We start from the raw sequence: 127,697 nt of genomic DNA on the forward strand, positions 1-127,697 counted from the left end.
GCTGGTTTTTTGGAAAGATCAACAAAATAGACAGACCACTAGCCAGATTAATAAAAAAGAAAAGAGAGAATAACCAAATTGATGCAATAAAAAACGATAAAGGGGATATCACCACAGATTCCACAGAAATTCAAACCATCATCAGAGATTATTACAAACAACTCAATGCACATAAACTAGTAAACCTGGAAGAAATGGATAAATTCCTGGACACTTGCCTCCTCCCAAGCCTAAACCAGGAAGAAGCTGAAACCCTGAACAGACCCATAACAAGGTCTGAAGTTGAGGCAGCAATTAAGAGCTTACCACCCAAAAAAAGCCCAGGTCCAGACGAGTTCACAGCCGAATTCTACCAGACATACAAAGAGGAGCTGGTACCATTCCTTCTGAAACTACTCCAAAGAATACAAAAAGAGGGAATTCTTCCCAAATCATTTTATGAGACCAACATCATCCTGATTCCAAAACCTGGCAGAGACTCAACAAGAAAAGAAAACTTCAGGCCAATATCCATGATGAACATAGATGCAAAAATCTTCAATAAAATACTGACAAGCTGATTGCAACAGCACATCAAAAAGCTTATCCACCATGATCAAGTAGGCTTCATCCCGGGGATGCAAAGCTGGTTCAACATATGCAAGTCTATAAATGTAATTCACCACATAAACAGAACCAAAGACAAAAACCACATGATTATCTCAATTGATGCAGAGAAGGCCTTTGACAAAATTCCACAGCCCTTTATGCTAAAAATGCTCAATAAGCTAGGTATTTACGGAACGTATCTCAAAATAATAAAAGCAATTTACGACAAACCAACAGCCAATATCATACTGAATGGGCAAAAACTGGAAGCATTCCCCTTGAAATGTGGCACCAGACAAGGATGCCCTCTCTCACCACTCCTATTCAATATAGTACTAGAAGTTCTAGCCAGAGCAATCAGGCAAGAGAAAGAAATAAAGGGTATTCAAATAGGAAAGGAGGAAGTCAAATTGTCTCTATTTGCAGACGACATGATTGTATATCTAGAAGACCCCATCGTCTCAGCCCCAAATCTCCTGAAACTGATAAGCAAGTTCAGCAATGTCTCAGGATACAAAATCAATGTGCAAAAATCACATGCATTCCTATACCCCAATAACAGACTTAAAGAGAGCCAAATCAAGAACAAGCTTCCATTCACAATTGCCACAAAGAGAATAAAATACCTAGGAATACAACTAACAAGGAATGTAAAGGACCTCTTCAAGGAGAACTACAAGCCACTGCTCAACGAAATAAGAGAGGACACAAACGGATGGAGAAACATTCCATGTTCATGGTTAGGAAGAATCAATATCATGAAAATGGCCATACTGCCCAAAGTAATTTACAGATTCAATGCTATCCCCATCAAGCTACCAATGACCTTCTTCACAGAACTGGAAAAAAAACACCTTAAGCTTCATATGGAACCAAAAGAAAGCCCGCATAGCCAAGTCAATTCTAAGCAAAAAGAACAAAGCGGGAGGTATCACACTACTGGACTTCAAACTATACTACAAGGCTACAGTAATCAAAACAGCATGGTACTGGTACCAAAACACAGATATAGACCAATGGAACAGAACAGAGGTCTCGGACACAACGCAACATATCTACAACCATCTGATCTTTGACAAACCAGACAATAACAAGCAATGGGGAAAGGATTCCCTGTTTAATAAATGGTGTTGGCAAAACTGGCTAGCCATGGGAAGAAAGCAGAAACTGGACCCCTTCCTGACACCTTACACTAAAATTAACTCCAGATGGATTAAAGACTTAAACATAAGACCTAACACCATAAAAACCCTAGAAGAAAATCTAGGCAAAACCATTCAGGACATAGGTGTAGGCAAGGACTTCATGACCAAAACACCAAAAGCATTGACAACAAAAGCCAAAATAGACAAATGGAACCTAATCAAATTCCACAGCTTCTGCACAGCAAAAGAAACAGTCATTAGAGCGAATCGGCAACCAACAGAATGGGAAAAAATTTTTGCAGTTTACTCATCTGACAAAGGGCTGATATCCAGAATTTACAAAGAACTAAAACAGATTTACAAGAAAAAAACTAACAAGCCCATTCAAAAATGGGCAAAGGATATGAACAGATACTTTACAAAAGAAGACATACATGAGGCCAACAAACATATGAAAAAATGCTCATCATCACTGGTCATCAGAGAAATGCAAATCAAAGCAACATTGAGATACCATCTCACGCCAGTTAGAATGGTGATCATTAAAAAATCTGGAGACAACAGATGCTGGAGAGGATGTGGAGAAATAGGAACACTTTTACACTGTTGGTGGGAGTGTAAATTAGTTCAACCATCGTGGAAGACAGTGTGGCGATTCCTCAAGGACCTAGAAATAGAAATTCCATTTGACCCAGCAATCCCATTACTGGGTATATATCCAAAGGATTACAAATCGTTCTACTATAAGGACACGTGCCCACGAATGTTCATTGCAGCACCGTTTACAATAGCAAAGACCTGGAACCAACCCAAATGCCCATTGATGACAGATTGGACAGGGAAAATGTGGCACATATACACCATGGAATATTATGCAGCCATCAAAAACGATGAGTTTGGGTCCTTTGTAGGGACATGGATGAACCTGGAAACCATCATTCTCAGCAAACTGACAGAAGAGCAGAAGATCAAACACCACATGTTCTCACTCATAGGTGGGTGTTGAACAATGAGAACACATGGACACAGGGAGGAGAGCACTACACACTGGGGTCAGTTGGGGGGAAATAGGGGAGGGACGGTGGGGGTGGGGAGCTGGGGAGAGATAGCAAGGGGAGAGATGCCAGATGTAGGTGATGGGGAGGAAGGCAGCAAATCACACTGCCACGTGTGTACCTTTGCAACTATCTTGCATGCTCTTCACATGTACCCCAAAACCTAAAATGCAATATAATAAATAAATGGGAAAAAAAAACACTTAATAAAACACTAAAACTCCCTCAGCTTGTAAGATAACAAAACGGAATAAAGTAGAACCGATGTAACTGACTGTAGTTTGCACAGAACAAGCCTGCTGATTTCACAGCTTAAATTTCCACCACCTATTTCATACCAGCTCCTCCCAAATTTACATATGGGATTCATAAAGAGACATAAAGAGATAACTGTGCATGCCCGAGGATTTTCCGGACTTCCCTTTCCTTCCACCAATCACCTACTAATCCTAGAATCCACCCCTAAACCTTCCCTAATAAAATTAATGCCTTCAAGCCGACTTAGGAAAACAAATTTGAGCTAGTCTGCTGTCCCCTTGTGAGCTAACTTACAATGAAAAGCTTTTCTTTTCTCAAAAACCTGGCATCGAGTATTGGCTTCTAGCACATTGGCCAGTGAGCCCCTTTTGCTTGATAACACTGTAACCGCACAACAGTTTCTTCCTGCCTGCTGTGCAAATAAAGACCACAGCCTTGCAGTAAAGAAAATTTCATTGATGTGAGATCAGCTCTGCTACACTGGAGAATGGCTATTACTCAAATCAATCTCATCTCTGGCTCATAGGTTAGGGGTTTTTCAAAGGCAGGTTGGAAAAAGGGGTGGGGGTGGCCATGCAATGGGTGCTGCTGATTGATTGGGGAGGAGATGAAATCATAGGGGTCAAAGCTGTCTTCTTGAGCTGAGTTGCTTCTGGGTGGGGCCACAGGAGCAGGGTTGACAAATCCAGGGGGAGCCATGGGTATCAGACATGGAAAGAACCTGAAAAGTTATCTCAAAGGGCCAATTTTACACACTAAAATAGTGACGTTATTCGCAGGAATGACTGGCAATAATTTATGTCTATACCTTAGCAGAATTCAGGTTCCTCTCCTCCCGGCCCTTTGGTGGCCTTTCATTAACTTAACCACATTAATATTTTTATTTTTTGTTTTTTGAGACAGCATCTTGTTCTGTTACCCAAGAGTGCAATGGTGCAATCTTGGCTCACTGAACCCTTGCCTCCTGGGTTCAAGCAATTCTCCTGTCTCAGCCTCCTGAGTAGCTGGGACTACAGTCACCTGCCACCATGCCCAGCTAATTTTTGTATTTTTAGTAGAGATGGGGTTTCACAATTTTAGTCATGCCGGTCTTGAACTCCTGACCTCAGGTGATCCACTCACCTTGGCCACCCAAAGTGCTGGGATTACAGGCATGAGCCACTGCGCCCAGCCTACCACATTGATTGAGTTTTGGGGAAAGACTATTATTAAATAGGCCTTGATTATTTACCAATAAACTATGGGTTATTTAAACTGTAACCTAACTCAGTGGTCCCCAAACTTTTTGGCACCAGGGACTGGTTTCATAGAAGACATTTTTTCCATGGACCAGAAGGTGGAAGGGATAGTTGCAGGATGGTTCAAGTGCATTATATTTGTTGCATGCTTTATTTCTGTTATTATTATGTTGTAATACATAATGAAATAATTACACAGCTCACCATAATATGGAATCAGTGGGATCCTTAGCTTGTTTTCCTGCAACTAGATGGTCTCATCTAGGGGTGATGGGAGACAGTGACAGATCATCAGGCATTAGACTCTCATAAGGAGTGTGCAGCCTAGATCCCTTCCCTGCACAGTTCGTGATAGGGTTCACACGTCTATGAGAATCTAAAACCACAGCTGATCTGATGGGAGATGGAGCTCAGGCGGTAATAGGGAGTGGCTCTAAACACAGGTGAAGTTTTGCTTTCTCACCCATCTCTCACCTCCTGCTGTGCAACCTGGTTCCTAACAGGCCAGGCACTGGTGTGTGGTCCAGGGGTTGGGGACCCTTGACCTAAATGTCTTCCAAAGTTAGCTCAGTCTAAGGTCAGGAATAATTAAGGCAGCTTGAAAGCTAAAGGTAAGGGAGGAGTGAGTTAGATCAGATCTCTTTCACTGTCATAATTTTTTCATTGACACAATCTTTACAAAGGTGGTTTCTACAATGGGTATTAAACAAGTTGCAGTCTCTGTATGTTGGTTCTCTCCTTTCCAAGTGCAGGCTCAAACCAGAATCCACTGAATGCCCAAGCTTGCCAATTAGAAAACTTCAGCAGGTACAACCAGGTCAGCTTCCCTAGCACCTAACCCACCCCAGTGCCAAATACTAGACCTCCCAATCCTCTCCTGGTTAGACCCCTACTAAGTCCCACTGGTTTCCAGGATACAAGTGCAACTTTCTTGTAGCTATGATAAGAGAGACATTTTCTGGAAACTTCGGAGAAAGAGTGGAATTACATGTTCTCATGTTAATCATTATCAGTTTTGCTGAATTAGTTTTATCATGGAAAGACTATTATAATAGCTTTGTTCATGTACATAAAGTCAGAAGAGCTAGTACTTTTGAAAGGCTCTTGTACCAAATATTTATTGCTATTCTTTTCTGAAATCAGTAACTTTCCGAAAAGAATGGAACCACTGTGGCTTTCATTTTGGGTTTCGGAATGTGTGAGAGAAAAAGGAGATCCTGATAAAAATCCTAAACTCATGAAAATAAGCTATAATAAAGAAACAAAAACAGAATTTTAGAATGAATGGTTAATTATGACTTTTCATATGTAAAATTCTATGAGACAGAGTGCATAATGAAAACAATTGTGCGTGTTTAGTATTGTATTGCTGAATGATAATCTGCATTGATGGTGTCCTCACATTAACCAATTCAAGCAAACTTAATAATGAAAAGCTTGAAGAGGAAAATAGACTCTGGCTCAGTGGAATAATGATTAATTCACAACTGCAATTAACACCTCAGAAGGTCTCAATCGAGAAACTAGCTGGATGTGCAGCACTGATGTAATCAGACTGTTTACTGTCTAATTTGAACTGCATCAATGATATTGAGGGCAGGGTACAGACTTTATCTCCATTTTTAAAGAAATAGAAGACTTAGGTTTTCTGAACTAAGGTTTTTGCAATGATTCGTCTTTATAACGTATTTTAAAAGAAATTCTTATCTAAAAGTATGTAAGAATATGTAGTCCTTCAAACACACAAACACACATCATCTCTTTTCCAATTTCTTCAGGAAACTGACAAAAGAAACATGAAGATCATAAATTATAGTGTTGACTTCTGGCTCTCCCTCTTATCTTCTGCACAACTGAAGAACAATTCATGTAAATAACTTCGATGTCTGAATTAAAATTTGATTTTTAATTTGTGTTCAAAAGTCAAAAATGTGCAGGTGTTACTGAAACCACTGGTGTGTGACCAAAAGGTTTTCCCACACTAAGCACAAAGAAAGGACTGTTCTTTGGTTGGTGATTACAACAGCTATTTATAGAGCCTGCCTCTGCAGTTTTGCTTCTGGATATCAATAAGGAGACCAGCTCTCAGTCTTATTGCCTTTTACACCCTCAGTCACATTGCCTTTCACACATTGGATAAGCATCTGTCCCCAGGACAGGCCACAAAATCTCTACCTGAGCTATTCAGGCATTCACAGCAACCAAATCAGATTGCTACAAGGCAAGGTAATCAGTTGCTTAGCAGCTGGTTGCCGCAGTGGCAAACTCCACCAAATGATCAAGTTTTGGTTGATTTGGGTGAATGGCACTGGCAGAAGCGTCTTTGTTCTGGGAGGGGCAGTATGGGATGGTGGAATAGGAGTTACCAAACTGGATTCAATTTTTACTGAATCTGGATGGCTTTGAACCGTTTCTCGGCCTCTTTGAGTTTGAGTTTCCTTATCTGCAAAATGGAAAGACAGTAAAACCGACTTTGTAGATTGTTGCAATCATTTGGGATCACCTATGTAAAATACCATCATAGAGCCTGGCACACAGAGGCACTCGGAAAAAGGTAGCTATTTTCTAAAACTCCCTCCTCTTCCAATCTGTCATCTCACTGCTGTCAAATGATACCTTTCTCAAATGCTACTTCTATTTCGTTCTCTTCCATTGACAGTCCTACCTATCCTAATATACATGTCTAGTCCATTCATCATCATGCAAATTATTCAGGCTCCTCCATGCCTAGGCTTTTTACCTGGCCTGGAAAGTCCTCTTTTGCCTTCATCCATCCAACTCTGTCTCATGTTTATATGTTTTGTTTGTTTTCTGTTTTTTTATTTGAGATGGAGTCTCACTCTGTTGCCTGGACTGAAGTGCAGTGGTGCGATCTCAGCTCGCTGCAACCTCTGCCTCCCAGATTCAAGTGATTCTCCTGCCTCAACCTCCCTAGTAGCTGGGATTACAGGCACCTGCCACTACACTCAGCTAATTTTTTGTATTTTTAATAGAGACAGGGTTTCACCTTGTTGGCCAGGTTGGTCTCAAGCTCCTGACCTCGTGATCTGCCTGCCTCGGACTCCCAAAGTGCTGAGATTACAAGTGTGAGCCACTATGCTTGGCCTGTTTATATGTTGTTGTTGTTGTTTAACTCAGCCCAAGTCCTACTTCTTAAAGGGGAAGCCTTGTTCATTGACCTCCCTCTCCATTAGGTAATGCTACCTGGAATCCACACCTCACAGTTGATTATACCAAATTTCTTACGTGCTAATATTCTCACCAACAGATGGTAAATTCCCTGTTACAGTGGTAGTATCACAAACTATCTGTATCTACCACAGTGCTCAGTTTAATGCTGACTGTATAATAGACACTCATATTTTTATTTGCAGACTCATTCACACAGCATTATCACCTTCACATTGATTTTACTTGACAAGTAAGTGCCTGGAATATTCACACTTTCACTGGAGCCAGAACACAGCTTTGAATGAAATTAGAAGTCAAATCAGTTTTCAAATCTTTCTTAATAATTCAATGTAGAAGCAAAGAAACAACGTTTCATTTTTTATTTTTTGAGACAGGGTCTTGCTCTGTCACACAGGCTGGAGTGCAGTGGTGTGATCACAACTCACTGCAGCCTCAACCTCCTGTGGTCAAGCAATTCCTCCCACCTCAGCCTCCTGAGCAGCTGGGACCACAGAGGTGTACCACCATGCCTGGCTAATTTTTAAATTTTATATAGTGACAGGTCTCCCTGTGTTGCTGAGGCTGGTCTTTAACTTCCAGGCACAAGCAATCCTCCTGCCTTGGCCTTCCAAAGTGCTGCGATTACAGGCATGAGCCACCATACTGGGCCAGAAACACGATTTCAAAGCTGTAAGTATCCTGCAGAGTCATCTAAACCTGGTCCACTTTATTTTATCATTGAGAAAACAGAGAATCAAGGAGATTAAATGATTTGCCAATCACAGCCACGTTCATGTGAGATCCAAAAGGGAAACTTGGAACCCAGCACAGTGGCTCATATCTGTAATGCTAAATACCTGGGAGACTGAGGCAGGAGGATCACTGGAGCCCAGTAGCTCAAGGCCAGCCTGGGCAACATAGCAAGATCCCATCTCTTTTAAAAAGTTGTTATTATTATTAAGATATTTTCAGCTTTTCTGAGTGATTTGTTGTTTTCTTTGAGATAGAGTTTCTCTCTTGTTGCCCAGGTTGGAGTGCAATGGCGCCATCTCAGCTCACCACAACCTCCGCCTCCCAGATTCAAGCAATTCTACTGCCTCAGCTTCTTGAGTAACTGGGAGTACAGGCATGTGCCACCACATCCAGCTAATTTTGTATTTTTTAGTATAGAGACGGGGTTTCTCTGTGTTGGTCAGGCTGGTCGCAAACTCCCAACCTCAGGTGATCCGCCTGCCTCAGCCTCCCAAAGTTCTAGGATTTCAGGCTTGAGCCACTGCACCCGGCTTCTGAGTAATTTTTAAATGTCACAGAAAGACCACGCTTAAATGCTGATGGCTTCACAGGCTAGCATCTACAGGAGGGAATTTAGAAAACTGGCAGATGGATACTTTGCTGAGAAAGGATTTTGTAAAATAAATGTAGTTACTCCTAATTATGCAGCAACTGCAGTTTCTTTCAACTCCTAATAAATATCTAATTTGTAGGGCCAAAAAGTATTCTGGGAACTTGCTTGCTCCATTTATTTCTCTCCAACTGGAGCACCCTGAAACCATCTAAGGCCTAAAATAAACAAACAGAAAAACAACTAAAAATTGGTGGGAATTCAGAGCTTCTTGCCCGGAATAGACTTTTCTTATCCTAAGAAAGAAAAAATTAAGTAAATAGATTAACTTTTAGAAATGTCTGACAGTGAAGTGGTAGAGTTCCCTGACCACCCTTGAAGGATGTGCAACAGGGGTGTGGCTTGTCTCTTCAGCCCCACAACCGGGAGGGGGAGCATGAAGGCAGGAAGGTGTAGGAGATGGGGTGAGTGCCCCTGGTCTCTGACCCCATGACAGCATCCAGGGGTGGGAGCCTTTATCTCCCAAAGCCCAAGTAGGCATGTGATGGCTTTCTGTATTCTGAGCTCTTATCTGGCATCCAGGAAAAATCAGGTCACACACAGACTTGAAGGATGGATGTGGGTGTTTTATTCAGTGGGAGAGGTGACTCTCAACAGGATGGATGGGGAGCTGGAAGGGGGATGAGGTGGGAAAGTCATCTTCCCCTGGAGTTTGGCCATTCAGCAGCTGATCTCCTCTCTGACCATCCCCAACTGAACTCCTCTCAATGTTCAGATACTCCTCTTCTCTCCTTCTCTGTTACTCTTCTGTTCATCTGCTCATCTCCTTGTGGAGCCTGGGGTTTGGGGTTCATATGGGTACAGGATAGGGAGGCGTGGTGGGCCACAATGCAACTTTTGGGCATGAAAACAGAAATTCCTGTTCCCATTTAGGGCCACAAGTTTCCAGGCTTGAGGGTGAGGCCTTTGCCAGGGAGCTGCCCTTGTCTACCCAGTATTTCCCTGTCACCTGTTTATATCAACAGTAAGTCTTCTGCAAGGGTTTTGTTGTTTTAAAGGTATATTTCTACAGCAATTGTTTTTTTATCTAGTTTTTGATATTTTCGAGCATTTCCAAAATCTCCAAAAGAAATTAATTTTCATTTTCTTCATGGTTAAAAAAAAAATCTTTTGTTTTGGCAAAAGAGTATGATAGAAGGGTCTCAAAGTCAAACAACCCATTTGTTTAATTCCAGCAATACTAAAGATTGCAGATGTGTATTGGCTGAATAAAGTTATGTAATATGATGAATGCAGAACAGGACAAGAGAGAGCACCAGGCTGAAGGTGGGGTTCTTGGAAGCTAAGACAATATCTGTGGTTGATAAAAGTAAAGAGTAAGAGTTCCCTGGTTGTAAATAATCCATATTTGGCTGGAAAGCAGTTATCTATGGTCAGTAACTGCCACATGGTCTGGAATTCCGGGAATTAAGTAGCAAGAAAAAGTGCTATTTCTGGAGAAATGGATGATGGGACTCTGATCCCGGTGAGAAATATAGAGCCATGGCTTTCAATTCTGGCTGTACATTAGAATCATCTGGGAGTTGTTGTCTTTTTAATCATGCTATCAGGCCTTCAACCCAATAGACTCTGACTTAATTGGTCTAGGGTAGAGCCCATCACTCTATATATGAGTGTGTTGCTCTGTTTTGAAGTTTCTTAGGTGATTTTATTGTATAGCCAGCATTGAGAACCACTGGCCAATGTTAGTTGCAGCTCTTAAGAATCAACATGCTTTTTTTTCTCTTTCTAGAATTTGCTAGACAAATTCTAAAGGGGCTTTAACTCTGAGAATCAACATGCTTTACCTTCACAGCTAGGTTCATTTAACTGCGACAGTAGAGTCATTCTATTATCACCCAGGTTTATTCTGCTCACACACAGCAAGTCGATTACTAAGATAATGGGTTTTGCAAACAGAGAGTTTATTCAAGAGACAAGCCAGGAGGGAGAATAGGTCTCAAATCTGCCTCCCTAAAGATGTGGTTTAAGGACATTTGTTGGATTGAGGAGCAAAGTGGTCCAAGGCTGAAGAAAGCTTATTGGAGGAAAGAAAGGTGTTCAGTGATCTGTGCACATGTAGTCAAGCTTCATGATTCTTCATAGAATGCATGTTAAGAAAATGGTGGCTTTAGCACAATATGAGGGAGGAATTTTTGGCCGTCTGATGCCAAAGATCATCTTTGGGCACTTATGCAAGCCCATTTGAAGGGTGGGTGGTCTCAGCCAGCTAGAATTGGCCAAGAACTTCCCCCTACTTTCTGAAAAACAATTTTAAGCAACCATTACTATGAGTGGTTCCCAGTCAGAGATGTTATTCATAAGGAAGCTGGTGTGGGTTTATTTATATATTGTTTGGCTCTGTGACCTGCTAGTGGGAGTTTTAAGACCAACTAGAAGTAAATATTTAAAAGCAATTGTTAATCAAGTTTAGCCTAACACTGCCTCCTTACATATTTCGGTTTGGCCTAAGAGTTTTTTCTCTACACAGTGAACTATGACAAGTGGAGATGTAAACTGACCATAACCCACACCTGTGCCAATCACTGAGTTTTGGCCAATCAATTGTAGCCAACTGTTCAAACCATGTTCAAATCAGGCAAATAACAACCTGTAACCCATCCAGCTGTTTCTGTACCTCACTTTCAATTTCTGTATGTCATTTCCCTTTTTTTGTCTGTAAATCTTCTTCCACCACATGGCTGCTCTGGAGTCTCTCTGAATATTCTATGTTTCTGGGAGCTTCCCGATTTGCAAATGTTTGTTGTTCAATTAAACTCCTTTAAATTTAATTCAGCTGAAGTTTTTCTTTTAACAAAGCAAGGCAGCTTTGGCAGGCTTAATCAGGTTAGCCCTTGGTTTCAATTCCTTCTCTAGTCCAATCCCATTTCTAGATAGTTATTTAGCTAAGTAAGTCAATATCCAAGTGCTATTGATTTCACTCTGACCTATGGTAAGGACCATCCCTAGACACAGGCGAACAGGGCCCTAAAGGGGGGCTCCACATTTCCTTTCCCTTTGGAGAACCATCTTTAAAATTTTCTAGTCCCCATTTGGTGCTTGGGACCTAAGTCTGGACCAGAATCTGCAAGGGTCCTTGTTGCTGTTTTTCCTCTTTGGGGGTAATTTTCAAAACTGTGTCACACTCCCCACCAAACACTCCCCATCAAACTAGTTGGGGTCAACCAGATGTCCTAAAGCACTCTGGACCCTGTACCATTGGAATCATTCTCATAGATGTCCCCAGTTCCAGGAGGGAAGACTAGTGAGCAGTTAGCTTCACTGGTCAGCAGGGAATTTTTTCCACCATGAGATCATGTGATATAGAGCCCTCAAAATGGCGGTGACACTGATTTGGGGTAACTCAAATTGCTTATATAAAGAGGGACTGCAAACCCAAGGGTGTCCTGCTGAAGAGAATCTTAACTCATTCGCTTATTTTATCTGCCCAATTCTCCTACAGTTTCTCCTTTTCCCAGTTTCTTCTAAATAAAATGCTTTCTGGGACCTCCCCAGTAAAATGCTTTCTGGTTCCTCCCCTGGCTTTTGGGCCCTTGGAAGGTTACTGAAAATCACAGACATGAAGCAGATTGATTAATAGGAGGAAAGGCATACAAGTTTATTTCATATGTACACATAGGAGCCTTCAGAATGAAGACCCAACACCCCAGTGAGATACAGAATCTAATGTACCTACTTGAGATTGTAGAAAGAATGCAGACTCAGAGCATGGCCCAAACAGGTTATGTTGGTAAATCAGGTTTTAATGGCAAAACAGGTTATGAGTGGAAGGAAGGAAGAGGCTTGGCTAGCATAGAGGGCTCTCCTTGTGTAGATGAAACCTCATAAGTAGCAGCCTTCAGAGAGAATAAACGATGAATGTTTCTTTTCAGACTTTTAAAGGTATCAGTCTCTCAGTGCTTGGGACCTAGATACTGGAAAGGCCTAGAAAGGGAAGGCCAGCTACATTAATGGAGACTCTGTAGTTGCAAATTTCCCCCATGAAAAATAGTTTTGCAGGGCCATTTCAAAATATGTCAAATAAATATATTTTGGGTAAAATATTTTCATTTCCTTTGTGAAAGGAAAATAAATCTTGGGATCCCCAAATCACTAAGCTAAAGGGAAAGTCAAGCTGAGAACTGCTGAGGACAAACCTGCCTCCCATTCTATTCATGGTCATCCCTCTGCTCACTGAGATAAATGCATATCTGATTGCCTCCTTTGGAAAGGATAATTAGAATCTCAAAAAAATGCAATCATTTGTCTCTTACCTACCTAAGACCTGGAAGCCCCATCCCGGCTTGAGTTTTCTCGCCTTTTGGACAGAACCAATGTACATCTTATATATATTGATTGATGTTTCATGTCTCCCTAAAATGTATAAAACCAAGCTGTGCCCCAACCACCTTGGGCACATGTTATCAGGACCTCCTGAGGCTGTGTCATGTGTATGTATCCTCAACCTTGGCAAAATAATCTTTCTAGAGTAACTGAGACCTATCTCAGATATTCAGGGTTCACATTTTGGTAACCACAAAGGGATTCTGAGTAGAAGTGCCCCTGACCTTTGACAAATCTATTGGTGCTTGGTACCAGCTTGAATTATCATTACGGCTCAAACCAATAGGACAATTTGCTGAGGCCTGGAAGCACCCACTCCAGAGAATCCCTGGTCTCCCAAAATTTGGTTTAAATCTAAAGTTTAATTTGCTGTATGACTCCTTGTTTTGAAGTTTTACTTGCTTCCAACACGAGGAAAGCAAGTTTTTTCTGCTTCCATGATGATGGAAGGCTGGTAACTCCTTTATGGAGTTTGAGCTCACTTCCAACAGGAAAGATGAATTTGAGTTTTTTCCTGCTTCTAGGATGATAGAGAGCAGTCTTCAACCTGAGATCCATCCCTAGGTAAGTAGCTGAATTGGGGTTTGTCTTGGATAAAGTTAAAATTAACAACCATCTGGTCTTAATTTCTCCTTACCATTAGAGTGTTCAATACTTGTATAAGTTGTGCCATCATTATTTTGCTTTTTTTTTTTTTAATTGTTTGTTTCTGTTTTGTTGTTGTTATTTCAGTGTTTTTCCCATTGGGTTTGATCAAATCCGACTTGATGAAATCCAAAGGAAACTTCCAAATTATGGGGAACAAGGCCTCTAAAGTAGCTAAATTCCCACACACATGCACAAAAAGCTAGTGTGGTGGGGGAAGAAAAATGGCCACGAAAAGGGGGAAAAAGGAAAGTCTTTTGATTTTGACTACTTAAGGAGCTTTATTTACATAACAAGGCCACCTTTTTGCTAGTCAGTCAAACTGAAAGAGCAATTGCTGTTGCCCCATGTTGCAGTTCCATAGCTAAGTGTTCTGCCTTCTTTTTTTCTACCACAACAGCCTGGGTTTGGTTCCTAAATCAAGCCCTTTCTGGTTTGATACTTGGTACTTCTGAAATAGTAGCAATTTGTTCTAACTGAAATATAGTAATAAGATTTAAAAAGATTTTTTTAAAGAGCTCAATGTTAAAAGTCAACTTTACTAAAAGCTAACATCCAAGATGTGTATGTTTATGTGTGTGTGTTTGTATTTAAAAGGCCTTCATGTTTTTTATTTTTTATTTTTTCTCCTAGGACCTTGTCTTTTTTTTTTTTTTTTTTGAGCAAAAGTTTTTTTCTTCTCAGTTGATGGAATTCTGTTTTCTTCATTTACTTCTGATGTTTCTCCTTTCTCTTGAACCCTCTGCTGCATGAGGGATCTAAAATAGTTTATAGTAGCTTGGGGTTCCTTAAAGAAACTGGAGAAGGTGCCAGGCTCCCTTTTGGGGATAAGTCTCTGTTTTTCTTTATGGAAGCTCAAGAGTGTAAACAGAAAATCTCAGCTCTTAAACTGCTTGATTTTGTATTGTGTTATGTGATTTATTGGCTAAAATAGTTATTGCAACACAGGCTACTCTTGGGTTCTTAAGGAACAGTGTAGTTTAGACACTTAGAAATGTCTTCGTTTAAAAAAAATTGTGTTTTTACTTACACTGTAAAAGCATCACATGGTTTAGCCTTTTTGGACGCCCAAGATTGAGTATGGGCTCTGTCCAGTGCTCAGAGATTTAGTTAAAAGATAGGTGGTCCCTATCTAAACAAAATTGCTCTCCTCATACAATGCTATGATAGATTTCTATAATTTTATGTTTGATTTTGCATCTGTCTTTAATCTCCCACCAGACATTTTCTCTCTGTACCTTGAGATGCACATTTTGCTATCTGATTTTTCATCTAAGCATTGTTTCCTTCAATATGCAGATCTAAGGCTATTTAGCTGACAACTGCCAGGGGAATAAACCATGTTATCAAAAGTTCACAAGTCTAAGATTGGAAGAAAAAAAGGGAGGTCTTAGGAAACTATAAGATGTACTTCTATCAGTATGTTTTTATGTGTTGTGTACACGGCTTCACTACTAAAATATGTAAAATAGCTCTAATTAGTTGGCTTGAAGAAAAACAAAAGCACTTAAATCAAATACCTTAACACAAAAAGGTAAGACTACTCAACTGCTTTTTCAAGCTCATGGGATTTAAGTAAAATCTTTAATAAATAAGCTAGCTGTGAAATTATTGGTAAAGTAATATTAAAAATGTCTTAAGAATTCCCAGCATACATGTTTGCTTGCATTTATTGATCAAGCAATTGCATACTTATCCCGGCTAAATACTATAAGCTGTCAAAATTTGGCATAGGAGTTACAAATCTATAAACCCAACCCAAAACAGAATGATCTTTGCTTGTGTAATTCTTTTCTTTTCTTTTTCTTTATTTTTTTTTTGAGATGGAGTCTAGCATCACCCAGGCTAGAGTGCAATGGCATGATCTCAGTTCAACCAACCTCTGCCTCCTGAGCTCAAGCAACTCTCCTGCCTCAGCCTCCCGAGTAGCTTGGATTATAGGCATGTGCCACTGTACCCAGCTAATTTTTGTATTTTTTGTAGAGATGGGGTTTCACCATGTTGCCCAGGCTGGTCTTGAACTCCTGACCTCAGGTGATCCACCTACCTCAGCCTCCCAAAGTACTGGAATTACAGGTGTGAATCACTGTTCCTGGCCTGCTTGTGTACTTTTTTTTTTTTTGAGATGGAGTCTTGCTGTGTCACCCAGGATGGAATGCAATGGCATGAGCTCAGCTCACTGCAACCTCCAATTCCTGGGTTCAAGCAATTCTTCTGCCTCAGCCTCCCAAGTAGCTGGGACTACAGGCATGTGCCACCACACTCAGCTAACTTTTGTATTTTTAGTAGAGATGAAGTTTCACTATGTTGGCCAGGATGGTTTCCATCTCTTGATCTCATGTTCTGCCTGTCTCAGCCCTCCAAAGTGGTGGGATTACAGGTGTGAGCCACCATACCCAGCCCTGTGTAATTTTTAATAAGTAATAAATTGATATTGTTTAATAAGAATAGCTACATCTTGAATTATTTAGTAAAATTACCATAACTTCTAATCTTGTGGCTTTAGGCAATCTAGTCCACAGGCAGTAAGGAGGGTGTTTTGGGAAAGGACTGTTACTGTCTTTGTTTCAAAGCTAGATTACAAACTAAGTTCCTCCTAAAGTTAGTTTTGCCTACACCCAGGAAAGAACAAAAACAGCTTGGAGGTTAGAAGCAAGATGGAGTTAGTTAGGTTATCTCTTTTTCTCTGTCTCAGTTATAATTTTGCAATAATGAGTTTCATAATGTTAAATGACAGCTATCACAGTTTTCATAAATGATCTAGGTAAATGATTAAAACAGTTAGCTAAATGTAATGGGATGAATACTTGTAGACAAACTTGTCATAATTTAAAATATAAAGTTATATTCAATTAAATAATAGATATTTCATTATTTGGGTATTTTCCAATAAAAATATATTGTAGGAAAACATTTTTTCTAAAAGAAAGTATTCTTTTTAAAAAGATGAACAATTTTTGTCTAATTCAAAGTTTATTTAAAAACTGTATTGAAACAAGGTAAAAGGAACTAGGAAATAAGAGATATTAAAGAAAGTTATAAAAATAAAGAGAAATTTTATAGTAAGAAAGCTTAAAGAGAAATAATTTTATGTGAGAAAGAATCTTGTATGGTAAATTTAGTCCTAGAATAAAATGACTGGTTATTAAAGAGGGCTGTTCAAGACAAATCAGAAAGTCCAAGCATGTCATGAATGGTCTATGTAAGTCACCATAAAAGGATTTATTGGGGAAAAAAAACTTCTGCCCAGGCACAGTGGCTCACGCTTGTAATCCCAGCACTTTGTAAGACCGAGGTGGGTGGATCACCTGAGGTCGGGAATTTGAGACCAGCCTGACCAACATGGAGAAACCCTGTCTCTTCTAAAAATACAAAATTAGCCAGATGCGGTTGTGCATGCCTGTAATCCCAGCCAGTCAGGAGGCTGAGGCAGGAGAATCACTTGAACCCAGGAGGTGGAGGTTGCAGTGAGCCCAGATTGTGCCATTGCACTCCAGCCTGGGCATCAAGAGCAAAACTCCACCTCAAAAAAAATTTTTATATGCTCAAGCTGCTTATAATTAAAGGGAAATTATAATGCTCTTTCTAGAGATTTGCTTTGATGTTAAGAAAAACTTATACACTAAAGAACTGATTAGAACAATAAAATTTTCTTAAGGGATTGATTTACTTGTAATAAATTATGGGAGATACTAATTTTTTTTAACCCATAGTTCAACTTTTATTTCATCAAAACCATTTTTGGATTTCTCTCCCCTTTCAAAAGGTGTGAAATAGTAATGCTCTCCTTCAATTCATTTTCAGTCCACATAAGCTTTTTTTCCATCAAGTTCTGTTTGTTGGGGCCTGATGCTAACAATGTTTTTCTCAAAGGTCTAAAGAAGATGTTTTCTTCCAATATAATATTCTGTGCACTGCAGATGATTTTTTTCTTTTGTCTTTTGGTAAGTGGCTTAACAGATTTTATGTTTTATCAAAACAATTTCTATGTCATTGTTATTAAGTTTTGGTTTGCTTAGAAAAAAAAACTGAGATTTTAAAAAAATTCTTAAATTAAGGTTGTTACATTCACGTATCTTTCTATATGTGCTTTTAAAGTCCTTGTGACGTTGAGTCACAGGGCTCTTACTCTTGAGTCTAAAAAGGACACCAAGTCCTGCTAAATCTTAAATACTGACAACAATTAAAACCTCATCTTCAGGTCCAGTAGAAGATGTCAATCAAAATAAATGGCATTCCTGAGGCACAGGGCCATACATTAAAGGTATATAACTCCTCAAGGCCCAGGGATTATTGCAGAAGAGGAAGGCATGTGAGATTGTAAGGGTGGGTTTTGAGAGATAAAATAAGTTCAGTTTCTCTATAAATTAACCATTAATGTCAAAGGAACACCGATGTAAGACCAGTATATGGGCCCCCTGAGTCAGATTAACAAGGTTTTCTTGAAGCATTAACCTACTCCTTAATAAAGGCTATAAAGGTTACAAAAGGCTTATGGAAATTATATCTTATGGTCAAGATCAAAATTTTATAGATTATTTATAACCTTTTGGAAAAAAATTAATTGGCTTCATGGTGTTTTTATTAGGACTTATTGTTTGGAAAATTAAGTCTCCTCTCTCAAGGAATGAAAGTTTTCTTTTGAAGAATGAGGCCTTTTTTTGAATCCTTCCGTTATCATGTTAGTTAAATAAATGACTTATTTTACGATGACCTGTGACCCTATTTTGTAATATCAAGTGTTTTAAACCCCTGATATTTGATAAGCTTTCCAAAATCAAATTATAAATTATGTCTTTTTCCCACCTAATTAGTTCTTTAAGATATTAGCTTCCCTAAAGGCCAAAAATGACATGTTTGGTTTATTTGGTATAAAAATTATATATGAAGCATTGTTAAGTATGAAATGGTTTTTGGTTTTCTTTGGGCTGTATTTGCATAAACATGTTATTGTTGTATGTTCCAAAATTATGGGAAACTCCTATAATTCTGATACAACTTAGTTATCAGTAATAATTATCATTATTATGTTAAATTATTATGTGCCACAGAGGTAACACATTTCCTTGTCAATTGTGTCTTTAAATATGGCTATCTTAAAACTTTTTGTTATCCACGGACAATTGTTGTCTTATTTTGGTCCTCTTTGGAAGGTAGTTTTATAATCAGCTATAAAACTCTAACAGGTTCTCTTGAATGCGGGTTTCTGATAACTTTGTAGATTGTGACATCAGAATAGAGGAAAAACTTTCAGGTCTCATGAAGAGCTGAAATGTTCATGAATATCCAGCAGAAGAGGAATCAACTGCATGGACTGAACTAATAGAAGACTGAAGTAGTCTTTTTAACTTTCTGCCTAAAACATTGTTGATCCTTTGTTTTGTTTTTCAGAGTCAAGGTAACTTTTCTTTTGAGCTATCGACAACTTTTAATGATTAAGTATACTTCTATGAACAAAACTTGGAGCACCTTTGTTTCTCTCTACCCAGTTTCTCAGAATTTGGAAACTGGGTATTCTTAACTTATGACAATATAGTTATTTGCATTAGTGCAATAAGAATCTGTTTTCATTTATAACAGGACACAATTGGAAAAACTGGCTATTTTACAAGGGCTTTGACTAGAAATGTGTGTGCTTTCAGTTAAAGAATCAAACTTGCTTATAGAGCAATAAAAGCCTCTTGGGAAAACTGGCCTCATACCTTGTCTACACAATCCCTGTACAGGGTTTCTGACTTGTGGTGAGTAAAGAATGTCACTTCTGACAGGCCCAGGAGTCCCAAGCTATCTCAGTGTCTCGAGATGAGAAGAATTCATCCAACTCTTAGGTATTTGATGTTACAAATCCATGGCTGGGCTCGGCTTTAAAAAAGTCTTATCTGAGATTCCTTCTATGGAACAAAGTTCCATCAAAGTCATTTTTAAAAACCTATGTAAAAAATAATTATTCTTGTTGCACTTTATGCAAATAATCTGGCCAAGTATAATAAAGCAAATTGGTCCTACTGTGATTTGTCTTAAGTAAAAATGGGAAACTGAAGAGAGAAAAGTTATGTTTCAAAAACTATAGTACAACTATTGTGGATTCTAGTCTTTCCTAATGTTTTTTAATTTTTATTATTATCTATAATTTGGACTGAATTCCAATTTTTCCTAGCTATGAGTCTCCAAAATAATATTTTCATTTTTTTCTGCTTTCCTTTCCCCCGATTTTTTGTAATTTGAAATCACTGCAAACTAAGCTGTTCTTTCCCAAAGCCCTGTGAACTGAATCTAGACAACTTGAACTTCAGAAGAAAATAACAGCAACCTATTTACATACATAAGCCACTTTTGTACCTGCCTACTGATGTATGGATATATTGATATGTGACCTATATAGATTTTCCGGGATTGTTCTTTTGTTTGTTCTTGTTTTTCTCCCTTCCTCCCTCTATTTTCTCTTCATAGAATATAAGACTTCTCAACGTGCTAAAAAATGAGCTTTCCTAATAACTCAGGACCTACCTGTCCAGGAATAAACCATCCTATCCATGAGAGTTCAGACAAACCCTGAGACCAGAGACTCTTTCTTACAAAATGCTCTCTCCAAAAGACTTTTTAAAAGATTGCTTCTCGGCCTTTTGGCTAAGATCAAGTGTGAAGATTTTTTTTAAAAGAAAAAGGGGAAAATGTGAAAGGAAAATAAATCTTGGGGTCCCCATATCACTATGCTAAAGGGAAAAGTAAAGCTGGGAACTGCTTAGGACAAACCTGCCTCTCATCCTGTTCATTGTCATCCCTCTGCTCACTGAGATAAATGCATATCTGATTGCTTCCTTTGGAAAGGTTAATCAGAAACTCAAAAGAATGCAACCATTTGTCTTTCACCTACCTAAGACCTGGAAGCCCCTTCCCTGTTTGAGTTGTCCTGCCTTTTGGACAGAACCAATGTACATCTTATATATATTGATTGATGTCTCATGTGTCCCTAAAATATATAAAACCAAGCTATGCCCCAGCCGCCTTGGGCACATGTTATCAGGATCTCCTAAGGCTGTGTCACGTGTGTGTATCCTCAACTTTGGCAAAATAAACTTTCTAGAATAACTGAGACCTGTCTCAGATATTCAGTGTTCACACCTTCATCACTCTCTGTAGAGTCTGACTTTCTTGCTTCTAACTCCCATTGTCCTAGTTATTGAGATGCTAATCTCAGCTGATGAAGATCTTTTTGCTTTTTTTCCCTCCTCATGCCATCTTATATAGGAATGATGAATATTTTGAATGGCAGCTGCATACAAAGACCCTTCCATTGGGCCGGGCGCGGTGGCTCAAGCCTGTAATCCCAGCACTTTGGGAGGCCGAGGCGGGTGGATCACGAGGTCAAGAGATCGAGACCATCCTGGTCAACAGGGTGAAACCCCGTCTCTACTAAAAATACAAAAAATCAGCTGGGCATGGTGGCGCGTGCCTGTAATCCCAGCTACTCAGGAGGCTGAGGCAGGAGAATTGCCTGAACCCAGGAGGCAGAGGTTGCGGTGAGCCGAGATCGCACCATTGCACTCCAGCCTGGGAAAAAAAAGAAAAACCCCGTTTCAAAAAAAAAAAAAAAAAAAAAAAAGACCCTTCCATTTAAGTGATTAAAGTTTCTTTGGTTGCCTGTCTTGAGTCCTAGAAATCAAGGATCCTGGATTCAATATAAATATTTGTCTAGTGATATTTCCATATTCTTTTTTCCCTTCCCACTTATTTAACTTCTTTCTCCCATGTACACCCATGTCCCAAATTCAATCTTAAGTACTTATCCTCCTTCCTTGTTTCCATGTTCTAACTTGTAGACTTACCTGTGAATCTGCTTATGTTCTTATAACCTTCTCCAGTTTGCAATAATTGTCCCCATGTTTGCAAAGGCAGGTACTAGAAGAGCAATAGCTGGTTAAAAAACAATATAACTAATATCTGCTGAAGTTATGGCCAAAGATAATGATGACGGAATCTAACACCTTATTACACAGTGACTCGAAAATAATTTTTAACATTTAAACAAAATCTTAGTATTTACTAAGTGCTTACTATATTCCAAGCAAAATCACAATATAAACTGGGCATTTGCCGGGTGCGGTGGCTCAAGCCTGTAATCCCAGCACTTTGGGAGGCCGAGGCGGGTGGATCACGAGGTCAAGAGATCGAGACCATCCTGGTCAACATGGTGAAACCCCGTCTCTACTAAAACTGCAAAAAAATTAGCTGGGCATGGTGGCGCGTGCCTGTAGTCCCAGCTACTCAGGAGGCTGAGGTAGGAGAATTGCTTGAACCCAGGAGGCGGAGGTTGCGGTGAGCCGAGATCGCGCCATTGCACTCCAGCCTGGGTAACAAGAGCGAAACTCCATCTCCAAATAAATAAATAAATAAATAAACTGGGCATTTAATTATAATATCCATTTTTCAGATGAGTTAACTAAGGCACAGAGAGGCTAAGTAACTTGTCAACGGTCACACAGCTAGCAAATTGGTGGTAGAGCTGAAGTAGGACCAGGTCTGTCTGACATAGAGCCTTGTCTGTTAATTACCTTACAATTGAGTAACTGCCTCACTGCCTCCTGATGGGTTTTGCCTAAAAAAGCAACCACTTTTTTGAACACTTATAACAAATAAATTCTGAATATTTGAAGACTGACGTTATCCTTTGCTTCATAAGTATGCAAACCCCTAGGGTCAGTAAAGATTCTCAATCAGGAAAAAGTCAATACATATGAAAATATATACAGTACAGCAATATATATGTCAGAGGCATTTGAACCAGAGCAACTTAATCTTGAATAGGGGCTGGGTAAAATAAGGCTGAGACCTACTGGGCTGCATTCCCAGATGGTTAGGCATTCTAAGTCACAGGATGACATAGGAGGTCAGCACAAGACACAGGTCTTAAAGACCTTGCTGATGAAACAGGTTGCAGGAAAGAAGCTGGCCAAAACCCACCAAAACCAAGATGGTGACAAACGTAACCACTGGCTATCTTCACTGCTACACTCCCACCGGCGCCATGACAGTATACGGATGCCGTGGCAACATCAGGAAGTTACCCTATACATCTAAGAAAGGGGATGCATGAATAATCCATCCCTTGTTTAGCATATAATCAAGAAATAACTATTAAAATGGGCACCCAGCAGCCCTGGGGGCTGCTCTGTCTGTGGAATAGCCATTCTTTGTTCCTTTATTTTCTTAATAAAATTACTCTCACTTTACCATGTGGATTTGCCTAGAATTATATCTTGTGTGAGATCCAAAAACTCTCTCATGGGGTCTGGATCGGGACCTCCACTTCTGATAAAATATACAGAAAAAGTGAAAAAGAATTATGTATTTAACTAAGAAAATTTCTGATAAGCACTATTTCTTTTACTGTTATTTACTAATAAATTCATATTAATAATTATTTATTTTAAATATTAAATTCATTTGTATGTCAGATGTGTAGACAAAAAGAGTCAAACTCTAAAATATTTGAAGATACTTATTCGGAGTCAAATGTGAATGACCAACCCCAGGAGGTCCTGACAACATGTCCCCAAAGCAGTTGGGCTGCAGCGTGGTTTTTATACATCTTAGGGAGAGAGTTTGCCCTCAAGAGATCTGCCCACCTCAGTTTCCCAAAGTACTGGGATTACAGGCATGCCCCACCGCACCTGGCCTCAGGTTTGCTTTATGCCCTTGGCCAAGAGAAGGGGTCCATTTAGTTGGTTGGGGGGCCTAAGAAATTTATTTTTGGTTTACAAATATTTTATTGTCCTGGCAATTAACATCTGTTTAAAATGAGGTCCTAACTACTATGCTCATAGGCTTACTTTTGAGAAAGAAGCTCAGAATGATGTTCTAGTATATTCCTATTTTCTATTTCTACTCACTTACTCACATTACCCCCTCATTTGAGATTAATTCCAAGATTAATCAAAATTTATCTAAATTCTAAGATCAAGTAGCTGTTGATGAAAATAGTCAAACTCTGTAAAATATTTTTAGAGATTTATTCTGAACCAAATATGAGTGATCATGGCCCGTGACACAGCCCTCAAGAGCTCTTGAGAACATGTGCCCAAAGTGTTCAGGGTACAGCTTGGGTTTATATATTTTTGGAAGGCATGAGACATCAATCAAATACATTTAAGAAATACATTGGTTTGGTTCAGAAAGGCAGGACAACCCAAAGCTGGGGAGCAGGGCAGTGCTTCCAGGCTATAGGTAAATTTAAACATTTTCTCATTAAAAATTGGTTGAGTTTGTCTATAGACCTGGGATCAATTGAATAGAAATCTTCAGGTTAATATAAAAGATTGTGGAAGCCAAGGTTCTTTTGAAGTCTTATAGTGGCTGCCAGTAGAGACAATAGATGACAAATGTTTCCTGTTCAGATCTTTAAAAGGTGCAAGACTTTTAGTTAATCTCTTCAGGATTGGGAGGGCCTCGAAGAAAAAGATCTAGCTATGTTAATAGAGAATCTTTACAAGCGCACATTTTCCCCCGCAAAGGATGGCTTTGCAGGGCCATTTCAAGATATGGCAGAGAAACATGTTTTGGGGTAAAGTATTTTGATTTTCTTCCTTGTTTTGTCTGAGTCAGATTGGAAAGTAAGTCACGATATACATAGTTAAATAAAACACATCTGATGAGAATTTATGGTTTGTAGGGCATGATGCCCCAGACCCCTTAGACAGGAATTTGGTCTAGATTTGAAAAATCAGAGCTTAGTCCTCATAGCAATAGAAAAAAAGTGATGTTTCCAGGTCTGAAAACCTGATACTGACCTTCTGGCCTGTGGTAGCACATCCAGTTTAAGGCAAACTCCCTTCATGATTTATTCATGCAATTTAAGGATTCTTGGGAATTGCCATTACTGAGAAGTTAGGAGTTTCTGTTATTTTTTTCTATCTAAAAAATTCCATGGTGGAGTATTTATCAGGAGGAGATTTTCCCTAAAGAAGAACACTCGGTTTTAGATGATTTAGATTTAGATTTCAGATGATGTCATTTGTTTAGTAACATGAATCAGCACGAGAATCAGTCTGGACATTGTACAGAGAATAAGAAAATGAGCTGTTTTCCCCATATAGGAACATCATGCCAACAGGACCGCAATCTTTTCATGGTTGATATCTGATGGCTAAGCAAAGTGTCTAAAGGCATAGCCTGATTATTTCTAAATTAATATGGAATTTGTATTATTTTATGTTTCAAGGACTCTGATGGTTTTTTTCAAGTTGTTTTTGATTGATCTATCATTTGAGAAGGACAATTTTATACACTTCTGGGCTTCTGCCCAACATTTTGACAAGCTGACAATAATTCAAATTTGACTTTGGCATGGTAAGCAAGATTTTCCTTGCTCTAACTCCAAATGCACTCTATGTCTCTCACTGCCCTCTGTTGGCTGGAACAAGAGGTGCTGGCTCGGGTAGAATTGCTCTGTCAGTAACCTAAAATCTATTTCTAGTGGTAGATGTGCAAGACACTTCGCTCCTTGGAGGTTACCCTCCGGAATAGTTTGACCTTAAGTGTCTTAAATTTAATATCCATTTTAGAAGTTGTAAGAATAATTGGTATTCATCATATATAATAGTACGGTGGTGTGTAAGACTATAGATTTTGCAGGCAGACATCCTGTTACTTTATGATCTTGGGCAAGTGATAACATGTCCCTAACTCTTCCCTTACCCAGCTTGCCTGGGTCATTGCAGAAAGGAATGAAATAGTGTTTGCAAAGCACCTTACACAGTTTCTAGGAGAGATGTAGTGCTTAATAAATGTTGTTCTTCCTCTCTACCCTCACTCATGCTCCCTTATGCACCCACACAAATATTTCTAGGTGTATTAATTCATCTTGCATTGCTATAAAGGAATACTTTGAGACTGGGTAAATCATAAAGAAAAGTGGTTTATTTGGCTCATGGTTCTGCAGGCTGTACAAGCATGCCACCAGCATCTGGCAGGCTTCTGATGAGGTTTCATGAAGCTTTCACTTGCAGCAGAAGGCAAGGGGAACCAGTGTGTCACATGGTGAGAGAAGGAGCAAGAGTGAGAGGCGAAGTGGTGCCAGACTCTTCTCACATGAACTAATAGATCTTGCATGAACTGATAGAGTAAGAACTTGCTCATTGCCAGGGAGAGAGTTCCAAGCCATTCGTGAGTGATCTGTCCCTGTGATCCAAACACCTCCCACTAGGCCTAGCTTCCATCATGGGGGATCACCATTTCAACAGGAGACTTGAAGGGGACAAACATCCAAACTATGCCACTAGGGATGAGTCCATAGCAAAACTCCTGCAGATGCATTATTTCATCTTACAACAACCTCCTATCCTGGCAAATAAGTAGTGGAAAAGCTACACTCCGCACAATGTTGATTCACAATTTTGTTTGCTCACATCACACTGGTTCTTCTTCATAGAATTATAAAGTGTGATATCCTTCTACCACCACCATCATTTCTTCCACCTAACATTCTTTTTCATTTTCCTAGGTGCAAAGAACTGAATGTGTTGCAGTCCATTGAATGAATCCAAAATTCATATGTTGAATTTCTCACCTTCAGTGGGATGGTATGAGATGATGGGGCCCTTAGGAAGCAATTAGAGTGAAGCCCTCATGAATGGGATTAGTGATCTTCTAAAATGAACCTGAGAGAGCTCTTTCATCTTCTTTCTGCCACGTGAAGACACAAAAAGAAGATGACCATCTAGGAACCAGGCCCTCACCAGACACAAAGTAAGTCTCTGGCACCTTGATCCTGAATTTCTCAGTTTCCAGAGTAGTGAAAAATAAGTGTTGTTCAACAACCCAGTTCATGGTATTCTATTGTAGCAACCCAAATGGTCTAAGACACTTGGATTAAAAAAAAAAAAAATCTTTGTTAACTGCTTTTCTTTCGTCTTCTCTTTCTTTCTTCATTCTTTTCTTTTCTTTTTTCTTTCTTTCTTTCATTCTTTCTTTTCTTTCTTTCTTCTTCTTTCTCTCTCCCTCTCTCTCTTTCTTTTTTTGACAAAGTCTCACTCTGTCACCCAGGCTGGAGTACAATGGTGCAATCTCGCCTCACTGCAAACTCCACCTCCTGGGTTCAAGTGATTCTCCTGCCTCAGCCTCCTGAATAGCTGGATAACAGGAATGCGTTACCACTCCCGGCTAATTTTTGTATTTTTAGCAGAGATGGAGTTTCACCATGTTGATCAGGATGGTCTCGAACTCCTGACCTCATGATCTACTTGCCTTTGCCTCCCAAAGTGCTGGGATTACAGGTATGAGCCACCGTGCCCAGCCAACTGCTCATATTTCATAGTTGAATGTCATTAAACATTGTTTAACATGGATAAAATAACTTAGAAATAGAGGAGATTATGTAGAGATAACAATTAGGAAATAAAGACAGAAATAATCAAAAGTGGTTACCCAATGGGAGTGGTACTTGAAATGGGTGGAGAGGAAGGCAGAAGACTTTTACTTTGATTTTAGAGTTTTTCGTATTGTTTAATTTTTTTTTACATGTTCATGTATTGTTTATAATTATCTTTTGTGTGTGTGTGTGTGTGTGTGTGTGTGAGACAGAGTCTCGCTGTCACCTGGCTGGAGTGCAGTGGCATGATCTCAGCTCACTGCAACCTCCGCCTCCCGGGTTCAAGCAGTTCTCCTGCCTCAGCCTCCCGAGTAGCTGAGACTATAGGAGCATGCCACAATGCCCAGCTAATTTTTGTATTTTTAGTAGAGATGAGGTTTCACCATGTTGGTCAAGATGGTCTTGATCTCTTGACCTCATGATTTGTCTGCCTTGGCCTCCCAAAGTGCTGGCATTATAGGTGTGAGCCACCATGCCCAGCCTATAATTATCTTTGAAACTTTCAAATCTTTCCTAAATAGTATAGCTCAGAGATCCTTAAGGCTTAATGTCTGTGCCTGAGGAATGGTAAGGTGTTATGCTGGGTGTATTTGTTAAGGCAGGCTATTGCTATAAGAAATTAACCTCAAAATATATTATGTCTCAAACACCACACAAGTCTATTTGTTGCTCTCAGAAAAAGGCAGTTCCAAATGGGTGAGGTGGAGCTGGAGAAGTGGGAGGAGGAAAGGAGAGGATGACATGTTCCACACAATCATTCGAGGACCCAGGCTGGCAGAGGCTCTGCCATCTTCAGCATGTGGTTAAGGTCACCTGGGAATTAGCATCCAGCCAGCACAAGGGGAAGGAACATAAAGAAGTATGCCTAGAATTGTTATGCATCAGGCCTGGTAGTGCTGCACATTGCTCTGCTCATATTGCATTGATTGGAACTCAGTCCATTGGCCACACCTAATTGCAGGAGAGGCTGAGATACCCGGGAAGAAAAGAACATGGATTTTGGTTAGTAACTAGCAGATCTGTCACACAGGATCACAATATATCCTTTTAGGATCCCTACTTCGGAGGACCCATAGTCAAGTCTCATAATGCTAGGACAAAACCCTCACTCTAAAGATAGGATGTAAAAGATTCTTTTTGGCACAGCCCCTCAGCCCACCTCTAATTTCAGCTTTAATTGAATAGTTCCCAAGCTCACTGTCCAGTGACCCATACCTAGTGGAATTGAAACTGTCGGTTATTCGTTCTGTGTTTTTTTTCTGAAGCCGCAGGAGTTCCCTCAGCCCATATGCAGGACAACCCAAAAGTACAGGGAGAGTTAACACCATAGGAACAAACCTCAACCAAAGATGTATGGATAAGGCAGATAAGAGCAGGTCCATCACCGCTTTAGTCATATTAGCCAAAGTGGAAACAACCCAATGCCCATCAACAGAAGAATAGATACATTTGTCATGGTATATTCATAAAATAAAATACTACATGGCAATCAAATAGAACAAAATACTGAAATAAGCAACAATGTGGCTGACTCTCAGAGATATTAAGAGGGTGATATAAGCCAAATTTAAAAGAATACATGCTGTATGATTTCACTTATACATAGTTCAAAAATAGGCAAAACTACTCAATGATGATAGAAGTTGGAATAATGATTACTTTGCCGGGGGATTGGAATACAGACCCAGAAGAAGCAAGAGGAAACCTTTCTAGGTGATGGGAATTTTCTATATCTTGATTTGTGTGGTGATAACATAAGTGTACACACATACAATAATTCATGAAGCTATTAGGATTGGTGCTTTGGGTGTATGTATATTATCCCTCCATAAACGTTAAAAAAATACTGAGGGTTCTATTCCCAAGAAAAAAGCGATGAACAGTATTTGTGATATCCACTCCAAGGAGGGGCCTGAGAACTCAGGATCTTAGTCTTCCTATACTATCTACCTCCAGTGCCTGTCTCACTGACCCTTGGAAGGAGAAGGATCTGCAGAGCACGTTCTCAGGACAGTCACTCCTGAGGCTAGTGGGAATCGTGATTGCTACTTGAATTGGAATAATTGGAACAGACATGAAAAAGAAATGCAGACAGATCTCTTCAAATTTAAACCTACGACGTAAAATGCAATTTCATAGGCACTGTGGGAGGCCTGAGTTTTTACTGCTGGAGCCAATAGCGAAGATACATCTGGAAATGTGATTAGCTACGGTAAGCACAAACAATCACAGATTTCGACTGACAGCTTGGAGGCCTCCTTTCCTTCCCGCTATCATCATCCTAATACTACATTGAAATGTGTGGTTCCTAAGGTCTTCACTGGTTGGAACCCAGAAATATCTTCACCTGCATTTTATTTGGTAGCAGGCTTAATTTAATAAAGCAGCCAGTGAAGACTTTCTGCTGTCAAAATTATTCAAAGCTTCTTCTAAATGACTTCCTCCAAAATACAGTGTTTATCTGTTTGTTAAACACTTCATTTAAACTTAGTGTTTATTTCTCCCTAAAAATATGTCAGATTGAGGATTTCTGGGTCAGTAATTTATACAAGATTCGATAGAGTCACAAGTCCTGATACTTCATTATTTTCCAATGGAAAAATTTATCAGGAATAATATAATAGATTGTTAGTTGCCTCACTTTTTTTCTTGAAATTAAATGGGCAGAACTTTGAAAAACTTAAGAGAATTGTAGAGTTGGGTTTTCCTGTTTGTTTTTAACTTACCTCTTCTCTGCCTTTAACAAGAATGACTTTAGGTTAAGCTGCCTGAGCGCAGTATTAACTTCCAGTTATTGGTTCTTGGTTCTGTTTTTTTATTTTGAGACAGAGTCTTGCTCTGCCACCCAGGCTGGAGTGCTGTGGTGTGATCTCGGCTCACTGCAACCTCCCATGTTTAACCAATTATCAGCTATTCTCCTGCCTCAGCCTCTGGAGTCATTGGGATTACAAGCACCCACTACTGTGCCCAGCTAATTTTTGTATTTTTAGTAGAGTCGGGGTTTCAATGTGTTGGCCAGGCTAGTCTTGAACTCCCGACCTTAAGTGATCTGCTCCCCTCTGCCTCCCAAAGTGCTGCAATTACAGGCATGAGCCACCATGCCAGGCCTAATTCTTGTACAAAAGCAACATTTTAACATCTTAGCAATAGTCGATGTCTGCGTTCTTACAAATCTGCCTTCTGGTAAACCAGGTAGCTATATTGAGGGCCCTGAAGCAGGACTGTGAATTTGGCTCCCACATTTTCTTTTTCTGTTTGTTTGTTTGGGTTTTTTTTAATGGTTAAAAACACATAACATTAAATTTTCCATCTTAATCATTTTTAAGTGTACAGTTAAGTAGTGTTAAGTATATTCACATTGTTATGCCACACACGTCAGGAATGTTTTCATCTTGCAACACTGAAACTCTATACCCATTAGACACAAATTCCCCCTCCCCTCTCCAGCCCTTGGTAACTACCTTTCTACTGTCTGTTTCTATGATTTTGACTACTTTGTTTTGTTTTGTTTTGAGATGGGAGTCTTGATGTGTTGCCCAAGCTGGAGTGCAGTGGTGCAATCTCGGCTCACTGCAACCTCTGAATCCCGGGTTCAAGCAACTCTCCTGCCTCAGCCTCCTAAGTAGCCAGGATTACAGGTGTGAACCACTGCGCCTGGCCTTGATTTTGACTACTCTGGATACTTCATAAATTGAATCATACAATATTTGTCCTTTTGTGACTCGTTTATTTTGCTTAGCCTATGTCCTCAAGCTTTGTCCATGTCCCCACAGTTTCTTTTTCACCACTCTTTGGTAGAAAACCACTGGGTGACCTGGGTTCATTCCCCTCTGCTGGAGGCATGAACTAGGAGTCGTTTTAGTGTTGTTCACAATTGGACTTTTCACCGAAGCATTTTGCAGGTTTTTCTATCCCTGTCATGAGTGATTGATAAAAATTTCTTTGCAAATCTTCCCGTGCTAAGTCACCTCATTCACACTCTAGAATGAAAAACTAGGGGACTCTAATTTGTTCACTTATTGAAGGCCCAGACTAGGCCCTTAAGAATGATCATCCCTTGATTATAGGAACTCTCTCAGTGTACCTTTGAAATGAGGAGGGTATGGCAGATTGTATTTTACAAAAAATGGCTGCAACAGCATTTCTAGCCCTACATGCTCTTCTTAACCCTGCCAATTCCCCATCAACACTTGGAATTACATCACCTTTCCTTGAATCTGGGCAGACATTAGTGCTTGCCTCAATGAACACAATGTAGTATAAATGCATGACTGCCAAGGATAGGTCATAAAAGATAATATAACTTCTAGATGATTCTCTCTCTTTCTCTCCCTCTCTTTATCTCTCTTGGACATGAGCCTGTAGAGTCCCTAGCCACCTTGTAAGAAGTCCAGCTATCCTAAAGTCAGACTTCTGGAGAGACCATGTGCAAAGACTACATAGAAATGGAGTTGTCCAAGAAGCCAGTAGTTCCAGCCCCCAGCTGATTGAGTCTTTTTAGCCTGGCAGCAGACATGTGAGTGAGCAAGCCTTCAGATGACGCCAGCCCTAGCCATTGTCTGACTGTAATTGCATGAGAAAAGCTGAGCAAGAACTGCCTAGCAGAGCCCAGTCAACCCCCCCCCAACCATGAAAGATAATAATAATGACCCTTGTTGTTTAAGCTACTAGGTTTTAGGCAAGTGCCACCATGCCCAGCTTATCTTTTAATTTTCTGTAGAGATGGAGTCTCCCTGTGTTACCCAGCTGGTCTTGAACTCCTGGGCTCATGTGATCTTCCTGCCTCAGCCTCTTAAAGTGTTGGGATTACAGGCATGAACTACCATATAAATAAGTAAATTACCCTTGTGAGACCTCAGTAAATTATAGGCCTCCCACAGGTCTGATTTAATGATTCATTCATTTACTTTTAAATGTGGATTAAGGCTGGGTATGGCGGCTCACGCCTGTAATCCCAGCACTTTGGGAGGCCGAGGCGGGTGTATCCCCTGAGGTCAGGAGTTCGAGACCAGCTGGCCAACATGATGAAATCCTGTTTCTATTAAAAATACAAAAAAAATAGCTGGCCTGGTGGCAGGTGCCTATAATCCCAGCTACTCAGGAGGCTGAGGCAGGAGAATCACTTGAACCTGAGAGTCGGAGGTTGCAATGAGCTGAGATCAGGCCACTGTACTACAGCCTGGGCAGCAAGAGTGAAACTCCATCTCAAAAAAAATATATATATATACGGATTATACATCTACTTTCAACCAGGCATTATATTAGAAAATGTCACAGCTGAAAATATTTTTTTAAAACACACAGTTTTTGCCCTAAGGGAAACAATGTCTGAAGGTGGTCCAGAAATTTAGCGCTCAGTAGCAGCAGGTAATGATTTCAAATAGTGACATCTTTGAGGTCCCATAGACATCATAAAACCAAATCCCTTAATCCTTTTTATAAATAAGCTGGCGGAAGTAAGTGGGGAATGGATATTAGATGAATATGATCTTTAGGTTCCTGGCCAGAAACTTCCACAGGCTGCTATCAAATATTCTTTCCAGTTTTAGAGAAATTGTTGGCCTTGTGCCTTAGACCTGGATCGCCACTTCTACACTGACCAATTTGTTTATCTTCTGCGAGGCCAACACTTGTAACTCTCTGGTTTGTGACCTGGCTGCTAGTTCTACTTCCATATTGATTTTCTGATTCCTACACAGGTCTTCTGCAGTCTTAATTTGTCCCAGTTAGGTTAACTTTTACAAAGCCTGTCTCTTAGGACACACCAAGGTCCTCCAAACCTGGGAACTCTCAGCTTCTCCTCTTGCCAATGGTAACAATAAATCTAATCTTCCTTGTCAACCTTAAGCCTTGGAGTTCTGGCCCACATCATTATTGCTGACAGTGTTGCTGTGAAAGTTTCTACTGTCCTTTGGGTTCTGTTCTCTTGTCTTTTGGAGTTCTTCCTATTACTTAAGATATTTTTCCCTTTTTCGAAGAGAGCTTTCCTTACCCACTCTGCAACATTCCTAGAAAATATGTTTAAGTCCATTATTCTAAAATCTAGATTCTAAAGAATATGCTTGATTTGCTAATATTCATACTTTGTAATTAAATAAAAAATCCCTTTTGGCTTCTCTAAACGCTGGGTTCCAGGCACTTGTAACAAAATGCAAATAAGCCTGCTCTTCTGTAGGCCCTTGTCCGCAGAGTTTTAATAAACTATAGTACTATGAGCTAAATTTGCATAGATCTACACTGCTTTTTTGAAATGTTAATATGCTGTCTTCCATCGACCTAGTAAGACATATGTGACCTCAGCTAATTTCCCTGGTAAATCATTTGTCAAAAAGTATGAATATTCTTCCTGGCAAATAATCCTCATGCTATCATTTTTCTTAATGTGACATAAAAAGAGAAAGTGTTTCCCCTTCCCATATACAGGAAGATCTTTTAGGGGTGACTTTAGCAATCATTCTTTGACACACCCACATCACCTGCCACTGAGCATTCTGTGCTCAGTGATTGCTCGAAGTGTCAGTGCTGTAAAATGAAACCACATTCAGGTGATGATGGCCCCATGACTTCAACACAACCCCAAAGGTTTAGGATATTCCTCTTTAATGTGGTACCTTTCCTCTGCTCTAGCCTTTCATTAATACCATTCACCCTCCCTTCCCCTAACATTTTGTCAAAGAAATATCCACCTCTAAGAACTATCTAAATGACTTTCACTGCTGTTTTGAAGGGTACAGTTCAAAAACATAATTTGCATCTTCTTGTCGTCCTGGTTGGTGGTATTAAGTAAATCTTAGAGCAAAACCTCCATGCTGTGCTTCTGCAGAGAGTAATTAGGTCTATCCCTTAACCAAAGCAGATTTTATGTACAACTCCCTGCATTTCTTTAGTCGTAACACTCTCTTTCATAGAAACTGGTTCCACATCTGCTTTTTCCCCTATATCTTTAAGCGCCACTATTACCTCAGCAACTAGCCATTACCTGTAGAAGCCATATGTCATTAGAGAAAGCCTGCAGGAAATCCTCTGGTCAAAGAGCAATATGTGTTCATTGCTACTGAGCACTAAGAAAATATATTCAAGTGGGAAACATCATCTAGTTATTTTTCTTATGCAAACATATTACCCATGATAAAACTGAGATGACCAGCACTGGGGTTCCTCAAGATCTTAAAAAATATTGACTTCACGGCCTACTCTATCAGCCAGAACACTCTGAATTGCAAGTGACAGAAAATCATCTTTTTTTTTTTGAGAAAAGGTCTCACTCTGTCACCCAGACTGGACTATAGTGGCACAATCTCAGTTCACTGCAACCTCCACTTCCTGAGTTCAAGCAATTCTTATGCCTCAGCCTCCTGACTAGCTGGGATTACAGGCGCCCACCACTCCTGGCTAATTTTTATATTTTTAGTAGAGACAGGGTTTCACCATGTTGGCCAGGCTAGTCTCGAACTCCTGACCTCAAGTGATCTGCCCACTGCAGTCTCCCAAAGTGCTGGAATTACAGGCATGAGCCTGTAAAATCCATCTTTAAATTATTTAAATAACAAAGGCAAATTGTTGACTCCTGACTCATGAAACTCACAGGCCAAGAGTGAGAGCTGGCTCTAAAAAGAGGCTTGAGCCTGCAGTACAAACCATGTCACCAAGGGTCAGGTTTCTCTAGCTCTCTACTCAGTGTTGGCTTCATCCTCTGTCTCCACACCACAGCCCTGAAGTGGTTCTAGAACTCTCTTGACATCAAAATGGCTACAGCAGTTCCAGCACATTCCATCACAGCACACCATCCAGAGAGATGGAAGTAGTTTCTGAAGAACTGAGAGGCTTTCCTAGAAGCCCAAGCAGACTTCCTTGAGCCTTATCAGCTGTATTGAACATGACTATCCCTGAACAAATAGCTGGTACCTAGGAAATGAGGTTGGAGCTGAGGATAGTTATCCCCAAAGAACATCAAGATGAAGAATGAATTTGGGGCAGTGGAAACAATCTCTATCAAATCTTCCTACCCTGTATATATTTACCCCGTTTTCCACAATTCCCGGCTCTACCTGAGAAACTCTTGCTCATCTAAACTGATGTAATTTTGCCGGTTTTAACTCAGGGGACCACTTTCCCTAGGTTATCTCATCTACTGCCATGGCCTTAAATACCATCTATGTGACGATGCCTCTTAAAGAAGTCCTTTCAGTCCAGACCTTTCTCCTGAATGTTAAAAAGATGTGCTCAACCATCTACTAGATATCTGCATTTGTTTTTCTCCAAAGCATTTCAAACTATTGTGGGATTTTGTTTGTTAGTTTTCTTTTTGAGACAGAGTCTCACTCTTGCTGGAGTGCAATGGCATGATCTTGGCTCACTGCAGCCTCAGCCTCCTGGGCTCAAGTGATCCTCCCAGCTCAGCCTCCCAAGCAGCTGGGACTACAAGCACGTGCCACATTACCAGGTTAATTTTTGTTTTTTTTGGTTGAGGCAGGGTTTCACTATATTTTCCAGGCTGGTCTTGAACTCCCAGGCTCAAGCAATCTGCCTGCCTTGGCTTCCCCAAGTGCTGGGATTACAGGTGTCAGCCCCCACATCTGGCCACCAAACTATTGTTTTTAAAAAAGAAGCCTTATCTTTTAGAGGTACCTGGTAAAATCTTTACAGAAGAAATAATATGATATTTGGGATTTGCTTCAGAATATTTTAGTGGAAGGAGAGGGAGTGGTGTCAATATGGCTGAACCATTAGATGAATTGTTGAAGCTGAAGGTGAGTACACATGACATTATTATACTATTCTTTGCACTTTTGTGTATGTTTGATACTTTTCATTAAAAAGTTTTTTTTTTTTTTTTTTTGAGACAGAGTCTTGCTCTGTCACCAGGATGGAGTGCAGTGGCACGATCTTGGCTCACTGTAACCTCTGCCTCCCAGGTTCAAGTGATTCTTCTGCCTCAGCCTCCCAAGTAGCTGGGACTACGGGCATCTGCCAACACGCCCGGCTAATTTCTGTATTTTTAGTAGAGACGGGATTTCACCATGTTGGCCAGGATGGTCTCGATCTCTTGACCTCATGATCTACCTGCCTCAGCCTCCCAAAGTGCTGGGATTACAGGCGTGAGCCACCACTCCTGGCCCCATAAAAAACTTTTTTAAAGGCACTTTGAACTCAACAATTTTGTGAAAGTTAAGATATAGATTCAGCCACATGAATGGAGACCTAAAATAATACTACATAATTTTACAGGAGAAAAGATCTTTTTCTCTCATGTAAAAGTCTAGTATAGCACTCCCCAGTGTCAGGGGCCCAAGTTCCTTCTACCTTGTTTCTCCATTATTCCTTTGGTCTTTGTGGTCCCACATTGCTCAATATCATATCACATTTTGGCCAGCAAGAAGGAAAAGATGAAGCGGGTATGCCACTCTTTTTAAGAGCACACCCAGAAGTTGTAAACATCACTTCCACTCAGATCCTGTTGCCCAGAACTTAATCATGTGAATAATCTAGCTGCAATGAAGGCTGGAAAATATATTGTTTTTATATGTAGACAAATGCCAAGCTAAAGACCTCTAATACTAAGAAAGAAGAGAAGGGATATTGAGAGGCAACTAACAGTCTCAGCCTATTCTGCCCTTTTAGTCACCCAAATATACACGTGTACCTTCTTTCCACACATTTATTCCCTCTCTTGGGGCAGACACTGCCAAACCATCCAGTGTCTGCATCCAGCTCAAAGTTCACAGTCTCTGGTTAATTCTCTGTCCTCTTTAATGTCTGTATGCAATTCCTCATGGTTTGGTAGCCTATTAACTAAACATGAGTTACCTGCCTCACACGTTCCTTTTATAAATTGTGGAGTAGGACTGGAATATCTATTATTTAGAAAAAAATTATTGCTGGGTGCGGTGGCTCACGCCAGTCATCCTAGCACTTTGGGAGGCCAAGGTGGATGGATCACGAGGGTAGTTGTTTGAGACCAGCCTGCCCAATATGGTGAAACCCCCTCTCTACTAAACATACAAAAAATAGCTGGGTGTGGCGGTATACGCCTGTAATCCCAGCTACTCAGCAGGCTAAGGCAGGAGAATTGCTTGAACTCGGGAGGCAGAGGTTGCAGTGAGCCGAGATTGCACCATCGCACACCAGTCTGGGCAACAGAGCAAGACTCCCTCTCAAAAAAAAAAAAAAATTGAAAAAAAGAAGATTGGGAAACACAAAGCACCCTCAGGTTCATAGCAATCATCACACCCCACACAGCAGTAATTGCAAAAGACCTCCTGCCCTGGTAGCAGAGGAAGTCCCTAGATAATCCCACCTGGCACTTGTTCTCCCTGCTCCCTGGGGGTGGTAAATGGGGGAAGCTGGGACTTCTCTCATGAATCCTTGTCCCTTCCTTTTCATGGCCCCAGGATTGTCCTATGGGAGTTTCCTTTCCTCCATTCTTCTCTATGGCTGCATGTGAAGTATGCTTTGTAGAATATGCCCTACTTGGGGCTGCCCAGTTTTCAAAAGAGACTTCCATGGAACAGCTTTGGGGACCTTTGTGCAACTAATCACACAGCCAAAGGTTTTTTCTAAACATTTAAAAAACTTTTAAAAATTATTTTTTATTTTTGTGGGTACATAGGTGTACTACACATTTCTTTTTTTTTTTTTTTTTTTTTTTTTTGATAAGGGGTTTTCTTTTTTTTTCCCGACGGGAGGGTAAAGGCGCGGCCTCTGCGCCCCCCACCCCCCCCCCCCTGGGTTCAGGCAATTCTCCTGCCTCAGCCTCCTGAGTAGCTGGGATTACAGGCACGCGCCACCATGCCCAGCTGAATTTTTGTATTTTTTTTAGTAGAGACGGGGTTTCACCATGTTGACCAGGATGGTCTCGATCTCTTGACCTCGTGATCCACCCGCCTCGGCCTCCCAAAGTGCTGGGATACTACACATTTCTTAAGTCAGAAGGCTGAACTTTTATGGAAAAGGCATGGAAACAAATTCTCTGAAGGAATACAATCCTGCCAATTCCACGATTTTAGACCAGTGAGATCCATTTCAGACTTCTGATGTGCAGAAATGTATTAAGTTTGAGTTGTGTTAAGCCATTAGGTGGCCATGTGCAGTGGCTCATGCCTGTAATCCTAGCACTTTGGGAGGCCGAGGGAGGTGGATAGCTTGAGCTCAGGAGTTGGAGATCAGCGTTAGCAACATGGTGGAACCCCATCTCTACCAAAAATACAAAAAAATAGCTAGGCATAGTGCTACACATTTATGTTCCAGCTACTAGGGAGGCTGAGGTTGCAGTGAGCCAAGATTGCAATACTATACTCCAGCCTGAGCAACACAGTGAGTGCCCATCTCAAAAAAAAAAAAAAAAAGCCATTAGGCTTGTAATAATTTGTTACAGCAGTTATAGGAAACTGATACAAGAGTCTTCTATTAGTTAACACACAGAGCTGTGATACTACCATACCTGAAGAAGGAGGTGAGTTGGAGAGATGAGAAGAGGCATGTTTGCAACAGCTCTACCCTGGCTCTTTTTTTTTTTTTATGCTGGGTCTCGCTCTGTCTCCCAGGCTGGAGTGCAGTGGTGCAGTCACAGCTCACTGCAGCCTCAGCCTCCTGTATTCAAGCAATTCTTCCATCTCAGCCTCCTGAGTAGCAAGGATCACAAGTGTGTACCACCATGTCCGACTAATTTTGTTATTATTATGATTATTATTTGTAGAGATGGGATGTCACTATGTTGCTCAGGCTGATCTAGAACTCCTGGACTCAAATAACTTTCCTCCTCAGCCTCGTAAAGTGTTGGGATTGTAGGTGTGAGCTACCATGCCTGCCCTGCCTGGCTCTTTGAGCACACCTTCTTGTGCCATATAGAGACAAGCACAATAAATCCAGCAGTAACATCCTCCCACCAGGTACGATTTGGACAGGCCTAAACCTTGGACTCTTCACTGCATCCAGTGTGTGTGTGTGTGTGTGTGTGTGTGTGTGTGTGTGTGTGTGTGTGTGTGTTTTGAGACAGGGTCTCACTCTGTCACCCAGGCTGGAGTACAGTGGCATGACCATAGGTCACTGAATCCTGGATCTCCCAGGCTCAAGTGATCCTCCTGCCTCAGCCTCCTAAGTAGCTGAGACTACAGGTGTGTGCCACCACACCCAACTAAGTTTTTTTTGTTTTTTTTTTTTAAGACAGTGTTTCGCTATGTTGCTAGGGCTGGCCTTAAACTTCCAAGCTGAAGCAATCCTCCTGCCTTGGCCTCGCAGAGTGCTGGGATTATAGGTATGACCTACCATGCCCAGCCTGATTCCTGGCTTTTAAATTCCTAAAATAACTCTCTAATTTCTAATTTTTTTTTTAAGAGATGAGTGTCACTTTGGTGCACAGGATAAAGTGCAGTGCCACTACCACAGCTCACCACAGCTGCAAACTCCTGGGCTCAACTGATGCTCCTACCTCAGCCTCCTAAATACATGGGACTACAGGTGCACCCATGCACCCTCCTGACCTCAATCCATCCTCCCACCTCAGCCTCCCAAAGCCCTGGGATTATAGGTGTGAGCCACCGTAATATCTGCCGCTGCCACTTGCCCTCAGGCTGAAGATCCAGATTTCTCTTCTGCTCACTCAACTCAGCTCTCCATATAACTGTTTTTGGCATGCTCCCTTGATTTCTGTGACATTCACAGCTTCAGGCAACAGACCTTCTTCCTCACCAGCCTTGGTTCTACAGGACTCCCACCAGCCTGGCTGGTCCTTAGGACTAAAGGAAGCAGAGATTCAGGGGAAAATAATGTACTAATTGAGGGACTGTGTTGTCAAGGATTTAGCAGGAAAACAAACCCCACAGATTTGACCCATGAAATATCCAAAAAACATAGAAACAACTGTAAAAGTCTATGACAACTAAAAATTGTAATATGCTGCTCAAGCCTTATAAAAAATAAATAAATGCCTATCTGCATAGATTTTCTAAGACTGTACTATAAAGAATGTATCGAGTAGGGCATGGCTCACACCTGTAATCCCAGCATTTTGTGGGGCTGAGTTGGGAGGATTGCTTGAGCTCAGGAATTTGAGTCCAGCCTGGACAACATGGCAAAACCCCATTTCTTAGCTGGGTGTGGCGTTGAGCCTGTAGTCCCAGCTACTTGGGAGGCTGAGGTGGGAGGATCACTTGATCCCAGGAGGTTGAGGCTACAGTGAGCCGTGATCACACCACTGCCCTTAAACCTGAGTGACAGCATGCGATCCTATCTCAAAAAAAAAAAAAAAAAAAAAAGAATATAGTCATTGGGAGGCTGAGGCAGGAAGGTCACTTGAGATCAGGAGTTTGAGACCAACCTAGGCAATGTAGTGAGACCCATCTCTACAGATAAATTTAAAAATCAGCTGCACAATGGTGTCACATGCCTGTAGTCCCAGCTACTCTGAGGTGAGAGGATCACTTAAGCCCAGGAGATTGACACTGCAATGAGCCACGATCACACCACTACACTGCAGGTTAGGCAACAGCGCAAGACCCTGTCTCAAAAAAATGGATGTAATCAGCCCATTGAATTCAACATTACTAAGTCATAAATTTGGCTTATTCAAGGCAAATATGCTAATTATATAAATATTAATTACCAGTTAGACATTCAATTAATGCTTTGCTTGTGGCTTTCTTGTATTTAAAATAACTTTGAGAAAAATCTAGGGAATCCAAGTTTTGTTAAAAGTTATTCTCAAAAATAATTATTGTTGTAGTATCTGTTATGTCCCCACCAAAACTCATGTTGAAATTTGTCAATGTAAAGGTACTTGGAGGTGGGGCCCTTGACGGGCTCTGACCTCATGAAGAAATTAATGCCAGTATCCTTGGGAGTAGGTTAGTTGTTTTTGGATTGGGCTCCTGATAAAAGTATGGGTTCAGCCATGGGATGACCCTTGCCAGATGCCAGCATCCCATGCTTTGGACCCAGGCTGTGGTATTCTGTTATAACGGCAAAAAGCAAAGACAGCACCTATAAGTGAAAAATTGTGAACAACCTAAATATTCAACAATAGAACAATGGCTAAGAAAATTTGCATAGACATAAAATAATTATTTGATCATTCAAATTTATCTTTAGAAAAAAATCTTAATAACATAAAAAATGCTTGTCTTACATTAAATGAAGAAAGCAAGGTGGAAAATGATACACAGTATTATTTCAACTTTGAAAAATTATATATGGAGCATTAGACATTGTAGCTTGTGCCTGTAATTCCAACTACTCAGGAGGCTGAGGTGGGAGGTTTGCTTGAGGCCAGGAGCTCAAGACCAGTCTGAGCAACATAGACAGACCCTGTTTCTAATGAAAATTTAAACAAATTTAAATAAATTGTGGTTCATGCCTGTAATCCTAGCAGTAGTATCACTTAAGGCCAAAAGTTCAAGACTGCAGTGAGCTATGATGGCACCACTGCACTCCAGTTTGCAGGATGGACTGAGACTTTCTGTCTAAAAAAAATACATTGAGAAATATTAGGGTAAATCACAGAATGGATAATATGTATACATTAATATATGTATTAATATTTATATAATAAATATTTGTTGATGTAAGAAGATGTCTACATTGCATCACTGGGTCTGACTCCTGTTGCCTGGGCTGGAATGCAGTGACATTATGATGGCTCCCTATGGCCTTGACTTACGGGGCTCAGATGAGTCCCACGTCAGCCTCCAGAGCAGCTGAGACTACAGGTACATACCACCACACCCAGCTAATTTTTTGTATTTTTAGTAGAGACAGGGTTTGGCCACGTTGCCCAGGCTGGTGTGAGACTCCTGGGCTCAAGTGATCTACCTGCTGGGATTACAGGAGTGAGCCATGGCACCCAACCTTTGATGCTATTTTTAAAAAACAAAGTATATTTATACATGTGCATCAAAATATCTGGAAGGATATACATGAAACATTTATAGGATTATTTCTAGGCATAAGGCTAGTTTTTATTTCTTCCTTTTTGCTTTCAGCATTGTCTAAATTTCTTTTTAATTGTCACATATTAATAGATTAATTTTCTACAGAATTTAAAAAATATATAATTATTTGCAGTCAGGGTGAAAACAAAAGAAAATATTGAAAGGAAATATTCAACATGTTAACAGTAGTTGCCTCTATACAGTAATTTATTGTCTTTTACCTTATACTTTTATGTTATTCATGCCAACATTTCTTCTTTCCTTCTTTTCCTTCCTTCCTTCCTTCCTTCCTTCCTTCCCTCCCTCCCTCCCTCCCTCCCTCCTTCTTTTTCAGGAAGGGTCTTGCTCTGTTGCCTAGGCTGGAGGGCAGTGGTACAATCATGGCTCTACTTCCTGGGCTCAAGTGATCCTCTCACCTCAGCCTCCCAAATAGCTGGGACTAGAGGTGCACACCACCATGATGGGCTAATTTTTGTTTATTTTGTAGAGATGGGGTTTTCCATATTGCCCAGACTGATCTCAAACTCTTGGACTCAAATGATCTACCTACCTAGGCCTCCCAAAATGCTGGGATTACAGGTGTGAGCTACTGTGCCTGTCCAACATTTCTTTAAAGAAGATATATTTAGTCCTTCAATGTAAATATGGTTAAAAAGAGAGAGAGAGAGAGAAAGAGAGAGAGAAAGAAAAGAAACATTTTAATAAAATATATTTAAGATAACATTCAAGATAAAAATGTTATCTTATATTTTATTAATAGTATTTCCAATAATAATTAATATTAAATATATTTATTAAAATTTCCAATAATTAATATTAAATATATTTTATTAATATTTCCAATAATGTTAAATATATTTTATTAATATTTCAATAATATTATTATTAATAAAAATATATTTGGTCGGGCATGGTGGCTCACACCTGTAATCCCAGCACTTTGGGAGGCCAAGGCAGGCAGATCACAAAGTCAAGAGATCGAGACCATCCTGGCCAACATGGTGAAACGCCGTCTCTACTAAAAATGCAAAAAAATTAGCTGGGCGTGGTGGCACGTGCCTGTAGTCCCAGCTACTCAGGAGGCTGAGGCAGGAGAATTGCTTGAACCCGGGAGGCGGAGGTTGCAGTGAGCTGAGGTAGCGCCACTGCATTCCAGCCTGGTGCCTGGTGATGGAGTGAGACTCTGTCTCAAAAAAAAAAAAAAAAAAAAAAATATATATATATATATATATACACACACACATATATATGTATATAAACATACATATATATGAGATAATATTTTTAATCTCCAATATTATCTTAAATATATTTTTATTAATAATATTTACTCCTTAAATTTTAATTTATCTGACATTACTATGCCTACACCACTTTCATTTTGGCTGATATTTGCTTCCTACACCCTTTATTTTTAACCCCTCTGTGAGCTTTTGTTTAGGTATGTGTCATGTTATTTCAAGATCATATTGATTCTGATCATCTCTGTCTTTTAATTGGTGAATTTAGCTTGATATGCATTTATTATGTCCTGATGTTTTTGGACGTACTACCATCTTATTTTGTGTTTCCTATTCACTGTTTTGTTTTTCTTTCTTTTCTCCTTTCCTGGTTCCTGTTAGGTTAACAAAAAATTTCCATCAGCCTACTTTTTTTTTCCCCTCACTGATGTGAAAAGCTATAGATTATATGTCTGGTTTAGCACATTACCTTTAATTTTTAAAGAACATACATAACTTTATATTTTTAAATAATGTCTGACATTATTCGATAGTTCTGTCATACTCCAGAATAGAACCTTAGCACAGACTATTTCTATTTCACCTTCTTCAGCATGGTAGCTTTTGCCTATATGTTTATCGCCTAATAGTTACAATATGGAGGCCATAACTCCATTAGGTATCAAGTTTACATTCAAGGAAGAAAAAAGAAGAAGAAAAGATAAAAGTTATATCCATCCCATTGATTATGAAAGCAAAAATGTTCTCATATGCTGCAAATAGAATTCCAACTAGGTTACATTGATCAGAACCAAATCAAATGGCTACCTCAACTGCAAAGGAGGCTCGGAAAGGCAAGGCAATGAAAGTGTTTGCTGGTAGATTAGAAGTCCATTCCCATTGAGAAAAACTTGAAAATGGTGCATAAAGAGAGAACAAAATGTGTCCCTTCTAAGATCTTGCAGCAAGTCACATCCTTCATTGTAAAATTAACACATTGGATTAGATTATCTTTGCTGGTGATACATGCTAATGAGAGCCTGGATCAGAATAATAATAGAAGAATAGAACATATTTGAGAAATATGAAAAGGAAAATTCAACGTAAACTGAATGAGCCCAGGCTTTTCAATAATTTGTACTTTTTCTTTCCATTTTTTTCAACACTACCTACTCAATACCTGTATCTCAGTTCCAATTGCTTTTACCTGTATTCTAAGATTTGTGTGGTAGAAGCAGCAGTGCTTTAACATCAACCTTTTTAGAATTCAGTTTCCTCTTCCATAAAAAAAAAAAAGGGCCTTGGATTATATGTCCTTTTTAGATCTGAAATTTGTTGATTCTTTTTAACAATTCAATTCAGCCAGCGCTTATGAAATACTTCATACACCTAAGGCATTCTTCCAGATGCTATGGGTGTATGAAGATGGATAGGATATGTACTCTGACCTCAAGGAGTTTACAATATAATAAGTATGATTTAAAGATTTATCAGCATCATCATCATCACCTATGTTCAGACCTGCTCAATTCCAAAGTCTATCTGGACATTGTTAGAGCCTAGTAGACAGATAGTTTGTAACTTGACCCTAGCGATTTCCACTTCTGCCTCCATGTAATTGAGGTTAAGAGTTTTTTGGAAGAGGGGATACAGCATACAAAAAAGGAGTCACAGGATTGGCTTCATTGTGATAGAGCCCATGAAAATGCAATGGAATAGGGGATGCAATCGCCTGTTAGTTAGGACCCGTGCTTCACAATGGCTTACCAAGCTCTTGAGATGAAATGTTTCCTGATTTGGAGTGAAGAGGAGACTTTTTGTTTAAACTTGCATAAGTGCTCCCTATTGAACAATTTAATAACTACATAGGCCATGTTGAAGGTTTAACCAAAGTTGAATAAAACACTTTAATCTCATCACTCTTGAATTAGAATTTAGAACAGGGCAAGTACTGAAGTAAAGCCCAGCCTGAAATGATCCCTTCTCTGAAGTTCCTAGTCTCCAAAAGAGTGGATTCAAGCTCTTTGATCCCACAAGTGAACATACATGGGCAGTAACATTTTCTCATTTCTATTTTCTATGCCAGATACTCTGCTCTACCTCTTCAGATTCATTTCCCAAGCTTCTCCATCCTGCTCTCCGCCCTAGGGGGTGATCTTTATAAACTCTATCAATGGTTACCTGATCCCCTCTGACTTGGGTTCAATCAAGGGGAATGCCTACCGGGAGATCTAAGGTCAAGAGGAAGTAATATCAGGTATTTACCCCCAGGTTCCCCTGACTGTGGGCTTCTACCGAAGGCTGAGGTTGAGTCAGGCATCCCTCTCCTACAATTATAGTTCTCCCTCTGGTTTTCGGTGACTGATTGCTCCCTTTGTCCCTTTAGGCTCCCGGCTGTTGCTTGCCCTACAGAGCCTCATCCTCCCTTATTATTTTCTCTTAATCCTACCCCCATCCTCATAAATGGTTACTCCATCAAATTGTCCATTTTCCCTCTTCTGTGTGCCATCTGCCTTCTGCCAGACTCTGACTGATGCTGATATATTTTCCCAGGGAATTTCAAAGTAGCATCTGTGCTTCCAAGGATTACCAGCTCCCTCATCTCCCTCCCACACTGTACATAGAGTTTTTGAGTAGGTGCTTATGATGCACTTATCTCAGGGGCTGGTAGATATTACTATATACTTAATAATTGTTGCCTCCTTTCCATTCCTGTCATCCCCAACCTAATACACAATTTTGTGTATTTATTTATCTGTATTTTTAAATTTTTTGCAGAGATGGGGGTCTCACCATGTTGCCCAGACTGGTCTCTAACTCCTTGGCTCAAAGTGATCTTCCTGCCTCAGTCTCCCAAAGTGCTGGGATTAGAGGTGGGAACCATGGCACCTAGCTAAGGTAGTTATTATTATCCTGATTTGTTTTTAAACAGGTCCCACTCAGGTTAAGTAACTCTTGCCCAAAACGCACAGGAATAGAGTGACAGAGTTGGATCTCAAACCAAGATCTGTCACGAGGAACCTTATCACATCACTTCTCACCACATCATGATGGAATCTTATTTACATTTGTTTCCCTCAGCACTGCCTCTTACAGTGGACCCCCACAGAGTAGCGCATTAAAAATATTTGTTGAATCGTGGAATGAATACATTCTGTCATCACTTATACATTTATTTAGTTACTACATATGTTGAGGGAAAAATAAACAGTATGATTACTAGTTTTGAATCCCATTAGCTCATAAAAGGCAATTGTTGATGTTGAAAGATAGTCCCACTCCTATTGATGTTACTGTGTTTCCTGATGTCCAACCCTTCACTTGGACTTTACATTTCAATTTCACCTTCAGTAATTTCCAGAAACAAATCATTAAAACCACAAAGACAAATATAATTTTACAAAGCACAAAAAAGACCACTTGTAACAAGCCACGCACTTTAAAGTCATTTTAAGAACTGTTTATTTTTCAAACGCATGTTCATACAAGTGCTGAAAAAGTATCTTATGATAAAATACAGAGTAGTTTTCAGATGATTTTTTTTTTAAATCAGGTGTGTGACTTATTATGATAACAAGTTTCTAAATGCCAAGCTCCATCTTGAGTCCAAATGTATGGCTATAATGCATAATAACATATCAAGTCTATGCTTTTTTATTTTTAAAAAGTTACAAAATTTTTAAATTATAAAGTTAATAAACATATATTGTAACAATACTGAAAGCATAGAAATGTGTAAGCAAATAGAAAAATAAAGCCAGATATGGTGGCTCATGCCTGTAATCCCAGAACTTTGAGTGGCTGAGTTAGGAGATGCCTTGAGGTCAGGAGTTGGAGACCAGCCTGGGCAATATAGTGAGACCCTGTATTTACAAAAAATTAGCTAAGTGTGGTAGCAACAGCCTGTAGTTCCAGCTACTTGAGAGACTGAGGTGGAAGGATCCCTTGATCCCAGGAGTTTGAGGCTGCCCTGAGTTATGATCACATCACTGCACTCCAGCCTGGGTGACAGATCAAGAACTTTTCTCTAAAAAAAATTTAAATAATAAAAATAAGAAAATAAAATACCAATAATCACATTGCCCAAACCTAATACCGATATTTGGATGTATTTTCATTCAATATTTTCTTTATGAGATCAACTTTTCTGTTTGCCAGAAAACTTTTCTGATCACCCTGGTACTGTGTACAAGAGCATGTGATATGGGCTTAATGTGCAGCTTCCAACTTAGAATCTGGAGGGAATGTGTGAAAGAACCAAATTCAGAGTTATATGAAGTGACGACAGCTGTTAAACTTGCAGCAGTCTAACAGTGAGTGACCACAAGTGGTGAAGTACAATAAAGTGATCTCAAGAGTCTAGTGACATGATACAAGTAGTAGCTTTCTAAGCAGTTTATCTCTGTGGCATGATCTTGACTCTATTATGCCTCATTTAGCTTCTGCCTGTTTTCCAAGCTTGGTTCTCAAGGTGCTTAGTCAATTTTGTGAGTTCACTGATACTTTCACAATAAGTCACCTTACTGTTTATATCAATTTGAATCTTGTTTCTTTTACTTCAGCTGAATGCATGTTAAATGATATATCAGAGTAAACTTCTGGATTTGCCAATGTTAGACCATTTTTAGCTCTAAAAACTGCTTTCTCACATGGTTCAACCTAACAGAATTTGGTAACAGGAATATTAGTGCTTGATATTTGGGATTGACTGATTCAAGGAGGGACAGTAGAGCATGTGATACACTTCTCTGAGCTTAGAATATGTTTTTTTAATTTAGCCATAGTAAAATAATTGGCTTAATCAATTGTCTCTGAAGTAAGGTATACAAATCTATTCATCAGGATATTGAAAGTTATTCGATTATATACTTTTATATTTTTATTTTTAAAATTTAAAAAAGTAACATTTAATGTAGGAATTGACACTGATGTCCTCACTCAGTTTACATGTCAAATGGTTTCACATCACTAATGGATAAGGCAGACATGAATCTAGGTTTTATGGGGTCTAATATTTCTATCCTTAAGGGGCTTTCTTAAAGAAAAAGAATTTTTTTTAATGAATACAAAATAAGGTATGAACATAAATGGTTATTTCACAAGAAAAAAACAGAAATTTCGTGTGATTTTATCACAAATAGAAAAAGGTAATCATTTTATATGCTCCATTATTTAATGTACTCCCTCCACTAGAGATTTCCATTTTGACCGGCATTAATGAAAACCATATCTTCCACTTAGAATTTTGCATGTCTCATGCTTAAACTAATTTTCCACCTAATAGTATCTGGCTTTAGACATTTTAAACTGTTCCTCCTCCACTGTGCACATACTTCTAGAGTCTAGGATGGTTGGACATACTCAGATCACAATAGGACCTCTGGTCTTGTATCTTTGTATCACAGAGGCTGTGTGAGTCAGCACAGTGGCAGTAAAAATATTTCTGGGAATTATTACTATACCAAGATGGCTAACAATAACTTACACAGATATTTCCTATTAAACCCAAAGTAAATGTATCCCTTATTCAAATGTGACTTGATCCAAAAAGATGCTGCTGCCTCTCCAACTCTCCCCTACATGAGGGGATTTATGACAGAGAAGAAAGTAGAGTGAAAGGAAATAGCAGGCTTAAACAAATTGTGGAAGGTACCCATGAAAGTGAGGAGTTTTGAATCATCAACTTCTTTAGCTGCCCAGTAATCCCTCCTCTGGTATTTGCACAATTCCAAGGGAAGAGGAGAAGCTCCACAATACAGAGACTTCTAAGGAGATTCCCTCACACAGGCACATAATATACCTCACACACAGTGTAGTGTGATACACGGCAGGTTATGAAAGCCCACATACTTAGATTTAATGACCATATTTTCTAGATTACCTAAATTAACCATCACAAAGTGACCATGCCCAAGTATCTTATAAAGATTCCTTAAAAACCATGGTTCAAAGCTAATACCAATAATGAAAGAACAAGTGAAAGACAAAAAAATGGCACAACCAACACTTGTGCTATTTCTGGTATGAATTTTTATCATCTACCTAATGAGATGAAAATGATAATATAATCAGATTTAACAAGATTTGGTTCCAAAACACCAAAACTTTAAGACTATTTGATAGAGTGGCTGAATGTATTAAAAACCAGACCCATTGATCTGTTGCCTAAAAGAAACACACTTCACCTGTAAAGACACACATAGACTGAAAATAAAGAGATGGAAAAAGATATTCCATGTAAATGGAAACCAAAAAAGAGCAAGAGTAGCTATACATATATCAGACAAAATAGATTTTAAGAAGAAAACTATAAGAGACAAAAAAGTCACTATATATATTAGTCTGTTCTTGCACTGCTATAAAGAAATGCCTGAAACTGGATAATTTATAAGAAAAGAGGTTTAATTGGCTTATGGTTCTGCAGGCTGTACAAGCTTCTGCTTCTGGGGAGGCCTCAGGAAACTTACAATCATGGCAGAAGGCAAAGGGGAAGCAGGTATGTCTTACATGGCCAGAGGAGGAGGAAGAGAGTGAAGGGGGAGGTGCCACATACTTTTAAACAATCAGATCTCATGAGAACTCACTCATTATTATGATAACAGCAAGGGAGAAATCCACACCATGATCCAGTCACCTCATACCAGGCCCTACCTCCAACATTGGGGATTATAAGTCAACATGAGATTTAGGTGGGGAAACAAATCCCAATCATATCACTGTATAATGGGGCATATAACGAGGCACATTCAGTAAGAGGATGTACTCACTTAAAATGGATATGCATCCAATACTGGAGCACCAAGATATGTAAAACAAATATTATTAGCGTTAAAGAGAGAGATAGGCCTCGATATAATAATAGTTGGAAACTTCAACACCCCACTTTAGCATTGAACAGATATTCTAGACAAAAAATCCACAAAGAAACATTGAACTTAATCTGTGCTGGAGACCAAATGGATCTAATAAATACTTCCAGAATATTTCATCCAATAGCTGTAGAATACATATTCCTTTTCTTAGCATATGGATCATTTTCAAGAATAGGCCATATGTTAGGTACAAAACAAATATTAAAACATTCAACAATTCAAATAATATCTGAATTATCTAAAAAGCAGCTTCTCTGACCATAATGGAATAAAACTAGATTAATAACAAGAGGAATTTTGGAAACTATTCAAATACATAGAAATTAAACTATATCCTCCTGAAAGACCAGTGAGTCAATGAAGAAATTAAAAGGGAACTGAAAAATTTCTTGAAACAAATAACAAAAACACCACATACCAAAACATATGGGGTACAGCAAAACAGCAGTAGGAGGGACATTTACAGCTATAAGTGCCTACATCAAGAAAGAGGAAAAACTTCAAATAAACAATCTAACAATGTGTCTTGAAGAATTAGAAAAGCAAGAGGAAGCTAAACGCAAAATTAGTAGAAAAAAAGAAATAATAAAGATCAGAGCAGAAATAAAATTGAAATGAAAACAGTACAAAACGTCAATAAAACAAAAAGTTGACATTTTGAAAAGTTAAACAAAATTGAAAAACCCTTATTCAGAAAAAAATAGAGAAGATACAAATAAATAAAATCAAAAATGAAAAAGGAGATATTAGAACTGATACTGCAGAAATTCAAAGGATCATCAGTGGCTACTATGAGCAACTCTATGCCAATAAATTGGAAAATCTAGAAGAAATAGACAAATTCCTAAACACATACAACCTACCAACATTGAACCAGGAAGAACTGTAAAACCAGAACAGACCAATAACAAATAACAAGATTGAGGCTATGATAACAAGACTCCCAATAATGAAAAGCCCAAGACCTCGTGGTTTTATTGCTGAATTCTACCAAATATTTGAAGAAGAACTAACAACAATCTTACTCAAACTATTCAAAAAAATAGAGGAGGAGGGAATGATTCCAAACTCATTCTATGATGCCAATATTACCTTGATACCCAAATCAGGTAAACATCAAAAAAAAAAAAAAAAAAAAAAAAAACAACTATAGCCAATGTTTCTGATGAATATATATATATATATACCTGCACATGCTTATATGTATATATATACATATATATGTATATGTACATGTGTGTATATGTGTATATATATATATATACACACACACATATGTATATGAGGGAAATATATGTATGTGCATATATATATATATATATTTTTTTTTTTTTTTTTTTTTTCTCTGTTGCCCAGGCTGGAGTACAGTGGTGCAGTCTCAGCTTACTGCAACCTCCGCCTCCTGGGTTCAAGCAATTCTTCCTCAGCCTCCCAAGTAGCTGGGATTACAGACACCCACCACCATGCCTGGCTAATTTTTGTATTTTTCATAGAGATGGGGTTTTATAATGTTGGCCAGGCTTGTCTCAAACTCCTGACCTCAGGTGATCTGCCCACCTCAACCTCCCAAAGTGCTGGGATTACAGGCATGAGCCACCATGCCCAGCCTCTGATGAATATTGATGCAAAAATCTTCAACAAAATACTAGCAAATCAAATTCAATAACATACTAAAAAGAGCATTTATCATGACCAAGTGGGATTTATCCCTGTGATGGAAAGATGGTTCAACATACACAAATCAATTGATGTGATACATCATATCAACAGAATGAAGGACAAAAAACATAATGATTTCAATAGCTGCAGAAAAAGCATTTGATAAAATTCAACATTCCTTTACGATAAAAATCCTCAAAAAACTGGATGTAGAAGAAACATGCCTGAACATAATAAAAGCCATATATAACAGGCTCACAGCTAGTATTATATTAAGTGGAGAAAATATGAAAGCCTTTTCTCTAAGATCTGGGACACAACAAGGATGACTGCTTTCACCACTGTTATTCAACATAGTACTGGAAGTCCTGGCTAGAGCAATCAGTCAAAAGAAATAAAGGGCATCCAAATCGGCAAGGAAGAAGTCAAAGTATCCTTGTTTGCAGATTATATCATCTTATATTTGGAAAAATCTAAAGATTCCATCAAAAAAGTCTTAGAATTGACAAACAAAGTAAGTAAAGTTGCAGAATACAAAATTGACATGCAAAACTCCGTAGCAATTTCTTTATGCCAACACTGAACAATCTGAAAAAGATAAAAAAAAGTAATTCCATTTACAATAGCCAACCATAAAACATAGAAAGATCTCTATAGATCTTTCACCTCTTTGGTTAAGTTAATTCCTGGGTATTTAATTAAATGAAACTATAAAACACTGATAGAAAAAATTAAAGAGGACCCCCCAAAAACAGAAAAATATTTGCTGTCTATGGATTAGCCGAATAAATATTGTTAAAATGTCCATACTACCAACCAAGTGAGTTCACATGAGATCTGGTTGAAAGTGTGTGGCACTCCCCCGTTTATTCTCTTTCTCTCTCCTGCAGCTGTGTAATATGTGTCTTGCTTCCCCTTAATCTTTCCATCCTGAATGTAAGTTTTCTGAGCCCTTCCCAGCCATGTATCCTGTTTCAGGAATCATGCCATGGGAATCATGTGACCCATGATTCAATCACCTCCCAGTGGGCCCCTCTCCTGACACATGGAGATTACCATTTGAATGAAATTCGGGTGGGGAAATAGAGCCAAATTATATCAGAGGTGACTGGATCATGGGGGCAGATTTCCTCCTTGCTGTTCTTGTAGCTGTGAGCTTTCACAAGACCTGCTTGTTTAAAAATGTGTAGCACTTCCACCTTTACTCTTTTTCTCTCTTGCCACTATGTGAAGACACACTCACTTCCCCTTTGCCTTTCTGCCATGATGGTAAGTTTCCTAAGGCTTTCCCAGCATGCCTCCTGTACAGACTGCAGAACTGTGAGTCAACTGAACTTCTTTTCTTCATAAATTACTCAGTACCAGGTAGTTCTTTACAACAGTGTAAGAACAGACTAATATGGAAAATTGGTACCAGAGAAGCGGGGCATTGCTATAAAGATGCCTGAAAATATGGAAACAACTTTGGAACTGGGTGATGGGCAAAGGTTGGAACAGTTTGTATGGTTCAGAAGAAGATAGGAAGGTGAGGGAAAGTTTTTAACTTCCTAGAGACTTGTTAAATGGTTGTAGCTAAAATGCTGATAGTGATATGGACTATGGGGTTCAATCTGTGGAGGTCTCAGATAGAGATGAGTAATTTATTGGGAACTGGAGTAAAAGTTGCTTTTGCTATGCTTTAGCAAAGAGACTGATGACATTGTGCCTCTACCCTAGGGATCTGTTGAACTTTGAGCTTGAGAGAGATAATTTAGGATATCTGGTGGAAGAAATTTCTAAGCAACAAAGCATTCAAGGGGTCACCTGGCTGCTTCAAACAGCATATGCTCATATGTGTTCACAAAGGGATGGTCTGAAATTAGAACTTACATTTAAAGGGAGTAGAGCATAAAAGTTTGAAAAATTTGCAACCTGACCACATGGTAGAAAAAGAAAAAAACATTTTCTGGAGAAGAATTCAAGGCTGCAGATACAAGTAAAGAGAAGCCAAATTTTAATAGCCAAGACCAAGAGGGAAATGCTTCCAGGGCATTTCAGAGACCTTCACAGCAGCCTCTCCCCTCACAGGTCTGAAGGCCTAGGAGGGAAAAATGGTTTTGTGGGCAAGGCCCAGAGCCCCACTGCTCTGTGCTGTCTCAGGACATGGCACCCTGTGTCCCAGTTGCTCCAGCTCCAGCTGTGGCTAAGAGGGATCAAGATACAGCTCAGGCCATTGCTTCAGAGGGTGCAAGCCCCAAGCCTTGGCAGCTTCCATGTGGTGTTGGGATGTGGGTGCACAGATGCCAAGAGTCGAGGTTTAGGAGCCTCTGCCTAGATTTCAGAGGATATATAGAAATGCCTGGATGTTCAGGCAGAAGTCTGCTGGATGGGCAGAGCCCTCATGGAGAACCTCCACTAGGGCAGTGTGGAGGAGAAATATGGGATTGGAGCACCCACACAAAGTCCTTACTGGGCACTGCCTAATGGAGCTTTGAGAAGAGGGTCACTGTTCTCCAGTGCCCAGAATGGTAGATTCACCAATAGCTTGCACCATGAACCTGGAAAAGCTGTAGGCACTCAACACCAGCCCATGAAATCAGCCACAGGGAGAAGCTGCCCAAGGCCTTGGGAGACCACCTGTTGCATCCATGTGACCTGGATGTGAAACATGAAATCAAACAAAAGTATTTTAGAGCTTTAAGTTTTAATGACTGACCTGCTAGGTTTTGGACTTGCATGGGGCCCCTTTGTTTTGACCAATCTATCCCTTTTGGAATGGGAGCATTTACCTGATGCCTGTCCCATCTTTGTATATTGGAAGTAACCAACTTATTTTGATTTTACAGGTTCACAGGTGGAAGGGAGTTGCCTTGTCTCAGACAAGACTTTGGATTTGAATTTTGAGTTAATGCTTGAATAAGTCAAGACTCTGGGGGACTGTTGGGAAGGTATGGTTGGTTTTGAAATATGAGAAAAACATGAGATTTGGGAGGGCCCAGGGGAGGAATAAAATGGTTTGCGTCTGTGTCCCCACCCAAATCTCATGCTGAATTGTAATCCCCAATGTTGGGGAGGAACCTAATGGGAGGTACTGAATCATTGATGGGGGTGGACTTCCCCCTTCCTGTTGTCATGATAGTGAGGACTTCTCATAAGATCTGGTTGTTTAAAAATGTGGTAATTCCCCCTTCTCTTGTTCTCTCCTGCCACCATGTAAAGACCTGCTTGCTTTCCCTTTGCCTTTCTGCCATGAGTGTAAGTTTCCTGAGGCCTCCCCAGCAATGCCTTTTGTACATTCTGTGGAACTGTGGGTCAATTAAACCTCTTTCTTCACAAATTACCCAGTCTCAGGTAGTTCTTTATAGCAGTGTAAGAATGGACTAATACAACAACCCACAGAATGGGAGAAAATATTTGCAAACTACCCATCTTTATTATCCAAGTATTAATAAATAGAACATATAAGGAGCTCAAATAACTCCAAAGGAAAAAAATCTAATAATCTGATTAAAAATGGGCAAAAGGCCTGACTAGACATTTCTCAAAAGAAGACATACAAATGGCAAACAGTTATATGAAAAGTTGCTCAACATCACTGACCATCAGGAAAATGCAAATCAAAACTGCAATGAGACATCATCTCACCCCTGTTAAAGTGGTTTTATCCCAAGGACAGGAGATAACAAATGTTGGCAAGGATGTAGAGAAAAGGGAACACTTGTACACTTTTGGTAGGAATATAAATTAGTAGAACCACTATTGTCACCAGTTTGGAGGTTCCTCATAAAACTAGAAATTGAGCTATCAAATGATCCAACAATCCCATTGCTTGGTATATACCCCAAAGAAAGAAAATAATTTTGTTAAAGACATATCTGCACTCCTATATTTGTTACGGCACTATTTACAACGGCTAAAATTTAGAAGCAACCTAAGTGTCCATCAATAGATTAATGGATAAAGAAAATGTGATATGTATATACAATGAAGTACCACTCAGCTACACAAAAAAGAAAGAAAAATGAGATCCTTCATTTGCAACAACATAGATGGAACTGGAGATCATTATGTTAAGTGAAATAAGCCAGGCACAGAAAGACAGAAAGACAAACATTGCATGTTCTTATTTACTTGTGGGATCTAAAAAAACAATTGAACTCATGGACATACAGAATAGAAGGATGGTAGCCAGAGGCTGGGAAGGGTAATGAGGGTTTGGGGGTCAAAAGTGGATATAGTTAATGGGTACAAAAACACAGAAAGAATGAATAAGACCTACTATTTGATAGCATAGCAGAGTGACTATATAGTCAATAATAACTTAATTGCATATTTAAAAATAGCTAAAAGAATGTAATTGGATTGTTTTTAACACATAGGATAAATGCTTGAAGGAACAGATACCCATTCTCCATGATGTGATTATTTCACATTGCATGCCTGTATCGAAACATCTCATGTGCCCCATAAATATATATACCTACTATGTACACACAAAAATTAAAATGTTTTAAATTTTAAAAAATCAGAAAAGACTATTTGAAATATGGACTTAAATCCACTAATAGTAATGTAAGGCCTTTATGCATAGCAAGATATTTAAAAATCTTACTTCATGATTTAAAATTGTATATTTGTATTGTGTTCATGGTGTTAACATAAAAAATTTAAATAAAATAATGTTTCAATTTACATATATTATGGCTGAGTGTTTTCAAATGTTATATTGATAGAGGTATTTTAATTAAATATTTTTTTTAATTTTCTTTTTCTTTTTTTTTTTTTTAGAGAAGAGGTCTCAGTTTGCCGCCCAGGCTGGAGTGCAGTGTTGTAATCATAGCTCACTACAGCTGCTACAGCCTCAAACTCCTGGGTTCAAGAGATCCTCCTGTCTCAGCTTCCCGAGCAGCTGAGACTACAGGTACAAGCCACTGTGCCTGGCTAGAGTGAATATTTTTTAAAGTTTGGGGACCATTGGGCTAAACTATGGCCTGTAATATATTGGAACCCAAATCATGTTCCCATGGAGATTATGGTATTGACTTATGTAGAGTAAATTGGAATGATAGCAAGTGTAAAATACTTACAGATTTGCATTTGTCTTCCCTAACCATGATGACTTTATATGTTGTCATCTAATAAGTGGAATATGTTAGACATTCTTCGAGATGTCTGTCTAGCTCAAAGCAACCATCTTTCACTGAGTATTCTCTACCATTTCTTGACTTACAGGGTAGGCTGTGTCAGCCACATTTTTATTCTGGGCTCCATTCTCTTTAAAAAACTTGATTGGCATAGGAGTAGAATGTCATAACAGTTGGGTTAATCGGTTACTTTTTCCTTAGATGTTTTTTTTTCCAGCACTGAAAACCTTACTTTGGCATTTCTTAGATTTTATAAATGAAACTAAGACTGCTGAATATTTTCTTAAATGGTGGTTATTGAACCCTTGAACTTGCATTTAGGTTGCATTGTTGCATTGCCATGCGCATGGAAAAGGAAAGTTATTCTGTACAGAGAAAAAGCAGACATACAGAGATCCTTAGAACATTACCTGCTTTCCAATCTCTTTCCTACTCTTCTTAAATATTTGAGTTTATATTTTTTTGATTGCTGAAAGTGGTCCACAGCCAGAATATAACACATAACAGTCTCAGTGGAATCCCAGATACGGAAATTATCAGAGACCCCAGATTGTAAACCAGCGATGCCTACTATATTCAAAGAGATAAAAGCCAAGACTGACAATTTTGGCAAATAATTAGATGCCGTAAAAATAAACAAGAGATTTTTTAAAGAATCAAGTAGAAATTCTAGAATCTAAAATTACAAAAAAACACAAAATTAATATCTCGATAGATGAGCTTAATACCATAGGAGGGAGAATTATAATCTAGAAAATATACCAGAAAAAAGCTACCTACAATGAAGCATGGAGAGACAAAAAAAAAAAAAATGTAAAACTTTTAAAAAGAGGGTAAGAGAAATAGTGGATGGAATAAAAACATCTAACATATACACACATGTGTGTGTGTGTATATATATATTTTTTAAAGTATATATATATATATTTTAAAGTATATATATATATATATATTTTTTTTTTTTTTTTTGAGATGGAGTTTCACTCATGTTGTCCAGGCTGGAGTGCAATGGTATGATCTTAGCTCATGTTCCTATGGAGATTATGGCATTAACTTATTTGGAGTAAATTGGAATGATAGCAAGTGTAAAATATTTATAGATTTGCATTTGTCTTGGAGATGGGACCTAAGTCTACACGGGAATTCATTTATGTTTCACATATACCTTACACACATAGCCTGAAGATTATGTCATACAATATTTTTAGTTATCTTGTGCATGAAACAAAATTTTGGCTGCATTTTGACTGCGACCTGGCACATGAGATCAAGTGTGGAATTTTCCGCTTGTGACATGATGTCTATGTTCAAAAAGTTTCAGATTTGGGGCACTTCAAATTTTTGGATTAGAGATGCTCAACCTTACAGTTGCAACCTCCACCTTCTGGGTTTAAGCGATTCTCCTGCCCCAGCCTCCTGAGTGGCTGGGATTACAAGCATGTGCCACTATGCCCGGGTAATTTTGTATTTTTAGTAGAGATACAGTTTTGCCATGTTGGTCAGGCCGGTCTTGAACTCTTGACCTCAGGCAATCCACCCACCTCAGCCTCCCAAAGTGCTGGGATTATAGGCGTGAGCCACTGCACCTGACCACCCACATATATTTAATTTGAGTCACAGAAGGAGAGAAGAGAGTAGGGGCAGAAACAATATTTGAAGAGGTAATGGTTGAGAATTTTCCAAAACTCATAAAACACATCAATCTATATATTCAAGAGGTTCAGTGAATCCTGAGCATCACAAATAACAAGAAATACACTTCCAAGCACACATGGTAATAGAACACAAAACTAAAGTCTAAGAGAAAAATCTTAGCAACCAGAAAAAAAAAGGACCAATTAACTTCAAAGAGGCAATAGTCACATTGACAGCTGACTTTACAAACAACAGAAGTCAGAGCCTTGAAATAATTTTTTTTTTTTTTTGGGACAGGGTCTCACTCTGTCACCCAGGCTGGAGTGCAATGGTACAATTATGGCTCACTGTAGCCTCAACCTCCCAGGCTCAAGTGATCCTCCCACCTCAGCCTCCTGAGTATCTGGGACTACAGGTGCACACAACATTATGCCTGGCTAATTTTTTGATGTTTTTGTAGGGACAAGATATCCCTATGTTGCCCAGGCTGATCTCAAATTCCTGTGCTCAAGCAATTCTCCCTCCTCGGCCTCCCAAAGTTCTGAGATTACAGTCGCGAGCCACCGTGCTGGCTGGAACGGTTTTTAATTGTGTTGAAAGAAAATAAACTGCTTCTATCCTTGCATCTTCTCTGATTCTATTGCCTCCCTCTTTCACTTCTAAATGCCCTTGTGATTACTTCGAGCCTGCGGTGCAATCAAGGTCTCCCTATCCCTACCTCAAGATCCTTAACTTAATCATGTCTGCAAAGATAACATATTCACAGATTTCAAGGATAAGAATATGAACATCTATGGTAGGCCATTATTCTGCCTACCACACCACCAATCTAGAAAATGGTCTCACCTTTAAACTTCATTGTCTCTTTTCTTCAGTAATACCCCATGAAAGAAAGTGAATTCATATCTAAATACTGATTCTTAGAACAGGACAGGACACTTTACATATTAACTCATTTAAATTATCACCAGCCTTCAACTTGGTGAGATAGATATTATTGCCTGGATTTTAAAGATTCTGAGATTGAAGATGAGAGTTAAAACCTGACTGAGGTCATCTAGCTGATAAAATGTCTGATTAGAAATGGGTACCCAGATCACTAGACTGGTCTCCATAATGGCAAACAAGCTTTTTCCACCATATCAGGAGCAGATTGAGTCTTTTTATCCAAAATGCTTGAGACTAGAACTGTTTGGATTTCGGATTTTGGGGGATTTTGGAACATTTGCATATACATAAGATATCTTGGAGATGAGACCAAAGTCTAAATGAAATTCATTTATGTTTCACATATACCTTATATACATAGCCTGATGATTATTTCATACAATATTTTTAGTTATTTTGTGCATGAAACAAAGTTTTGACTGCATTTTGACTGTGACCTGCCACATAAGATCAGGTGTGGAATTTTCCACTTGTGGCATCATGTCAGTGCTCAAAAAGTTTTGGATTTTGGAGGATTTCAAATTTTTGGATTAGAGATGCTCAACCTTACAGATGTTGTTTGGCTTATCATTCTGTGAATGATTTCTGGCCAGTCTGTTTCTCAGGACACATGCTCTAATATGGTACATATATATATATATAATTTTTTCCCCATTTATTTATTTTACTGCATTTTAGGTTATGGGGTACATGTGAAGAACATGCAAGATTGTTGCATAGGTACACACGTGGCAGTGTGATTTGCTGCCTTCCTCCCCATCACCTACATCTGGCATCTCTCCCCTTGCTATCTCTCCCCAGCTCCCCACCCCCCACCGTCCCTCCCCTATTTCCCCCCAACTGACCCCAGTGTGTAGTGCTCCCCTCCCTGTGTCCATGTGTTCTCATTGTTCAACACCCGCCTATGAGTGAGAACATGTGGTGTTTGATCCTGTGCTCTTCTGTCAGTTTGCTGAGAATGATGGTTTCCAGGTTCATCCATGTCCCTACAAAGGACACAAACTCATCGTTTTTGATGGCTGCATAATATTCCATGGTGTATATGTGCCACATTTTACCTATTCAGTCTATCATCGGTGGGCATTTGGGTTGGTTCCAGGTCTTTGCTATTGTAAACAGTGCTGCAATGAACATTCGTGTGCACGTGTCCTTATAGTAGAACAATTTGTAATCCTTTGGATATATACCCAGTAATGGGATTGCTGGGTCAAATGGAATTTCTATTTCTAGGTCCTTGAGGAATCGCCACACTGTCTTCCACGATGGTTGAACTAATTTACACTCCCACCAACAGTGTAAAAGTGTTCCTATTTCTCCACATCCTCTCCAGCATCTGTTGTCTCCAGATTTTTTAATGATCGCCATTCTAACTGGCGTGAGATGGTATCTCAATGTTGCTTTGATTTGCATTTCTCTGATGACCAGTGATGATGAGCATTTTTTCATGTTTGTTGGCCTCACGTATGTCTTCTTTTGTAAAGTGTCTGTTCATATCCTTTGCCCATTTTTGAATGGGCTTGTTAGTTTTTTTCTTGTAAATCTGTTTTAGTTCTTTGTAAATTCTGGATATCAGCCCTTTGTCAGATGGGTAAACTGCAAAAATTTTTTCCCATCCTGTTGGTTGCTGATTTGCTCTAATGACTGTTTCTTTTGCTGTGCAGAAGCTGTGGAGTTTGATTAGGTCCCATTTGTCCATTTTGGCTTTTGTTGCCAATAGTTTTGGTGTTTTGGTCATGAAGTCCTTGCCTACACCTATGTCCTGAATGGTTTTGCCTAGATTTTCTTCTAGGGTTTTTATGGTGTTAGGTCTTATGTTTAAGTCTTTAATCCATCTGGAGTTAATTTTAGTGTAAGGTGTCAGGAAGGGGTCCAGTTTCTGCTTTCTGCACATGGCTAGCCAGCTTTCCCAACACCATTTATTGAATAGGGAATCCTTTCCCCATTGCTTGTTTTTGTCTGGTTTGTCAAAGATCAGATGGTTATAGATATGTTGTGTTGCCTCTGAGACCTCTGTTCTGTTCCATTGGTCTATATCTCTGTTTTGGTACCAGTACCATGCTGTTTTGATTACTGTAGCCTTGTAGTATAGTTTGAAGTCCGGTAGTGTGATGCCTCCTGCTTTGTTCTTTTTGCTTAGAATTGACTTGGCTATGCGGGCTTTCTTTTGGTTCCATATGAAGTTTAAGGTGGTTTTTTCCAGCTCTGCAAAGAAGGTCATTGGTAGCTTGATGGGAATAGCATTGAATCTGTAAATTACTTTGGGCAGTATGGCCATTTTCATGATATTGATTCTTCCTAACCATGAACATGGAATGTTTCTCCATCCATTTGTGTCCTCTCTTATTTCGTTGAGCAGTGGCTTGTAGTTCTCCTTGAAGAAGTCCTTTACATTCCTTGTTAGTTGTATTCCTAGGTATTTTATTCTCTTTGTGGCAATTGTGAATGGAAGCTTGTTCTTGATTTGGCTCTCTTTAAGTCTGTAATTGGCGTATAGGAATGCATGTGATTTTTGCACATTGATTTTGTATCCTGAGACTTTGCTGAACTTCCTTATCAGTTTCAGGAGATTTGGGGCTGAGACGATGGGGTCTTCTAGATATACAATCATGTCGTCTGCAAATAGAGACAATTTGACTTCCTCCTTTCCTATTTGAATGCCCTTTATTTTTTTTTTTCTTGCCTGATTGCTCTGTCTAGAACTTCTAGTACTATATTGAATAGGAGTGGTGATAGAGGGCATGCTTGTCTGGTGCCACATTTCAAAGGGAATGCTTCCAGTTTTTGCCCATTCAGTAGGATATTGGCTGTTGGTTTGTCATAAAGAGCTTTTATCATTTTGAGATACGTTCCGTCAATACTTAGCTTATTGAGGGTTTTTAGCATAAAGGGCTGTTGAATTTTGTCAAAGGCCTCTCTGCATCAATTGAGATAATCATGTGGTTTTTGTCTTTGGTTCTGTTTATGTGGTGAATTACACTTATAGGCTTGCGTATGTTGAACCAGCCTTGCATCCCTGGGATGAAGCCTACTTGATCATGGTGGATAAGCTTTTTGATGTGCTGTTGCAATCGGCTTGTCAGTATTTTATTGAAGATTTTTGCATCTGTGTTCATCATGGATATTGGCCTGAAGTTTTCTTTTCCTGTTGAGTCTCTGCCAGGTTTTGGAATCAGGATGATGTTGGTGTCGTAAAATGATTTGGGAAGAGTTCCCTCTTTTTGTATTGTTCGGAATAGTTTCAGAAGGAATGGTACCAGCTCCTCTTTGTATGTCTGGTAGAATTTGGCTGTGAACTCGTCTGGACCTGGGCTTTTTTTGGGTGGTAAGCTCTTAATTGCTGCCTCAACTTCAGACCTTGTTATGGGTCTGTTCAGGGTTTCAGCTTCTTCCTGGTTTAGGCTTGGGAGGAGGCAAGTGTCCAGGAATTTATCCATTTCTTCCAGGTTTACTAGTTTGTGTGCATAGAGTTGTTTGTAATAATCTCTGATGATGGTTTGAATTTCTGTGGAATCTGTGGTGATATCCCCTTTATCATTTTTTATTGCATCAATTTGGTTATTCTCTCTTTTCTTTTTTATTAATCTGGCTAGTGGTCTATTTTGTTGATCTTTTCAAAAAACCAGCTCCTGGATTTATTGATTTTTTGAAGGGTTTTTTGTGTCTCTATCTCCTTCAGTTCTGCTCTGATCTTGGCTATTGCTTGTCTTCTGCTAGACTTTGAGTTTTTTTTATCTTGCTCCTCTAGCTCTTTCAGTTTTGATGATAGGGTGTCAATTTTTGATCTCTCCTTGCTTCTCATGTGGGCACTTATTGCTATATATTTTCCTCTAGAGACTGCTTTAAATGTGTCCCAGAGATTCTGGTATGTTGTGTCTTCATTCTTGTTGGTTTCGAAGAACATCTTTATTTCTGTCTTCATTTCATTGTTTATCCAGTCAATATTCAAGAGCAAGTTGTTCAGTTTCCATGAAGCTGTGCATTTCTGGGTTAGTTTTTGAATTCTGAGTTCTAACTTGATCGCGCTGTGGTCTGAGAGACTGTTTGTTATGATTTCCGTTCTTTTGCATTTGCTGAGGAGTGATTTGCTCCCAATAATGTGGTCAATTTTAGAGTAGGTGCGATGTGATGCTGAGAAGAATGTATATTCTGTGGATTTGGGGTGATGAGTTCTATAAATGTCTATTAGGTTTGCTTGGTCCATGTCTGAGTTCAAGTCCTGGATATCCTTGTTAGTTTTCTGTCTGGTTGATCTGTCTAATATTGACAATGGGGTGTTAAAGTCTCCCACTATAATTGTGTGGGAGTCTAAGTCTCTTTGTAAGTCATTAAGAACTTGCCTTATGTATCTGGGTGCTCCTGTATTGGGTGCGTATATATTTAGGATCGTTAGCTCTTCTTGTTGCATTGATCCTTTTACCATTATGTAATGTCCTTCTTTGTCTCTTTTGATCTTTGTTGCTTTAAAGTCTAATTTATCAGAGATAAGAATTGCAACTCCTGCTTTTTTTTGCTCTCCATTTGCTTGGTAAATCTTCCTCCATCCCTTTATTTTGAGCCTTTGTGTATCCTTGCATGTGAGATGGGTTTCCTGGATACAGCACACCAATGGGTTTTGGCTTTTTATCCAATTTGCCAGTCTGTGTCTTTTGATTGGGGCATTTAGTCCATTTATATTTAGGGTTAATATTGTTATGTGTGAACTTGATACTGCCATTTTGGTGCTAGCTGGCTGTTTTGCTCATTAGTTGATGCAGATTCTTCATTGTGTTGATTCTCTTTACCATTTGGCATGTTTTTGGAGTGGCTGGTAATGGTTGTTCCTTTATATGTGTAGAGACTCTTTCAGGAGCTCTTGTAAACCTGACCTGGTGGTGACAAAATCTCTGAGTACTTGCATGTTCACAAAGGATTTTATTTTTCCTTCACTTATGAAGCTTAGTTTGGCTGGATAGGAGATTCTAGGTTGAAAGTTCTTTTCTTTAAGGATGTTGAATATTGGCCCCCACTCTCTTCTGGCTTGTAGGGTTTCTGCTGAGAGATCTGCTGTGAGTCTGATGGGCTTCCCTTTGTGGGTAACCCGACCTTTCTCTCTGCTGCACTTAGTATTTTCTCCTTCATTTCAACCCTGGTGAATGTGACGATTATGTGCCTTGGGGTTGCTCTTCTTGACGAATATCTTTGTGGTGTTCTCTGTATTTCCTGGACTTGAATGTTCGCCTGCCTTGCTAGGTTGTGGAAGTTTTCCTGGATAATATCCTGAAGCGTATTTTCCAGCTTGGATTCATTCTCTTTGTCGCATTCAGGTACGCCTATCAAACGTAGATTAGGTCTTTTCACATAGTCCCACATTTCTTGGAGACTTTGTTCATTCCTTTTTACCCTTTTTTCTCCAGTCTTGCTTTCCCGTTTTATTACATTGAGTTGATCTTCAACTTCTGATATCCTTTCTTCTGCTTGGTCAATTCGGCTGTTGATACTTATGCATGCTTCGCGAAGTTCTCGTGTTGCGTTTTTCAGTGCCATCAATTCACTTATATTCCTTTCTATTTTGTCCATTCTCGTTAGCATTTCGTCAAATCTTTTTTCAAGGTTCTTAGTTTCTTTGCATTTGGTTAGAACGTGTTCTTTAAGTTCACAGAAGTTTCTTACTACCCACCTTTTGAAGTCTGATTCTGTCATTTCATCATACTCGTTCTCCATCCAACCTTGTTCCCTTGCTGGTGAGGAGTTGTGATCCCTTGTAGGAGGAGAGGTTTTCTTGTTTCAGGTGTTTTCATCCTTTTTGCGCTGGTTTCTTCCCATCTTTATGGATTTATCCACCTGTCGACTTTGTAGTTGCTGGCTTTCAGATTGGGTCTCTGAGTGGACGTTCCATTTGTTGATGATGAGGTTATTTCTGTTTCTTGGTTTTCCTTCTGACAGTCTGGCCCCTCTGCTGTAGGTCTGCTGAGGTCCACTCCAGGCCCTGCTTGCCTGGGGTTCACCTGCAGCAGCTGCTGAACAGTAAGTTTTGTTGTTACCAGTTTTCTTCTTCTGCTATATTTGTCCCGGAAGGATACCCGCCAAGTGTCTATCTGATCTCTCCTTTATGAGGTGGTTCTTTGAATCTATAGGGGTCAGGAAGCTGCTTGAGGAGATGGTCTGTTCTTTATAGGAGCTCAAATGCTGAGCTGCGAGCTCCGTTGTTCATTCGGAGCTGCTGGGCAGGCACGTTTAGGTCTGCTGCAGCAGAACTCATAAACTGCTTTTTGTTCCCAGGTGCTCTGTCCCAGGGATTTAGGGCTTTATGAGTTTCGGTTATGCTGCTGCCTTCTTTTTTTTTTTTTTTCCCCCCTTCAGAGCTGCCCTGCCCAGCAAGGAGGCAGCCCAGTCACCATCTGCCTGTAGAGGCTTTGTTGAGCTTCTGTGGGCTGTGCCCAGCTGCCAAGTGAACTTCCCTGCAGTCCTGTTTATACGCGTGTAGTTAGAACCTCCTTGGCAATGGTGGCCCGCCTCTGTTGGGGCGGAGTCTCTCTGTATTGGCAGGTTGCCTTGTCAACGGCAGGCTGCCTCAGCAATGGTGGGTTGCCTTAGCAATGGCGGGCTGCCTCAGCATTGGCTGACTACCTCCGTAGCGGTGGGCTGTCTCGGTAATGGCGGACACCCCTCCCCCACAGAGCTGGACCGTCCCGGGTTCTGCTGCGCTTGCTGTGAAACTCTCAATCCAGAGAGTTTCTGATTACTGTTCTTTTGTGGGGGTGGGATCAGCCAAGCCTGGTCGCCTGGCTCCCTGCCTCAGAGCCTTTTTTTTTTTTTTTTTTTTTTAAGTTGGTGCTCCAGTCGCCTGTTGAAGAGGCGCTGCGGTGTGTGTTTTTTCCCGTGCGACAACTCACTGTGCTGGCTTAAATAGTGGCACTGAGATTCCTGGCGCTTTTTTTGCCCTGGAATCTACTGTCCTGGCTCCCTGCTCAGTCCCCTTTTTAAACAGACAAATGGGTGACTTCCCGTGGCTCCAATCGCCAGCCAAAAGGGCACCCAGACCGCTGTATTTTGTACAGAGAACCGCTGCTCTGGGGCGCCGACAAAGCAGCCGTGCAGGGCAAAGCAGATGCGCTGGCCGGCACAGCCGCGCTGGCTGAAACAGCCACCTGACGACCCCTGGAGCTCCTCCGCCTGGGAATTTCCTAGTCTGTGGGCAATAAAAATGCGGCGTCCACTCACCCTCTGCACTTTCACTAGGAGCTGCAATCCTGAGCTGTTCCTAAACGGCCACCTTGGATCTATCGTTATATATATATTTTTAATGAGTTAAAAATAAAGAATATAGGGGAAGGCTTCAAGCTGGAGAGACATCTTTGAATAAAGTATTGTGGCTAAATGTTCCGACCTTTACGGACCATGTGACCTGGTTAAATCGCTTATGTCCTATTAGGCCTCAGTCTTCTCTTCTGTAAAATGAGATGTTTGGACCTAAGGACACCTTTCCAGTTCCCTTCCCGTTGGGACATTCTATGATTCTGAGAGAGAAGCCCCTGGCCTCAAGATACCTCCACTGTCTTGGGTGGGTACTAGATGACTGCGTTCATGTTAGAAGCATCTGAACTATGCCAGAGACAACCTACTGCAGATCTGAGGAAAAAATGAAGGACAATGAATGCGAGAGGAAGGCGAGAGGAAAGAAACCCATGATGATTAGCGATGGAAATGGCAACATAAACAGCAGACAAATATAACCACTGATGGGTATCTAGCGGGTTTACGATGCAAATAAAACTCTGCTGGTCTCTGAGGATGCAGAATCAAGACACTGTTTTTGGTCTTAAGGCGCTCACAGAATCTCCAGGGGTTACATTTTGAATTTAAACATGGACATAAGACTTCCACCTTTAGAAGTCCTGGATTTGAGAAACATAAGAAAAAAGAAGAAATGAAAATATTAACAAAAACGTTGCCAGAGGCAACGTGAAAAGACGATGGGTGGAAACAGGTGGGACCCACTGGTAAGCTGAATGCGCGACTAGGACAAAGAAATGGTCCCCACTCCCGAGCTTCACCCAGACACAAAAGAAATGGCTTTTGCCCTCAGAGGCGCAGCTTTCCCTCAGCCATCAGAGCGGCTGGGCTGCAGAGTCCCCGCCCCCGGTCGGCCCCTGTCTCCCCCGCCTCCATCCCTCGGGCCTCGGAAGTGACGCAAGCGCCCCGCCCCCGCCGCTAGATCCGCTGCTGCTGCCGCGGCGGGCGGACCTGCAGGAGGTGGCGGCGACCGAGGCTGAGGGAAGATGGCGGACGGCGTGGACCACATAGACATTTACGCGGATGTGGGCGAAGAGTTCAACCAGGTACGTGAGAGCCCGGGTCCCCACCGCCGAAGTGGGCGGCGCTGCGGCCGGGACGCTGACCCGGGGCCCGCTGCGGGCGGCGAGCCGACGCGACTGCAGACTGTGCTCCCTTGCCGCCTCTGGGCCGCACCGTCGACCCCCGGCGTGGCGCCCGCCTCGCCCCTTGTTCTACCGCGTCGTTTCGCGGACCGCGGGTGCGGCGACCCGCCGCGGCGCCCGCAGCGCGGACGCAGGCCGTCGTGCAGCTGCCGTCGGCCCCTCCCTCGCCGCCGCTGTCTCGCTCCCCATTGTTGGCGGCACCCGGCTGGCGCTTCCCGCCGCGCTAGGCCCGGGGCAGTGGGGCCGCGTGTAAGCGCCGGGGAGAACTGGCCGCCGCCGCATCCCCTCCCCCGCCGCTGGCCGGAGGGGAAGCCCTAGCGGGGTGCGCGCCCGCCGCCGCCCCTTCCCTGCCGCTGCCACTGGGGCTCCGATTCCTCCCATCGCTCCATTTTGTCTCCCTGCCCGCGCACGGTCGCTTCTTGGAAGGCCGCATTCACGGCCCTTTGTATCCCGCGCGCCCAGTCCCCGGGGCTCTTCTGCTCGGGTTTACGACAGGTTTCGGCGTGGCGCCTTCCTCCTCCTCCCCTCACACTTTATGAAGGCAGCTGAGGTGCAGGCTCATTTGCAACAAGTCCTTTGACTTTTGGAGCCTCAGATCGTATTTAAAAGTCGGCGCGCTGGTCCTGCCTCATTAATCCAGGACTTGCAGTGCTTTTGAAGCCCAGTCGTTGTTGGCCTTTATGATGAAAATACCTGTGAAGATGTGTGGCCGGGACCAAAAGGAAGAATTGGAAACGCGGTGGTTGGATGGAACAAAAAAGATGGTAGCTCATCAAACAGATCTCATAGTGATTAAAATGAAAGAACGTTCTCCCCAAATCCTTACGGTGTGGCTTGAAAATTAAGAGTTGTAGATAAGACCCTATTTTCGAAAACAAAGAGTTAAATCTCCTCCCCCTCCCTCGCGTTACCTTTTGGAAGGTTGGGCGAAAGTGAGAATGCAAGGTTTCCTGAACGATGTTGCTTAGAGGTAACGTGGAGCTGTGATGTCTGACAATGGGCATCCTTGCAAAAGATGTCGTTTGTTGCTGGAGTAGTGACGTTTAAGGTCTGAACCTGCTGTTCCTATCTTTACTGCATTTAATGTAGTAACACATTTTAAAAAATTAAATTGTGCCTAACTTCGGCGTTCCTAAAAGCTTTATTATTATTATTTTTTGTATTTCCCAGGTCCTTATGAAAAGCTCAATAAAATTCTACTGGCTAATGTGTTTATTTCTCCTCCATTAACGATCATATTCGTGACTAGTTGCTCAGGCTTTTTGAAAACAAACTCAAGAGATCTTTGCTGTTCTATTTTTCAGGAATGATTTTGTGCCTCTGGTTTAAATACTAGAAAACAAAACTACCAGTTGGCTTTAAATGTTTGCGACTCCGTTGAAGATTGGATTTGTTTATAGATGTAATACGTTGTAATCAAAGGTTAAGTTTTTAAATCTTTGTGTTTTAAAAATTGTGCTTATGTTTTAAATATAAAGCTTGAGTTGTGTCAATTACAAATCAGACAGATTCCTCGAGTGCAACACAGATTCTAACGCTTACAGGTCTTACACGCCTGTAAGACCTCTAGGAAACTTTTTCCTTTTATTTCTCAAATGAATGTAATAGCGAGTTTAAAAGAGGGCCGTAACTGCAAGTAAAGGAACAATGATTAAGTGTTCAAGATTGCCTTTATTAGCTTTTCTTACAGAGAATACATTGCTTCACCTTTCAATGCGCAATAAAAGAAGAATTGGGACACAATTTTAGAAGTTAAGGCTTTTCAGTACCTCTTAATGAAATATTTTTAGGCTTTTGGAGACTTAATTTGAGAGGGACATCTCCCTTATTCAGATAGCTGGAGGGAGTGATAGCAAGTGCTGAGATTAGTTTTGTGGATCCAGTGAGGGACTCCTTTTAAATGTAACTTTTGCCGCATTATATCTAACACAGTTGTATAATTTTACCAGTAAAATTTTTGTGTTTGAATAGATTAATGGCCAGGTTAAATTGAGGCATTGTTTTTGTTATTTTGCATGTCATTGGTCAGTCAATAATTGATTTGTATATCCTTTTGCATACCACTGCTTGCTGTGGTAATTCTTGTACCCCCCCCAAAAAAAAGGTCACAAAAAGATAGTTTGTGACCCGCGCGCCCAGTCACAAACTTATCCTGTTTTTAAAAACATGTTTCTATCATTGCAATATTTTTCCAAAATCTTAGGGGCAACCACAAAATTATTTACAACTGATTTAATCTTTATTAGCTGGTGACCTTATTTCTACTAGTTATCGGAGGCTAGAACTCTTGTTTTATTGTAGTTGGGTAAAATACTAAGTATTAGCCAGTTTTAACTTATTTTGGCCTCAAAACTGTTGTAAACATTTTTTTAAAATCTTTGTTTTCCAGTGTGAACTGTAGTTCTAATTGGATTTATATACTTTGAAATTCGGTATAGTCTGTATTTCAGTTTTCTACTGGTTTTTTTTTTTTTTCCTGTATTCTGCTGAATATTCTGTTTTAAATGTCATACTTATAGCAAGCATTTCTGTATTTTGGTAAGGCACAGTATTATTTCAAAAAGTGATTTGCATTTATTGAAGTACAGAGAAAAAAGTTTGAGGCATTCAACAGTCTTAGCAGAAACTAATTTGTTTGGGGAAAGATTGTGAATGAGTTAGTGAAACTAATAGAGTTCCTTTCTTCACTAGGTGAATTAAGAATGGAGAATCAAGGGGGAGGAGACACAAGGCACTGGCTACTCCTATGGGTTCTCTTTAGTTCTTAAGTTAGAGGTCTTTGAATGTCACCAGGTTGAGAACATTTGGAAGGAGAATTTGAACATCTTCCAAACCTCCATACTACTTGAAGTTGAGGAGGAAGTGATTCTGTCTCACACTCAATAGTGTATCAATTCAGTTTGAACTGGGATTTATACTCAAGTGCAGTAATTACTAGCCCAATATTTAGTAATTGTAGATTTAAAAATTCTGGCCAAAACTAAATAATTTAAAAATTGAATTCAGGGCAGGTGTGGTGGCTCACACCTGAAATCCCAGCACTTTGGGAGGCCGAGGTGGACAGACTTGAAGTCAGGAGTTCCAGACCAGCCTGGCCAACATGGTGAAACCCCATCTCTATCAAATACAAAAATTGGCCGGCCATGGTGGTGCCTGCCTGTAATCCCAGCTCCTGGAGAAACTGAAGCAGAAGAATGGTTTAAACCCAGGAGGGAGAGGTTGCAGTGAGCCGAGATTGGGCCACTGCACTCCAGCCTGGGTGACTGAGTGAGTGAGACCCTTTCTCAAAAAAAAAAAATAATAATAATAATAATTGAATTACTCAAAATACATTTGTTGAGTGTCTAATATGTGCCAGCAACGAGGGATACAAAGATTAGATAGTCTCCACCCTTAGAGTACACTGCAGGGGAGCTTAGAGATACCTAGACACAGTAGTCCACCCTTATCCACAGTTCACTTTCTGTGTTTTCAGTTACCTGTGGTTCTGAGGTCTGAAAATATTACATACAGTAAGATACTTTGAGAGATACTATATTTAGGTAACTTTTATTACAGCAAATTGTTATACAGTCGTGTGTCGCTTCACGATGTGATATGTTCTGAGAAGTCCATGCTTAGGTGCTTTAATCATGTGATCATAGGGTGCTTTTACATTTCAAACCTAGATGGTGCAACCTACTACACATGTAGGCTATATTGTGTGGCCTGTTGCTCCTAGGCTATAAACTTGTACCGCATATTACTGTACTGAATACTTTAGGCACTTGTAACACAATGGTAAGTATTTGTGTATTTAATATATCTAAACATAGAAAAGGTAAGTGAAGATCTTGGTATAAAAGATAAAAAGTCAGGGTGTTCCTTGCTCTCATATATTAAACGTTACATCTTATAAGAAAAATAAGATAAAAAGTGGCATTCTTGTATAGGGCCCTCATGAAAGGAAGCTGCACGACTGGAAGTTGCTCTGGGAGAGTGAGTTAAGTGACTGGTGAGTGAATGTGAAGATCTGGGATATTATTGTACCATACTGTAGATGTCATAAACTGTACAGTTCACTCAGGCTACACTAAATTTAAACTTTTTTTTCAATAATACATTAACCTTAGCTTGCTGTAATGTTTTCTCTTTATTTATTTGAAACATTTTCTCGCTGTCATCTAGGCTGGAGTACAGTAGTGCAGTTGTGGCTTGCTGCAGCCTTGACCTTCCAGGCTCAAGCAGCCCCCCTGCCTCAGCCACCAGAGCAGCTGAGACTACAGGCATGTGCCACCATACCTGGCTAATATTTTATTTTTTGTAGGGGTAAGGTCTCGCTGTGTGGTCCCAGCTAGTCTCAAACTCCTAGGCTCAAGCTGTGTTCCTGCTTTGACCTACCAAAGTGTTGGGATTACAGGCGTGAGCCACTGTGACTGGCCTGTTTTTACTTTATAGACTTCTTAGACTCTTCAGTAATAACAGTTTAAAACACAAACACATTATATAACTATAAAATATTTTCCGTATATCCTTATTTATAAACTTTTTTCTTTGTTTTTTTTGTTTTGTTTTGTTTTGAGATGGAATCTTTGTCACCCACGGTGAAGTGCAGTGGCATGATCTTGGCGCACCACAACGTCTGCCTCCTGGGTTCAAGCAGTTGTCCTGCCTCAGCCTCCTGAGTAGCTGAGACTACAGGCACACACCACCATGCCTGCTTAATTTCTGTGTTTTTGGTAGAGATGGGGTTTCACTATGTTGGCCAGGCTGGTCTCAAACTCCAGACATCAAGTGATCCCTCTCACCTCGGCTTCTCAAAGTTCTGGGATTACAGGCATGAGTCACCGCACCTGGCCTAAACTCTTTTCTATTATTTTTTTAAACTTTTAAAATTAAGTTTATTAGAGACAAAATGAGTTGCACAGGTATCAAACTCTTGGCCTCACGTGATCCTCTTGCCTCAGCCTCCCAAAGGAGGCTGGAATCACAGGCATGAGCCGACCACACCTGGCCTTTGTTTTTTTTTTTTTTTTTTTAAGCTTTTTTGTTAAAAACTAAGACACACACATTAGCTTAGGCCTACACAGGGTCAGGATTATCAATATCAGTCTTCCATCTCTGCATCTTTTCCCACAGGAAGGTCTTCAGGGGCAGTCCGATGCATGAGCTGTCATCTCCTGGGACAACAGTGCCTTCTGTAATACCTCATGAAGGACCTGCCTGAGGCTGTTGTGCAGTTAACATTTTAAAGTAGGAAGAGTACACTCTAACATAATGATAAAAAGTATAGTATAATTGGCCTTGGTGTGCTGGCTCACGCCTGTAATCCCCATGCTTTGGGAGGCCAAGGCAGGCAGATTGCTTGACACCAGGAGTTTGAGACTAGCCTGGCCAATGTGTCAAAACCCCATCTCTATTAATACAGAAAAGAGTAAAAACAAAAAAGTATAATATAATAAATACATAAACCAGTAACGCAGTCACTTATTGTCAGCTATCATGTGCTGTATGTAGTTGTATGTACCATTCTTTTATATGACTGGCAGCACAATGGGTTTGTTAACACCAGCCCAAACATGTGAGTCATGCATTAGGCTAAGATCACTAAACAATAGTAACTTTTCAGTTCCATTATAATCCAACCACTATTACATATATGAACCAAAACATTGTCATGTCATGCATGACTATAATTTTTCTTGTATTACTAATTTTTACAGTGCCTACTTTATAAATTAAACTTTATCATAAGTATGTATAAGGCAAAATGTAGTATATATAGGGTTCCTTGCTTTCCATGGCTTTAGGTATCCACTGGGGGTCTTGGAACATATCTCCTTCAGATAAGAGAGGACTACTGTACTTAGAGCACACTGACAGGTCCTATATTGTAATTGCCATTACTTTATGTTTATCTGTGGAGTTTTGTTGTTCTGGAGAGGAAAGTCAAAACAATTCGGTGAACTTTGGGAAAACATGCACTTCGTGCATTGAAGTAGTATATTTTGTTGCTTGTTTGAGACTCAGAAACTCTTAATGTGAAATTTAGTTTCTGGTCTGTCAAGCAGTTGAGTCACTGATAGCACAGATTTAGTAATCTGACCACTCAACTTTAAAATAGAAGTGTAGGCCAGGTGTAGTGGCTCATGCTTATAATTCCAGCATTTTGGGAGGCTGAAGCAGGTGGATCACTTGAGGTCATGAGTGAGGTCAGGAATTTGAGACCAGCCTGGCCAACGTGGTAAAACCCCCGTCTCTGCTAAAAATACAAAATTTAGCCGGGTGTGGTGGTACACACCTGTAATTGAAACTACTCCAGAGGCTGAGGCAGGAGAATTGCTTGAACCTGGGAGGTGGAGGCTGCAGTGAGCCAAGATCGGGCCACTGCTGCCTCCAGTCTGAGTGACAGAGCGAAACTTTATCACACAAAAAAATTAATTACTTAAAAAAATGAAAGTGTATAGAGGTGGTAGTTGGAACAAAAAAATTCACTTTGAAGTTACAGACCTAGACACCCGAAAAGTCAATTTTTATGTCATGAATCATTTTTTTACATTCAGTCATTAGGTATTCTAGTCAATTGTTGAACCAATTATGGAAAATATCAGAGAGGCGTTGTTTATGACTTATATTTACTAGAAAACCATCTGAAATAAAGCCGTCAGGTTGAGAATGAACTGTGTAGATGGAATTCATTCAGAAACGTGCATAGAAATGTTTAGGGAAGCTAGAACTTTTCTCCATTTTGTTTTTATGAATGCAGTTAATTTAGTTGCTTATGAATTGTCCACTGTGGTGTATGTGGGATATTTTTTTTAGTACCAAATTGGCTTCCTTACCATTAGTTAAGGAAGGGATTTTTACAGGGATTACTAACCAATTTTACTATCTACTCAGAACATAATTAGGTAAAACCTGAAAGTGATACATTTTCTTTAAAAATATATCCATTAGGTTATGTTACTGGATTTTGCATACTAGTATTTCTTTTTGTTGGTATAGGATATATTTTGTAAACGCGAAATGTAACTTCCCCCCTTCATGTATTTCTCTAAATGGAAATAATTTAAAATAGGCTTTGAAACAAGTGGCCTTTGCTGTGCATTTACTAATACTATCATATAATGTATGAATTTATATATATATATATATATATATATATATATATATATATATTTGTTGTTGTTATTGAGATGGGATCTCCCTAATTTGCCCATGCTGGTCTTAGACTCCTGGGCTCCAGGGATGCCCTTGCCTTGGCCTCCCAAAGTGATGGGATTAACAGATATGAACCACCATGCCTAGCCTCAAATGATATTACTGTAATTTTAGAACCACCAAAAAAATGTCAGGCTTTTCAGGGAGAATGATGAATATTTTGACAGCTAACAAGTTCATCCCAGTAGTGGTATATAATATGTACTATATACCTGTGATATTAAAATTGTATGGAGGGTAATCAGGGAAAAAATGTCTAAAAGTAACTTCTTGAAGGAAGGGAGACAGGGATAATGAAAATGTTGAGAATCCTTGCTTTAAGGAAATTTACAGGATTTCGGTCATTTTATCATCCATTTTCTCTGGCTTGGCAACAGATATTTCTATATTATGTAGAGCATAGTCTTGTGTAAAATGTTGAGAGAATAGTACCTTGAATGATTGTAGTGATTTAGAATGGTAGGGAATGAAAAAAATTAGTCCTTTTACAAACCCTAAGAGCTGTTGCTTACTCCAAGCTTTATGTAATGCAGCTAGCTAGCTGCTATGAACAGTAGATGAGATGGGGCAGCATTTGGTATCAAAGATAATGAGAGGGTGATGTTGATACTGTCTTGTTTTTGAATGTCATTAAAATTAAAGGTAATAATTGAAAAGGCCTCTCATGTAATATAATTTGATACTGTTAAATATTTCTTTGACAAAGTGGAAACCTTTTTATTAGTTCAGTAGGCTTGCAGAGCTCTATATATGACCTGTAATACACATTTTGCATAATTTTTCCTGCAAACATCATACATGGTTTCTCACTTTATGAAGTAAGAGCAAAGTTCGGTGTATTCTGTATTTTTTTACTGTGGAGGATCAATGTGATATGAAGCTGATTAAAAGGAAGATTACTGATCAAGAAAGTGTGCTTTGAGTTTCATTTTTAGTAATGGCAGCAAATGCATTCAGATTCATTATATTTTTTTTTTTTTACAAAGTTTAAATGTATGCTCTTGGGGCTAAGAGTACAGGCTGTGGCCTTGGAACAGAGTGAAGCTAACTAGTCCATATGGAGATCAAATCCCAGGACCGTGGTCTTAATTAGGATCATACTACAACCACTTGGAAGCAGGACAACTACCAGACAAAATGGCTGATCCTAAATATTGGTAGAATCATATCTATGTGGAAAATTGGTTTGTGTCAACATAGGAATTCATGGATGGACAAAAATAGTAAGTGATTGTTGATGTACCAGGTTAGTGTAGCTCCAATTATGCTTGAAATTTTTTGTCTACTTATGTAAACATTTTCACAGGTTTATAGCTAATAAAAACACAAAGAATCTGTTCACCTATTTATGTAAGTGAAAGTGTAAATATAAAAATACATTTAGTCCTGCTGTTAATAATCCTTCCATTCTTTTTTACTTTCCCTCAGACCATATATTGTGATTATAGTTTCTGCTGAGGAGGATGGAAACTCAACTCCCTTTGAGTAATATTAATAATTCTACTTGATGTACAGAACCGGATTGCAAGAGAGTTTAACGTGCCCACCACCCCTTGTGGGAAACCTTTTAGTATCTTAAGTGCATGGAACTACTGCTGCAGCCACGGCGCCTGAAGCTTCAGCTACACTGAAACTTCATAACAAAACTTACCCTCTTTTTTCCTAATTTCTGTGGTCGTTGCAATTTGAGCCTGTTACTTTGTTTAACAAAAACTCATAAAGATTATTTTAGTATTGCTGTACAAACAAAATAAAATTATGGCATTATTCAGTGACTTGTGGTCTTAGTTTTCTGCCCTTTGTTAAAGATAGTTTTGTTCCCTGATTTAACCTTGAGATCCCAGACCCCTTATTAAGTAAGTCTTATAATATTCTACCTCATAACAAGTAAAATTGACATGTAAAGATTTCTGTAATTAGGAAACTGGATAAGTCATTAATTAGAAGATTACCTGATGATTACTTGAGGTCCCTTTATTTATGTATATAAATGATATTTCCCCTTCTAGGCTTTTTTCTTCTTTTTCTTTCAAAAGATCTTACTCTGGCTCTCTTTTAAATAAAAAAAAACAGTGGCCCAGGCCCATAATAATATCTTGTTGATCCATTTACCATCATATAACAAATGCTTTTCTCTGGATCATTCTCTATCCATTTATGGACTATTTTGGCTAAGAGTCCCTAAAACTATGAGCTCCTCTATATGTACCATTTGTATAGTTCTTTAGAAAATTGTAAATGGGAGAATCTGTAAATTATGTCTGAACTTTTAAGTTGTCTTGTAATTGTCATTTTCTTATCTCAAATGTTCCACCTCATAAGAATAAAATGGTTCACACCAACATAAGTAGTTGTGGAAAGGGAGAGTAGAAGATAAAAATGGAGATTTTCCTGTACTACAGGTTTAGTCAAGCTTGTGGTCTAGTAATGGTTATCAGAGGCAATTAAATAGTGTTGAGTGTTCTGCTTTTACCTGCATTTCATTTTTCATGTACTTATTTATAAACTGAATCCTCTTTTCAATATTATTCCTGCTCCTGTGTCTGTTTCCTTTTAGTTTTCTTTTTCTCTGAATATCATTTAGGCATGTAAGTGACCCCCAGTAGCGTTGCTTTAATTCTGCTGGTGAAGCTTTAAAGTGGGAAAGCTTTACTATACTCTGTTTTGTTGTCTGTTGCTTTTCTCTTGCTAATTTACTTGACTAGATAACTAAGAATTCAGGTAAGCATTAGCTCTTTGTTCACTGAGAATGATACAACTTTCAAGATAATTAATTTGGATAGTTCTACATGTATTTCGTTTGTTATTTCTCTTTCCCTTGTTCATTTATTATGACATCCTGAATTATTTACATGCCCACATTTCTTTTCTTTCCTGTGGCTAAGCTCACTACTTTTTTCTAAAACTAGTAGCTTCCTCAGGGTTAGAAAACAAGATCTGAATACTATAGAAAATAGTAACTTTTTCTGTGGTCAAATATTAAAGATATAATGGCTTTGGATTTTGGGGTGATTTTTCCAATGTCAATTAAAAAACTTTTCTATTTGCATTTATGTGTTGTTGCTTAAGAGTATTTCCAAGCAAAGTTTTGTTATTACTTTCTTTTGTCTCCATGTCATTATTTTTCCAAAACAACTTATTTTTTATATTATAATATCAGTGGACAAGTAGGATTCATTATAAAGGAATTAACTTTAGGCCGGGTGCAGTGGCTGAAGCCTGTAATCACAACACTTTGGGAAGCTGAGGCAGGAGGATTGCTTGAGCTCAGAAGTTGGAGACTAGCCTGGGCAATGTATCGAGACCTGGTCTCTACAAAAAAAAAAAAAAAAAAAGAGGTTAAAAAAAGAAATTCTTTTTTTTTTTGAGATGGAATCTCACTCTGTCACCCAGGCTGGAGTACAGTGACACGATCTTGGCTCACTGCAATCTCCACCTTCGGGTTCAAGTGATTCTCCTGCCTCAGCCTCCTGAGTAACTGGGATTACAGGCGCGTACCACCACGCCCAGCTAATTTAGATGTGGTTTCACCATGTTGGCTAGGCTGGTCTCAAACTCCTGACCTCAAATGATCCGCCTGTTGTGGCCTCCCAGGTGTTGGGATTACAGATGTGAGCCACTGCGCCTGGCAAGAAATTAACTTTTTAGGCCTGTTCAAGAATACATCTATTACAGAAAGTGAAAACAGCTTTGTACTGAGATCCTTGGCCTTTTTCTATCAGATTTTTAAAACAAAAAGTTGAATTTGTGTTCAAATCTGTTTAGTAGTATTTTGGCTTTTGTATAATCTAGAGCATTATTTCTGTATCTCAGGAAGCTGAATATGGTGGGCATGATCAGATAGATTTGTATGACGATGTCATATCTCCATCTGCAAATAATGGAGATGCCCCAGAAGACCGGGATTACATGGATACTCTCCCACCAACTGTTGGTGATGATGTGGGTAAAGGAGCGGCACCAAATGTTGTCTATACGTATACTGGAAAGAGAATTGCATTATATATTGGAAATCTAACATGGGTGAGTAAAGTTAATATATGAATTAAATTACTGGTAATTGATTTCGAACTGTTTGATGTTTTTCTCCAGATCAAAAGTTTGAAGGTGCTGTATTTGTTTCTTTGTATGTGTTTGCTTTTGCAATGAGGAGGGAAATACAAATTTGTTTGCAACGTCATTCCAATTCTTCTAGTTTTGAGTTTTGTGGTTATTCAGTTTTTCTTGGTGGAGATAACTAGTTAAATTAGTTTTGTCTTCTGTTATCTTTTTTATGCTACCACTTTACCTTGCTTCAGCTATCCCAATTTCACTAAAAATAATGCTACATGGGGTCTCAAACCAGGATTCAAGTGTAAAAGGAAAGAGACATGGTATCACTCCTGGTTTAAAAATAGTGTCCATTATTTAATTTGTATTACAAATTTGAGTTTTGTTTCTGCTCTTAAATTTGAAATCTGATTTATAGAAGCACTGCTGTATATGTGTTAATTTGGGTTGTCATGAGACTAAGATTATTGATTTAGAGCTTTATTAACTGCACATATGAATATTTATATTTTTATTAACGTTACATTTTAAATATCATTAAAATAGTCCTATAGAATTTTTATATCTCTACTTAGATATACTTCAAAGTCAAAAAATAGTATATCTAAAAATAAAACTTGGCACTCTTGCATTTCGTTAATAACATGGTATTTTTAAATGTTTTATTTACATTTCTTTTTTGTTTGTTTTTGGAGACAGAATTTGCAAAACTCTTTCACCCAGGCTAGAGTGCAGTGGTGTAATCATAACTCACTGAAGGCTCAAGTGATCCTTCTGTCCCAGCCTCCAAGTAGCTAGGACCACAGGCATGTGCCACTACGCTTGGCTAATTAAAAAAACAAACAAACAACAAAAAAAAACTTGTAGATCTGACTTCTTGTTAGGTTGCTCAGGCTGATCTCACATTCCTGGCCTCAAGTGATCCTCCTAACTCAGCCTCTCAGAGTGCTCGGACTATGGTGCCCGACCTATTTACATTTCTTTTAAAACTAATGGTCATAGATCTCCCACCACCCAGTCAGCATTCTACAATATTGGAGACAGTAGCAGTGTAGTTACGAAAGTATGGTTGCTAAGTAAGCATTTGGATCTTAGCTCCAGCTTCTATTACTAGTTTTGTGACCTTGGGCAAGCTTTTTAACTTCCATTGTATCATATGTAAAATGGGGATAATAATAGGGTTACAGGGTTGTTATAAGAGTTAAATAGTTGGTACATAAAGTACATGGTAGATATTAAATACGTGTTAGTTTTTTTCTTCTCTACATTTTAATTCAAAAACAAGGTAAAATTCAGAATTTTTTTTTTTTAATGGGAGGAAGTCAAATTGGTTTTATTCACAAATTAAAATCATAGCAGTTTAAAGCTATAAGGGACTAGAAACTCTTGAAAGTCAAATCCTATTGTAATCCCAAGGGTATATACCTTCTGGTTTCTGAAATGCTTATCAGAGAATGAAGTTAGGTTCTCAGATGTTTTTGTGCTGTTTAAAGCTTGGAGCCTGACTGGCCATAACTAGACTTAGATTTGCACTCAGCATTCATTTTCTCTTTTATGTCCCGAATTTCCACTTAAAAACTAAATTGGGATAGTAAAAATCTTGGCTATATTTTAATGGTTAACGTGGGGGAAAATATCTTGCAGTGGACAACAGATGAAGACTTAACTGAAGCAGTTCATTCTTTGGGAGTAAATGATATTTTGGAGATAAAATTTTTTGAAAATCGGGCAAATGGCCAGTCAAAGGGGTAAGAATTCTTTCTTTCTTTTTGACTTAGTTAACTTTCCTTTAAGTTAATGTTAATTACACTTGTGGAGATTCTTGGACAAAGATGGATACTATTCATTTTACATACCCTATTACCTAGCACACTAAAACTAGTGGAGTGGAGATGTGGACAGATCTATATTCTAATTTTCCCAAGCTTTCTCCATTTGTGGTTGAAATGGTTGTTGAAATGACAGTTTAAGAACCATTATTCTCTCTGTGATTTAAGAGATGGGAGATGATGAGCAACTGAACAATAATGTGTATTACATGGATGTTTTGCTTTATTTAACTATTAAACTATACAAGTGAGAAGGATGAGAATGAGAATATCCAAAAGTAAGAAAATAAAATGTCACTATCCTACCATCCATTGATAATTACTTTTAACATAGTGAAGATTCTTTTGGGCTTTTCCTTAAAAACAAAAGGAGTTATAATTCATGTGTTTGTGTTTGATATAAGGAATAAAAATAAATATACATCCTCTCTAATGTCTAATTCTTTCACATCATACCTGGTATGCTACTGTAATTTACCTTTCTTATTTTTGATTATTTTGGTTGTTTCCACTTTTGCCTGTTATAAATAATGTTGCAGCAGGCATCATTTTATCTAAGTCTTTAGGTACAGACTTTGGATTTTCTTTTAAGAATAAATTATTAGATGCACAAAGATAAAGATATGCTTATTTCATATATTGCTTAGTTATCGTAGAAGGTTATACCAATTTATACTAAATGAGAATATTTTCAAAATGTATGCAGAGTCTGAAAACTTTTCACAAACTTTACTTACACCACTTGATCAAAGCCACTATCCTCTCTTACTTGAACTTTGGTAGTAGCTTCCTAACTGGAAGTATAGACTGCCCTCTACAGTCTGTACTTCACATAGTAGAAGTTCTTTAAAAAAATGACATCAGTTTCTGTTCAGAATATTCTCATGGCTTCCTGTCTCACTCAGTCTTTACCACTGTCTACAAGGTACTTTGTGATCTGTTTCCCACTACCTTTCTGACCCTATTCCGTACCACTCATTTTTGCATCCACATTAGTCCCTTTGCTGTTTGTCAGACCAATTCTTACCTAGGACATTTAGCCATTTTCTTTTCCTGGTTTACTTTTCCCCCTCAAATATCCACATGGCTTACTCTTTTGCTTCATTTAGGACTCACACTATTTAAGAGTTTTTCTTCCATGACTACCTTGTGCAAAGTAGCACCTTTCTATGCTGTTTCCTTTATTTCTGCTCTGATAGATTTTACTTGTGTCTTCTTGCTAGACTTTAAGCTTCACAAGAGCAGAGATTTTGTTTTGTTCACAATTACATCCCCAGCTCTAGAATGGTACCTTGCATATAGGAGGTAGTGCTTAGTAAATATTTGTTAAATTAATTTAGTTGTTTCTAAATATTGTGCCCGAAGATAATCCTGGCACAATCAGCAGAATTTGTTGAGTATAATAAGTAGTATAGGTTAAAAAGATTATGTTGAACATTAGGGGGGAAAAGATCTTGAGCTTCTCAAGCTGCTAAGACCCTCCCTCCCTCAAAGATTAGAATATCCTATAGCTATACAAATTGGTAATCATTCTGATTATTTTAAATTTGTTTTTCTTATTGAGATATAATTCACATGCCTTAAAATGCACACTTTTAAAGTGTACAGTTCAGTGATATTTGTATTTATGAAGTTTGGCAACCATTACCACTGTCTCTTTCCAGAACATTTCATCAGCCCAAAAAGAAACCTTGTACCCAATTAGCACTCACTCTCATTTCCATTTTTCCTATCTGCTGGCAACCACTAATGTGCTCTGGATAGGCCTATTCTGGACCTTTCATTTAAATGGAATAATAAAATATGTATTCCTATGTGACTGGCTTTCTTCCTTAGTATAATGTTTTTAAGGTTCATCCATGTTGGAGCATGCATCAACATCTCTTTTTATGGCTGAATAATATTCCATTACATGGATATAGCACTTTTTAAATCTATCAGTTAATGGACGTCTAGGTTATTTCCACTTAAGGAAAATGCCCCTGTGAATATTTGTATACCCATTTTGTGTGAACATGTATTTTCAGTTCTGTTGAATGTATACTTAGGAGTGGAATTACTGGGTTATATGGTAACTCTATGTTTAAACTTTTGAGGAATTGTCCGATTGTTGCCAGAGTCATTGCACCATTATTAATATGTACTGATCACCAGCGTGCAAAGATTCCAGTTTCTTTACATATTTAATACTTGTTGTCTTTTTGATTATAGCCATCCTAGTGGGTATGGTGTGGTATCCTGTGGTTTTGATTTGTACTTCCCCAGTGGTTAATGGTGTTGTGCATCTTTTTATTGTAGCAAACAGTGGAAGCAACCCAAATGTCCATGAACTGATGGATAAGTTTCTTTTAATGTGGTATATTTATAATGGAAAATTATTCAGCTTTAAAAATAAATGAAGTAGTGATGTATGCTGTAACAAGGGATGAACCTTGAAAGTATACCAGTTAAAGAAGCTGATCCTAAGGGACCTCCTATTGTATGATTCCATTTAGATGAAATGTCCAGGATAGGCCAGTACAGAGACAGAAGTTAGATTTAATGGTTCCATAGAGTAGAAGGATGGGAAGAAATGGGAGTGATGGCTAACGGATATGGATTTTCTTTTTGGGGTGATGCAAGCATTTTAAAATTGATGATGGTGGTGGTTATAACACTGAAATACTAAAAACCAATGAATTATACATTTTAAATGACTGAATTTTATGGTATGTTATAGAAGATGACTAAAAAATGTGTACTTGTATAGCTTCAAGAAATATTTTCAGTTTTTAAAGTTATTTACTTTTAGAGACAGAATCTTGCTCTGTTGCCGAGGCTGGAGTGCAGTAGTGTGATTATAGCTTACTGTAGCGTCAAACTCCTGGGCTTAAGTAATCCTCCTGCCTCGGCCTTCTAAGCAGCTGGGATTAAGGCATAAGCCATTGTTCCCAGCTGTTTTTTGTTTGTTTGTTTTACATAAAAGCAGATTAGATTAAGACATTTTTTATAGAAGAGTAATAGTAATAATATTGATCTCTTTACTTTGTATCCTCACCACTTAAACACCTTTTAGGTTTGCCCTTGTTGGTGTTGGATCTGAAGCATCTTCAAAAAAGTTAATGGATCTGTTGCCTAAAAGAGAACTTCATGGTCAGAATCCTGTTGTAACTCCATGCAATAAACAGTTCCTGAGTCAATTTGAAATGCAGTCCAGGAAAAGTAAGCAATCCCTGAGAGGCTTTTATTAAAATATGTACATTTTAACCAGTGGATTTGTTAGATGTTAACACAAAGTCATCTTAATACTAGTTCACTAGAAACTCCATTTCACAAAGTCTGTGCTTTGAATTTGATTTAATCACTGGTTATGAGTGTGGGCCTATGTACTAGAAACCTCCTGTTCCGTATTTCTCCAAATGTAAGGGACTCTAGTACACAACAGTGTGCAAGTTCTGTAGCCCTGCCATTCTTGTGCTGTTATTTCCATCTTAGATACAGAAAGAGACTACATTCTAATTCTTAGATTAAGGGAAAGCTTTGTGTATATGTGTTATGGTGGGGGAGAGATCACTGATAACCAGAAAATGTTCATTGATTTTTCTGCTTGGCAACAAGACCTTTCACCACTTGGTAAATTGAATATGGAAAAGATTTGTCATTACATATTTAAGGATGTTATTTAAAGAGATAAGATGGATGATTATGTAATTAACAGAAATTCAAGTGGTTCCTTTTCTTTTAATGTTTTAGCACTTAAGACTTAACTGAAGAAGTATGTTACAAAATTTAAATGATGTAATACTGAAATTAAGATATCTTGAAGAATTTCGGTCTTGGCTGCTGCAGAGTACTGGTATTGAAAGTAACTGATATTTACTTACGGAAAATATATTTAAACCTGGATATTTTGAGTCTTTAAAAGTACCCAAATAAATGTGAATGTTTTCCTGACCCACACTTTCTCATGTAGTTTGGATAGTCACAAGGCATTTGCAAGTTAATATATTGTATAAATGAACTTTGAAATAGAGTTGTTTTTAATAATAGTGGCTACATTTCAGAAAACTATTTTTAATAAGTGCTATTTATGAGTATTTGGATATTTGCAGCTACACAATCAGGACAAATGTCTGGGGAAGGTAAAGCTGGTCCTCCAGGAGGGAGTTCCCGTGCAGCATTTCCACAAGGTGGTAGAGGACGGGGCCGTTTTCCAGGGGCTGTTCCTGGTGGGGACAGATTTCCTGGGCCAGCAGGACCAGGAGGGCCACCTCCACCTTTTCCAGGTAAAACTTTTCTTAAATTACCATGGATAAAACATGTCTACCTAATACCTCTTTTCCTTTTCTCTCTTTTTCAAGTAATGCATTATTAATGTGACTTACTCTCCTTGTTATGCTATTTTTGGAATCCAGGAAATTTGATCAAGCATCTTGTTAAAGGAACTCGGCCTTTGTTCCTGGAAACTAGGATTCCATGGCATATGGGGCACAGCATAGAGGAAATACCCATTTTTGGCCTAAAAGGTCTTTATTTTTCTCCAAACTTGCTTGACTTATATATAGAATATTTACATCCGTCTTATTTTCTTACCTCTTAAAAAAATCCTTTCAAGATCATTTTTCCTTGTTTCACTTTCTAGCTTGGCATCAGAGTAGAATATAAGGTGGGTGATTTCACTGTAAGAAGTGTGTGTACACTAAAAGATGGAAAATATTTCTAGGTGTTGTAATCTTTTTTAATTAAAATTTTTGTTTCAATAATTTTTCTTAAACATAAATTGAGCTAGTTAAATATGAAAGGATATACTTCATCATTGTAGTTGATAATGTAACATTTGTCATGTGAGTTTTATTTAAAGACAAAGACTTGGTATATGCATTATGCTTTTAAAGTATAATCTTGGCATATGAAAGTTAAAATACCTTATTAGTGAAGTGTTTTTTTTTTCTCTCTCTCCCCTTTGTTCTTTAGCTGGACAGACTCCACCACGTCCACCCCTAGGTCCTCCAGGCCCACCTGGTCCACCAGGTCCTCCACCTCCTGGTCAGGTTCTGCCTCCTCCTCTAGCTGGGCCTCCTAATCGAGGAGATCGCCCCCCACCACCAGTTCTTTTTCCTGGACAGCCTTTTGGGCAGCCTCCATTGGGTCCGCTTCCTCCTGGCCCTCCACCTCCAGTTCCAGGCTACGGCCCCCCTCCTGGCCCACCACCTCCACAGCAGGGACCACCTCCACCTCCAGGCCCCTTTCCACCTCGTCCACCTGGTCCACTTGGGCCACCCCTTACACTAGCTCCTCCTCCGCACCTTCCTGGACCACCTCCAGGTGCTCCACCGCCAGCTCCACATGTGAACCCAGCTTTCTTTCCTCCGCCAACTAACAGTGGCATGCCTACATCAGATAGCCGAGGTCCACCACCAACAGACCCATATGGCCGACCTCCACCATATGATAGGGGTGACTATGGCCCCCCTGGAAGGTAAGTTAGTTTGTGTCTGTAAAAGTACTTGATAAAAGATAGGAATAATAACTCTGAAAATAATAGATTATTATAGATGTATAAAAATGTTATTTTTGCCTTCCAAGAAGTTCAGGTGTCTAAGCTGCTACTCTGTTTTAGCTGAAAGGTACTCGTATAGGAGAATTGTGTTTAGACGTGTTCTCTTTATAGGAAAGTAGCATGCTTCAATCTGGAAAAGTAACCACTATCTCTAAGGCACATGTCAGAAGCAGCTAATATGAATTGCTTTACACTGTTGTGACTAACTTAGGAAATCTGTTGAGTTTGAGTTAAGGTTTATGTTTTTATTTTACAGGGAAATGGATACTGCAAGAACGCCATTGAGTGAAGCTGAGTTTGAAGAAATCATGAATAGAAACAGGGCAATCTCAAGTAGTGCTATTTCGAGAGCTGTGTCTGATGCCAGTGCTGGTTTGTATATTTCTTGTATTAATGTTTCTTGTTTATGTTATTAGGAATGACCTAAAAATGTAAGTGCAGTCTAGAAGATAGGTCATTTACATGTAGTAGTTCTTTTTGTATTCCCAAATCATTACCTATCATTTATTTAAAAAGCATTGAAAAAAGCTGTATCACAGTGTAGTGGGGAAAATCCAAGTTTTAAGTTATTTGGTATAGATTTAAGTCTTACTCTTGACATTTGATGGCTCAGGGGACTAGGACACCTATTCTTATATTTGCAAAATGATAACGTGCTTCACATACCTCTAATAATAAGTTAATATGAGAATGAAAAGCTTTTGCAAATGGTGAAATACTAAAAGAAGACATTTATCTTGTATAGTTATTTTATAGCACACTACTTTTGTAAAATGTGTTATTGCTCTTACCCCAAGTGGTTTGATGGTATTTTGAAAACAAAATTTGTTTGACTTCAAACTCTTTCCTTTCCCCCACAGGTGATTATGGAAGTGCTATTGAGACATTGGTAACTGCAATTTCTTTAATTAAGCAATCCAAAGTATCCGCTGACGATCGTTGCAAAGTTCTTATTAGTTCTTTGCAAGATTGCCTTCATGGAATTGAGTCCAAGTCTTATGGTTCTGGATCAAGGTAAAACTTTCCTGTCTCATGTCCATTTAAACAAAACTATTAGTTTACAAGTCGAAAAAATACTGTGTTTGAGACATTAAAAAGAGGACTTTGCTTTTACTTACTGATTATTTAGCAGCTGGAGTTTCTTTTGTTGTTATTTTTAAACTCTGAATATTAGTTGCTTGCTTAAACCCTTCAAAGGCTTCTACTCAGTCTTAAAGCAAGATTGTAAAGATTGAGGCACTGTGATAAAGCCCCTGCCTATCTTTTTAGCCTCATTTTGTACCTTTCCCCTTACTCCCTGTTCTCCAGCCATATTTCTCCTTTTTCTCTAGATACATCAAACATTTGACCACCTTACTTTATATTCCTTCTGCTGGGAGCAGTTTTCCCTGTCTCTTCACATAGCCGGCTCCTTATTCTTCTCATCTCAATCTAACTTAAGAGGGGGCTTCTCCCAAGTTAGTCTGTCATATTGTTCTTTTTATTTCTTCCGTAGTACTTACCATAACCAATTCTTTATGTGTTATCAAGGCATATTTCTCATTAGAACACATGTTGAATGATGGCAGGGGCTTTATGCCGCTCACTGTATTTCTTTTCTTTTAAGAGATGAGGTCTTGCTATGTTACCAGCTTGGCCTCCCAAAGTGCTGGGATTATAGGCATAAGCTACTGTGCTCAGCCATGCTCACTATATTATTTCTGTTGCCTACAGAGTGGTACAGAATGAGTGCCAAATAAAAATTTATTGAATGAGGGACTGAATGAATGAATGATCTATCTTTTAGGTAGTGTTGTGGGGTTTTTTATTTGTTTTTTGGTTTTTTTTGTTTTTAGTATTGCTGCTAACTTTGAAATTTTATATATTTTTGAAAGGCAGTCCTTTAATCTTCAATTGGTATTCTTAGATGTGTTTTTAGTGCGCTCTACCTGGTGGTAGTCTTCTTTAAGAGACAGGAGCTTGCCTTTGACATGGTCCCTAATTTTGTAATTATTACCTTTTTGACCCAGTGTAAGAATCTTGGTATCTGAACAGATTTATCATAGATACAGGTATCTTGTATCATCTTTTTAGGTTTTAAGGTCCAACGTAATAACTTTTTAATCCCATCACTTTGGGAGGCCAAGGCAGGAGGATTACTAGAGCCCCAGGATTTTGAGACCAGCCTTGGCAACATGGGGAGACTTTGTCTCTATAAAAAATTTTTAAAATAGCTGGGCCTGGTGCTGCATGCCTATAGTCCTGGCTGCTTGGGAGGCTGTGGTAGGAGGATTGCTTAAGCCCCAGAGGCCAAGGATGCAATGAACTGTAATCATGTCCCCTGCACTCCAGCCTGGGTGACAGAGAGAGACCCTGTCTTGAAAAAGAAGTAACAACTTACGCCTTGATCAAGGACCTTAGCACTTAATGTTTGCTAAGCTTAGTTGTCTGGTGCAGAAATACAAGACATAAATATTCTTGTTTAATAGATAGTTATTTCCTTACTATAAATTTAGCAGAATTTGTAGAGGTCTTTTAGGCAGTAAGCTTTGGTTTAATTATTTGCTTTTAAAAAATGGCAGTTCATGAAATATTTCTATTTATTAAATACAGTGTGACTACTATATCAATTCATGCTACTAGTCATAATCATTAGCCTTCTCTCATGCTGCTGCTCCTCTGCTGAACATAATGTGTGTCTTAGAAAGTTTCTTAGTGTTCGGTGCTGCTTCTCATGAACTGTACTTTAGTTAGGTAGAAATGTAAGATTAGTATTTTATCATATGTTAGATAAATATGTTAATAGGCTGTCATTTTCATGTATTTTAGCCCCATTGGTGTTGTGATTTTATGAATTTTATATCTAAAAACATACTGTAGATGTTCTTTAGCTTAAAACACAAGTGCTTTGAAATTTTCCCTTTTCTGTTTGTTCATTCAGTAAATACTACATGTCTATTTATGCTGCTAGTTTAAATTGATGATGTGATGCATTTCTGTGATGTGTCTGCTTGCTAGTTTTTTGGTAGTGTTTTTTAATAATGAAATCTCTGATTCGTGCTTACTGGTGAGTTGGTAAGTCATTATTGGCAGCTCCAGATAGTAAATTTAAACCAGATTTACAAAGAATCTTTTGCCACCTTAGATTTTTTTTAGACACCAAAAAATTGACTATTTTTAAACTAATTATGGAGAGCATTAATCCAGTAATTTCTTTTAGAAGACGTGAACGATCAAGAGAGAGGGACCATAGTAGATCACGAGAAAAGAGTCGGCGCCATAAATCCCGTAGTAGAGACCGTCATGACGATTATTATAGAGAGAGAAGCAGAGAACGAGAGAGGCACAGGGATCGTGACCGAGACCGTGACCGAGAGCGTGACCGAGAGCGCGAGTATCGTCATCGTTAGAAGGTGGGTATTCCTTGTTCCTGTTATATTTAGCATGTGTATTCTTAACAGTAACTATGACTCCAAGGCTACTATTTATACAGTATATACCTACATTTTAAATGGTCCAACTACTTGTGAATTTTATCTTCTTGAAACATCTGAAACAAATGACAGGTAAGTAATGAGAGGTAAAAATTTTGACCCTTTATCTTTGAGTATTTTATTGCTGAGTTAATCACTTTTAGGTTTCAAATAGTTAATCGTCTTAACAAAGCAAGGAAATAATCAAGAGGACTCATTGTGTACTTCTAAAATCTAAAAATTGGGATTCTTGTAATCATATACTTAGTTTGTGTGTAATTTAAAATATAAAATACAGGGAGTTATTTCATATATATGTTTGGATTTTTTAAAATAAATGGAAAGTGACTATTCTTGAAATAGTTTTATTTGTCCCTAAAAATTTATGAGAAAATGTAACACAATCATAGTTTGTAATATGGGAGGGTGTTTTCTCAACATTCAAAGAAAGAGCCTTTTTTCTTAAAAAAAAAAAAAAAAAAAAAATTTTTTTTTTTTTTAGAAGAGACATTGTTTTCCTGACATCCAGTTTTTGTTTTTAAAAGAAACAGTATCCTTTAATTTGCAAAGAAGATATAAAAGTTATTCAATTAAAATGGGTTCAGGGTGTATCATATCTAAAAATTTTAAATTGTGTCAAGCCATATACCCAAGTTTAGAATAATTTGAAATAATTTTCTTTGATGTTTCATTCATAAATCATAATCATTGTCTTTTTTTCTGTATTTTAAAACTATTTCTTGTGTACATTTTTCATAAGTGGGAAGAGTTGTCTGTTAATGCTTCATTTTCACATGTAATTTTATTTTTTATATTTGTTAATAGCATTTATTCATGTGAAGAGCTGGGGGAGGGCAGTATAAGGCTTATGCATGTGACACAAAGGTTATTCTGTAAATTAAAATATTTTTTCTTTATATGTTGGTTGGCATATTCAAATTAAATAAGGCCAAAACAAACCCCTCATAGGTAGATTACTCTATGTGATTATTTTCAGTAATCATGGGAAACTTACTGAAAATTCAGTCATGGTAATTGTTAGTATTTAAAATGTTATGGGCAAAATTAAAGGCTTTATCATGTGTGTGTAATTCCATGACAGAATAGCAATTTCTTTAACCATAACAGATAACATTTTAGCAAATGAGATGCTTAAATGCCTAGAAAATAAGCATGCTGTTTTTGTGGAACGCAAATAAGCTCTTACAGTGTTTACAATTTTAAGGGCTTTTTAAGTTAAAAGGCTGGTTTTGATACTTTTCTTTGCATTTGAATATGCAGATTGAATATCAAAACTTTAATTTTTATATAGTTTTCCATGTATTACAAAATTTAATATAAATCTCAAAACATTCTTTTAATGAGGCAAAAAAAATTTATACTTTTAAAACTAAGATTATTGAAATTGATACTGTTTTTTGATGTAAAAGTTGACTATTGTATTATGTAAATCTAAATACTAAAATTTAAAGAGGTAGCATTCTTTTCCCCTGAGTTAAATACATCTGATCCCATTTTAATGAAAAAAATTTCAATATCCGTCAGTTGCTTAAGGTGGATTGTGACTGGGCTGTTAGTTGAAATGCTTATCTGTATCAGCCATTTTCATTATAGAAAGGTACAGATTCTATAAGTTATCTATTTTTTTAGACTTCGTAAGTTATCAACAAGCTTCTAGTTAGTAAAGGCATGACAATGAAACTTGAATTCATCTCCAAAATTGGATGTGCCCATTAGGGGTCCTCTAAGCCAATTTAAACCCAATGTTAACTAATTACAGTTTTCTTAGTGGTTTTAGTGAAACTAGCATAGTCAACAAGTAAACTTCTGAAAAGTCTATTGTTAATCTTAAAGTATATTTGAGTTAGCTAACATTACATTCTAGTAATGGGTACACCTAAATACATCATGGCTTGAGTTTCATTACATTCAGACATTAACTGCAAATTCCTAATGTGCAAACTATTGTTGACATTTTTCTTAATCACTGATGTACCATACCAGAATTTCCATGTTTTGTTTGTACATTAATCAGAATTGAGTTGTAATACTGTATGTGCCTTCATCCAAGCAAAATTTTACATAAACATTTCTAGTGCAAAAAATTTTGTTATCCTGGATTATTGTACGTTTGCTATATCAAACAGTATTTATTGTGGATATAGACATGAGTAAAGGGGTGGGGAATGGGATTAAATATATTCAAGTAAAACTCTTTTTAAAACAAAAGCTACCTGCAAATTTGATCACCATCATAATAAGGTCTGTTGACCTTTTTAGAAGTTTTAAAATATGAGTCCTTTTGAGCTTTTATGTAAATCTTAAATGGACTAAATGGAATGAGTGAGTTGAAAGCTAAAGTGAATGTCAGTAGTAAGGCTGTATACAAATAAAATACTAATGTAATCTATTAAAGTGATGATGAATGGATAAAAGGGCAAGTTCTTAATTTAACTGGAAACTTAATGATCTTGGCAAGCTGTTAATGTCTGTCCCATCTTAATTTTTTTTTGTGTTTGACATGTTGGTAACGTTAATTGCATTCTCTCATTTTAAAATGTATTGGTTTTTCTAAAAGTATTCAATATCTAAGTTCAAATAGATAATATTTCAATGAGAAAATACCAGTATTGTAAATTTCAGTATGTAAATACATTGTGCTTCATATTCTGTAATTTCTGCCTCTATTCTCAGACCACTCTGAGCAAAATAAAAGTAGTTCAGTGCTTTAAGATTGTACATTTCTTACTGAAATAATTCTAGTTTCATAGTTGAGCTGCTTAAAAGGTTGCATTCCTCTTGTTACTTCTTTGGAACATCCCTATTCAGCAAATTTGTTTTAACAATTTAGCTTTTCTTTGTTTACTGAAACCAAATTTTTTTTAAAAATACTCTTTATTTAGGCTTTTCCTCTCCCTATTTTATGAGGTTTTACAATTCTCAAATCATTATCCATGACTTTGACACAATTTTTAAGCATTGGGTATGGGGGCTGGATTCAATAACTTGCCTTTCCTGTCTTACAACTTTTTTCCTACCTTAAATATCTTGACCATAAGACCTTAGATTTTGTTATTTCACGGGTTTTAGGATGCTTTGCATTGTGTATTCAACTTACTGTGTTAATTTGAGAAAAAAAAAAAAGCCAGAAGAATTTTTAAAAATTCTTTCTTACGTGTTAAAGATGTTTCATTTTCTTATCGTTGCTTTGAGGCTTATGTGAGAATTAAATTAATTACCTGGTGAATGATACTGGTTGTAATAAGATTTTAAATTGTTTCTAAATTGTTTCTGCACCTCTTACATTATGTGAGTTCTCTGCCTTATAGTTCCCAGCCCTGTTTCCTTGTGTTTTCCCATGTATCCTAACTGCTCTGCTTCATCTGGATATGCTAGCTTTCATTGCTTTAGCTCTGATTTTCCTTGCTTTGAGTATTTACAAAATCTGTCTCACTGCACAACTGACTTAATAGAAGTTACAAGAGGGAGTAGGAAGTGATCCCTTGAATGAATGTATAGTGTGTTTTGCTCACTGTGGTTTAAGAATATAGTTTTGTTTACAAATGATTAATGTTCCCTGTTTAAAAAAAACTCAATGCCAGTGTGAGTCACCTCGCTCTCTCACCTTCATCTCAGTGTTAAATTTACTACCATTGTTTTAGTTTGTAAAATAGATTGTTTTGAATAAATTCTGTCTTGAATGGATATTTAGTTAACGTCGTTTAAAGAAACCTAATAACCAGAAGGGGGTAAGGGTGCCATTTATGCTATCCAAATTTATGAATTTTTCTTTTGTGGTAGCATGCTTTAACTTTTCATGAATTATAAATAACAGGTTATTTTGAGATGTTCATTTTTGTAAATCTTTTGGGAACAAAGCTCATTTTTCTTTGTGATTACGTTTATTTCTACTATTTTAGTGGGTTGTAAGAGCAACAATTATTTATGTGTTTGATAGAGTAATAAAATGCTTTAGTTAAAATGAGGTAAGTACTATGTCCAGAGGTAGAAAGATGAAAATATGAAATATTTTGGTAGCAAGGAACTTCTTGTAAATATCTGCAATAAATAGAATTGTTTTTATGTAATATGTTCTAGTCAACACAAGAAGGAATTTTGATTTTAGAGCTAACTTGTATTATGTAGATAATTGTTTCTCTTGCCCACCTCATTTCCATTCTTCTCATTAAGGAAGAGATTACCAGATAGAGAAAAGTGAATTTTATTTCGTTGAGTCAATAGTGCATCTCTAAAATTATATGAGAATCCTTTTAATTCAATATATTAATGTGAAAACCTATAAAAGTGCCCTATCAGGTATATATTTGAATCTTAAAAGGATGCATTTACCATGAATTAAAAATACTAATTCTAACAAATGTGCTTAGATAAGTTTCTAACAGAAACAATTACAATTTATTAATAACGACTTGATATATTATCTTAAAATGCAGGCACTTCTCTGTGTGTTGAAATTTTACTTAGTGCTCACTTTAGTTTACAGATTTTATTTAAAAAGCTGTAGATTACATTTATCTTCTTAGTTATTTTATCAACTGTTTACATAGGTCTTTTATAATTGATAGCTAAAGCAAGTAATTGTGTGGCTTTGACATTACCGATTTTACCAAATGATATATTGAAAACATGGTCATTGAATGTATTTGTCACTTTGAAGCTTCTTTTTGATATCTTTGTTGATGTAGTTGTCTGCCTAGACATTGGAGAGAGTATAATGTGGAATTGGATTATTGGAAATGGGTTGTGTTGCCTTCAAATTCACTTTCGTTTAAAACTGTAAAATTTGTATTTCCAAGTGCATAAATGTAAAGTGTTTAGAAATAGAAATAAAAACTGCTAGACTATCCCCCATATTTTATGTATGTATGATACAAATTAGATTTATTAGTAGTAAAGATCAATTTATAAAGTATAATCAGACAAAAGAGGAGTTCATTAGTCCTGGAAAAATATCTGTGTTGCAACAGGATTCTCTATATAAAAACAGTATAACGGGGCGCAGTGGCTCATGCCTGTAATCCCAGCACTTTGGGAGGCCGAGATGGGCGGATCACCTGAGGTCAGAAGTTCAAGACGACTCTGGCCAACATGGTGAAACCCTGTCTCTACAGAGTTTCAAAATGCAAAAAATTAGCTGGGTGTGATGGTGCACGCCTGTAGTCCCCGCTACTTGGGAGGGCTGAGGCAGAGGAATCACTTGAACTGAGGAGTCGGAGTTTGCAGTGAGCCGAGATCACGCCACTGCACTCTAGCCTGGTGACAGAGCAAGACTCTGTATCAAAAAGTATAATTTTCCACTGGAGTGATAATGATATGAAGATGCATTGTATGTGATCTGTTTTATGGAAGAGAGTTCAATGTTTTGTTTTGCTCACTATGACTTTAAATAGTTTTTTCCCTCTTAATGACCTGATCTCTTTCATACCTTCCAGTGCAACAGAAAATTTAAGGAGATAGCATTCTTTTGCAGTTAGATTTATTAATTTCCCAGTAATTATTATTTCAGATTAGAATATATGCCTTGTTTCTCTTTAATACATAAACCAGTTTTTTAAAAGTACATTGCAGACAATAAAACATTTGAAAGCTGCCATTTTAGATTTTTTTCTATTAGATAATTTCGTTAAATAGCATCAACATAAGGTGAAGATGCAATAAAAGATAACATTAGCAGTGGCCGAAGTTAACCTGAAAAATAACAGGCATATAGAAATTACGTATATAAAAGAAAAAGTCCCAATTGTAACATATATTTTTTTTCTTTTGCAATTTTTAAATGTTAAGTTACTACTGCTAGGTAGTGTGAATGCATGTATGTGCTGATGCTCTTAAGATACTTACAACCCAGTTGGGGAGGCAAAGACAAAAGAAAAATTTATAGCAGTGGCAGAAATAACTCTTAATTGCAGAGCAAAAAGTATTTTTCAGTTATTTTTATGGCAAAATATCACTAAACATTGTGCCCTATGAACATGTTCAAACTGAAAAAAAATTTTTTAAAGAAATTTGTGCCCTCTTGACTCTTAAATCACTTTATTATTGAAGTGGTTTCTTGTAATTTATACATAAATTACCTTAGAGTTTCAATGATTACTTATATCCAAGTTAACTGAATGTTTCTTGTGAACCTCTCTATCTGAAGTTTGCATATATATGTATGCTTGAAATTTTAGATTATCAACTTTTTTTTTTTCTTTTATGTGAGTTTTAAATGAACTTTACATTGTAGATTCCCACTTAGCTTGTTTTTGGTTAGTTTATAATACTACGTTAGGTATTTCTACATAGGTGGAATAGGGTAAAAGTAAAGTAAATGTTTTAAATTTGTATTACGTCTAAAGATATGTACGTGAATGTCATTGATTTAAATGTTCATACTCTCTAAATCTTATTTATAAATTTTGTAACATGGAACACCATTTGATTTATAATAATTGCGGAAGTTCCTGTATGCTGTCAAATAAATACAATTAATTTGTAAAATAATTTTGCATTTTATATTTAGTTCAGCATTTAATTGTTAAATGAGTTTATAGACTTGATATGTGGGTGAATGAAAAATATTTACATTAAAATCATCCAAGCATTTTCTGTTTATTTTTGTAGTTTGCATATTTTAGAAAATGACTTATGAATGTTTCCATCATCACAGAAACAGTAGCTGCTATATTTTCATTTCTGCTTCAGTCATTAAATTTATAAGGCAGTAATATCTAAGAAGAATGAAATCAGAATATATCAGTTTAATCATCAGATAAATTGGAATATTTCACCACACCAAGGCAGCTACTGTTTCAGTTAATTCTTATTTTGTGTTAGAAAACATAACAGTGAAATAGATGCACGACTTGTATATGTATAGTTAAGCCAGCATTTTTCTGTGTATTTTGGGGAATAGCAAAATCTACATCACAAATTTTGACACATTACAGCTGAAGGAAGAGGATCACCTTCCAAGACAAAACAGTCTTCATGGGGGAAAAATGACGCTTGTCCAGCAGTTTGCTTCTTGTGATTGAACTGAACCTGTAAGGATTCATGGATAAAATGAACAGGAATAGATCTGAATAAAGCAAATCTGCATAAATGGTAACCAGTAGCTCTACTTTTATTTTTTATGTTGCTTAACTGTTTTATTTGAAGGAAACCTGTGTGATTTAAAAAGTTATAGCTTTTGCAACTTTATTACTGGTTATATACATTTGGCCATTATAATGTGCAAGCAATTGGAAAAAAAAAAGTCAAGTAAATGCTTGTTTTTATAGTAGTTTGTTCTTGTTAAAAATGTTCATATGATAATGTCTGTAAACAGCACCACTTTGATTACAATAGATGTAGTGTTGTAATAAACTGTTCAATGGGGCTGATGTGTAAAGCTGTTCAAGTTATTTGATGTTTACACCTCAGGGAAAGTCTTGTGTTCAGCAATACCTAAAGATAATGTTACTATGACATTTTTACTGTCCTTTAAAGCATTGCAATAGCGTTTTTGGATATGCATCAATCTAATCTTGTGTTCAGTGAATTAAACACAGTAATTAAGTGTCTTTTGCCCTTGATTTTGATATTAGAATAGGTGATTACATGGATATTTACTATTTCTATATTCTGCTTTTCTAGCTGTTTTTACCTAGTTAGCTTGTGACTTTGCTGAATGGTATGTAAACTTGTAAAAATTGAAATTTGATGGACATAGCAATCCAGTCAATGTGTAAGGGGTCAAAAAATGGAGGTTTTTAAACATTTAAGTAAAAACCCGTACATATTTGATATGTAATGCAGATTAATTACAACACAGATGTACCGAAACACTTAATTGTGAACCGCTAACATTGAGGAAATTTTGACAATTCTGATTTGATGCTGCAATTATTTGCTGTTTTTCTATTGAGTGTCCTTATGGTTTATTTTTTAAGCCATAGGCAGTGTAAATACAGCCCCGCAGCAGATAAATGTGAGTAAAGAGAGGTTTCGTTTTATTTTCCAATTGGTACACATTTTTGAAGAATGTGATGTTCATTAACATTAGGTTGTATTGTCCAGTATTTGTAATGGGAAATGACAGGTATACTGTGTCTGCACAGTTTAAGGAATTTTGTGTATATTCCTGCAACCTATTGATTCAGGCTATATAGTTAGTTAATCAAAGATTTTTTTTCAAACCTGCCTTACATAATAGGCCCTCTTTAAAAGCACCTGGCTAGTATGTGTTCTTGATTGCAAAATTGGTGGAGGCGGGGTGTCAACTTGATTAAGTGTTTTATGGGAATGTAATTTGAAATCACTACTTCAGAAATTTGAGTTAAAATTCTTGAGCAAGTTAATATTTTAAGATCTGATTATCTTTGAGAGATCTTCTGTTAATAGACATTGGTTGTTAAAGTATACCCAAATTCTAGGACAATGCTTAAAGTATTAAAATATCCTAGATACTGTGTTATGTGCAACTGTAGAAACCCTCCAGAAATTTCCATAGCTGTTCTTCAGTTTTGTCTTGTCTGCTATCAAACCACTTCCAACAAAATTAGCTGTTTTGAATTACCCATATCACTGCCAGTTTTATTTTAAAATATTTTGTGTTTGAAATATCTGTGCATGGGATCATTGATGTTTATCAGAACTGTTTGCTTTCAGAAATGATTTTTTAAGCGTTTTGTTGAAAATGCAGTTGCTTTTTTGACATTATTTTAGATTTGTATCAAAATTTTCATGTTTTCTGTATATAGTTAGTTTTTGTCATTTCTTGGCTTCTTAATATTTTAACTACAATGCTCTAATGTGAAGAAGTATGGACATATAAATATTACAAGAGAAATTAGTTAATAGCTTAAAAGGTAAGTAAAATGTCCATGAGAATAAAATTTTCTTTGAACAATTTAAAAATGGAATCAGAAAAATCTAACTGTACTTGAAATGAAACTGGAAATTTTATACTAATGAAATCCTTTATTTACCTTTTCATTTTTTATCAGTGCAACCTTTTAATTGTTCCTTCTATATCACTCTTCTCCCTGCTTGGCTGATCTCATTACATGACTTTTGTTGCAGACAATGTGAGTGTACTAGATTTGTTTGCTGCTTATCCATGATGTTTAAGTGTTGTCAGAAGGAAATAACTTCTTGGTTTGACCAAGTAATTTTGCAAAGTCCTTCTCTACCTGATAACACATGAATGTATAGCAGTAAAGGTGAAAATTGCAAGCCTTGTTTTGTTCTTCATACCCACTTCAGTTGTTTATGGGCTGACGTTATTTGAAAACACTTCCTTTTTTTTTTTTTTTTTAATGTGTAAAAACAATCCAAAGAGAGAAATCCTTGCATAGACACCAAAAAAAGTGTCTCAGAGACCTTTTTATTTTTTCCTTAGTTAATAACTGTAGTGGATATGAACACAAGTTGAATTTTTAAAACATAACATTTATTAGTGCTATACAGTCACATTCCTTTCAGCCAGTAGTAAAGTTACAGATGAGTGATAGAGTACCTGAATGGTACTGCTTCTCAAGCGACACTTTGGATTGAAAGTGCTGCTTTTGGTTAAAGAAACTATGTTGTGGAAAGCATATACCAGTGTAAATTTGCAGATGCGTATTTTATTTTGTCAGTTTTCATAAGGTTTGGAGTAAGGTGCAGTGGCTTTTGATCATAGTTTAGCCCATTTAATGGTCCTTTACCTAGAATGTTCTTAAGCAGTTAACGACAATTTGGAATATACAGATAACTTGTAGCTTAAGATACTATTTTCATTTAATTCTCCTGTGGAGAATATTGCTTTATTTTTTACTAGTTTCAGGTCAGTTATTAAAATAAACATGGAGGTTTTAATGAATGTTGTATAATATTTTATAGTGAAAGGGGAAAATTGTTCAAAGGGTAAAGACTTTCTCTTTCCCTTATGTATTTAAATGTGCCAATCTAAATACATACTGTTTTATACAATGAGATGCTATTACAAGACTTATGTTGGAGTGCTCTCAACATTTTGGTTTTCATACCTGAATGATCATTTCATTTTCTGTATTTTCTAAAATGGCTCCAATTTTGTGTTTTAAGCTTCAGCTTAAGTTATTTTAAGAGGAAGTTTATGTTCTAATTCTTTACTGAGAATATAGTATTGAGATTCTCACTGTTTTACAGATAACTGGTTTTTAAATTTTACTCATTAAATTCACTTGCATCCCATAGCCCTCTGTAAATGTTTCCTCCAGTTGTATGTACTTAAATGCACGCTTATCCACTGTGTATGTTAGACATTTTTGTGCTAAAATATATTAGTGGGATTTTTGTAGCAAAGCATTCTATTTTTCTGTTCTTACTGTGTGTGTGTGGCGGGGGGCGGTTTCAAACTTAACCTTCAGTTTAAACACTGGTGTATTTGGTTTATTTATTTATTTTTTTTTTTTTAAGCAACTTGACTCGTAGAAGCCTTAGACTGATTTTTTTCACTAAACATTCAACCAAAAATTATAAATTTATTAAGATGTGGCCTTACATATGGCATTCCTTGTGTTCGTAATGTGAGATTTTTGGTTTAGAGAAATCAAGATTCAGGATTAAAGTTTCACTGTAAGCTGAAATAGAAAATATTAAAATGTCTAGGCTTCTGGGAGGAAGTTCTTATAGTCTTCTTTCTTGGCATTAGAAAGAAGGAATATGAATTTTTGTGAATATTCTAAATATTCAGGCAACACTGTTCAGAATGATTTAGGTTTACCTTAACTAATTTTTTTTTAAAATTTCAGGTTGACATTCACTGAGTATGCAGCTACTATGGTTTTTGTATGGGACATATAAATACTTGATTATATATAGACAGATTTTAATGTCTTTAAAGACTTCCTGCTATATTAATTAACATATTGTAATGGGAGTCTTTTAAATATTAGGTTGAATTTAGTTGAAGTCACACAAATCTTGAAGCGGTAACTTTGCATAGTAAATACTACCAAGAGTTTTTTCATGTGGGAGTATACTAAAACTCTGCCATGGGTGTAAATGTTTTACATTAATTTCATAATTGGACAGACCCTGCATTTAGCAAAAATGTTTCATTTTGAAAGTGTGTTCTTTTTGTTGCATTGTTACTGCGTAACACTTCTCAGCATTCTGTAAGTTAAATTATTTTAAAATATTATGGTGAATTCATGTTTATTTTTTTACTTTGAAAATTGTAGTACTCAGGTGGTATTTAATGGGAAAGGATCCTTTGGGTGTAAATCACAATGTATTTTAAGGAATGCATCTATACTATTGATGACTTTAGCCTTAAAAAAAAAAAAAAAAAAAGGTCTATTCCTTCCTCTGCATCCCATGGTTTATTAGTAAAGTAGTTTACAGCCCTGTACAGCCTTACAAAGTTATTTTTCAATTTTTAATGGAAAGCCCTTAACAAAAAAATTGTATCATATTACCAATATCCATGAATTACTGATCACAGTTTGTAAATAATTTGTTTAATATGAGAAGGCCAAAGAAAGTCTTAAAATTTTAGCTATTGACTCTATGGTGACTTCACAATAAGATTTCTGTGCAAAAAGGTAAGGTGATAATTGATCAAATAGACTTTTTTTTTTCTTTTTTCCTTTTTTTTTTTTTTTTGCTGTCCATGAGAATTAGACTTCATACTAGCTTCTATTAAAAACGCTCATTCCATTTTATTAAAATGTTTGTAATTGCAATTTTGTGTTTAATGTTTACTTTGTCTTTCCTTTCTTTAGCATTTAGGTGACTGTTGGCAGTTTGCTATATGGCCATTGTTGGTCTTAAACTGCACTAGTAACAAGCATGGTATTTATCTTGTATTGAAAATAAAGCAAACTTTTGATAAGACTTTGCAGTTTGTCCTTTTTGTTTGATTTGTAATTTGGTAACCATTGTATATGGTTTAAATAGTTAATATATATTGGCAGTATACAATGTCTTGTGTATTGACATTTTGATGCTCTTTAAAGCAGCTGATACGCGGGCTAAAATTAGGATTAAGAGGCCTGGCAGATTTCTAGGCTGTTGTATTGTTTTTAAATTGAAGATTCAGAAAGCATTTGTCTAGTTTTAGATAATCATTAACCTCACTAGATTTTAATCAAGTAAAAATGCAGCAAAAATATTTTACTAGTTAGCTTGGAAACATTATAGGATACTTTTGAAACAGTAACAGATTTGTGATTTCAATAAATATTTCTGTGCCAGGATATTGATATCAGGCCTCAGATTTCTTACCTGCAAGCTTCAGAGTATGTTAACGGTAACAGTTCTAAACAACTGAAATAACATGAGACATAGTATTACCATCACTGGGACCCCTTTCCATGCCTCTACTAAAATTGTGGTTCAAGTTTTTGTTGGATTTCCTATTACTCTTTGTTATATGTTTCCATTAATTCCCATTTGTGCTGAATTAGTTGAGACTCGTCCCTGCACTGTGAGGGCATTTAACTTTAAACGAAGATCGTTAGGAATTTTTCTTTTTTTTTTTTTTTTTCTAAGAGAGTCTAACTTTGTCGCCCAGGCTGGAGTGCAGTGTTGCAATCGCAGCACTGCAACCTCCACCCCCTGGGTTCAAGCGACTCTCCTGCCTCAGCCCTCCCAAGTAGCTGGGACTACAGGCATGTGCTGCCGCACCTGGTGAAATTTTTATTTCACCATGCTGGGCTGGTCTCGAACTCCTGATCAGGTGGTCCGCCCGCCTCAGCCTTCCAAAGTACTGGGATTACAGGCATGAGCCACCACACCTAGTCCATTAATATTTTTTGGCCAGATGCCACACTACATATGACTCAGTTCAAGACCTGATTAGTAAAAGAGAGCAGCTTTGAAAAATCTGTTTTTTTTTTTTTTACAGAAAATTTATGGACAGATTTTTCTCTGTCTTTGTAGTTTTGTTTCAGAGCCGTTACCATGAAACAGTACTTATTTCCAGTGCTGTTCTTGGTTTTGTTCTCCCTTTGTAATTAATTAACGGTTCTTGGATTTTCATATGGCACATCAGTTCTGATCAGCCATTGTCAGTTCCAGATAAATTATACATACTTTACCTGTCAAAAAATATATATTTTATAGAAACACTTTAAAAAATAAAATTTACTACTTTAATATTATACTGAGATCTGTAGGAAAAAAAATTACTTGGTGAAGGGAAAAGGGAAGTAACTTTTAGGCAGAGACTTGCAAAACGGGTTTTGGCAAGAGGAGCATGCCCGTAGGAACTGAAAGAATGCCAGTTTGGCTGAAGCAGGGAGTGAGGAACATAGCCTATGTGGAGCTCAAGCAGTTAGCAAGGCTAGGCCCTCCAGAGCTTGTAAGTCACATTAAAGATTGTCCTTAGAGTCATGTGGAATCACTGAATTGTGTGAAGTGTCAAAATCAGCATTTCAAAAAGCTGCTTGGCTGCAGATTAAATTGATTAGATAAAAGTGAAACACCCCTTCCTCAGGAGAGACGATACGGGTAGATAAAAATAGAAGTTTGTGGGCTGTAGATTCGTGGTAGAAACTTTAAGATGTCATATTTAGTAACTTACGTTTTCTTTGAAATAGAAATTGAGGGCATTGTGGTGTGGGTATAGCTTAGTTTAGAAGTGACAGTGTTGATCTGTGAGATTATCAGGATTTGGTGAGTCTATCTAAGATTAGGCTCCCATTATGCTGGCAGTCCACCTAGTTAACGTTCCCTGGGAGAGGGTAGATGGATCAAGTTATGGGATGGAGAAGGCAGTAATTGTCTTCATCAGTTTTCAGTTTAACAGTTGTCAACCCAGCTGAAGAACACAATCTCCTATGCTGTCCTTTTGTTTTTTAGGGGATTGCTGTTAACATTCATTTTTTGAGACAGTCTTCCTTTGTCACCCAAGCTGGAATGCAGTGGCGTGATCTTGGCTCACTGCAACCTCTGCCTCCCAGGTTCAAGCAATTCTCAAGCCTCAGCCTCCCAAGTAGCTGAGATTATAGGTGTGAGCCACCATGCTAGCTACTTTTTTTGTATTTTTAATAGAGACTGGTTTTCACCATGTTGGGCCGGCTAGTTTTGAACTCCTGACCTCAAGTGACCCGTCCGCCTTGACCTCCCAGACTGCTGGGATTACAGGTGTGAGCCACTGTGCTTAGTCAATCATCAACATTTTTAAAAATTGTTTTTGTACCTATTGCTTTATTTCTTAATTATCTTTTAAGACATTGAGATAGTATTTTTGTTTTTTGTTTTTTTTGAGACAAGATCTTGCTGTCACTCAGGCTGGGGTGCAGTGGTGTGATCATGGCTCTCTGCTACCTTTTCTGGGCTCCAGCGATCCTCCCATCTCAGCCTCCTGAGTAGCTGGAATCACAGGTGCATGCCACCATGCCTGGCTAACTTTTTTGTATTTTTGGTAGGCATAGGTTTTGCCATATTGCCCAGGCTGGCCTCAAACTCTTGGGCTCAAGCAGTCCTCCTGCCTTGGCCTCTGAAAGTGTTGGGATTATAGGTGTGAGCCACCACGCCTGGCCAGTGTTCTACTTTCAAAACGGAGGTAATGGGCTCTTGAGAGGTTATGACTAGCAGTATAGTGAGTAGAGGTTAGAATGATTTTGTGATTCCAAATTTTGTTGTTTATTAAATGCTAAGCCACCACCAGCATAAGATTTTAAGCTTTACTGATACCCAAACTAACCATTTAGGAACATACTATCAAAAGTTCATTTGCACAAATGTTGAGTACTACTCTGCAAGATACTGTGTTAGGTACTTTTGTGTAAGGTAGGCCATAGAATTTTAGTGTGGTATCTTGTCTCATGTAAATACTTCTACAGATTCTACTCTCCTATTAGATATGAGGGAGGTGGGTATAATGGGTGGAAAATGTTGGCACTGAGTCTAGAAATTGGACCCCTCCCCGGTACAGTATAGAAACTTCAGCCCAGTGTAACCACTTTAGCTCTTTATTCCCCCTGAAATAGGTTATCATTTTACATAATGACCTCTTCAGCTTTCCTCAAGTGAGGGGAGAATTACCTTGTCTTAACACAGAATGCAAGAATCTTCTTAGGCATCTAACCTATCCTAGGAATATACAGTCAAAGTGATTCACAGAATGTGAAAATGAGCTAACAATTATAAAGGATTTTAGTGATGGCTGCCTTTTCACAATAGTGTATCTTAGGTTATCTATTGTAAACACTTGTTTAATGAAGTCATTTTTATACAGCTCACAGATCTATCCAAGGATACTGGCAGGACATTCTACTCCCAAGTGTGCGAACTTGAGCTTTTATTTTACATTGCTTGTAAACAGCACGTGCTATGCCTACCTATAAACTTTAGCAGTCAGTTTTATGTTTTCCTTGACTTACTAAATCATCTTACTATGAGTGAACACTAAAAGATGAATGGCCCAACTTCTTATCTCTATTATACATACCTGGGCAGTAATTTATCTTCTACCCATTGTTTCTTCGACTTACACACACACCTCAAGAACAGAATGTGCCTTTATTAGATTTGGCCAAGACTGGTTATTTGATCAGTTAATAGCAAAGGTTAAAGCCAGGGAGGCAAAGTTACATTTATTTCTTAGTTTGCTGTTTCTCTCCCCTAACCTTTTAATTTTGAGGGCACTTCCAGGGGACTTGTCTCTACACTTGGTTCTCTTATCCAGCCTCATGGCTGTAGTTTTATATGCTGTCAGTTTCCTCATTTATATTTCCAATTCAAATGGGCTATTTCACCCCCTCCTTTCCCCTACTACCTACCTGCTAAACCCACAGTCTTATCCAACAGCAAATATAAATACTATCAATTGTGTAGGCCCAAAACAGATCACTCTTGTCTCCTCATACCTTTCAACTACAGGGAAATTGTCTCTACCGTCAGAAAATAACTAGGATCTCTTACTACTCCTGGGATTGCTCTCTGCCTTTGCCACTTTACACAGTCTGTTGTCAGCATAGCTGTCAGTCTATATTGTTTTTAAAATCCTGCAGTGGTTCCCCATTTCTTTAAGAAATAGGATCTGTCACCCAGGTTTTAGTGCAGTGGTGTGACTAACTTACTGCATCCTTGAACTCCTGGGTTCAAGCAATTCTCACACCTCAACCTCCCAGAACGCTAGCATTACAGTTTTGAGCCACCTCACCCAGCCAGCTCTTCATTTCTTATCAGTGTAAAGCTGCAGTCCTGACAAAAGTCTCTCCATGATTTGCTCCCTCTGCTCCTTTTTGTTTTTTTTTTTAGACAGGTTCTTTCTCATCCTTGCTGGAGTGTTGTTGTAGTATGATCTCGGTTCACTGCAACCTCCACCTCCTGGTCTCAAGCAATTCTCCCATCCTATCCTGAGTATCTGGGACTACAGGTGTGCACCACCACGCGTGGCTGATTTTTCTCTATTTTGTAGCGATGGGCTTTTTGCCATGTTGCCAAGGCTGGACTCAAACTTCTGGACTTGAGCGCCTCCTACCTCAGCCTCCCAAAGTGTTGGGATTACAGGCATGAGCAGCCACACCTGACCAGTTTGACCTCTCTTACCTCTGACCAGATCTACCAATACCTTTCCACATACTGCATTCTAGCCACTCTTGCTTTGTTTTTCAAACAGGCTAGATATTATCTTGCATGTGAGCCTTTGTGTGGGCCATTTCTCCCTGGAATCCTGGAGATGCCTGCCTCAGAAGAATCTTAATGAGGTTTATTTTAACCATTCTATTGAATGGAAACTGCTACCTCCCTTAACTCCGCTTTATTCTTTACTCTTCCCATGCATTTATGACCTAACAGTATATATTATGCTTGTTCATTCAAATATAAATCCCCATGAAAGCAAGGATCTTACTTTCTGTTAAATCCCAAGTGTCTGCATTAGTGTGTGGCATGCAAATGTTAATATTTGAATGAATGATTTTGAATTACAGTTCTGCCTCACTGTCTTGTTAGCAACTATTGCAAGAGCTATGTCAGCATTTAAAAATTGTAAAACATGGAAGTTGGCATTTTAACCATTTTTAAGCATGCAATTCAGTGGCATTAAATACATTCACAGTGTTTTGTAATCATCACCACTATCCATTTCCAGAACTTTTTCATCATTCCAAACAAACTCTTCCCTTTAAACATTAACTCCCTTGCAGGGTTGCCCCGTGTTGGGTGCTATTGTTGGGGTTACTACTTGCAGGGGGTTTGTTTTGCAGACTTCAATTTAGCGACGTATGAATAAAGTACACTGACACAGATATGCTTTGCCATTTTGGCTGAGTGTGACTGGGTGGCTTACAGACTCCTTGGAGAGTGCTGTAAAGAGATAGCAGCTGCCAGCTTTTTTTAGCTAGTGAGACTTGCCTTTATTTAGTAGAGTTTAATTGACAAAGGCTTGAGTTAACACTGCTAGAGGTTGATTAAAGGACAGGTTTTGATGCCTAAAGCAAACACTATTAGGGGGTAATATATTTGGTTGACTTCCTCCTGAGAGGACTATTTGGCTTCAAGTTTAGTTTTAAGACTACATGAGTAAACAACTTAGGTAAACTTTCTTACATACTTTAGCTATTTGCTTTACTTATTAACCAGTGTAAAGGGGATTTAGGCTGCCTTTTGCCAAGAACTGCTTTATAACTTTTTTAAAAACTATTTTTAATATTTTTGTTCCTGCCTTGAGTCAATTCCTACAACTCCCCATTCCCACCATGGCCCCAGCCTCTGATAATCTCTATTGTACTTCTGTGTCTGCATTTGCCTATTACGGGTACATCATATAAATAGAATCACAATATTTGTGCTTTGGGTCTGGTTTATTTCACTTAGCATGTTTTTAAAATTCATGTTGTAGCATGTGTCAAATTCTTCATATGGCTGAATGTCATCACATGTACATAGATGCCACATATTTATCCATCTGTCAGTGAACAACTAGTTTGCACCTTTTGAGTATTGTACATAATGCTGCTATGAACATGGGTGTACAACCATCTTTAAGTCCCTGTTTTCCGTTCTGGGTATATAGGAATGGGATTGCTGGGCGATGGCAATTCTGTGCTTAACGTTTTGGGGAATCATGAAACTTTCCCATAGCTACTGCACCATTTTACATTCTCACCAGCAATGCATGACGATTGTAATTTCTGTTCATCCTCAGCAATACTTGTGCCTTTCATCTGATAGTAGTCATCCTAATGGGGACAAGTGGTTATCAGTGGCAATTTTTAAAGCTATTCATTTTTTATTGAGTCAAAGTACTGGCTAGGCACAGTGGCTCATGCCTGTAATCCCAGCACTTTGGGAGACCAAGGCAGGTGGATCACTTGAATTCGGGAATTCTAGCCAGGGTAACATGATGAAGCCCCATCTCTACAAAAACACAAAATTCAGCTGGGTGTGATGGCATGGGCTTGTGGTCCCAGCTAGTTGGGAGACTGATGTGGGAGCATCACCTGAGTCTGGGAGATCAAGGCTGTAGCGACTGGAGATTGCCCTGCTGGACTCCAAGTTGGGTGACAGTGAGATACCCTGTCTCAAAAAGAAAAAAACCAAAGTAAACTTAGTTTTCATTAAACCAATTCTCTTTTGCACTCAGTATTTCGTTGGTTACATAATATTGTGATGAAATCACAGGCAAAAGTACCATTGACATAGTTTAGAAATAAACAGCCGACTCAACATTACTAGTAGCATAGGCTCTTGGATATGACATATTTTATGTGAATAAATAAGTCAATTTTACAGAGAGAATGCATAGTTAGGTTATGGGGGGCAGCTGAGGACTTTTATTAGAGTATCGACGTTTTCTTAAATGTTCTTAAATTTGCTCCTGAAAGTACAGTCTGCATGGATAGCAACATTGGCATCACCTGGTCTGGGAACTGGTTACAAGTGCAGAATGTACCATGTGAAATAATCTACATTTGAACAAGATCCCCAGTGATTTGTGTGCACATTGAAGATCGACAAATTGTGCCTTTAAACTACTTTTAATGGCTACCTGGTATTTCAACTTGTAACATAGTTTTCCTTTTTTTTTTTTTTTTTTTTTGAGGCGGAGCTTTGCCCTTGTTACCCGGGCTGGAGTGCAATGGCGCGATCTCGGCTCACTGCAACCTCCGCCTCCTGGGTTCAGGCAATTCTCCTGCCTCAGCCTCCTGAGTAGCTGGGATTACAGGCACGCACCACCATGCCCAGCTAATTTTTTGTATTTTTAGTAGAGACGGGGTTTCACCATGTTGACCAGGATGGTCTCGATCTCTTGACCTCGTGATCCACCCGCCTCGGCCTCCCAAAGTGCTGGGATTACAGGCGTGAGCCACCGTGCCTTTTTAACCATAGTCTTGCCACTGGGTGTTCAGGTTATTTCACTAGGTTTTTGAATATTATAAAGGATGCTGCAATGAATTTCCTTACAAGTAAATCTTAGTGCAAATACCTGTTTTCCAAGACTGAATTTCTAGGAGTGCTTATTTCAGAGGATGAATATTTGAGCTTTTTGGCACATTAAATTGCTCCAGATTTACCCCAGCTGTATGTGAAAATGTCTCCACATTCTTTTCCATACTTAGTGCTTTAACAATCTATTTTAGTGGTGAAAATTGGTATTTTTAAATATTTTGTGATTGTTAGGGTGGCGTATTTTTCAATGTTAGCATGCTGCCATCTAGAGATTGGCGTAGGTAAGAAATGAATCAGTAAATCATGATTTGATAATTCCATTTTAATCATTGAGGAAACAGTTCAGTACATGCATTTAGGCCCCAAGAAATACAACCAGTAAAGGACAGACCCAGGAACTGAAGATCTGATCTAAGAACCAAGAAAGATCTGAAAGATCCTTTTCTAATCTATCAAACCAGAATTAACCTAATAATATTCTATTATGGTGGAGTCAGCTAATCAAACTTTTTATTTCCATTCTTATACTGAAAATGTTTCTAAGTTTACTCAGTGCACACAATGAGAGTCAATTAAAAGGAAGGTATTTAGTACTTAGACTGTTACCTTAGAAAATCCTTTTTTTAAATGTAGGGTCTCTCTCTGTCACCCAGAGTGGAGTGCAGTAGCATGATTATGGCTCATTGTAGCCTCAGCCTCCTGGGCTCAAGCCTCCTTCATAGTTGGGACTACAGGTGTGCATCACCACACCCAGCTGATTTTGGCAGTTTTTGTAGAGGCAGATTTCACCATGTTGCCCAGGCTGGCCTCGAATTCCTGGCCTCAAGTGATCCACCATCCTCGGCCTCCCAAAGTGCTGGGATTGCAGGCTTGAGCCACTGCAATTTGGTTTTTTGTTTTGGTTTGAGGAAATTTATGGTATCCTAACATTCTGAATAGAATTCTCATGGAAAGCGTTGAGAGTGGACTTAATTTTACCTAGCTCTATGATGCTGTTTTTTGTTTTTGTTTTTAGCCCTAGGTGAAAGCATATTACAGGCTGTATATAAATGCACGCGCGTGCGCGCGCGCACACACACACACACACACACACAATGTCTACATTATGTGTGTTGTATTCAGGAAGGAGATAAAAAACCAATGAATATTACTTCTGTTTTTTTTAGGAGCCAGGAAATAATTTCCATTCAGTGAGTAACTCAAAGTGATTTCAATGTGCAAAATACCTTGAGCATCCAAAGAAAGAAAGGAACCAAAGATACTAATATATGCTGGTCACTTTCCCAGGTTATTTCATGTAAGTGTTAAAAACAGTCCTGTTGAGGTTTCTCATTTACAGGTGAGGTAAGGTACTTTGTAAGATTCAGTAGCAGAGCAGTGATCCATGTTAGGAGTCGGAAAAGCCAACCCAGAGAATGTGACAGTAGAACTGATTCTTAGAGGTCGTTACATGAAGATATGAGGTGATGTATTGTGAAAGAATCTACAGATACGTTATTAGAATTAAAAATTTAGCAACATCAATGAATACAAAGTCAATTTAGAAACCAGATACAATGCAGCTAGTGTTAAATTTAATAAAAGGTGTGCAAAGTTCTCTGTCAAAAGTTTTAAATCTTTACTGAAAGACATTAAGGTAGACCCAAATCAATGGACATCTGTTTGCTTCTGAGCGTGTTCTATGGACCAGCATCATTGACATCAATAATCATGTTGTTGGGCAGGAGGAGTTAGTATCGTTAAATATAACAGCTTCTCCCAAATCTGTAGCATCAGTGCAAATCAGAATAATATCCCTAGAAGTTTGTTTTTGTTATGAAGATGACAGTCTGGTTCTAAATTTTGTTTGGAAGCTCAAAAGCAAATGATAATCAAGAGGGAGGTGGAGTGAGACTTGCCTAACCAGATTGTAAGAAAGATCATACAGAAGTGATGCAGGAATAGACAGACCATGGAACAATATAGAGACTAGAAACCATGTATGTATGAAAACTAGATTTATGATAGAATGGGAATCTCATACATAAATTTCAATTATAGATGGATTAAATATGGACAATGTAAGAGGCAAAACCAGACTCTTAAGAAGAAAATATAGGAAATAATTGTATAACCTTGGATTGGAGAAAGAGTTCTTAAGACATAAAAGTACATATTATAAAGGGAAAGATTGATAAACCTGAATAAAATTAACGCCTGATTGTTAAAAGAGTGAAACGAGAAGTCCCAAACTGAGAGAAGATACTTGGAACACAGATAATTGACAAGGGACTTTTATCAAGAATAGGTAATAAACCATACACACGTAAGAGCAATAGACACCCAATAGAAAAATGGTAATCTCGCGTTGGCTGCGCCGCCCCTGCTGCTGCCGCTGAGTGATTTGGGCTGCAGCGGGCAGCCTCCGCTAGCGGCCATGAGCCACTTCTGCGGCTGCCCAGAGAACCAAAGGTCGTCCCATTCTCTGCCACCGCCAGGAGGAGTGCGAGGGAGTTGCGCTGATGTCAGAAATAGACTTGGCCTCTAAATAGAAATACTTAGAAATATTAATAGAAATGGCCTCTACATCCTGCCTGAATTTTTTAACCTTCTTCTGGATCGGCAATAGGATTTTTTTTTATTTTAATGTTCTCAGATATTTAGTATTTTGTTGGGAGAACAGGGTGACACCTATCCTAATATTCTTCATAATGATCCTTATGCGAGGCATTCACACGATAATGGACACAGTCATCTAGAAGGACAAATGAACGTCAATGCAGATTCTAGCCAACGTAAAGATGAGAACACTGACATTACTGAAAACCTCTATCAGAAAGTTAAAATTCTTTGCTTGGTTATGACAGGCCTTCAAGACCTAGAGAAAAAGGCCAGACATGTCAAAGTTGCATGGGCCCAGCGTTGTAGCAAAGTGTTGTTTGAGTTCAGAAGCAGGAGATTCCAGAGATACCACTGGAAAATAAACTTTTCATCCCTTTGTGCCAGAACACCATTTAATTAAAGCTGATCTACCCAGAACGTTTTGGTACTGGAATTAGAACTATTATCCTCCTGTAGAGGGTCCTGGTTGCTGTTCTGATCTTGCAGTTTCTTTTGTCTATGTTGATTCTACAACTATGCGTGAGTTAGAATGCCTCATTTATCATTTTCGTCCGTATGATTATCTATACAGATACCAACCTACCTTACCTCAAAGTATGCTAAAGGAAATTAGTCAAGCAAACAAAACTGAAGATAGGGAAGTGAAGTTGGGAAACTCTTGAATGAAAATTATGAATGAACAAAGGTAAAATGTCTAGCATTGCACTGAAGTAGGACTTCTGCATTTCTGACATAGAACACTGGAATTCCAGTGAGGGATTCTAAATGAGCGTTCCATATAGCATCTTTCACATGAATGACTATAAACTGAAGCTTTAAATGAGCTGTGAAGTTTGTTAAAATGTATTTTGATACAATAATATATAAATATATCTATATATATGAAGAACTTTTGTTTTTAAAATGGTGGCCAGGTAGAGGAAGTAGAAGAGATGTTGTTGCCTGTTTTTAACCATCGGTATTATTGTCACTGAGAAACTAAAACAATTAAATTTGCTCAAACTACACTGTACCATGTTAGTAATAAACAGATATGCCTCAAAGAAAATTTTTTAAAAAGTGGGCAACAGACATGAACTGACATTTCACAGAAGAAAGTTTATAAATATGTGAAATAAAATTTAATTTTATCTGGGAAGTGCATATTAAAATCACAGGTGCCTTTTTGTTTTACCTACAGTATTGGCAAAAAATGTTCAACTGCAATCTGAATATTGACTAGGACATAGTGCAAGGGAAAATACCGTAGGAATGAATATAAATTCATACAACGATTTTGGAATCCAGTTTAACATTACTTTGTAAAGTAAATGTGCATGTATCCCCAGGAGTAACTCATATCTTTACACTAGGAGGCATTTACAAGAATGTTTATAGTAACACCATTTGTAATAGTAGAAAACTGGAAAAACCTCAGATATCCACCAATAGAACAGAAAAATAGAACATTCATACAGTAAAATAGTATGGAGCTTGAAAATTGAAGAACTAGCTACACACATGAACATAAAAAAATCTTAACATCTTTACTGAAATAAGCACATCACAGAAGAACACACAGTATTCCATTTATATTAGAGATTCTAACATATAGAGAAATATTAGAAAAGCAATGCAAGAAACCATTAATACAATTCAGCATAATTTTCTAGGGGTAGGGAGGTGGAAGGATGTAATCAAGGAGCAGGTCTCACAGGGCATCTAATGCGCCATAACCAACCAGAATGCTTGGCACCCATGTGTTTTTACTCTTTTGACTATATTTTAATATACAAGTATGATACATTTTATAATCAATAAAATAATAGAAATATGCTTACTATTGTATAAGTCTGGCTGAATTCTAGATCATTTAAGCAGTCATCATACCTAGAAGGTGATAGTAATAAATATTTAAAATAAGTATTTTTCCAAAAACATGACAAATACTTTAAAATGATTTTCTATTTATATTATTTGAAAGTTTGTTTTAGTACATTTTATTTGAAGTGGGAGATAATAGTCCAGTGAGGGCATGGAAGTAGTAAATAGTTAATGTTATAAACAGTCTTCTGCTCTATCAGAATCTCAACATGAAAGAGGGGGACATGTAGTTTGAAAAAGCATATTTTGAAACTATCATTGCTTTGATATATTTTGTTTTAAATAATCTCAAAGGAGAGTGTAAGGCTTGTATTTGTCAGAATTGAGCATATAACACTACTTTCTCTCCAGATAGCCATAAAATTAGTCTTTATACAGCACTAGGTGGAGGAAGCCAAGGGCCTGGTCACCAGTGTCCCAAGTACTAGACTGGAGTTGGGAGGAGTTTCAGTTACCAATTATGTTGTCTCTAGGTCCATAACAAGGTAAACAGTTTGAAACATTGAGTTGCAATTGATGCCACACAAAAATTTCTCTATTTGTTATCTTGGTTGAGACACAGTGATCAATACTAGTAATGTACCTGAATGGGGACTTAACAGCCATCCTCCCTTATGAAGCAGACTGCTGTAGAGTTTTATGCAACCTGGGGCCACTCTGGTGAGCCTGTATATCTTCCTGACACGTTTGCAGCTGGTGGTAATCTACCTGTGCCAAACCATTTCTGCCCTTATGGTGGTGTGGTAGCTCGTTTTTTCAAGTATTTATTAGAGTCCTAACAGCTCTCAAATCTCAGAATGATGACCTCAGTTGAGTCTGCTTTCTGGAGAAATTGGCCAAGATAGAGATCACCAGAACCAGAGTCTTTCTAGGACAGATTAAACCTTAGCATTGTTGAAAGCAACTACTATTATATGACACACTGCCAAGATGGGTTGGGGAAGCTAGGATTTTGGTGATGATGAACAGTATCTTCCAGCATTTGAGAAACCTTAAATTCTGTTGGGTTCTGTGTGTTCATTCATTCAGAATTACTGAGTTGCTCATTAGATGTCAGGCACTGTGCTAGGGTCAGACTAAAACCTCCACCTCAAGATTAGTTAATATTTGCAAGAAGCAGTGGATATATTTGTTTTTATATATTTTATTGCATTTTAGGTTTTGGGGTACATGTGATGAACATGCAGGATTGTTGCATAGGTACATGCATGGCAGTGTGGTTTGCTGCCTTCCTCCCCATCACCTGTATCTGGCATTTCTCCTCTTGTTATCCCTCCCCAACTCCCCACCCCCCTGACCCTCCCCTAGATCCCCCCTCACTGACCTCAGTGTGTGATGCTCTCCTCCCTGTGTCCATGTGTTTTCATTGTTCAACACCCACCTATGAGTGAGAACATACGGTGTTTGATTTTCTGTTCTTGTGTCAGTTTGCTGAGAATGATGGTTTCCAGCTTCATCCATGTCCCTACAAAGGACACGAACTCATCGTTTTTTATGGCTGCCTAGTGTTCCATGGCGTATATGTGCCACATTTTCCCTGTCCAATCTATCATCGATGGGCATTTGGGTTGGTCCCACGTCTTTGCTATTGTAAACTGTGCTGCAGTGAACATTCGTGTGCATGTGTCCTTATAATAGAATGATTTGTAATCCTTAGATATATACCCAGTAATGGTATTGCTGGGTCAAATGGAATTTCTATTTCTAGGTCCTTGAGGAATCGCCACACTGTCTTCCACGATGGTTGAACTAATTTACACTCCCACCAACAGTGTAAAAGTGTTCCTATTTCTCCACATCCTCTCCAGCATCTGTTGTCTCCGGATTTTTTAATGGTCGCCATTCTAACTGGCGTGAGATGGTATCTCAGTATAGTTTTGATTTGCATTTCTCTAATGACCAGTGATGATGAGCATTTTTTTAATATGTTTGTTGGCCTCATATATATCTTCTTTTGAAAAGTGTCGTTCATATCCTTCTCCCACTTTTGAAGGGGTTTGTTTTTTTCTTGTACATCTGTTTTAGTTCTTTGTAGATTCTGGATATTAGCCCTTCGTCAGATGGGTAGATTGCAAAAATTTTTTCCCATTCTGTTGGTTGCAGATTCACTCTAATGATTGTTTATTTTGCTGTACAGAAGCTCTGGAGTTTAATTAGGTCCCCTTTATCTATTTTGGCTTTTGTTGCCAGTGCTTTTGGTGTTTTAGTCATGAAGTCCTTGCCTATGCCTATGTCATGAATGGTTTTGCCTAAGTTTTCTTCTAGGGTTTTTATGGTGTTAGGTCTTATGTTTAAGTCTTTAATCCATCTGGAGTTAATTTTAGTGTAAGGTGTCAGGAAGGGGACCAGTTTCTGCTTTCTGCACATGGCCAGTCAGTTTTCCCAACACCATTTATTAAACAGGGAATCCTTTCCCCATTGCTTGTTTTTGTCAGATTTGTCAAAGATCAGATGATTGTAAATGTATGGCATTGCCTCTGAAGCCTCTGTTGTGTTCTATTGGTCTATATCTCTGTTTTGGTACCAGTACCATGCTGTTTTGATTACTGTAGCCTTGTAGTATAGTTTGTAGTCAGGGAGCATGATGCCTCCAGCTTTGTTCTTTTTGCTTAGGATTGTCTTGGCTATGCAGGCTCTCTTTTGGATCCATTTGAGATTTAAGGTGTTTTTTTCCAGTTCTGTGAAGAGGGTCATATTTAGCTTGATGGGGATAGCATTGAATCTATAATTTAGTTTGGGCAGTATGGCCATTTTCACAATATTGATTCTTCCTAACCATGAACATGGAATGTTTCTCCATCTGTTTGTGTCCTCTTTTATTTCATTGAGCAGTGGTTTGTAGTTCTCCTTGAAGAGGTCCTTTACATCCTGTTAGTTGTATTCCTAGGTATTTTATTCTGTTTGTAGCAATTGTGAATGGCAGTTCGTTCTTGATTTGGCTCTCTTTAAGTCTGTTACTGATGTATAGGAAGGCTTGTGATTTTTGCACATTGATTTTGTATCCTGAGACTATGCTGAAGTTGCTTATCAGTTTCAGGAGATTTTGGGCTGAGACGATGGGGACTTCTAAATACACAATCACGTCATCTGCATAGAGGCAATTTGAGTTCCTCCTTTCCTAATTGAATACCCTTTATTTTTTTTTCTTGCCTGATTGTTTTGGCTAGAACTTCCAATGCTATATTGAATAGGAGTGATGAGAGAGGGCAACCTTGTCTAGTGCCAGATTTCAAAGGGAATGCTTCCAGTTTTTGCCCATGCAGTATGATATTGGCTGTGGGTTTGTCGTAAATAGCTTTTATTATTTTAAGATACGTTCCGTCAATACCTAGTTTATTGAGAGTTTTTAGCATAAAGGGCTACTGAATTTTGTCGAAGGCCTTCTCTGCCTCTATCGAGATAATCGTGGTTTTTGTCTTTGGTTCTGTTTATGTGGTGAATTACGTTTATAGACTTGCGTATGTTGAACCAGCCTTGTATCCCCAGGATGAAGCCTACTTAATCGTGATGGATAAGCTTTTTGATGTGCTGTTGCAATAAGTTTGCCAGTATTTTATTGAAGATTTTTGCATCTATGTTCATCATGGATGTTGGCCTGAAGTTTTCTTTTCTTGTTGAGTCTCTGCTGGGTTTTGGTATCAGGAGCATGTTGGTCTCATAAAATGATTTGGGAAGGATATCCTCTTTTTGGATTGTTTGGAATAGTTTCAGGAGTGATACCAGCTCCTCTTTGTATGTCTAGTAAAATTCGGCTGTGAACCCATCTGAACCTGGGCTTTTTTTTGGTTGGTAGGCTATTAATTGCTGCCCCAACTTCAGCCCTTGTTATTGGTCTACTCAGGGTTTTGACTTCTTCCTGGTTTAGGCTTGGGAGGGTGTAAGTGTCCAGGAATTTATTTCCTCCAGGTTTACTGATTTGTGAGCATAGAGATGTTTGTAGTAATCTCTGATGGTGGTTTGTATTTCTGTAGAATCAGTGGTGATATCCCCTTTATCGTTTTTTATTGCATCTATTTGATTCTTCTCTCTTTTCTTTTTTATTAATCTGGCTGGCAGTCCGTCTATTTTGTTGATCTTTTCGAAAAACCAGCTCTTGGATTTATTGATTTTTTGAAGGGTTTTTTATGTCTCTATCTTCTTCAGTTCTGCTCTGATCTTAGTTATTTCTTGCCTTCTGCTAGGTTTTGAGTTTTTTTGATCTTGCTCCTCTAGCTCTCTCAATTTTTATGATACAGTGTCAATTTTAGATCTTTCCTTTCTTCTCATGTGGGCATTTATTGCTATATATTTTCCTCTAGACCCTGCTTTAAATGTGTCCCAGTGATTCTGGTATTTTGTGTCTTCGTTGTTGTTGGTTTCGAAGAACATCTTTATTTTTACCTTCATTTCATTGTTTATCCAGTCAGCATTCAAGAGCCAGTTGTTCAGTTTCCATGAAGTTGTGTGGTTCTGAGTTAGTTTCTGAATTCTGAATTCTAACTTGATTGCACTGCGGTCTTAGAGACTGTTTGTTATGGTTTCCATTCTTTTGCATTTGCTGAGGAGTGATTTACTTCCAATTATGTGGTCAATTTTAGATTAGGTGTGATGTGGTGCTGAGAAGAATGTATATTCTGTGGATTTTGGGTGGAGAGTTCTGTAAGTGTCTATTAGGTTTGCTTGGTCCAGGTCTGAGTTCAAGTCCTGGATATCCTTGTTAATTTTCTGTCTCATTGATCCGTCTAATATTGACAGTGGAGTGTTAAAGTCTCCCACTATTATTGTGTGGGAGTCTAAGTCTCTTTGTAAGTCATTAAGAAGTTACTTTATGTATCTGGGCGCTCCATTATTGGGTGCGTATACATTTAGGATCGTTAGCTCTTCTTGTTGCATTGATCCTTTTATCATTATGTAATGTCCTCCTTTGTCGCTTTTGATCTTTGTTGGTTTCAAGTCTATTTTATCAGAGACTAGGATCACAACTCCTGCTTTTTTTTTTCTCTCTCTCCATTTGCTTGGTAAATCTTCCTCCATCCCTTTATTTTGAGCCTATGTGTATCCATGCTTGTGGGATGGGTTTCCTGAATATAGCACACTGATGAGTTTTGACTTTTTATCCAGTTTGCCAGTCTGTCTTTTGATTGGGGCATTTAGCCCATTTACATTTAAGGGTAATATTGTTATGTGTCAATTTGATCTTGCCATTTTGATGCTAGCTGGTTGTTTCGCCTGTTAGTTGATGCAGTTTTTTCATTGTGTCAATGCTTTATACCATTTGGTATGTTTTTGCAGTGGCTGGTACTGGTTGTTTCTTTCTATGTTTAGTGCTTCTTTCAGGAGCTCTTGTAAAGCAGGCCTGGTGGTGATGAAATCTCTCAGCAATTGCTTGTTCATAACGGATTTTATTTCTCCTTCACTTATGAAACTTAGTTTGGCTGAATATGAAATTCTAGGTTGAAAGTTCTTTTCTTTAAGGATGTTGAATACTGGTCCCCACTCTCTTCTGGCTTGTAGGATTTCTGTTGAGACATCCGCTGTGAGTCTGATGGGCTTCCCTTTGTGGGTAACCCGACCTTTCTTTCTGGCTGCTCTTAGCATTTTTTCCTTCATTTCACCCTGGTGAATCTGACGATTATGTGCCTTGGGTTTGCTCTTCTTGAGGAATATCTTTGTGATGTTCTCTGTATTTCCTGGACTTGAATATTGGCCTCCCTTGCTAGGTTGGGGAAGTTTTCCTGGATAATATCCTAAAGAGTGTTTTCCAGCTTGGATTCATTCTGTCTGTCACATTTAGGTACACCTATCAAACGTAGTTTAGGTCTTTTCACATAATCCCATATTTCTTGGAGGCTTTGTTCATTTCTTTTTACTCTTTTTTTTTCTAATCTTGCCTTCTCATTTTATTACATTGAGTTGATCTTCAATCTCCGATATCCTTTCTTCTGCTTGATCAATTCAGCTATTAAAACTTGTGTTTGTTTCATGTAGTTCTTGTGCTGTGTTTTTCAACTTCATCAAGTTGTTTATGTTCTTCTCTAAGCTGGTTATTCTAGTTAGCATTTCGTCTTACCTTTTTTCACAGTTTTTGGTTTCTTTGCATTGAGTTTGAACATGTTCCTTTAGATCAGAAAAGTTTGTTATTATCCATCTTCTGAAGCCTGTTTCTGTCAATTCATCATATTCTTTCTCGGTTATGTTGTGATCCCTTGAAGGAGAAGAGGTGTTCTGGTCTTTGATGGTTTCATCTTTTTTAAGCAGGTTTTTTCCCATTTTCTTGGGTTTACCTGTCTATGGTGTCAGCGAGCTGCCTGATGAGGTCTCTTGTCTGCCTGTCCAGGTGCTACTGGGTTTCTAGGGACTCCTTCAGGTTACTTGGGTAGCTTCCTGTGTCATTTTTGTTTATACTGGGAGATTAGGCCCACCTCTTCCGCTGACCTGTAGGCACTGCTGGTTGGTCAAGAACGCTGTCCCGTTGCTAGGTAGGCTTCCTGTGTTTTTTGTTAACATATGTAGCCCATTCCCACCCCTCTAATGGTGGATCGTGGCCCTCCTCCACTGGGCTGGATCATTCAGGGTTCAGCTCAGACTGTGGCACTGGCTGTGCAACCTGCTAGAGTCAGAGCTTCAGCCATCGAGTTTGTGGGGGAAGGTAGGGACCCGCCCAGCTGCACCCAGCCGTCTCCACCTTTCAGCTTCCTCTCCAGTTTTGGGGTAGGGCCTGATGAGCTGCTCTGTCCGTCCTCCCGCTTACACCTCCTCCTCTTTCCGGGCGGGGGGAAGGGGTGATAGCTCAGTCTGCAGGTTCTCCCGGCCAGCTTTTGGGCTTATGTGTCTGTTTAGGTCTGTGCACCAATCTGGGACACCGTCCTCGATTGTTATTCAACTCCACGCTTGTAATTCCCAGTGCTTGACTGGCAAAGATCCCCTGTTCTGTGTATTGCTGAGGCTTTGGGGGAAGCGCTGTATCTGAACCAGAGTGCCAGGGGGGAGCCTCCAACTCACTGGTCAGATGCACTTTCTGGGTGAAGCAGCACCCCTCCCCGCCTCCCTCTGCCTTGCCTGGGCTTTGGTCACCGTTGGACCAGACCCGTTCAAATGCCCCTGTTACCTTGGTTGGAGCTAGGAGATCTCTGGATTTCTGCGTCTCTCTTGCTGGGTGTTGTGTGCTGGAGTTATGTCTATTCGGCCATCTTGGAGTGCTTCAGCAGTGGATATTTTAATCTTTTTTAGAGACAGGGTCTTACTATGTTGCCTGGGCTGGACTTGGACTTGTAGGATCAAGTGATCCTTTTGCCTGAGACTCCTGAGTAGCTGGGACCACAGGTGCATGCCACTGTGCCCAGCTATTTTGCTCAATCTGTAGGGCTCCCAATCTGCTATGTCTGAGATCTTGTTGAATATTATATAGAAAAGATGTAGCTCAGGCATTTAATTTTTTGGGCTTTCACATATATACACTTCTCAGGGTTAGCCAAAAAGAGGTGGTGCTGCAGTATTCAGGATGTCTTATGTCTTGGAAGAAGAGTTTATATGAGGTCAGTATGGGATCTAAATCAGATAGGATATAGATAGCATCTCTCTCCAGGTAGGACTCATTTAACAAATATTCTGGTTGCATACCCAGGTGCCAAAATGAATACAACAATGAATGTAACATAACATCCTTCCTCTCTTGGAGATTATTTTTAGTGAGGAAAGACAGACAATGATAAAATATATCAGTTTGTGTTAAAATTATTAAGCAGTAGACCAGGCATGGTGGCTCACACCATAATCCCAGCACTTTGGGAGGCCGAGGCAGGTGGATCATGAGGTCAGGAGATCAAGACCATTCTGGCCAACATGCTGAAACCCATCTCTACTAAAAATTCAAAAAAATTAGCCAGGCGTGGCAGTGCACACCTGTAGTCCCAGCTACTTGGGAGGCTGAGGCAGGAGAATTGCTTGAACCCAGGAGGCAGAGGCTGAAGTGAGCTGAGACGGCACCACTGCACTCCAGCCTGGGCACTGGGCGACAGAGTAAGACTGCGTCTCAAAAAAAAAAAAAAAGCAGTATAAAAGCAAGGTGTTACTACATATGTTTGTAGGGAAGAGCCTTATACAGTGTGGTTTGGACAGAGCTGAAAAAATAGAGAGGGAGTGATAGCCATGTGGCTATCAGGGAGGAAACCATTATTATTATTATTATTATTATTATTTTTTTAAGGCAGAGTTTTACTCTTGTTTCCAAGGCTGGAGTGCAATGGTGCTACCTCGGCTCACTGCAACCTCTGCTTCCTGGTTTCAAGTGATTCTCCTGCCTCAGCCTCCAGAGTAGCTGGGATTACAGGCGCCCGCCACCATGCCAACTAATTTTTTATATTTTTATTAGAGATGGGGTTTCACCATGTTGGCTAGGCTGGTCTTGAACTCTGGACCTCAGGTGATCCACTTACCTTGGCCTCTCAAAGTGTTGGTATTATAGGTGTTAGCCACCATGCCTGGCCAGAGAAAACATTCTTGCAGAAATAATCCTGCAAGTGCACTAAAATGTAATTGAGGCAGCAAAAGGCTGGTAGAATGAGGGAAGAGAAGAATGGTCAGAAATGGGTTCAAGAAGATATTTGGGGACGTAATTTTGTAGGGCTTTATAGGGAATGGTAAATATTTCGGCTTTTTTCATGGTATGACAAAATTTGGAAGGGTATGAGCAGATAAGGTATAACCCTACATTTTATCACTGGTTGCTATTTGAAAAATAAGCTGTTAGAGAACAATTGTGGAAGCAGGTGGACCAATTGGAATTAAAGCAAAGGCTTTAATATGGGTAAAAGAAAAAAGTATAGTTTATTAGATTAGGGTAATAGCAGTGGAAACAAAGATTCTGAGTTTATTTTTAAGGTATACCTAACTTCATCTGTTGCTGTATGGGTGAATATGAGGGAAAAAAAAATCTCCAAAGTTTTTGACCTAAGAAAAGGAAGAAGGAAAAAATAAGTCATCTAATACTGAAATAAAAGAAGATTGGGGAACAGGGTGGAAACTTTTGAGGGGGTAGGTATCAAAAATTTCATGCTGGATATGTTGAGTTTGAGAAAACAGACCACCCTCTGGACACCTCAAGTAGTTATATGAATATACATATTGGGAATTCAAGGTTAGTGTCAGGGCTAGAGATAGAATTGTGGGAAGTATGGGTGTATAAATAGTACTTAAAGCAGTGGGACCAGATGAGCTCACGGACGATAGTTAAAAGGTCAGCAGGCTGAACCCTGAGGCGCTCCTATTTTTAAGATAGAGAAAATTAGAATGACTTAATAAAGAAGTCTGAGAGGACAGCCTGTGAGGTAAGAGAGCTGAGAGAAGGAGAAAAAAAATTGTTTATGGAGATTGGGTCTTGCCCTGTCACCCAGGCTGAAGTGCAGTGATGCGGTTATGGCTCATTGCAGCCTCAACCAAACCTTCAAGTGGAAGGATTGGTGCAGTCTCGAGCAATCCTTCCACCTCAGCCTCCCAAGTGGCTGGGACTACAACCATTCACCACCATGCCTGGTATATTTTTAAAATGTTTTGTAGAGATGAGGTCTTACTATCTTTCCCAGGCTGGTCTTGAACTTCTGGACTCAAGTTATCCTACTGCCTTGGCCACCCAAGGTGTGAAGATTACAGGCATGAGCCACTGTGCCCATCCCAGAAATGGTCTTTAAAAGAGTAAGCCCAAGACCCTTCTTATATCATGGATAAATGAATTTAACAATGATAGACCGACCAAATTCCTCTGTGAGAAATCCAGAAACCAGTTACAGGTTGCTTTACCACAGGTGAGACTGCAATCAATGGCATCAAAGCCAGTAGGAAAATTCAGTGCCCTGTCTCTTGCCAGAGCCTCCCAGCCCCCAACCCCTGCACAGCATGGAGCAATTAGAAGGAAATCTTCAAATTTCTATCTTCTACCTGAAGAGAGAAAGGAATTGAACATATATCCAACATTCTAAGTTTTAGGGACCTGGCTGAGGGACTGGTTTCTATATTGCCTCAATCTGAGCACTAACAGGAAGGGGGCACCAGCTGTAATCTCTGGGAACAAGCTGCTCTGGAGTCTGCAGTACCGCAGACAGACACTAGGCGAAGCTCCAGTACCATGACTTGCTATAGCACCCAAGACACCACAGTATTGCATGGGTAGCTTCTGATTAGAAATCCCGCAAACCTCTTAAAGTAGAATTCACACACTAGCCTAAAGAGGATGCATTTTCTGAAAAGGCTTAAGAAGCCTACAGAATCTCTAGCCAGGCTGAATGAAGAAAGTCTTTGATAAAACGAGATCAGAAAATCTGGGTGAGATGGCTGATTCTTCAATACTAAATCCCAACAAAAATTAATGAGCCATACAAAGAAATGGAAACATGGCACATTTAAGAAACCAATTAAATTTCCAGAAATCCACTTGAAATAAATGGAGGTAAATGAGGTGCCAGATAATTCAGAAATATTGTTATAAGAATGCCTAATTAAAATAGAGCATAGATAGTAAACAAAACCAAGGAAATGATGCATAAACAGATTGAAAATATCATTAAAGGGACAAAAACTGTAAAGAAGTACCAAACATATTCTGGAACTGAAGAATACAATAAGTGAATTGACAAAATATCTCTAGAGGGATTGAACAGACTTGGAAAAGCAGAAGAAATAATCAGTGAACTCAAAGACAGGACTTTCAAAATTGCTGAGACACAGGAGAATGAAAAAACATGAAGAAAGCCTAAGGGGCTTATGGGCCACCATCAAATAGAACAACATTATGGGAGTTTCAGAAGGAAGATAAAGAGAGAAAAAGACATATTGCTGTTATTGAAGAAATAACAGCAAAAAAATTTCCTAGATATGAGAGAAATTGACATATAAAAGAAACTCAATGCCAGCAAAGATAAATCTCGAGACCACCAAGACACATCATAACAAACTATCAAAAACAGAGAACCATTAAAGCAGCAAGAGAAAAGCACTCATCATGTACAAGAGGGCTCCTAATCAATTATCAGCAGGTTTCTTAGCAGAAACCTTGCAGACTAGAAGGGAATAGGATGATATATTCAAAGTATAGAAGTTCCTGATAAGGTAAATGCATAGAAATATATACAGTCCTATAATATTGTAATGTAGGTGTGTAAATCACTTTTAATTCCATCACAAAATTTATCATCTATTATTTTTAATGATGGGTTCTAGCTTTGTTGCCCAAGCTGGTCATGAACTTTTGGGCTCAAGCAATCCTCCTGCCTCACCCTACTGGGGCTACAGGTATGCGCCACCATGCCCAGGCACCAGTTTTGAATACAAAAAACGAAAGTGTAAAAAGTAATTATATATCTGAGTGAATGGATACTCATTATAAAAACAGAAAATTATGTTATTACAAAGTGGAGGGGACAGAGATGTAAAAGAGTAGAGTTTTTATACATGAATAAAGTCATTAGCTGTTTCAAATAGAATGTTACAAGTTAAAGTGTTTAATTGCAATGGTAACCACAGAGAAAATACTTACAAAATATACACAAAAGGAAATGAGAAATGAACCAAAGCATGTCACTACAAAAAAACAAACACACACAACAAGACAAAAAAGAAGACAGCAAAGAAAGAAAGTAGGGACAAAAAGCTACATGACATACAAAAAACAACAAAATGGCAATACTGTAGTGAGTTCTTTCCTATCAGCAATTACTTTAAAGGTAGATGTGATGAACATGTTAATTAAAAGACATGGACTGGCTGAATGGATTTTTTAAAAAGGATCCAACTGTATGCTCTTTACAAGAGACTTACCTTAGACTTAGGGACACACAAAATCTAAATGTGAAGGGATGGAAAACACTTCCACATAAATGGGAAGCTAAAGACTGGGGTGGCCATATGTAAAATTAGATAAGATAATCTTTAAGTAGAAACTGTCAGGAGGACAAGAAAGGATGTTGTGTAATGATAAAGGATCCATTCATTAGGAACATATAACAATGACAAATATATGCACATCTAATATTAGAACTCCCAAATAGGTGAAGCTTTGGTAGGACTGAGGGAAGAAATTAACAGCAACACAATAATAACAGGAGACATAATACTCTTATGACCAGAACAACCATACAGAAGTTCAACAACAAAACAGAAGACATGAACAACAGTATAGACCAGTTGGCTTTAACTGATGTCCACTCAACAACAGCAGAATACACATTTTTTTTTTTTGAGACCAAGTCTCGTTCTGTCCCCAGGCAGGAGTGCAATGGTGCAATTTCAGCTCACTGCATCCTCCACATCCCAGCTTCAAGCAATTCTGTCTCGGCCTCCCTAGTAGCTGGGACTACAGGTGCCCACCACCACACCTTACTAATTTTTTTGTATTTTAGTAGAGACAGGGTTTCACCATGTTGGCCAGGATGGTCTCAATATCCTGACCTCATGATCCACCTGCCTCAGCCTCTGAAAGTGCTGGGATTACAAGTGTGAGCCACTGTGCCCAGCCCCAGGATACATATTCTTAAATACTATTGGAGCATTCTCCAAGATAGACCACATGTTAGGCCATAAAACAAATCTTGACAAATTTAAGAAGGTTGAAATCATACGAAGTATATTTTCTAATCACAAAACAAGAAATCAATAGCAGAAGGAAAATAAGGAAGTCCACAAGTTTGTGGAAACTAAGCAGTGCCCTCTTAATGAATGGGTCAGAGAAGAAAACACAAGTGAATTTAGAAAATATCTGGAAACGAAAGCAAAAATGCGACATACCACGCATGGGATGCAGCAAAAGTAGAAGTGAGAGAGGAGCTTATAGCGGTACTCTAATACCAAAACCAGACGAAAACACAATAAGAAAACTATGGCCCAACATTTTGGATTAATACAGTAGCAACAAAATAAGTATATAAGGAATTTACCTCAATATAATAAAAGTCACCTGGGCATGGTTGCACATGCCTGTATTTCCAGCTACTCAGGAAGCTGAGGCAGGAGGATTGCTTGAGCCCAGAAGTTCTGGGCTGTACTGTGCTATGCTAATCAGGTGTCTCCTAAGTTGGGCATCAATATGGTGACCTCCCAGAGTGGGGGACAATCGGGTTGCCTAAGGAGGGGTGAACTGCCCAGGTCAGAAAAGGAGCAGATCAAAACGCCCATGCTGATCAGTAGTGGAATCATGCCTGTGAATAGCCACTGCATTCCAGCCTGGGCAATGTAGCAAGACCCTGTCTTTCTGTATATGTAGTTTCATATATGACACTCAGTGGAGAAAGAGGAGAAAGATTGAAAGCCTTTCTTCTAAGATTAGAAAAAAGGTGAGGATGTCCCCTCTCACCACTAATATTTAATGTGGGAAGTCTGGCAAGAGCTATTAGGCAAGGAAAAGAAATACAAGACATCCAAATTGGAAAAAAGATAAAATTACCTCTATTTGCTGACAGTATGCTCTCATATTTAGAAAATTCTAAAGATGCCACAAAGTTACAACTAATAATTTCAGCAAAATTGCAAGACACAAAGTCAACACATAAAAATCATTTGTGAGCCGGGCACGGTGGCCCAAGCCTGTAATACCAGCACCTTGGGAGGCCGAGACGGGTGGATCACGAGGTCAAGAGATCGAGACCATCCTGGTCAACATGGTGAAACCCCGTCTCTACTAAAAATACAAAACATTAGCTGGGCATGGTGGCGCGTGCCTGTAATCCCAGCTACTCGGGAGGTTGAGACGGAGTTTTGCTCTTGTTACCCAGGCTGGAGTGCAATGGCACGATCTCGGCTCACCGCAACCTCCGCCTCCTGGGTTCAGGCAATTCTCCTGCCTCAACCTCC

General features: G+C 38.5%; 1 protein-coding gene and 1 long non-coding RNA gene across 5 annotated transcripts; both read left to right on the top strand.

Moving 5' to 3' along the window:
* The first annotated feature begins 4,912 nt into the window (after nt 1-4,912).
* Nucleotides 4,913-6,319, top strand: LOC116556909. The gene is made up of 2 exons (XR_004271245.1): nt 4,913-5,101; nt 6,063-6,319. It is a non-coding gene; the product is annotated as an uncharacterized LOC116556909 (long non-coding RNA).
* A 61,410-nt stretch (nt 6,320-67,729) lies between these two features.
* CPSF6 (cleavage and polyadenylation specific factor 6) lies at nt 67,730-101,909 on the top strand. 4 transcript variants are annotated; one of them, XM_032295200.1, is made up of 11 exons: nt 67,730-67,890; nt 79,003-79,212; nt 80,884-80,987; nt 84,124-84,269; nt 85,160-85,333; nt 85,463-85,573; nt 86,022-86,526; nt 86,864-86,979; nt 87,468-87,621; nt 89,807-89,999; nt 97,013-101,909. In XM_032295200.1, the coding sequence occupies exons 1-10, from the start codon at nt 67,831-67,833 to the stop codon at nt 89,994-89,996; spliced, it is 1,770 nt and encodes a 589-aa protein (XP_032151091.1). In that variant the 5' UTR covers nt 67,730-67,830; the 3' UTR covers nt 89,997-89,999; nt 97,013-101,909. The 4 variants fall into 4 exon arrangements, with proteins under 4 accessions (XP_032151091.1, XP_032151099.1, XP_032151109.1 ...); XM_032295208.1 differs by having other exon boundaries at nt 89,810-89,999; XM_032295218.1 differs by lacking the exon at nt 85,463-85,573.
* The last annotated feature ends 25,788 nt before the right edge of the window (nt 101,910-127,697 follow it).

This window comes from Sapajus apella, unplaced genomic scaffold (genome assembly GCF_009761245.1).
Source record: "Sapajus apella isolate SASKATOON/1434 unplaced genomic scaffold, GSC_monkey_1.0 scaffold2, whole genome shotgun sequence".
NCBI classification, from domain to species: domain Eukaryota; kingdom Metazoa; phylum Chordata; class Mammalia; order Primates; family Cebidae; genus Sapajus; species Sapajus apella.

What these genes read in the sequence shown, in the direction of transcription:
- CPSF6 (XM_032295200.1), top strand. Translation starts at nt 67,831, where the DNA reads ATGGCGGACGGCGTGGACCACATAGACATTTACGCGGATGTGGGCGAA. An exon ending in ATATTGGAAATCTAACATGG is followed by an intron (nt 79,213 to 80,883) that starts GTGAGTAAAGTT and finishes AATATCTTGCAG; the next exon opens with TGGACAACAGATGAAGACTT. An exon ending in GCAAATGGCCAGTCAAAGGG is followed by an intron (nt 80,988 to 84,123) that starts GTAAGAATTCTT and finishes AACACCTTTTAG; the next exon opens with GTTTGCCCTTGTTGGTGTTG.